This window comes from Amphiura filiformis, chromosome 2, assembly GCF_039555335.1.
Source record: "Amphiura filiformis chromosome 2, Afil_fr2py, whole genome shotgun sequence".
NCBI lineage: Eukaryota > Metazoa > Echinodermata > Ophiuroidea > Amphilepidida > Amphiuridae > Amphiura > Amphiura filiformis.
The window spans coordinates 52251560-52395738 of NC_092629.1; the positions used below are offsets into that span (position 1 = coordinate 52251560).

Below are 144179 nucleotides of genomic sequence, written 5' to 3' on the forward strand. Positions count from 1 at the left end.
CATTCAATGGTTGCCTTTTTTTAAATAGAAGAGAAAAGAGTTTGCAAATTGGGATGCCAAACATTTGGCTTGTGCAGGGGGGCAAAGATTTTTTGATAGGTTGAGGGGGGTTGGGTAAGCAATCTTCGGCATGTGAGAGGCTTTTTAGCACGCCGTTTGGAAATTTTACACCTGGGGGAGCTCATAATTATTGCACAGCCCCTAATAAGTGTTCTTTTGTTCTTTATGCAAGGTGTGGTTTTATGTGGATGTATATTTTCTCGGGGTGTATAAACCAGTAGGGGAGAGCGGGGAGTGTTCGCCCTAGGGGCAGGTTCGCCCACCCCTTGTTTCTCAGCACTACGGCTATCAGGGAATTTGGTGATGGCAAAATTAGGTGACATAGGTCATTATAAACTTCTCATATTAGCTACGCGACATATAGGGACGTGTTCATCGAACTGCAGCCAAAACAAAAAAATTACACCAAAACGTAATTTTTCTTGCATTCATAATGTTGTATTATCATTGATACATAAATACAGATGGTTTTAATGGAAATCTGTATTGGGAACATATGGGATTTGTCAAAGATTTAATGCAGTTATAATCTCCTTATTCGATTTGTGTTTTGCATACCCTGAAGAAAATACAAAAATGTGCACAAGGGGCTCGTTCGCCCTTTTGAGGATGGGGCATGTTAGCCCTATATCTTCCCGGGCGGACTTACCCCCAAACTGAGGGCTTAACCTGCCCCATCAGCGTATTATGCAAAATATTGATAATTAAACCATTAAACAAGGTAAAACTACTGAAAAACATGTTTTTTTAAAGTTATGTGATATCGGTATTACTCATACCACAGTTTATGTCCTAATCCATTTCTCCCCGAAGTTGTAAACATGATACGTTTAAGCTCACTTTGGACCCCTACATTTTACCCTGACCCGAGCCCTGCAACAAATTTAGTGACTCCCCAGAAGAGAATGAATGCCCTGTATACTCTTGCTAAATGTTTGCATTGAATATGTTATTGTTATGCAATGTTTAAACCTTTTTTGTAATTAGGGTGAACTTACCCCACCATATGGGCGAACCTGCCCCAATATGGGGCAAGTTCGCCACTTTGCAAAACTTTTTTGTTTGCTCTATCCTGTTGCTATTGTAAGGCCTATAATGTCTGGGATTGTGGCCGTATATAGCTAAGACATAGGGCTTTCACATGGGCTAATCAGGTCATCCCTAACCTTAAAATTGACATCGCTAGGCTGGTCAGAAAAAAATAGGGCGAACACTCCCCGCTCTCCCCTATTGTGTGCAACATAAAAACATGTAAATTTGCAAAAAGCAATTTATATTATTTTCAATGAGTTTGTTTCATTCCTAGGTTAGGTGGATATTATATCACAGGTTTATTATGTGACTGTATCTGATCTAATCAGACCAAAGGTGGCAATAGTAAAATAAGATACAGGTGTTAAAGAGGGAACAAAGCCTCATAGCTTTACTACTAATATTGGATATGTGTAATCGATGCTGATAGTAACTCAATTGTCAAAATTGCTACCTTTGGCCTGGCCTGGTCACATTACATTATGGTATATGAATCTTGTTGTCGACTATTTAAAGACATGACAGCTAAGGGAACAAACCAAAAGTTCTATAAACGTAACTAGTTTCGTTTCTCAGCCGACCCCCTCCCTCCCTGCCAGAAACGTAATAATGAAATGTTGAAAATGTTGACATAATAATAATAATGACACATTCTTCAGAGCGATGTTTTTGTACAAACGTAATCGAGTATTTTTACCCCCTCCCCCCTAAGCGAAACTAGTTTCGTTTATTCCCTAACTGAATGGTAATATTGTTTCATTGTTTTATTAAATTAAAACGTTTCTCTAACAATATAATGCATTATGTGTATGGTGTCAAATTGTTGTGTTTGCTTCTTTAGAGCCTTTAATTTACAGAGATATGACACACATTTCGTCCCCATTTGTCATTTTCTTGTCCCATTTATAGTCATTTTAAAGACCCTTTACTCTTTGCCGTCCCCATTTTCCCCTGATTTTTTTCTGGGGTTGGCAATCCCCTGGCTACGCCCCTGCATATATATCCACACACACCCCCACACACGCGCGCGCCCCCACATAGTTGTTGCCTAATCATAGTGTACAATGATGCCAAATTGGTATGTTTCCTTCTTTGAATCGAGTCTCTAATGCACACATCCCACAGTTAGTTTAATTAATTTTGTGTGACAACCAGGGAAACACATGCATCACAACTAACAATGATTGGTGATTTGTTTTCGATCATGAATATGTCCCCCATGTGGTGTCCCGGTCAATTTGGAATCATGAAAACTTGGATGGTTTCGATCAAGTTGCCCAAAATTAATCCACTCATCGATTTGCCCTCCCCGAATAGTATAAAACTCATGAAAACAAATTGAAACTTTTGATTCAATTTAACAAATTCTGCATTTTGGGCTTGTGCAAAGATCAACTTTCTCCAAGTTTGGTTGCCTATTTCTGTTGATGATTTTCAGTGTTCATTTTGGATGTGAGTAGAATACATGTGGGAAACATCCACAGCCTGTGCTACCCAGTCTAGTCATGAAGTGTCACACTATGTAGACCTGTAGTCTGAGCCCCAGTCTTATAAAGTGTCACATAATAATTATAGGTTTTCCCAGAGTATTTCGCACTTGTGTCATTGATTTTCGAATAAAAGACATTTCAATTTCGTCCCGAAAAATCTTCGAGTCAGAAACTCAAAAGTGTAGCATTAAATTTTGTGTTTGTGTCTTTGATTTTCGTCATGCAGTTCATATTCGTCTGAAAATACGTAACGATCCCTTTCGCAAAAGCAAATTCGTCATTTGTCATTGATATTCATTATCGTCTCATTTAATTTCGTCTTACAGGCCTATCACAATATATATTAATCGTGTGTTCATTTTGGGGGCTTATATTGTGTCTGCTTTTGTTTAAAACATTTTTTTTATACATTGTATCATTTACTTAATGCTTATGAGCTGATATGTAGGCTTTAATTTCTCTTGAATTTGTAATTTCTTTTTAATTTTTGATGCAATAAACTGTTACAAAGATGAAACATGTTAAAGATTATTTTTGAAATTGATATAAGTCCAAAACATATTTAAGCAACTTTTTTGTTGATATGAGGGATTATTCTGGGTTGCCTTTATTGTATGCAATTCTGTTCTGTCGTTCTTTCTTTATTTGATATCATACAGGGGCGTTCATTTTGGGGGCTTATTTTGGGTCTGTTTTTGTCATGTTTGTATCAAACATTTTCATACTTATGCTTATGAGCTCATATAACATGTATAATGTAGGCTTGTTCTGCAAAAACATAATTTGTTCTGTTATTCTTTAAGGTTACTCTTTTCTTTATAAATTTCTTATGATCTTTATGTGTTTTCTTTCATTTTCTTATACAATTTTATATAAGGTTTTCTAAGAATAAGATCTTCAACATAAACTAAAACGAACACTCTCCTTTTAAATAGTCATAATTATACATCCATTGACCGCCTGACGAATATAAATGACATATGTCTTGAAATGAATGACAAAAGACGAAATTGCTTTTACGATTCAGTAGCCATCGCCACACAAGACGAAATTGAACACAGATTTGACGAATATCAATGATACAAATGTGAAATTCAATGGCCGAATAATGAAATTGGTTTTGAGTTTGTGCGACTTCGATTTTTAGGACGAATTTAAACTGCCCTATTTATGATTATGAAGTGCGAAATACTCTTTTAAAACCTATATAGACTTGTAGTCTTAGCCTCTGTCTTAGCTTGTCTTATAAAGTGCCACATTAGGTACACCAATAGTCTTAGCCCCAGTCTTATAAAAGTGTCACATTACATGGACCAGTTTAACATTAAAATCTTGAAACTGACAAATGTGAACTAGACTATTCAATTCACTTTGCACCCATTAAAATTAATGGTAGATGTCAAACGTAAGGACTGGAATGGCCCTAGATTTCACAGGAATAGGTCTACATCCAAATGTCTTGGGAATACACCCAAATGTCTTAGGAATACACCGAATTGTATTAGAAATACACCCAAATGTATTAGGAATACACACAAATATATTCAGGATACATGTTTTAGAAATACACCCCTTGAATACACAAATTGTTATTAGAAATAGACCCAAACATATTAGGAATACACCCAAAAGTATTATGAATATACCCAAATGTATCAGGAATTGCACAGATACACTCCCAAATGTATTAGTTAGCAACCAGATGGCTCAGAAATACACTCAAATGCAATAGAAGTACTCCCAGATGAATTAGGAATACACCCAGATGTTTCATATATACACCCAAATGTATTAAGAATACACCCAAAAATGTATTAGGAAAACACCAATTACACCATAATGTATTGGGAATACACCCAAATATATTAGGAATACACCCAAATGTATTAGGATACCTCCAATTGCATTAGGAATACACCCAAATGTATTAGGAATACACCAAGAAGATATTCTATTATGTCATCATTTCTACCAGTTCGAATACCCCATTGTTTAAAACTACCTATCATAAGTGCTCCGTCCAACATGTCCATGGTTCAACTTTATTCAGTCACTTTTGTAACACTTGGACTAGTGTCTTAGGAGAACACCCAAATGTATTGCGAATATACCCAAATGTATTAGGAATACATGTACTCTCCAAATGTACTCTCTTAATGTAAAAGAGTGAAAATTCACTCTTTTAGAGTGAATTTTCACTCTTCCAAAGAGTGACTCTAGGGACCAGTCCTTGAAGAGTGAAAATCACTCTTTGTAAAGAGTGAAAATATTTCACTCTCAAAAGAGTGCTTTCTCACTCTTAAAAAGACTGAAACCCACTCTCAAAAAAGTGGAAATGAAATAACTCTCACTCCAAAAAAGTGGTAATTCACTCTTAATTGAGTGAAAACTAATCAATCTTTTTAGAGTAAATTATATTACTCTCTTGTCACTCGAAAAGGAGCCAATTTTACTCGATAAGAATGAAAATCAGTTCACTCTTGACAGGGAGTGAAAATTTCACTCTTTTACATTTAGAGAGTATTAGGAATACGCATTAATGTATTAGGATTACACCCAAATGTATTAGGAATACACCCAAATCTAATATAAATACACCCAACTGTATTATGAATACACCCAAATGTATTAGGAATACACCCAAATGTATTAGGAATACACCCAAATGTATTAGGAATACACCCAAATGTATTAGGAATACACCCAAATGTATTAGGAAGACACCCAAATGTATTAGGAATACACCCAAATGTATTAGGAATACACCCAAATGTATTAGGAATACACCCAAATGTATTAGGAATACACCCAAATGTAGTAGAATGCACCCAAATGTATTAGGAATACACCCAAATGTCTTAGGAATACACCCAAATTTCTTAAGAATACACCCAAAAGTAGCCATCGGCTGGCATTGAAATGTTGAGAGTAACTGTTTAATGTTGATATCCCCCGCAAACACGTTTTAAAAACGTTTTTATCATATTATATTATGGGTTTTGGTTTAGTAAAAGCGTTTTAATAAGATTAAGTGTCTGGATTATAAGGTCATGAAAAGGTTTAAAAACGTTTTTAAACTGTTATTGCAAAATAATGTTTACAAGCATTTTGGCAAAATATTTTGTCAACACTTAAAGCCATATTATAACATTTGCTGAGGATTCGCCCTCACTGAATTTTTAAAATTCCTTTTTGTACACGATTAAATTGTACTTTATTAAACCAATATACCCTGCAAAAATCAAGACTCTGGGTGCTGTAGTTTTGTCAAAATCCGTGATTTTGAATTAAAGGCTGATTCAGCGCTTTATTATTACGATGGAATTATTAGTCGAACGCATACACGATGTTCATAACACACAGTACGTCACGGCGTGCGGGACGGTGATATACACAACAAAGGGTCGTACCACAACATGACCGAAGGAGTGGTACGTATATTGGCGACATGTGCGCTGGTAGTAAATTCCAATTTTCTTTGCTTTGCCGTAGTTGTTCGGCTCAAAATTAAAAGGCGATATATCTGACAGTAAAAGCTAACATTTTATGGCAAAGAAATGCTAATCTATTTTGTTTGAAAATGTTATAATATTGCTTTAAATATTACTTCATCAACTATCTACTGCTGATAGCAAACTACTTCAACTATCTACTGCTGATAGCAAACTACTTCGATTATCTACTATTAACTTACATCATCAACTATATACTGCTGATAGCAAACTACTTCATAAACTATCTACTGCTGATAGCAAACTACTTCATCAACTTTCTACTGCTGATACCAACTATTTCATTAACTATCTACTGCTGATAGCACACTACTTCATCAACTACCTACTGCTGATAGCAAACTACCATCAACTATATACTGCTGATAGCAAACTACTGCATAAACTATCTACTGCTGATAGCAAACTACTGCATAAACTCATCAACTATATACTGCTGATAGCAAACTACTTCATCAACTATATACTGCTGATAGCAAACTACTTCATCAACTATATACTGCTGATAGCAAACTACTTCATCAACTATATACTGCTGATAGCAAACTACTTCATCAACTATATACTGCTGATAGCAAACTACTTCATCAACTATATACTGCTGATAGCAAACTACTTCATCAACTATATACTGCTGATAGCAAACTACTTCATCAACTATATACTGCTGATAGCAAACTACTTCATCAACTATATACTGCTGATAGCAAACTACTTCATCAACTATATACTGCTGATAGCAAACTACTTCATCAACTATATACTGCTGATAGCAAACTACTTCATCAACTATATACTGCTGATAGCAAACTACTTCATCAACTATATACTGCTGATAGCAAACTACTTCATCAACTATATACTGCTGATAGCAAACTACTTCATCAACTATATACTGCTGATAGCAAACTACTTCATCAACTATATACTGCTGATAGCAAACTACTTCATCAACTATATACTGCTGATAGCAAACTACTTCATCAACTATATACTGCTGATAGCAAACTACTTCATCAACTATATACTGCTGATAGCAAACTACTTCATCAACTATATACTGCTGATAGCAAACTACTTCATCAACTATATACTGCTGATAGCAAACTACTTCATCAACTATATACTGCTGATAGCAAACTACTTCATCAACTATATACTGCTGATAGCAAACTACTTCATCAACTATATACTGCTGATAGCAAACTACTTCATCAACTATATACTGCTGATAGCAAACTACTTCATCAACTATATACTGCTGATAGCAAACTACTTCATCAACTATATACTGCTGATAGCAAACTACTTCATCAACTATATACTGCTGATAGCAAACTACTTCATCAACTATATACTGCTGATAGCAAACTACTTCATCAACTATATACTGCTGATAGCAAACTACTTCATCAACTATATACTGCTGATAGCAAACTACTTCATCAACTATATACTGCTGATAGCAAACTACTTCATCAACTATATACTGCTGATAGCAAACTACTTCATCAACTATATACTGCTGATAGCAAACTACTTCATCAACTATATACTGCTGATAGCAAACTACTTCATCAACTATATACTGCTGATAGCAAACTACTTCATCAACTATATACTGCTGATAGCAAACTACTTCATCAACTATATACTGCTGATAGCAAACTACTTCATCAACTATATACTGCTGATAGCAAACTACTTCATCAACTATATACTGCTGATAGCAAACTACTTCATCAACTATATACTGCTGATAGCAAACTACTTCATCAACTATATACTGCTGATAGCAAACTACTTCATCAACTATATACTGCTGATAGCAAACTACTTCATCAACTATATACTGCTGATAGCAAACTACTTCATCAACTATATACTGCTGATAGCAAACTACTTCATCAACTATATACTGCTGATAGCAAACTACTTCATCAACTATATACTGCTGATAGCAAACTACTTCATCAACTATATACTGCTGATAGCAAACTACTTCATCAACTATATACTGCTGATAGCAAACTACTTCATCAACTATATACTGCTGATAGCAAACTACTTCATCAACTATATACTGCTGATAGCAAACTACTTCATCAACTATATACTGCTGATAGCAAACTACTTCATCAACTATATACTGCTGATAGCAAACTACTTCATCAACTATATACTGCTGATAGCAAACTACTTCATCAACTATATACTGCTGATAGCAAACTACTTCATCAACTATATACTGCTGATAGCAAACTACTTCATCAAATATATACTGCTGATAGCAAACTACTTCATCAACTATATACTGCTGATAGCAAACTACTTCATCAACTATATACTGCTGATAGCAAACTACTTCATCAACTATATACTGCTGATAGCAAACTACTTCATCAACTATATACAGCTGATAGCAAACTACTTCATCAACTATATACTGCTGATAGCAAACTACTTCATCAACTATATACTGCTGATAGCAAACTACTTCATCAACTATATACTGCTGATAGCAAACTACTTCATCAACTATATACTGCTGATAGCAAACTACTTCATCAACTATATACTGCTGATAGCAAACTACTTCATCAACTATATACTGCTGATAGCAAACTACTTCATCAACTATATACTGCTGATAGCAAACTACTTCATCAACTATATACTGCTGATAGCAAACTACTTCATCAACTATATACTGCTGATAGCAAACTACTTCATCAACTATATACTGCTGATAGCAAACTACTTCATCAACTATATACTGCTGATAGCAAACTACTTCATCAACTATATACTGCTGATAGCAAACTACTTCATCAACTATATACTGCTGATAGCAAACTACTTCATCAACTATATACTGCTGATAGCAAACTACTTCATCAACTATATACTGCTGATAGCAAACTACTTCATCAACTATATACTGCTGATAGCAAACTACTTCATCAACTATATACTGCTGATAGCAAACTACTTCATCAACTATATACTGCTGATAGCAAACTACTTCATCAACTATATACTGCTGATAGCAAACTACTTCATCAACTATATACTGCTGATAGCAAACTACTTCATCAACTACATACTTCATCGGCTATCTACGGCTAATAACAAACAAATAAAAATAAATTACTATATATCTCAGTTGGGTACAGACATTTTTTGGGAAAATTGGTAAACAATTTCATTAAAACTACTAAAAATTGGGCGACAATTTGATAAATCGGACGAAAATTTGGCAATGGGGATCGGAAATTTTGAAAAGGGGTATAATTATTATTGTCTTCCTGGAGTGACTCATTTTTATTTCAGTTACTATTTTGTTTCGTATTTAAAACGGTCTTATAAGGCATGTATTTTGCATGGAAAACACAGACTATACACAATGATCGATTCTGAAACGTTTTCTTTTTTCTGTGTGAATAAAATAAAATTCTTTATTTTGTGTGAAAGCTTATCAGACAGATATCATTGAAAGGCAACTTGGAATACAGTAAAAAAATTGATGATAAGTATATGTGCCTATTAACGGGTTGCTCTGACAAGAATGGAATGAATTTTAGGGTAGTTTGTCTAATTTTTTAACTTTTTTAATATACAAAACTCTGTGTTGCATATATTTGTAAATTTTTAAAAAAAATATTAAAAAGTTTAACAAACTACCCTAAAAATTCATTACTGTCAGAGCAACCTGTTAATAGGCACATATGCTTATTATCACATTTTTACGGTACAATACTATTATAATTATATACATAACACAAGGGTTTAAAAATGTAACTTTGAATACAGTACTAAAACACATAACAAAGGTTAACATGTAACTTTGAATACAGAACTATTATAATTACATACCAGGGTTATTCAAAAAGTTCTACCTCCACCCTCATATTTCAACTGCTGCATATATAGTAAACCCTTTCATGACTTTAATCTAGAACATTATCTACCTTGCGAGAAAATATTGTTTTAATATCATTTTTCATTATTTTGTTGTAGGCGAAGTAAAAATTATATCAGGATTCGGACGCCCTGATTTGGTAAAACGATCTAACTTGAAATTTGGACATTTTGAGATAAATCCATATCACGGGTAATGTGAGGGCGCTCTTTCCATTGGTGACATCATAAAATCACCACCATGCCACCAAATAATGAGATTTTTATATTTTCTAAGACATTAGATCTGTTTAATAATTTATTTTATTCAAAAAGAAAAACTTCAAGTGTTCAAACTTTAAAGCTCTTTTTCTCGAAAGAGCGATTTTAATTTCAAGTTAGATCATTTTACCAAATCAGGGCCGCGGGTGTCGCGGAAATTAAAATAAAAATCTGTACATCCGAGTAGAAGTGACCATAAATTACTATTTGGTCACTTCAGTTGGCTTCAATTAAAGCTGACATAAAGACAAATATTGACAATTGTGTAAATGACAACAAAAAAGCTGGTTCACTTGAAAAAGAAAAGAGAAGAGAAAACAAGGCCTGTAATCAAATCTAATGTTTTTTCTTAAAAATGCCACAAAAGACATTTTTGCAGAAACTGTGTTTTGGGAAAAAAGCTATTAAAGCATTTTAAACCTGTTATGAAAATGTCACTTTGTAATTGGGAACCAAGAAACTAATACTTGACATGATCAAGGGGAATGAGTCACATGTCGGAAATTTTCAATTTTACATCATTTTCTGACAGTTGATAAACGCTTCATTTTGATGCAAACCACATCAAAATCGGACATTTACCGAGTTATGAGCAATTTATCAATGGCTTAAAACAATAAAACAAAAGAATTTGAACACTGTTTTTGCCAATATCTCAAAAACAATATTAGCGACATCCGGCGCATTCCCCTTGATCATGTCACATTTGAAAATAGCAAATTAGTGATAAAAAGTGGCTGGGTTTCTTTATTTTTTATGTTAAAGCCTATGACTAGCACGCCGAGTATTAACCTTTTAAGAAAGACAAGTGACTCGTATTTCAAGGGATAATTGCAAGAAGGAGCTATCTGCAATAGCTGTCCTATAATAGACATTTGACAAAACTTTATGTACACGTTTAAAAATATTACACCTGGCAGCTATTGAGCTATATCAGTTGAAATTTATATACCCATTATGGAAGACATGACCGTAAGAAGGGCCTAAATTTATGAAAACATGCTATCTATCCCTATCCCCGCCCATGCTTTTATTTATTTGTTTGTTGTTGTTTTTTGTTTGTTTGTTGTTTTTTTTGTTTTTTTTTGTTTGTTTTTTTTTTGTTTTTGTCTTGTATTGTTTGTCTTTTATTATTGGAAGGGGAAGAATCCCGAAAAGGAGAGAAAATGAAGAAAGAAGGCATTCGGTACCCTCAGGATTCGAATGCACCGCAGAAGATCACCGACCAGTTTCGTTGACCCGGCCAGCGATATCGTGGGTATAATGACATCACGTGGAATGCATGCATGGGCAGTGGTTTTTATAGTGAGCTTTAGTGACTTTTAGCGTCTTTCACACAGTGAGTGTGAATTTCAAATAGGGTTACCTAAATGGGTGACGCCAGTTGAAATTCACACTTAGTGTGTGGGAGATTAAGGTAATGTCTTCCATAAGGGGTACGCCCATGGATTTCAACTGGAATAGTCCCCATTGCAGATATCTTGTACCTCTCGATCTGTTCACCTGCCCACCATGTTATATATAATATAAAAGACTATAGTATTAATTAATATACAAGTACTGTGAAATCTACTACTCGTTGTATAACTGCTCATTAAAAGCAATGTATCAAACATTTACCATTATACTCTTAAAAGCTCTTAAACTAAAATAGAGTAATAAACTTTATACCCAAGTTGAGTTGTTGAATGAATAAAATTTACAATCACGTAAGGCACTGCCGAGAATCACTATTACGTGTCAAGCGCCTTAGAAAATGTGTTATTTTTCACCACCATTTAGAGGCAAAATTAAGGTAGTGACTATATCACGGCTGTGTAGTAAACACAATCTGAGTAGGCAATATATCTTAATAGATTGTAATGGAACATATAAACTTCATTCTGTTCATGAAATAATACAACATCTTAATATGTGACCGTACAGCAGCGAGCAGAATCTGGGACAACTATCCAGTTACTACCACACGGAATAAAGCAATGGAATAAAGCAATTCTATCGTGGTAACTTGGTAGTAACTGAATAGTTGTCTGTGATTCGGCTTTCTGCATGGGCCGGGCATAAACCTCGAAGGTCAACATGTTCGTAACTGTTGACCTGATTTAACCTTTACCTTAGCCCTACTCATTATCATCAGTCGAGCAGACAATCACATGCAGGGCCGGATTTACCTTTTTTGGGGCCCTGGGCCAGGCCAAAATTTGGAGACCCCAAACGCACTATGAGGAAGGCATGTGCACTCAAGTGGCAAAGTTTTTAGATTCTACTACGACATTTGCGCGCGAAGCGCGCTTAAAAATTTCAATTTTAGACTATTTTGGCCCAAACAGAAGCTGAATTTTGCTATATACTAGGCCAGTGCGCGCAAAGCGCGAAAAATTTTGCAATTTTTGTACACTATTTTGGCCCAAAACTGGTGTTTTTCAGCTAAAATGGAAGATGCACCGCTACACAAAGCAATTTTGGGGGCCCCCAAAATTTGGGGGCCCTGGGCCTGGGCCCATCTGGCCCTATGGTAAATCCGGCCCTGATCACATGTTTGCGATGTCGTCCGGGTTTCCTCTTCACATGGTGGAACATAAATTATGGTTATTCATTTACATTACAAGCTCGTTGTCCGGCAGGGGATGCTACATATGGCCCATGAAATTGAGTTGATTGGCCCCAACGAGGATTTTCAGAAGAGTAGTTTTGGTCAAGTTGCATATGCCCGTGTGTACATAGTTTCATTTTTGCGTCCCTTCAAATACTCCCAGCACTGGAACCCAACATTCACAACAGGAATTTGAAGTCATAAACACGGATACACACATAAGGGACCGGTCGTTATTTACGACAGGGGGAATGGGCGTTTTGGAAAAAAATATTGAAAAAAAATTGCGTTCCCCTCTCGCGTCCGCTCAAAATTTTCAGATTCCCCTCTTGTTTTCCCGAATTTCTCCATTTAAAATTTAAAAATCCCCTCCTGGTTCAACGAAAAACTTCGGTTCCCCCCTCAAGACCCACACAAAATTTCGGGTTCCCCCCTCAAAATGCCCATTCCCCCCTGTCGTAAATAACGATCGCTCCCTAAACTTAAAAGGATGGCAGTTTGAAGTGGTGCATTTGTCTTGGAAGCACTTACGATGAGATCTAGATCTGCTGCTGCTGTTGCAGTCTTAGATAGCTCTGACTGGGCTCCAGGCCATTTAGGAATCTAAGGCGATTTCATCCGCGAAGTCGATATCATACATGTACAAACATTAAAATTTGTCTATATCGCTGCTACATTTAGAACGAAGCCCTCATCCGCAAATCTAGGTTATTAACATCTCAATGACGACTCCGGGGTCGATTCAACAGAAGTGGATCTCTTGAGTAGGATTTCTACAATAATAATAATAAACAAGAACGTCACCCTGTAGATCTCCTATTGTTGCTTGAAAAAGTGCTGATATATATATCCATCTACCTTGCCAGCACGCCACATGTCAACCCTGTTAGCTGAGGTAATAGAAACAAATTAGTTCGATCTTTTCTATCGACCATCGATGCTTGGTCGATCCTTATTATATATTTATGAAATCAATTAATTGACCATTATTAGTTATGATAACAAGTATATGGTCGAATCCAACGAAAAGTGTACACGGCATGTTCAGGGCCATAACTTAAAAGTATTAATCAATTGGCATTCGTTTTTGTATTGTGTTTATTCGTTTTGATCATACGCTTCGCGCCATATATAATAAGACCCCTTCTGTGAAAACTTAGACACAGAGACCCCAAAACATGCTATTTTTACCCATTTTTTCAAAATATTTCTTAAAGTATTTTTAAAAACATCTAAATCAGTTATGAAAAGAAGTCATTGGATTGAATCTAAATTGATTTTCTGAAAGGTGTGTATTCAAAGATTGCCTGTTCAATTTTTCACATATTTGTACATAAGTATGAATTTTTTGTGATAATTTTTCGAGTGGTATTTTTTTACATTACCTACGAATACAATTTTTCATAGCACTAAAAAAAAATATAAAAAATGGAAATCACTAATAAATGCGCAATTGATACAAGCTTTGATATGTCCAATACTGAAATGCATTGCATTCGGACATCTTTATTATTGTGTTTAGCTGCCAGAAATTCTAAATGGCACAAAGGTAGGTTTGGTAAAAATATGCATTACCTCCGAATACATGTTAAAAGCTGTGTCATTTCCACAAAGTGAGAGAATAGTAAACAATAGTTAAGCAATAGGTGCAGGGTAATAGACTCTTTATTTCTACCAAGTTTCAATAGCCTGCGTTTAAATATTTCTGAGATGTCAACAATAAAAGCAAGTATTCGTAGGTAAATTTCGGTAACCGAATGTTACCTACGAATACAATTTGACATCATGACAGTATTGTGAAACACCGCCAATCATGCCAATGCCCATATTGGTACATAACGAAGGCCTGTGTGTTTGCTATCAAATCATATGTCAATGAAAGTTGCGAATTCACATACATGCCCACCATGCAAAAGTGAATACGGCTTAATTGTTGAAAAATATGTACTGAAATAGACGACGGTCTGCTCATTTGAAAGAAAAATCAGATTCAAAGAAAATTAGAAGGGATAAATACTTGGATTTGTCAACTGTCATGTGTGCTTCATTTTAAATGTTTATCGACCTTCTGGTTTCTGAGTAATTTGTGTCCAAATTGATTTATTCGAAGGTAACTTTTGATGTTTTCGCTAAGGTTACCTACGAATACCATGGAAAAAACGACTGTTCTCATTGTTTCATGATCTAGACAACACAGTGATGGACCCTGGTATAAAGCTAATTGTAGTTGCCCTCAAACGAAAGGCCACAAGACGTAACTGACTCCAAGATGGACTTCACAAGTCTGCAATAACGGTTTTAAGCGATTTGTGTGCTATTAATCAAATTAAAGTCACTTTAGTGCCTTTGTTTCTTACTGCAATCCTCTTTCAACCGCCGTGAACTGACATTATTAATACATGATAGGGTCTAAAGTATCAATAAACGCACATAAAGAAACTAATACATTCAAAGTGCTTTATAAAATGAAGTTTTGATTGTGATATCCACCAAAAGTCTAATTCTTACCTACAAATACTGAAATGTTACTTACGAATACAGCATAATACATGACATGTGTAATGAAGTGTCCCTACCAATGGAAATTAATTGTCAAAAACTTTAAGCGGTACCCCAGGACACTATTATTACCCATATACGGATTCATTCAACAATTATTTATTATGTAAAATTGCTGGTTAACTACTTGTATATCAAAATGAAGTGGTCAAAATCTTGCTAAAAGCATCAAAAAATTTTGATCTAAGGTAATAGCATTTATTCATTTGGACGTACCATCTGAAAGAGATCTAAAACTACCATTTTATTAATTCATTACCATAATAGCAAAATTTAAACCTCTAAACTCAATATAGATATTGTTAAATCGCTCATGTTACCTACGAATACCCGGGTTTCTTCACCTTTTCATTGTATAAAGCGTTAGGTGTATGCGTATAATTCCTAATATTCTTGAAAACATATATCCTACTCGTTCTTATACAATGTGTAAATTGATTCATACTCATTTGATAAATAAAATACAGAAACTGACCTAAACTTCATTTTCAAAAATAAACTAGCATAAATTGACTAAGATCATATTGATCGCATTATAAAAATAAAATCAAATATTTTCTGGCTGAGCTAGCATTTTCCTGACACCCTGTGGTCTACATTACACGAAAAAAGCGTTAATGGGAATATTCCATTTGTTTTAGGTTGATTAGTATTGCGATAGTGAAAGCATCCTAGTGGAATTCGTAGGTAACATTGGGTTTTGATATCACATTTACTATCACACGTCCTGGATTTATTTTTCAAGATTAGTAATGGCACTTTTGGTTCCTATAAGGCCAATATGTCATCAATCAATGGGCAAAAGGAAAAAATTGTGGAGACATTTTTATTTCGAACTTTTATTTTTGGCCCGTGGACACTATTGGTTGGATTCGACCATATGCCTGTATTTTGGTATTGAAAAGTATAAATTTAGCATTAATTCTGATTTTAAAATTAGTTGATATTTCATTAATAACCATCATCTAAGCAGCAACGATGGTCGATCCAAAGATCGAACAAATTTGTTTCAGGTGCCTAATGTTCCGAATGGTCAATCTTTACATAGTTCCCATTATTCTCATCATGTTCATCTTTGAATACGCTATCTTCATGTTGTTCACTGTCACTATGAGTCAATCTCCTCTGTGTGAGAGGCATTGTAACTTGGTTCGTAGGATCGGTTTTCTTCGGTGATGATGGCGTTTCATTGTTGTGATTACTGCCGGCACCATTGTTACTGTCTTTGACCGAAAGAAGTCGACTCAAGCGATTATTGAGGGTAGTTCTGAACGTTGATTGGCTGCGGCTACCTGAACGTCGTCTGTTTCGATAGTCCATGGCGCCTAAAATTGTGTAGATATATGGATTTACAGAACTGTTTACTGGCAAGACGAATATTATAATCCACGCGTATGCAATTATCGGGATAGGGACACCCACCTGTGCTAATATACCCAATATAATAATCGGACACCAACATAACAAATCGGTACAGACGATTAGCGCCATTTTGACGGCCATCTTGATTTCTTCGCCACGATTTGGATCGCGGCATGCAGAATGTCGTGATCTGCGCACTGATATAAATATTGTAATATAGCAGATACATACGATAACTAAACAGATTGAATTGACGACAAGAAATATCACAATGGAAAAAATCCAGGCTGATTTTGTACTTTTGTCAAATTGAGCAAATTGAGCGTCGACTTGTTTTGTGCCATTGATAGTAACCTCGTTATAAAATGGCCACCAGAGATGTCAACATCCCGAAGTACAAATGGTAAACCGATACACACACTAGATTGACCATACAATTCATCATTAGGATAAGCCAACGCGAACACAGAAATCACCATCCACATTGCCCATATGACGAAAATAGTCATATATAATATATTCCCACGGAAACGTTTTTGCCCAAACGGAAAAACAAGTATTATGAAGCGATCAATACTTATAACCGTTAAGATGAACACGGATGTTTCGCTTGATAATAAGGCTAAAAAACCCGCGAATTTACACAGATGAGATTTTACGCGCCAATCTTCAGAATACCAGAAAAAGTCCCGACCGTAGCTTACGTCAACGCTCGCTATTATCAGCATATAAATACCCATGAGAAAATCAGATAAGGCTAGGTTTAATATAAGAATACGTTGAACATTCTGGCTACTTGTTTCATTACGTCTTCGATGACGAATAGAAACCACTACGATATTACTGATGATGGCGAGTATCGCCATGATCCATATACACACACTTAGACCAGGCGGTAGTAGATCGCCACAGGTGGTGAATTCAACTGGCTGGGTCTTTCCAAGTGAACAGCGGTCATTTCCAACTAGACAACACACCCCGTGTCTATCCGTGCTCCTGTTGTTTTTGAACAAAAATATAATAAAATTAGATACGCCCTCGGTACTGGTAACTGCACTCAAAGCCGAGACGAATATGTATATGGTCAATTCCAGCGAAAGGGACAAAATTTCTCTATGTTAACTTTCCACTTTAAAATGTCATTAATAAAGGAAATCACGTTATTGATGGAGCATATCATGTCACGTCCAATGTGCTCTCTTTGTGCATATAGGCCTTTACTAGCAAGTCATACCAGGGGACAAGTTATGATAGCTTAAATGAATTGGCGTTACCCACGAATTCAAAGATAAAGCACCATATATGTCATTGAATGTCCTTCAATCAAAATGAAATTATTACCGTTAAAAAGACGTTTGCATGATCTCTCATCATATGTAAAACGATTGAATTCCACCAAAGTTTGTGGATTCTAGAGGCCATTAAGTCAATTTGGCTAATAATTTTGTTACCCGCGTATCAAAAATAAAATGATCGTTCTGAAAAATGTTAAGTGAATATGCCATAAATGACTATATCATGAAACGAAGTTTCGTTCTATAATTCTGAGGTCCAAGTGATTATTTTATGCAAATACGTTTTACCCATAAAATTCCATAAAATCAAATTTGACGTTACCCACGTATCAACTGTTACCCACGAGTCCAGCAAATATAATTGCCATAACTTAAATTAACATTTAATGACTTTGGACACTGAATTTAGTTTGACAAGCGCTTAAAATTGTAAATCGTAAAAATACGTTCACCGCTTTAAAAAAGAATCTACGACGGTTTAAACTTTTGTTACCCACGAATCCCGAATAGATGCTAACCTTGAAAAATAAGGAGATTGTTTATTTTAAGTTTAAATCAGCACATATTTAAGCCATGGGTATGCTATAATTTTGACAGTACTTACAGTTTATACACCTAAGAAACGCAAACCCCAAACGGTACTATAGTACTTATAGCTTTACCCACGAATTCGGCGTTACCCACGAATCCAAGGATTTACTTGTAAATTATATGTTTCTTATGCATCTTAACATTTTGAAAACATGCGAAATAGGTTCCAAAACAGTCCTGTTTAATAGCGTCCTCTTGAAGGTATACTGAAGCTGCATCATGAAGTTTTGATTGATTATCCTAAATTACCATTTTGGGGGTAAATGCAATTGGTTAGAGAAACGGGAATCATTGAAACACAATGGAGGAATAACCGCATGGTGGTTTCCAACCTTCTGTAATATTTTCTATTTTGCCGCTTACCAATACATACCTTCAAATATGTGTTACCCACGAACATTTTGGTTACCCACGAATCCCTACTTAAATTATAGTTAACAATGTATTGATAGTGTTTTAGTTCATAGGAACTGTCAAACACGAGTTAATAGAATATTGCTGCATGAAAATATGGAATGATTTTACTAAAATAATAATACAAAACTGTTTGCTCTGTCTATTTGAATTTGGCAACTTCATTATTCTCAAAATTTTTATACCCAAAATGCCATAATGATCCATTCTAAATATTCCATGTAGTCTGTATTTTGATTAAAATTCATTTTAGTGCCATTGCAGCCTGAATTATTGACATACGGAAAAGTATTTTTATTTTTATTTAAAAAATTAATAGGAATTGCTATTTTCCAGACGCTGTTACCCACGAATCCATCCGAGATCCTCATCCTGCGACGAGATACAAAATCTAACTTTATATTTATATGAAGCATTTATTCTAATCTTTCGAAATAATACAGTAATGTTAAATGACAGCCACTTTGGAAAGAGTTCGAAGAATTGACACAATCTTAACTGTACACCTGGTTCTTTCTTAAAATTTGTAATAACCAAAATATTTCTTTGTAGATATATGTAATAAAATTCTATTTTACGTTCAAAGTCTTCACCGATTTCTAGTGTATATGAGTCACATAAAATATTGAAAGATATTAAAGAAAGTGAAATTTTATCGCGTACAACAGGTGAAAATGCTTGAATTCGTGGGTAACATGCATATGCGCATTTAACACTTTATTTGGTCTAGCAAGAAAAGTTATTTTTCAATCCGATGGCACTTCCACCTGATGATTCACTAGACATGATCGTCTCATTTGATAAGTCTAGAATTGAAAAGGAAAACATTTTCAAAATGGCCCCAGAGAGAATTTTGGCCCGCTTTGGCTGGAATTGACCATATTCGTCTCAGGCTCAAAGGGACCTGCAGCTGATCTTTATTAGAATACTGGTAGTCTTGTTCGTAAGTTGAAACTTTTTTGGGAATTTTTTGTGCTTCTGAGACCTGCTGATTCAGAATTTGTTTAGGGCCACTGATGTGGCACCATTGAGTAATTTGAAATAAATGTCCCTAAAACTTGACCACATAGTGTTTTACAGGTGTTAAAAAATAAAAGTGTTCCAATTTCACTTTAATGTGTATCAAATTATTCGTCTAGGCCCAAGGATTACTAGTATAGGTTTTTTCTTCTCAATGTTCAGAAGTTATGTGCCGCAACAGGTCAAGGGTAAGTTTCAAAGTTATACAAGGGTTAACCATGTTAACAATTAAAGTTGCTCCGATTTTCGTGAAAGTTGAGGCAAACTGCTCATACAATAAGCAAAAGAATCAACCTAAACAAAGACAGATATGTCATAACTGGAACAAGACCATAGCTGCTCCATTTAGCTCAAATTTGAGACCTCGTTCGTTGAAATCGTTCTCTAAATAAAGACACGACGATCCAAAAAAAACCAAGAAAGATGCAAACTAAAAAGTTGCAAATTGCTCCATTGCATTCGCTATTGATTTGTACACAAAGCGTTCGCGAACAAGGAAACTAGTGCCGTGCTTCCATCGCTTAGCACGTTAAAACTAGCGTCGTGTTTTCATTGATGTGCAACTTTTGATTTCGTTTCTTCCTTAGATTTTAGATCACTGTTTCTTTAATTTTCAATCAATTTCAACAAATAAGGTCTTAAGTAAGTGCTAAAGAGTACAGGTATTGGCTGCTTGTTTTAATTTTGATATATTTGTTTTTGTTTAGGATATTCAGGGGTGCACATAACTGGTATCTTAATTCTCTGGCTTACTGTATATACTTAAATGAATTCAGAAAAAAGAAAATCTAAAATGACAGATTCAGAGATAGAAGATAACAAAGGCCATTTAACCCAATTGACGTTTCATTTTTTGCAAACTTTGTCCTAAAAGAAAGACCAAACATCGGAAGTTGTGCATGTACAACTATCATTGTTTCATTGTCTTCCTATATAAAAGGTATAAAACGTTGTAATAGCGTTCCATTTTTGAAAATGTGATGCAAAACATTCTAATATATAACGTTATTTAAAAGTTGACAAAATAAATTTTAAAATTGGTTACCGAAAAATATTAAAATAACATTTGGACAACATTTTAAAAATGATATTTAAGATCTATATGCCTGTTTGTACTTTAGCCCTTTTTTACCTTTTTCGTCAAACTTTTCCCCTGAAAGTTACCTCCCCTCGACCCTTAGCCCTCCAATCGACCCTTAACCTCCCTCACCCCCTCGAAAATATCCTTACGCCACTGGATAACACTTCCACATGCGTTTGACGACTTGTTCTTGCTCACCTAAACAAAAATAACTTGTTTTACTTCGTATTATATACTTAAATACTTACACTGTAAGAAGTGGATTAATTAAGCCTTTGAACATATTACGATTTAGCTCCAGATCTGTCACTTCCATTAACATCCTTTATACGCATGGATACGCATACGTGAAAGAACAAAAACACAAACAAATTGTTATTGCTCATTTAGCGTATAGACATATATACAATAGGGATTCCTGGTTTTTTATTTGGGATCCTAATTATATGGGAGTGGGAGGAAGGAATAGTCTATAATTATTCTTTATTTAACCCCCATGAAGACTGATTTGTCTTCGTGAGTTAATTAGTGCATTAAAAACATGAGCTGGGTAGAAAAGTTTCTTCATGATTTTGAAGATAAAGTTGAATCTTAACTAGCCTGAGAGACTTAAAATTTAACTAGCCTGAGGGATTAAAATTTAACTAGCCTAAGGGACACAAATTTAACTAGCCTGAGGGACAAATATTTAACTAGCCTGCAGTGCCGCCGAGAGCCATTACGGGCCCAGGGGCAAAAGGAACGCACGGGCCCCTTTGATCAGCGATGACGATGAAGTGTATATGAGTGTGGGGGTGGGGTGGAACAACAGTGGTCTAAATTGCTTTGTGACATGGGGAAGGAGGTTAGTGAAATCCTTGAACACATGTTGAAGCGGAGCAAAAGTAGCTTGTTTATATAATTATGAACATTTAAGGAGACGAAGCGCGCACAAATTTGAGACATCATGCAGTTATTGTTAACTACGTATGCACACAACACAGGGGCACTCACATAGGTAATTGACCCGTACTAGTAGCGCTGTGCTGTGGGCATAGGAGATGAACTAGTTAGCGTCATATATCAAAAAGTATAAAAGCTCTGATTTTAGTACTAAGTCTTGCTCTATGTTTCAATTACGTATTCTTTTCAAAATATCTGAATTTTTAATCCGGTACAAGCTTTAATAACGGGGGAGCATGCATTTGTATGAGAAAGGAAATCTACCATCTTATCCAAACTCCCGTGTTAATCCAATGCCCATTTTGCTTCACCGGGCCGCCCTGACTTGGTCGCGTTTGGAAGAGGAGTGCCACCAAACCGAAATAGGTACAAATTTAGTACTTTCTGTCAATCAAGTATGGTTTATTTTCTACATGTCAATCTTTAAATTATTAGCATAGTCCTTATAATAACGGTGGAGCGCCTTGATGAGTAAATGATAGCAAACCAGTGACAAATCCCCAAAACTCAGTCAGTGGAGCTCCACCCATACATGTGAATAGCGTCATTATCGATTGGATTAGTAGACCGTAGCGGACAATTCGATCGCTCATTGGATTAATATTATCACGTGGTAAGAAATGTGCATTGGACAATCGATCACTATAATGGTTTAGTACTGCATATTTCGGTTTAATCTTCACTAAGCGGGTTTATGGCTGAAAAGGTCACGGTGAATTTGCCGTGGACAAAACTGCACTATGAGTGCCATTTTGCTCCTGGTGAGTTTCTCTGAACAACTTCCACGCAAAAGTGCAGAAAATTTGCTACTCTGAATGCCAATATGAAGCTAAAATGATTAAGTATATGCCCCGTTGAATTGGACAAGTGCTCGCGAAGCTAGGGCGCGAAAATTTGCAATTCGAAAGTAGCGACTTTTGCTCCCGGATTAACTTATTGAAACAAACTGCTCGCGAAGAGCGTAAAAGTTGCCAATTTTAAGCAATGATCAAATAATCAACATTGAAGGGTATCACACGCGTGTGCTAAGTGCGCGAAAATTTGCAATTTGTGTTCCCATGATTACGCTGCACTCCACTGATTTTTTGAAGTCTTCATAATATCAAGGATGATCATTGTGGCAAAAGCAGACAGATTCAAGTGAAATATTTATTAGAAAGTGTGGGTCAAAGGATATCTTGTATTGTTAATACACGTCACTTTTCTTTGTTTTATTACGGACCCTCTACTTTTGTTTGCTTTTTATGGGCTGTAAAAGAGCAAAGAAACCAGCCTTAATGGACCCGTATAAAGGCAAAGAAAGGAGACCGTAGTGGGCCCGTAAAAAACAAAGGAAAGATACCATGGGCCTGTAAAAGGAAGAAAAGAGACCTTTATAGTGAGCATGTAAAAAACCTTCATAAGCAAAGAAAATATACCTTAACATGCATAATATGGACCAGTAAAAAGAACAAAAAGAGACCTCGGAGGGCCCGTAAAAAGCACAGATTAAGAGATAACTTAGGCCTAATAGACAAGAAAAGGCCTTAGTAGTTGGCCTGTCAGTAAAGCAAAGAAAGGATGCCTTTATTACAAGGTATCTTTACATTTTTATGGGCCCCCTGAGGTCCATTTTCTTTACTTTTACAGGCCCATAGTAAAGTATGTTTTCTTCACTTTTTTACGGGCCCCCTAGGACCCCGGGCCCGGAGGTAACGCACCCTCTTATCCTCTCCCCCTCCCTTGTCGGCGGCACTAAAATTTAACTAGCATGGGCGACCAACATTTAACTAGCCAAAATAGGACGCCCTCTATTGATTTTGAGTTTAACTAGCCAAATGCTAACTAGCCAAAGAACAAATCCCATTTTGAAGATAAAGCTGAATTTTTACTACTCTTATAATTCCATCATGTCTTAAATTAACCCATGAGGAGATCAGTCCACTTTAATGCACGTATATGGGTGGGGCGGCAAAAAGGAATGGGCGGCAGAATAAGAAGGATGGCTTATTTTGCTCTTCACTTTTTCAAACCATTGAAAAAAATGGGCCAACCTTTTGGGCTGTGTTGAAAAGACAGCGAAATTCACCATTTCTCCAGCCCCCGGGTAGGAACGGCCTGGGTACGCCACAGACTTTTATTGACTGATCAGTCTTCATGGGTATAAATTGGTACATTAGAAACCAGAGCGGGATTGACAATTTCTTCATAATTTTGAGAAAAAAGCTGAATGTATACATGTACTCCATCGCTGAGTGACAGCGATTGGTCTTTAAAGGAGTATTTCGTGATCCTAGCATCCTCTATTTATGTCATTTTTCATTAGATATCCACGAAAAAAACCTATTCCCAAAATTTCAGTTGCTTCCGATTTTGCGTTCGCGAGTTATGCATGATTATGTGTATTACACTGCTCCATAGACAATACGTTGTAATTTCGTTCTGGTGCACCAGAACGAAATTAAAATTTCACGATATCTTTGCTAAACGAATTAATCTGCAAGAAATATTTTGTACATAAACATTATGTAGCCAGAGGTTTCCAGTGATATAAAAATCTCAACTTTTTTTGAGAAAAGTGGGGGATGAGGCTGTGGATCACGAAATGCCCCTTTAATAGCCAATGAAGTAGAACGCTTTTTGTTGCGTTGGGGAAAGCGTTGGTCTTATTGGTCAAGTACCAGTACCAAACGCTTGTCGCTCAGCGATGGATCGTAAATTCAGCTTTAGACTCAGTCGACTGTGGCCACAATATTTTTGTGGGTATCATTTCCTTATGATAACTATGTTGGGAATGTTTTTGTTTGTTTTTTTCAATGTTTTTTTAAATTCAAAAATTTTACAATTGTACTGTTCATGAACATATTTGGAATCAGCATTAAAATGAGTACAAACAAATATAGTATTGGTTTATTAGTTCTTAAGATAGCTCTTGATATTTTGAGAACATATCTAAAAACTGGACTTTTTTGTTGAAGCCTAAAGCTCGTAAACTCAGCTTTAGACTCGGTCGACTGTGGATTTTTGTGGGCATCATATCCATATAATATTAATAATAACCATGTTGGGAATGTTTTTTCAATTTTTTTTTTAATTCAAAAATTTCAAAATTGCACTGTTCATGACCATATTTGGAATTAGCATTATAATGAGTACAACATTATAGTATTGGTTGATTAGTTCTTAAGATAGCTTTCGAGAACATATCTAAAAACTTGGACTTTTTTGTTGAAGCCTAAAGCTAGAACGCAGAGTATTAACGAATAAAATGTACTTACAGAAGACTCAGTGTGGACAAATTTCTAAATGCACCTGTCTCAATATGCTGAAGAGGACTTCGCGATAACGATCTGGAAAAAGACATTAATTTTCATTATCATTACTTTTATTTACTGTATAATATAATTTCGGTGGTGTGGTGTACCAATATTATGATATACATACTTGGTGAAGATATTGTAATTTTGGTATTCAGTTCGATTTGGCACTATGCATGTCCAGGGGTACAATAGTTTCACATGTGGCGCCTGGACAACATTCCATACATAGCACCTCATAGCCAGGTGAATGTATTGTAATTCTGGTATTCAGACCGATTTGGCACTAGGTATGGTACATACCAGAGATACAATGCTTTCACCTGTGGCGCCTGGGCAACATTCCATACATAGCAGTTCATAGCCAGGTGAATGTATTGTAATTTTGGTATTCAGATCGATTAGGCACTAGGTATGGTACATACCAGAGATACAATGCTTTCACCTGTGGCACCTGGACAACATTCCATACATAGCAGTTCATAGCCAGGTGAATGTATTGTAATTTTGGTATTCAGATCGATTAGGCACTAGGTATGGTACATACCAGAGATACAATGCTTTCACCTGTGGCACCTGGACAACATTCCATACATAGCAGTTCATAGCCAGGTGAATGTATTGTAATTTTGGTATTCAGATCGATTAGGCACTAGGTATGGTACATACCAGAGATACAATGCTTTCACCTGTGGCGCCTGGACAACATTCCATACATAGCACCTCATAGCCAGGTGAATGTATTGTAATTTTGGTATTCAGATCGATTAGGCACTAGGTATGGTACATACCAGAGATACAATGTTTTCACCTGTGGCGCCTGGACAACATTCCATACATAGCACCTCATAGCCAGGTGATTGTATTGTAATTTTGGTATTCAGATCGATTAGGCACTAGGTATGGTACATACCAGAGATACAATGGTTTCACCTGTGGCGCCTGGACAACATTCCATACATAGCACCTCATAGCCAGGTGATTGTATTGTAATTCTGGTATTCGGATTGATTAGGCACTAGGCATGGTACATACCAAGATACAATAGTTTCAGCTCATACCCAGATGATTATATATCCCAGTGTGCAAAATTGATTGAAATGGACGTCAAAACAACGACACAATTGGTTTTAATTTGTTGTTCGATTGTTGTATAATTTTATGAACTTTTTAAAAACTTCATAATGACAATGACGTCTTTTTAACCACCTGAGCACTACCTGCCGATCTATAACATTGCCTCTGATTGGTCAATTACATGATATTTTCACTTTAATTACCAATAAGAATGGAGCTTTGCAAATAATTCACCCCAATTTTTTTTTGCGTGGTGAAATTATTCTAACAATGTTACCGATTGGTCCAATTGATAATGAAAACTTCTTTTTGGCCAATCGGCAGGAAGTTCTCGTGGGGTTAACGTCATAAACGTTGCCGATGTAATAACGTTCTAACATTATAATTACGTTATTACGTTATACCATACCAAAGTATGACGTGAAACTAACGATCTCATTATGCCCACTATAATGTATTGTATTCTGGTATCCAGATTAATTATTGCTAAGATGGCGAACGGCAAGAGTCTTTACAGTTGAAGACCTGAGCGCAAGAAGACCGTTAGTCCACTTGGCCCCTCAACATGTATACACTAAAGTTGCATATAGTTTCGTATAGTTTGATAATGCTTTATACATGTTCGGGGTCAAAACAAAGCTTTCACAACCTTTCATGATGTTTTCACCCTGGAACATGTATTAAACATTATAAAACCCTAAGAAACCATACGTAGCTTTAGTGTATACATGTTGAGGGGCCAAGTGGACTTACAGTCTTCTTGCGCTCAGGTCTTCAGTTCTTTTCCGCACATGAGATACCATACATTTTTATGAGGATGCCCTAATATCTAATTGTTAATACATGATTTATATTCTTACAAAGTTTTCAGCTTTGAGAGGCCATCAAAACTCCCAGATTTCAGCGTTTTAATGTTGTTCCCTTTTAAAAATCTGTAATGAAAAGCGTTTGGAGGATTATAGCACTTAGTGTATATGTGGCCGTACACCACGAATGAGCTGTAAAGTCGGCAAATTGTATTCTGAGTTACAGTGTAAAATGTGCATGAAGGTAGTATTCATAGGTACCTCAATTTGGTGCGACATGTATCTCATTTTGATAGCGCCAGTCAAACACCTTGTAAACCAATCAATAATCCTATTGCTGAAGAGGATAATAATTCTTAAATAGATCTAGTCTTTGTTTGCTTTGGCTAAATCCTATTCAAGTGGTGGGTTACAAAGCATTGTATTTAGGTATGTATAACCAACAATTAACCTGAACCTGATACCTGAACCTCGTTGAATTGGGGATGATTTGAAATGACTACCAATTATGACTGTTTGATATATATTTATTACCAGCAATGTGGAAAATGAGAAACATGTAGAACCGAAAAAATGTACCATTAGGTTGAAGGAGCAGAGTTCAACAAACCATAACCCCGCTTCTGGATATCGTTAGTCAAATAATATACAATTTTAAAGCTTATGATATACATTTTCTAAACACGAAATAAAACAAAATTGACCGGGCCGACTTTATGACCCATTCGTGGTGTACGGTCACATATAACAGTATATTAAATAACTTTATCAGGATTGTCCATAATTCATAATTTGCAAAAGTTCTTGCAAATCCAAAAGTATTTCGGCATAAAGATTTTAAAGATACCTCAGTGACGTTCCGTATACATCGTAGTACTTTCTCATATTGACTTATCAATTCTCCCACTCCTCGTTTGCTTCCTGTTGCAACTTGATGTTTGGTGGCGTTTTGGAGTGGAGTAAATGTGGGGTATGAAGTGGTTGAATGTGTTGGCCCCATTTTCCTGGAAGATAGCTTCCCGTGTTATAGGTTGGGACATATGGAAAGGTTTCTTTACAAAAACGAGTCTCTTTTAAACCCATCTACGCACAGTTTCCACCTCGATACACCTGAGCACACATTTTCGTCCAAGAACTTCCAAGCAGAGAACAGCAAGCAGTGAATTGTCTCCACCACAGTCTTTGATTACACTACACGGTTGAGTGCATGGCATCGTATGAGCTGTGGTGCTTCTAACTGAAAAAAAAAACCCTGTTTTTTGTCGAAACCTCAAGTGTTCCCTTCATCCAATCAGATTTTGTTTAGTATCAAACGAAAGCTAAATCTTCCCCCTAAAAACACTTTTCGTCACTAGGTCAACAGATAACGCAATTCATTGTTATAGCAAGGCGAATGTGGTTAATCTGTTGAAAACTACCTATCCAAGCACATTTTTTGACCAAAATGTAGGTTTTAAAAGTCAAAACCTCAAGTGTTCCTTACAATATTTGCCCAATTTTATGTCATTAAATGAAAAAACACACTTATATTGTCCATACACTAGCGTCACTTGAATAAGCAATAGCCAATTCTCTTTATAATCTTGTGCAAAAAGTTACTATTTTCACCTGTTTTGTCATACGGTTGTAAATTCAATGAACTATGACTTTGCCAAAGAGCGCTTACAAATTGATATGTTACGCAAATATCAGAAACAGAAAGAGAAGACACATACAAGAAGCTAGCTTGCTCCGGAAAAAGGGGGTGACACATTCAACCGAGAAGAGGGTAACCACTTCTTACCCCCACATTTGTGATCAATTACTCCACTCCAAAACGCCATGTAGTACGAAACGTCATTGAGGTGTGTTTAACATCTTTATACCGAAATAGTTTTGGATTTGTATACACGAACTTTTGCAGATGATGAATTTGACAATATATTAAATACAAAAAATATTTTTCAGTGCGATTACTACGTGTCGAGTCCCATTTCTTTAAGCTCATAGTGAAGCAACTGTTTCATTTTTCATTATTTTTATGATTTCATTATATTAACATATATAACTAATCAGCCAATTTACAATGTGAATATTAGTTCCAACTAATGATGCAGTTTGATGTCAAAATTTCATTCACAATTCTTTTATTGTGAGTAAAAAATGACAATTATATTAAATAAACAATTCATTTTATTAAAATGAAATGATATATCACGTATTCTGTTTTTCCCACAAATACATAGCGTGTAATTCTATACTCACAAATATAAAAGTTCTGGTGTGCTATGAAAAGAACCTGCTTCCAAACTTCTTAATTTTGTATTATACATGAACCTGTAAGTTAAAAAGAAAGGTATTATTAATACTTTGCCCAAACTTATAAACTCACCTCGGCATATATTTTACACAAAGTATAGAAGAGTTGACCTATGATGGCACAAGTCATGTTTAAATTCTGGACGCACTCTGTTCAAAACCCAATTTGAAAAACCATTACTCTGCTCGTTTCAAGTTGAGAGTAACGCCATGTTAGATTTCGCAGTGGCGTATTTGAATCCCACGTGCTATAACCTAATCCCGCGGGGCCAATACATTACGCTTTGAGGTACGAGTTGACCGTACGCTCGACCTTATTTTTGACATGTTCCCCTCATTGATTTAGTTCAAATTCCCCTTATATGTATAACTTTCACCAAGTGTAAGCCCAATTGGGCGATGTTTACATTTTAGCCCCTAGATGAAATTTCACCTCGGATAACCTTGATTTTATTTAAGTCATGCTCCTCGCATATAAGTATTCCACCCACAAAGTGCAAGTCCAATCGGGACCCAATGATGACATTTAACTTCGGATGACCTCGATTGTATTTTTGTCACATTCCCTTCAATTCAAGGATTCCACCTACGAAGTTTAATCCCAATCGGACAAAGTTTAAAATTTGACCCAATGATGACTTATAACCTTGGATGACCTTGATTGTATTTTTTCACATTCCCCTCATATCAAGGATTCCACTCAACAAGTTGAAACCTAATCGGACAAAGTTTAAAATTTGACCTTTGACCTTTCTTTAAAAATTCAAAAAAATTCAGCATTTTCATGATCATATTTGGTATCAGTATGAAAAATACATTAAAATGAGTACAAACAAGCCTAGTATTTGTTCAGTGGTTCTTTAGATAGCCCTTGACTTTTGATAATGAAGCCTATTGGCCAGCATGCAGGGCATTTTTAAAGAGTCCACACCACTAAAATATAAAATCTAGCAGACGATACGATGCTCACATTGTCACTGCGCATTCAACGTGCGCAGAAACAGTGACCGCTGGATCCACGTGACGTTTGTATGATTAAATCGTAAAGGCTTATGGGATTAACCAAAATTAACTTAAAAAAAAAAAAAAAAAAAATGTGTTTTTGACCCAATTACCATCACGGTGAATGGTAACTCTCTACTTTGTGTCACTTTAGAAACAAAATGAAGCATTTTAGTTAGATACCCAGATTGGTCGAAAATATGATTAGGTATGCTTGTTGTCCTGTACAAAGATATGTTCAGGGATCTGCAGCTTGCAGTGGCGGCGCTTACGGGAGGAGGGGGGTTGTAAGGGGGGGGCATTTCCCCTTAAATATTTTTCTACAACCACCCACCCCCACCCCAGTTTGCCTCCCCCCTCTTTTGAGGTAAAAACCCCAAATTACGTAAATTTCCACTTTTTTTGTGCAAAATTTGCCAATTTTGCCCCCCTGAAATTCACTTGTCCCCATGCCCGCCCTCCCGAAAAAAATCATGGTGATGGTTCCTTGGCAATGGTTTATATTAATATTGATATATACTGTTACGAGTCGTACTTGACTCAAGGCCAAAATCACCTTTTACCCGAACTCACACGAATGCACAACACAAATACACTGTTTGATTAAGCTAACAAAATCTAAGTCTTTAATTGAAAGCACGTTATTATTGATACAATAATATGACAACAAATGCACATACACAATAATCAAATATATTCACTCTTTAACTATCTAGTACTTAGCCAGCATTCTTCTTCTTGGTGATCATAAAGTTCTTGCAATGTTCTGGACGACTGATGTAATATATCCTTATTCACTTGTCCTGCGAAAATCAGCGAAGTCCATTGTACACTTGCATTTATAAATACTTGCGTATAAATTCCTCATACGAAAATGGTGTTCTCCAAACACGTTTATAACTCCTTGCGCAGTTCTCCTATACTAAACTCCTTGCGCCGTTCTCCAATACTAAACTCCTTGCGCTGTTCTCCAAATTTAACTCCTTGCGCTGCTTTCTCCAAACTTGGTGCTATTTCCACCTTTCACACAATATCTTCAGGAAGCAGGACTGCGATGCAGTTGTCCCCACTTATTTTGACAGTTGCGTTGAATCAAAACACCAGACTTCAGCAAGTCGACAGAAGAATATATATTCCTTTCTTGGAAGAAGTACGTTCTTGGACATATTCTAGATCTTCTCCGACAACACTGTCAAATAGTAGTACTTTGACTACATAAAACATTTCTGGTTTGCAATTTCCTTTCTTTGAAGGAATTAGACTGTAAGCATATTAGCTAGCTAGCCCAGATCAACACTATCAACTGTGAAGAAATATGTTTACCTTTTCTTATATACCAAGCAGTTGGAAATCCCCAAATATTAATAGCCCAATGTGATTGTGGGAATTCCCAAGCCTTAATTATAACATTAACCTTTCTCATTACATCACTTCCTGAGGGGAAATCCCATTACATCACTTCCTGAGGGGAATCCCATCTATGATGTCATCTTCACTTTACAACCTCAGGGGGGTTTCCAAATATTCCAAATTAGATATGATTCAACTTGTTTTGCTCAATTTGAGAGGGGAATTCCCCCAAAATGTCATCACTCATGTAACTTTGTAAACAAAGATAAATCATCAAATTAAATTACTCAGGGCACATCACAATACCTAGACAATGTATGATTTGAATTATTCTTACAATGTCCGTACACTGGTCAGACCGTTGAAACTAGACTGGTTTAGTGAGGTGATTTCTATCTTGTTGAGTCGTCTGAAACAAATTGCAACAAAGAAGATTCAGCCATATTTTCACACATGTAGAAAATTGTGTATACAATCACACAACTAGAATTAGTCTTGATTCAAGCCCGTATCCACCTGGGGCCACACACTGTATGTTACGCGTGTTGGTATTAACAGCCAACGAAGGTGATGGATTATCTAGCGATGTGAGTGCTCAAATATACGGTCTTGATCAACTTGTTAGTAAATCTCCGAGATTCCAGATATGTGACCCCTCAGCACAACTGAGCCCTGAAGTCGCCAATCATCATTTTTGAGATATTCAACTAAAATATTCTGCTTGAAATTAGCTTTAAAATGATGTATATCATGTCTATAGTACTTGACATTTAAGTAGTGAAAAATCAATAAAACAGTCAATAAATCCTTTGTTTCCTATTGTTTATTGTTAAGTTCAATGGAGCATATCTCAATAGTGGCACTGGCGACATCCGGGCTCAGTTGTGGAGGATGGTCACATATAGAAAATAATGAGATGACGCTGAATATTCATGACTTTAGCCATCCAATCATGTACCGAGATCTTGTTTGTCATTTATTGTTTGAAACGTAAACACTCGCGCCATTGGTGCATGTACGTAAATGTGCAGCACAGCTGTTTCGACCACAAGATTGACAGCAAATGGGCGGTCTGATCATCGTACAACCACCACTGAAAACAGCGTATTTCGTCAGTGCATTGGGTCATTTACATACAAACATTAATGAGCTAAACAAGTTGTACAAGACGGTTGATCACGGTTTGTAAAATCATGAAGATAAAACTGACCGTGCCAATAGCTGTGAGTGATCGTTTCGCTTGCCAATGGTGCGAAATATAAATGATCAGTGCAGAAATTTAGTTGATTTTATTGGCCGTATAAAGCGACCGGCCGGCGCTTGAGGAAATTAGCTGGCCATCGTATATTGAGACCATCTTGAATAAGACTAAACTAGAATCTATTACGGATGAGTTATTGAAAAATTAACCCTCTTCCCGCGGGTGTCAACTACAGACGTTAAGTTTCAAACTTTCTTTAACAATTCTAACATTTCAGAATTATATTGTCATGACCCTAATATTTGGAATCTTAGTATGAACAAAAAACATTATAAATTAAGCCTAGTATTTGTTCAATGATTCTTGAGATAGCTCTTGATATTTTGAGAAAATATCTCAAAAATTGGGCTTTTGATGTTGAAGCCTTTGGCCAGTACCAGAGGATGATTTAAGCACTTCCCATCACGCCACTGTGTTGGCTTGTGGTTAGCACAGCTGTGTGAGTGAACATGACACCACTGCTCGCACATTGCATTGACGGGCATGCTTAAATTTGAATTTGGACTGATATATTTACAATAAAAACGCATTCAAAATGCTAGTCGATTTCACATTTTATGTTACCTACAGAAGGTGTGAATTATCCTTTATGCATACATCACTTTGGTTCTGAAATCGACCAAGTAATAATGACACACGCACAATTCTTAAACAACATCTTTTGAACAGAATTCAATAGGATTTGAAAAGTAAAGTGGCAGTTGAAACTCTGGTGATAACACGTTTGCAGTGCATGATGGGGCTTCCTTAAATCATCCTCTGGACCAGTACGCAGAGCATTAAGATGGTTAAGCAAACTTACAGTGTATAAAGCATATCAAGTCCTTCAAATGCGGAGTTCGCCCAACTAGATATAGGGTTATCATACAGCGACCTGAAAAAAATAACATCAAAACCCGCATCAAAATCAATATTATTACTTACTCATATATTACTATTATCATGCCAAAGGCGGCAATTATGAATCATCATTATCATCATCAATCTCATCATCATCATCATCATCATCATCATCATCATCATCATCAACCAAGACATTCTCTAGCTAAATTGTATATATGTTACAAATCGTGAACACCTAATTTTGTTTATATGATACATTTTAAGGCATGCGCAATAGAAAGATTAAAATGTAAATATATTACATTTTAAGAAAAATCCGACTTCTGCGCATTTCACTGAAGTGATGATGATGCTTATTTTGTATATTTAGCACGGCAGTAATTAGCGCCCTCTGTGTTACATTAATGGTGCTGTTGGCCAATTTTATACATTAAGGTTACTGTTGGTCAATGTTACATTAAGGTTAGGGTTAGGGATAGTGGATTAGGGTTAGGATTAGTGGGTTAGGGTTAGGGTTAGGGTTAGGGTTAGTGTTAGGGTTAGGGTGTTAGGGTTAGGGTTAGGTGGTTAGGGTTAGGGTTAGTGGGTCAGGGTTAGGATTAGGGTTAGGGTTAGGGTAAGGGGTTAGGGTTAGGATAACCTTAAGGGTGACGGGCTGTCTCTACTAGGTGACGGGCTGTCGATAGCGAAAATGAGGCCCTGCCCTCTATCGGTGGCTAATTTACAGTTTAAGCTTGTTTGCTATTGTATTGGGAGCAACATTGTTTCTTTATAGGTCTGCGGCGCAACCTTGAACAATATTGTCCTTGAGCTAACATCTTAATTCCTTACGACGATCAGCGGTGAGTTTGCGATCCATGGTGGCTGCCATAATGATACCCGATGTATTTTTTATTACGCTGTAACGGTACCCCGATTTTGAAACCAGCGAAATCCGTGCCACAAGCCTCGTCCCTCGTGAACTTTGGTGACACGATGCGAATACTACCAAAGTTCAGATTCAACATTCGTTCAAAAGAAAACGCGACAATTTTTACCCATAAAACTACAGAAGAACATAAAAAAATGTATTTTAAGTAATATTTATGATCAACAATGTCTTTTGAGAACGAAAAGTAAAAACAACACTAAAAACCAAAATTCGATGTAGGGGTCGTGAATGCCATACAGCAACACACGCTCGCCGTGGGTCTGTGTGAAAGGTTACACTACCGCTTGTGGCAGAAAGGATTCGCAAGCAGCTATCATGGCGGCTCCCTTGAATCGCAGAAACGAAGGATTAAAAGTGCTTTTTCTTTGTTAGGAATATTCCGAAATTCATATAGAGCGTCTGGTATGTTTAATTTAGGGGTATATAACTATATTAGCCATTGATTAGTTTATGGTACAGATTTCCTTTAAGATCGTTCAAGAAATAAAGACACGATGATCCAAAACCCAAGGAAGATGAAAATTCAAAAGTTGCAGTTTGCAACATTGCATGCCCTATATTGATTTGTACACGAAGCGTTGTCGAACAAGATAACTAGCGCCGTGCTTCCATTGATTAGCACATTAAAACTAAGGCCGTGCTTTCCATTGATTTGTGCAACTTTTAATTTCCTTACTTCCTTGGGTGTTAGATCACCGTTTCTTTAATTCTCAACCAATTTCAAAAATGAGGTTTATATCAGAGCTAAAAAGAGGTTCAGGTAACGGCTATTTTTAATTCTGACATTTGTTCGTGTTTAGGATATACAGTGGTGAACATTACTGGTTCCTTGAATCTTCTGTTGCTGATTGGTCCAATTGATAATGAAAACTTCTTTTTGGCCAATCGGCAGGTAGGACTCATTGGGTTAACACTACGTCACTGTTTTATCTCGATAGGCCCTAAATACTCACAGTTGGTCCAACTTTATTAGTTCACTAAATGTTTCATTCTCAAGTCTGGTAATATTATTCTCCTCAAATGTTCTAGAACAAACATAAGTAAATTATAATAATAAAAAAATATATAAAGCAATAATTCGTTGCTATTATTTCCTTAGCACATTGATCTCTTCTACCCGCCCACGCCCAACACAAAGGAAGTTGACCAGAACTGACGTCCCGCACATTTTAATGAAAATCGGAGCAGGATAAGTAAAACCGACTGATGTAAAAGTGGTTGTCCGTTTCAAAACCTCTTATCTGCAGAAGCAACAGCTATTGGGCTATTCCATTTAAAATCCACACTACCCCTGTGGAAAATGTTGGAAATATCTTCCACAGGAGGAGTATGAATTTGATCTGGAATGAGCACATTAGGTAGCTCCATTTAAATTTCTTACACCCTCTGGGAACGATTCAACCTGGATCATCAACAGAGGGAAGATAAGTTTCAAATGGAGCTGCCTGTAGTGTTTATTCCGTCTGAAATGCACTCACCCCATGTGGAAGATAGTGTCTCGAAACTACCAATAATACACATTTCGTTGTGTCAGGTCACATGTAAGAATCGACAAAGCTTCGATGGTCGATCGAACAAATTTGACTCCATTGCCTAAGTTCGGTAACAATTGGTACAGAAGCCTCACCGCTCACTCTCCCCGTTTTAATAAGGATACATAGTACGAGGGATCAGTGACACAAAGACGTAACTCCTTTTAAGATACTATATGTCTTTGTGCCAATGATCCCTCGAGTAATACAAAATCATTTACATGGGCATGGTGAACTTACAGCCAAGTTAAATTGTGCAAGCCAACGAAGTTGTTCTGTTCCAATCGTGTGATGTGGTTTCTGTTGAGTAACCTGTGATCAAATGGAAGACACGTGGATTAGATCCAATACACAAATGCATTTCTATTAGGCTACGGACCCTTCACTCTCTCCACGCGGGTGTCGACTGCAGACGACAAGTTTCAAATTTTCTTTAAAAATTCAAACATTTCAGAATTGTACACGTACATGACCATTTGGAATCAGCATGAAAAATGCATCAAAATGAGTAATAACAAGCCTGGTATTTGTTCAGTGGTTCTTGAGATAGCGCTTGATACTTTGCGAAAAATTATCAAAACTTATGCCTATGGTCACCACGCAGAGTACTAAATGCATGTACATGTATAGTGAAAGACAGAGATAAAAAGACTAGTTCGCGTCTGAAATTCTGACAACTACACAGAAAATGCCGTACTGCAAAGAATTAAGGTACCATTTATTTTCACCCTTTGTATAATTGGAACCAGCAGCTGCATATTCTAGCTCGAATTTAAGACCTCATTTTGTTGAAATTGTTCAAGAAAATAAAGCCATGACGATCCAAAAACCCAGCCAATTCAAAAGTTGCAGTTTGCTCCATTGCATGCCCTATTGATTTGCACACAAAGCGTTAGGGAACAAGAGAATTAGCACCGTGCTTCCATTGATTAGCACGTTAAAACTAGCGTCGTGCTTTCATTGATTAGACCACAAAAGTGCAACTCTTGATTTCGTTTCTTCTTTAGGTTTTAGATCAACGTTTCTTTAATTCTGCACCAATTTCAACAACTAAGGCCTGTAATCAGACATATTTGTCTTAGGGGCCGTACATAATTTTCGCCATTTTTACTTACATACAAAGCGTACGTAAGAGGGAGGGAGGGGGTAAAAATCCTGGGCAAGTGTACGTAAGAAAAATGGCGATTTGTTTGAGCAATAAAACAAAAACGAAAGTGAAAAATTATGGTATTTTCTAATATTTTATTCATAAGTTATAACCAATTGACCTAAAACTGTTCAATTCGTTTTAACAATTTCTATAACATGCCATGCAAAAAATGATTTTCTCTTTAATTTTGAGTCTAATATGCACAGTGGTCTTTAATTTTACATTAAGCTTAATTTATTTCATACCAAAATGTTTAAAAAGTATTTTCTGTCTGCGCTAGGATCAATGGCAACAAAGGCTCTAGTGTGGATTATTACTGTTGCGACAAAAGACATCAAAACAATAATTTAATTGCAAGAACATTCACCAAACATGCCAAAGGGATGTCCCCCTGGTTCCCGTTATATATGACGTGATCGCGGGGGTTGTGGAAAAGAGAGTATAGGATGATCAGCAGATTTTGGAGCGCATTAGCCATTCATTTGGTTTAGATTCGGCCTGTATTCTAAGCTATTTAAATTTATTGATGGCTTTCGTTTTCATGAAAATATGATTTTAAAAGGAAGTTTTTTTTAGCATTTCTAAACTTATCTGGAAAAACATTAATCCAGAACCAACTATCCTTCTGGAATACTTAATATAACCCTAACCCTAAACCTAATCGAACCTTTAACCTAAACTCTAACCTCAACCCCAACCCAACATCTCAATTTTGCTATTAGTAGTAGGCCTACTCGTGGAAATTCTTCGCCATTTTATTTGTACGTAACTCGAGGGAGGGAGGGGGGTAAAAAGTTACGTACGCTTTGTACGTAAGTGAAAATGGCGAAAATTATGGACGGCCCCTTAGGATATACAGGGTGAACATAACTGATTATGTTGCGGCTGGTTATCCAAAAGGACGACATCATGTTTGTCGTCCCAAACAGCAGAGCCGCGTCCAGAACATTACATACATGCTCATCCAGTTTGCAGAAGTTTTCACAATAATTGTATAATTGTATATATTCATTTTTTAAATCATGTACTAGTATTGTTTTTATCGACATCCCTATATAGATGAGTGAACATGTGTTTACATTTGGTACGCCCTCTATTGATACACGTGGAAGAAGTTGATTGCTTTGCATTAATAAAAGCAAATAATATTATCAAACTTTAAGCAAAAACAGTTTTAGAAATTGCTCAGAGGTGTTGTAATTAAGCTACGTAATTTCATATAACATGTATTATAATTCAAACAAAGGTTTTGCAAGTTGGGTTTTGAGCAATGCTGTATTATCATGCCTTATGTGAAACAACAAAGGACGTTCTGAAATGGAAACATTTGACATCTTATAAATTACCTCCGAAACTCCGGGGCAATATTTTATCCGACAACAGTCAAGAACGTATAAAACATTGTCAGACACATTTGCAGTCTACACCTTTACCTCAAATAATTTATATGTTCAGTTAAGGGATCTGGAATGAGCGTTTTGAGCGTTTCGACAGTATTTTTTGTGGGACATGAGAGCACATCAGACATATCGATTTGCATTCTGAATACGAAGAAGGCTTTCTGATATCAAATAATTTTCATTTTTTGAAATCCACGATATAATACAAATTTTATGACAAATTATTAAAATTTGATATTTTTCACATTTTTGATATAATAACAGTCCTCGAAGTAAATTGTATAAATCTAATGATATATTCTTAAAGTGTATGTAGCTGGGAGGAAAAGCCGACGATCAATTGAAAATTTTGACCTTTGAAGATATGGATTTTTTTCCCAAAAATACCTAATTGTTTTGGGTGTTTTGGGAAAAAAATCCATATCTTCAATACGAAAGGTCAAAATTTTCAATTGATCGTCGGCTTTTCATCCCACCTACATACACTTTAAGTATAAATCATCAGATTTATAAAATTTACTTCGAGTACTGTTAAATATCAAAAATATCAATTTTAATTATTTGCCATAAAATGTGTATTACATTGCGAATTTCAAAAATCAAAATTATTTGATATCAGAAGGACATTCTTCGTATTCAGAATGCAATTCGATATATCTGATGTGCTCTAATGTCCCATAATAAATACTGTACAAACGTTCATACCCCACCCCTTAAATAATATAAGCTCATTGGGCTATTCCATTTAAAATCCACACTCCCCCTGTGGAAGATTTAGCTAAAGTGTTCCACCGAGGGAGTATGAGTTTCGAATAGAATAGACAATTGGGTAACTTCCATTTGAAATACTCACTCCAGTTATGAAAGATATAGGTAAAACCATAATACAGGTGTATTATGGGTTTCGAATTGATTAACTCTGACCAATTACATTTGAGAAACATACTCCCCCTGCGGAAGGTATTTACAAAATCTTCCACAGGGGTCGTGTGGATTTCAACTGGAATAGCTCATTATACTCACAAAACATCCAAATTTCCGAATGGAGCAAACTCAGCATCTTGAAGTATTTTTAATAGCGTGTCACTCACTTCTCTGTATTTCGGTTGAAAATATATTAAAAAAGAAAGATAGAGATCAAAATATATCTTAGCGGCGTGAACAATAAATTTGCTTAGTCAAGTATTTGGTTTATCTTTATAACTTGCGGCCTGACGGTACAAGTTTGAATCCCTGAAGTGTTAAATTCTTTTTTCATGGAAAAGTTGAGCTACCTTGTAATTAACTTGGACAAGGAGAGCTGATCCTGACTACGATGGTTATGATTAGGGTTCTGCGTCTGTATAGAGAGCTTGACATGTGACGTCATTGCCCGGCAGTATGCGCGCGAATGATAGCAATTTGCATCGTTCTCTGCCCTGCAGTGTGCATACGCCCCGGCATACGCATTGTAGATTGCCCAGGACACGTGCCTTTTAAATCGCCCACCACATTTCATAGAGTATAAAGCCATTGAACAGTGTAGTGGTTCATTCAAGCATATCGATAGACCAGTCCCTCGCCTTTGTTAATAAACAATGATGTCAAGTGGTCTATAGAGCTGCGTCACTGAATGTTGCTATCTGTTTAGATACCTATTTGAGTACACCCAAAGGTCCGTGTAAATTATAATGAGTAGCCAAAGGATCTAGAATAGGTAATAATAGTGGGTTATATACTAGGCATAAACCCACAAGCCTGCCTCAGCACACTCTACAGGAATTCGCTGATCACTGTGGCTCATGACAAACTGGGACCTTTGGGTGTACTCAAATAGGTATTGGCGTCTTACTTTGGAAAATCAATATAGCAGAGCTGTAGCTGAAGGGAGTATCCCAGCAAGCATTGCAGTATAGCTGTATGCTCCATAGCAAATGTATACAAAATATAAACAACAGCCGCTTAGATATTGAGAGCTATGGCACGGTTGTTTGATGCATATAGAATTGGCTTCATTATTAACTAAATGCAAACTATAGATGGCGCTATTTATCCTAAATCATATTTCGTTATTTGCAAGGGGTAGGTGATTAATACTGCCATTAAAACAGCTGCAATAGGTGAAACAAGCAACAAGGAAATTTTATAAACATATTTCATCAAACAATTAAAGGAATTATCCGTATTAAAAGCTTGAAAGAGTAATTTCCAGTAACTAAATAGCGCCACCAATTTTGTCATTAATAGATACATTTTATATCCAAAAAAGCTATAAAAATGCTATGAAAGTGAATAATTTTGTAAAAGAGGGGAATTTCAAGTTGAGAATGACTCAAAAGCATCTGTATACATTAGCATGATATCACATTTAGCTGTTTAAGCCTAAAATTTGGTTGTACATGATGTTTTGTTTGAAAAACTAATAAATGATCCCATCAAACAACTGTGATGGATAGTTTAACAATAGGCCTACTTTAGGGGTCATATTTTTACAAACAAAAGTCTTAACCTCCCCTGATTTAAGCCAGTTATTGAAAGTTGAAGTGAAGGATTTTGTGTACATTTTCTATAGCACATACAGTTCTATTATGGTACCGCAAAGCATAATGGGATACTCCCTTCAGCTGCTGTGGTCATGGTAGTAGTGCTGGTGTTCAGAGGCCTAATCCAGCCCAGGTAAATATGTATGAGGTGTCATTGCAATTGGAGCAGATAATAATCACTGTGTGAGGGTGGTTTGTTTGGTTTTTGGGGGTTTTTGGTTTTTTTTTATTTTTATTTATTTATTTTGTTGTTGTTTTTTTTCCTCGAGAGATGGGAAAACAAACATTTACTGGCTGTTTATTTTCACTTTTAGCAATTTGATTGAACTTCGGCCGTAAATGATTTATACAATTTTATTTAAATGTCAAATTAAAGCCGACTTACAGATGTCGCAGTAATGGAAATATTTCAGCCATTTCGGTCCAGTTTCTGCTAGATGGGTCCTTCAAATTTGAAATAATTCTGAGTGAATGAACACATAAAATATGATACTGAATAAATTATTAATAAAAGAAATAAAATAAATACCCCGAAAGAAGTATTGTGAGCATTAACATAGGGCGGTGACTAACCTCTAGCCTTTTATTCACACAAAATGTATTATCTACTTTTCCAACAAAATACTCGTTTTCGAAATACTCTTGAAATTTTCCGATTTATGATATGGATTTCCACTGGGATACCTCATTGTGCATATAATACGGATTCTGAACGTGGACTGTAATAATAGTTCAAGATACAAGAAGGCATCCTTGTTCAAATTGAGTTATTGAGGTCAAAGGTCAAACACAAGGATTACATTTTTATCAATTGTTCTCGTGGGTGCCTGGTTAATGAGGTGTACGTCAAAGTGGGTCAAAGGGTGGTAATTCAAAACAATGAACATGGTTTCAAATTTTAAAATTCGGACAAACGCCAAACTATCTGCTCAACCCACTATAAACACACTGCACGGTCGTTCTCGTTTCGTATACTTACAATATTCTGACTGGTACTCTCGGCACTTTCTTGAATCCGTCAATAAGTTGTTTCCATGAGACTTCGTTACAGGATATCATCAGAGGACAGCAGGTACAATTCAACGGACAGTTTTCAGAGATATCTTCTGCTGTTGAAAAATAATAGAAAAAAGATGGCCCTACATCAATTTATTGACGCTTGTCGTGCGCTAATTAGTAGGTATGCTAGGTGAATTCAAATTTGCCATCAAACTGCATCACTTTATATATCAAATTAAAGCCCTTGAGTAAAGAAAGCCAAAACTGAAAACCTTTTTGTCATAGCACTTTCCGGAGCAAAGTTACATCTGGTCAAAGATTGACTTTTAACGGTAAATGGGTTTTAAAAAAACGTCAGGAAAACGACAGCAACAGCGATAGACACCACAAAATTATTATTATTATTATTAATTATTATTATTATTATTATTATTATTATTATTATTATTATTATTATTATTAAATGATACCAACCACATCTAAGAGCGTCGTAATTCTCCATATGCCATGAACAATTCGCACTGGCTACATCCAACTGACGTCCACTTTCTGGTATTTCGAAGTGTTCCACGGCATTTTGAAATTCAGTAAGACATGGTAGTATTCTACAGCAAGGGTCTTTTGCTAATCCGCTCCGACTACTGTCCCCTACTTCACCTATGTTATGTTCGTACAAAGTCTCTATAGAAATCATATATTGAAACTCGATTAGGTTTTAGACATCATTCAAAAAAGGTTAGAAAAGACTGCCATAAAACGTTTCAATATCGAATGGTATACAGCAAGCCAAATAATTAAGGTACCAGTTATGTTCACCTCTTGTATATCGTAAATAAAGACAGATATGTCATAATTGAAACCGGTAGACAATAGCTGCATCTGTTAGCTTGAATTTAAGACCTCATTTTTTGAAATTGTTCAAGAAATAAAGACACGACGATCCAAGAATCCAAGGAAGATGCCATTTGAAAAGTTGCAGTTTGCTCCATTGGATGCCCTATTGATTTGCACACAAAACGTTCGCGCACAAGAGAACTAGCGACGTGCTTCCATTGATTAGCACGTTAAAACTTTCACTAATTAGGACACAAAAGTGCAACTTTTAATTTCGTTTCTTCATTAGGTTTTACATCACCGTTTCTTAAATTCTCAACTAATTTCAACATAAGGTGTTAAATCAGAGCTAAAGAGTACATGTATTGGCTGCTTGTTTTAATTTTGACATATTTGCCTTTATTTAAGATATATACGGGAGTGAACACAACTGTTACCTTAATTCTTTTGCTTACTGTATCAAGGGGTATCAAATGTTTTTATAAACTTAAAAATTAACAATTATGGAAAACTTCTAAATATTCTAACATAATTATCCTAACACTATTGCCATAACGACCTATATAATGCTTGTCACTCATTCACAGGCACAATAGAGGTAATCCGTGTTCTATAAGCTGCATATCCTATCAACGACTGCTTTACCTTGTTCAGGACTTTCAAAAGAAGTCCCTGCATGTGCAACCATCACTGTTTCAAAATAGCCCGCCAAAGTTATGCAAGTAACTCCGAGGTCGTGCATTGAATTGGTTTGAATGAGGAATACTACGGGAACCAGCGCCTTTTGTTAGAAGTCACACACTGAGTGAAGTGGATAACCTCTATACATTCATTGACATTATACAGGATTATTTGATATCCTTTTAAGGCGAGTGGGAAGACAGGAGCCATATTAATCAATTTTCCAATTTTCAATATTAATCGATTTTTGCCACATAACTAAAAAAAACTTTTGAAAACGGCAGTATCTTTCTCAATGGTCTTATATTTCGCATCATAGGTTTTGCGGTTATTGAGTTAAGTCCATTATTAGTAAATCTAAAGTTAATGGTCGCTTTTCCCTTCCGAGAAAAAGAATATGCACATCGGGCGGAAATGACACCCCTTATATCAAGTGTTTGGGTCGCCTTTATAGAGCCTGTTAGAGCCCATATCATTCATCTTGGGTTTCGGCATTATTTGCCTCAATATTTGAATGCAAACACCGCTAGGTGTTGCTCCCCTCTGACCAGCCTCTGTGTGCTTGACATAGGCTTCAACAGCTTTCTTAAGAACCACTGAACAAATACTAGGCTTATTTGTACTCATTTTAACGCATTGGTCATGCTGATTCCAAATATGGTCATGAAAATTGACAATTCTGAAAAAAATAACTCGCCGGCTGCAGCTGTCGATACCCGCGGAGAGAGACTTAATATCAGAAATGGCACTTACTGCAATAGTACTCGTCGTCATGTAGTGGACACTGGATCTTGCTGTCACACACTTTATTCATGGGAATAACCTGTCCGTCAGGTGAGCCTATACATGGGTATCCTAAATTAAAGAGAAAAAACAAAGGCGTGGAATAAGTTATATGGATTTACACAGTCGTTAGAATCATAAATTTTTGAATTAAAATACTGGAACTTACATTTTTGCAACATGCTACGTTGCGTCTGAAACCATCAGATTTCATCATGCAATTGACCCCGCTGGGCTGGTCATGTGACACTCCGCCGTGTACCTCCACCTAGTAAAGACACTGGTCCAGTGATTCTTGATAAGGAGTAGCAGTGGCATAGGAGAGGCATCAAAGAAGCCATCTGGGAGAGAGTAGAGCAGACATCACTTGATAAGAAAGGGGGACTGAGACACAGCTTATCTCACACATGGGACCGGGTCATCAAGACGATCCCTTACCGTCTCATTGTGTCACATGACCAGGTCAGTGGGTCACTTGCCTGATGAAGTCGGATGGTTTCAGACGCAACGTAGCAAGTTGCAAAAAATGCAAGTTCCAATATTTGATTTAATTCAAAACTTTGTGATTTATACAGGGAGGTTGAATGAATTATGGGAAGGGGAAGTGACATTACGTCACGATATGTATTCCAGCACGTTTATTTCAATTCACTTCCTACATGATGTTATTTTACTCCCGTGTTGTGTTACTTGTCGTATATATAAGTACAAAAATACATTTGTAAGCATTTCTTTAAGGGGGTACTACACCCCTGGTCAATTTTGTGCCTATTTTTGCATTTTTCTCCAAAATTATAGCGCATTCGTGACAAGTAAGATATGTATATTATAGGGGCAAGGACTACAACTACTGCACTGGAAATTTTATTTCAACACAGACAGCAGTTGTGGAGTTACAGTCAAAAATGAGGGGAAACCAATATTTGATCAATAAATCAATAACTACTTGCCTTGAGTTGCTGAATTTTCAGTGCAGTAGTTGTAGTCATTGCCCCTATAATATACATATCTTACTTGTCACCAACGCGCTATAATTTTTGAGAAAAATGCAAAAATAGGCACAAAATTGACCAGGGGTGTAGTACCCCCTTAATTTCATAAATTATAAGTTGAGTATTAAATAGATGGCATTTGACAGTGGCTGTTGAGGTACATGGCCAATCAGTCGTGAGCATGCTCAAACGCTGCTGTATGTGAAAGTAAATGTGGTCTCCCCGTCAGTCCGAAACACCGTCAGTCGAACCACCGCTAGTCCGAATTTTTAGGGTTAGGGTAAGGGTTAGATTTAGGATTATGGTTATGGTTATATTAGGGTTAGCGTAAGGTAAGCTTAAAATTCAGACTATAGCGGTCGTTCAGACTGACGGGATTTCGGAATGACGGGATGTCCCCAAGTAAATATATGGCTGACAACCAGTGCGTAACTCTTCGTGGCATTCCCCGGTTTGAAGAGCTCTAGGTTTTTTTTGTTTTTTTACTTAAAGGGCATATCTGTTGCAAAAACAAGTTTAACTCCATTCGAAGAGACTAATTATCACATTACAAGTTGACACTCTTTCCAACTTTTTCTATTCGTATTTCTCCTTAAAAAAAAGAGAAATTGTGTTTGTAAATTCTAACTCGTACACCAATTTACGGTCCTTCCCCCGCTCGAAGCAAAATTGATTTCCATGGCAGGAGACTGGTGACGTCACAGTAAATGACGAGAGTTTCACGAGAAATCGGGAAGGTTCCAACAAAAGGCCATTAAAATTGTTTATTTGCATAACAAATATAATTTCGATATACATCACGCTCAAATTCTAAAATTGCGCGGTAAAAATGGGTCTAACATATTTTTTATTGTTTAGTCCAAATATTTCTCTAAAACGTGATATACATATGAATAGTAATATCACAATTGACTAATATAAAAAAGAAGCGGCTGATTTTATCCTTATGTTTAAAAACCAATAAATTTATAACACTTGATTAGACTTTCTTTCTGAGGACAACAACGGTATACGTTCTGTGCGTTGAGAGCGTTTACTGTCCCTTTTCTCAAAGCAGGCACATCTCATTTCATGATGTCAACTTTTTTCTAGGTCAAATGTGTCTCGTTCGAAGGAACTCACCGCTTAAGTTGGTTTTTGCGGAATATCAATTTTAAACGTCTTATTTTATCAAAAAAGGAGTCATTTTCATTGTCTTCATAATATTAGCTTGCCAAATGTTGATGTTGTCCGAGCAATATATATGACCTTTAACACGAAATATTATGACACTTTCAAATTATCATACCAAACCAGTGATATTGTACGTCGCAAAAGAAAAAAGAAGTATAAAGATTATTTGGAAGAAAAATTAGCGTGTGTTTTGATTTAACAAATGTCTGTAAAAAGTCGGAAAACACCTTTATTAAACTTCATTTTTTGTTTGTAATTTAAATAACACAATAATTATTCTCTTCGAATGAAGTTAAACTTATTTTTGCAATCCATATGCCCTCTGCAATGAGTGCGAAGTGCGTAGCAATGCTAGTTTCATACTTTCTGCCGCTTGCCGCTGAGCAGACGCGTCATCATGTTCTTTTCTGCAAGCGGAGCTATACACCTCTGAGCGGCAGTGGCATGACTATGAAAGCCAATGTTGCCACTCAGCACCGCCAAAAATCATATCTTGTTCTCATACGTCAGAGCGCCACCGCTCTCGAGTTGACTTCAGCTGTGACTTGAATTCAACTCATAGCGATCTGCCGCTTTGGGCAAAGCGGTGGAGTGATCGATCGGCTTGCCGCTGGTCACCGCTAGCGTTTCAGAAGCGACTGCACAGCGAAGCAAAAACGTGGTCAAAGCGGCAAGCGGCAAGCGGCATGAAAGTATGAAACCAGCATTAGTCTAAAAGCTAAGAATATAGATATGTAGAGCTTACGTAATATTAGAAAGGGCGCCCTAGAAAAATGTGGTTGAAGCAACTTTTGATTGACTAGATTCGGTAGCGTAGCTAGGATTTTAGTTGTGTGGCGGTGAGGGAGCATGAGCCAAATTTTTGTCACCATTTGTCATCCCACATTTAGTCACAAATAATTAATAAAACCAAAAAACATTACCTGTTGTTTCATTGACGGCAATGACACCCAATGCAGACGAAAAGGAGTATCCAAGAAGTGACAATAAGATACCACGTAATTGCCGTGCCATTTGAGTATGTCATGTTTCTCTGTACGGTTTCAGGTAGTCTGATGATATATCTTTGTATGGTTTGAGTTAGTCTGGTTATTTCTTTGCATGGTTTTGAGGTAGTCTGATATTAAAATATGCTTTATCCATGAGTAATCCAGCACGTACATGTACATGTGTTCACGTAAAATGTCAGTAAAGTCACCACTACCGAATGTGGAACAATCCTTGCTGCACGATGGCCTAGTTGTCACACGTAGGGATCTGTAAGGGTAAACAACAGAAACATGATAAATGAGCAAAATGACATTTTTTGTCATGTTCCATTCCCCAATGTTTTGTTGTTCTTCTACGTCATCTTCTTTATCCCATTTTTCATGCTGCTGCTGCGTATTAATTTTTCCATCCACTTTTTCTTCGTCCTTTCCTCATTATGAATTCGCCTAAAATATTTCTACACCTTTTAGAGCGTAATATCCAAATGGTGCCCAAATATTTGTGCCAAAAATCGCCCCACGCCAAAATCTCCCAACCCCACACCTTTATGGACCTGCCAAAACATCTTTGCCTCCCCTTTTGACTAGCCAAACCAAAATAAATCTTTGCCCCCCCCCCCCCCATAATTCACCACCCTGATGTAAAAAAAAGGGGGAAAAAAGCGCAGTGATTTATAGTGCGCTACGCACAGGCATAACACCTAGACATTGATCCACAAGCCTCAGCACACTTTACATGTTATGCATATAGGCATAATTATTGCCCCATCCATACGCCAACAAGATAGTAAGTGGGAATTATCGTATTTTACCTTATTATTTCGGCTTTAAAGGACAAAAAAATCTTCCTGGCTGTTATTACTAATATGTTATTTCGAATAACAACTATCTCTGACGAAGATCGTACATTACGGCTTTATAACATTGTCTTTGTGCGTACAGTGGAGCATTTACGGTATTGGATTTGTAATGGGATTTTATACGTCAGCTGACTAAGAGTCATGTCTTCGGGGTCATTCATACTTTGGGTATTTTGAACTCAATCTGGGAAGAATTCTAAGATAACTGGTATCCACATTATGTCACAGGACTCTTGGGGATGACACGATTTAGTATAATTTGTCAGCTGTTTTCCGCCCGGGGGGTTCTTCCTGGTTGCAGATGGACAGGGATGTGCCACAGTTTTGGGATACCTGGCGATTTTGGTACTAGTATATCGATGCATAGACCATTGTAGACAGATCGATGGGTGGGTTTTCAGTGAAGCCCAATTGGGCAAAAGTGCCCTTATATAAGCAGCAAATTTGGGAAAAATTGGAGTGCTTTTTGTGGAAAATTGGTACCCGGAACACCAGTCCGAGTAGTTCAAGATTAGGATATTTTATAACAAGTCTGGTCAGGAAATGTGTTAAAGTATGACTTTTTATAATATTTTTAATAGAAAATATCCAGGAATGCTGATACAATAATTTAAAAGTAAAAAAAAACAATGAATGAAGACCTTTATTAATTAAATTTGAGAGAATTAATTAATTTTTTTAATTAATATGCAAACCTCAGAGCAAGTAATTAAAATCGTTTTGGATGATATCACATGTTAAACAAATATCCAAAACAATATTCATCTAACAATTAAATTTTCAAATTTCAGATTTCAAATAAACACAATCCCGTCATATCAGGCGGGTGGTCTTCAAAAACAAATTGTATGTGCCATGCAGACTTTCTCTAAATGTCTCTATACCTACTTTTTGCTGTTTTATGCTACTTATCGGTATACCAATTTTCAACACTGAAAAACACCCAAAAGTCACCAAAATGTGCCCCAATTGGGCGCTTTTAAGGGCACTTTTGCCAAAATTGGGCACATTGATCTTCACTGAAAACCCACCACATCAATACCAAAATCGCTGAAAAGGTATCCCCAAACCGTGGCACATCCCCGTATACCTTCAACCCCCTGGCACAACCCAACTTGGGTTTAAACAAACAGGGGAATGTGTCGGCATGAGATTCGAACCATAGGGTTGTGTGCCGGTCGGGATTTGTGCTTATTTGTAGTCTTGTTTAACTATCAAACTTTGGTTTGGTAGACTGTTCTTTCTTTCTTATTAATAATATTCACTTTCTTCTTGTAGCGAGAAATCGTTCCTCATTGTGTTGATTTGTTCATGTGCAGGATGCGTAGCCCCTTTACCTACATTAAGCGCGCTTCAGACTCCATATTGTACGTACAATATTGTATGTACAATACTTTTCGTGACGTCAAAAAGTATTGCACGTGCAATAAATAGTATGTACCGGGAAAATATATATTGTGCTACAATCGTTGGTTGCTTAATTGATACGTAGTTGCCAAATTTCTAAGAGTGGTAAATTTAGTGAGTGTTCGTGCACGGAATGATGAACATCTTTTTATGTCTTTTTGTATTCAACTGTACTTAATATTAAAAGGCCTATTAATACTAACGATATTAATAATATTAAAATTGTAATAATAATATAAATGGCGCATTCAGTTCTTATTTATTTATTTATAGATTTATTTATTTAGGCATATTTGTTTATTTATTTATTGATTGATTGGTTGATTGATTGATATTAATATTAAAAGGCCTATTAATACCAACGATATTAATAATATTAAAATTGTAATAATAATATAAATGGCGCATTCAGTTCTTATTTATTTATTTATAGATTTATTTATTTAGGCCCATTTGTTTATTTATTTATTTGTTTATTTATTTATTGATTGATTGGTTGATTGATTGATATTAATATTAAAAGGCCTATTAATATTAATAATATTAAAATTGTAATAATAATATAAATGGCACATTCATTTCTTATTTATTTATTTATAGATTTATTTATTTAGGCCTATTTGTTTATTTTATTTATTTATTTATTTATTTATTTATTTATTTATTTATTTATTTATTTATTGATTACTGATTGATTAATTGATTTAGCGATTCATTTATACTGACATTTAGTCATATATTGATTTAGTCAGTTTCTTAAGTATTATTTGTAGGCCTATGCATTTATTCTGGTTTTGATTTGATTGATAGGCCTACTGACATTTTTATTGTTTTTTAAAGTTTTGGCATATAACATTATACATTATAACACGTTGTGTTATGAATTTGCAACAGCTTTTTACATGTTGATATCGTTGAGGCATGTTATGATGGTGTATGTTATAGACCTACTTATGATCATCCCAATACATCCATAAACGTGTTAATGTGAAACGAGATTACTTGAAATATATATGTCAGAGTTGAAAGAGTTTCAACTACGAACATAATTCTGAAATATGTCTCTCTGATTGGTTGATTGTCAAGAGGATTACGGCATCCTCAAAGCCTCTTGCTGTAATTCTCTAATCTATATCTATTATAGGACCGATCTTTTGAAATCCATACAACCGTGTCAAATGAAATAGTCTCGGATCATAGTTTGTGGACGATACAACATTGATACGTCAGATTTCGGAATTGTGTTTAAAATAGGCACAAATCACATTGAAAACAGGTTGAATGCTGGCAAAAGTAGATAAAATAACCCCGGGGGGCACTCCCTATCTGAAATGGCAGGGATGTGCCTCGGCCATGTTAAAAGTAGGGTGCATTCAGGTCAAATGTACAATTACAAAAATATGGGGTCATTCAGTACACAACCTGAATAAAAATGGGGTCATTCGGTATGAAACTTTGAAAAAAGGATGGTCATTGGGGTAACAAAAAGTAAAATGGGAGTCATTGAGTACAGGATTGCCAAAAGAGTATCATTAAGTACACATAAATAAGTGCCAAACTGCGTAAAAACAACTTGGCCACCTTGGAAATGTGAAAAATCTCATTATTTCTGGAGGAGAACACAAATACCACCTAAATTTGGGAATTAAAAGGGGGTCATTGGGTATAGCAGGAAATAGAAAAAGGGGGTCATTGAGTACATGGATTTTTTTAAAGGGGGTCATTGGTTAATAGGTAGGACCATAACACAAAAATGGGGGTCATTGGGTACAAGCCGGTTTGAAAAAGGGGGTCATTCCCGAGGCACATGATGCGTATCCACTATGGAAGTGCCCCCCCCCGGGAAAATAACTATGGGTCGAATTTACATTAATCTGTGTCCTGGGCCAGGATAACATTTAGGACTCCTTCGCATTCTAAAATAATACTTTGAACACCAAATGTCCTTGCTTTCATTTTCTCATTTAATTTGTTTTAATTGTAATTAATTTCTTTGTCCACTGGCTCTGTGGTAAATCTTTATCGCCCATTACCCGTGTTAATCTATTTATTTATTAAAATGCACCATCTATTAAATTCCTGTAATACAATGTATAGGCCTAGTGTATTTGATAACAAATTTGTTTTTATTTTTTATTGGAATTTGGGTGCATTACACGATTTCATATATATAAAATATGTTTGGGCATGGCGGAATTAGTATATGATTAAAGATAGACATACTCTTACAGTCTGTCCACTTAGAAGTACAAACCAAATCTGTGGCATCGGGGGTCGATGCTTTGCGTCACACGCGAGCGCGACGCGCCGCGTAAAGAGCGTGGTGTACAAATCGCGCAACAGTTGGCGCGCCAAAGAAGCATTGCGCTGAAATAATTATTCTCATACCTCCAGTTTCCGAGGTCTATTTACTTTGTACTTCTATGTGGACAGACTATAGGCCCCCTTTTTTTAATGTTTGTACATTATTAATATTAATATTTATGTACAAAATGCAAACGAATGTATATATATTTGATTGTTTTGTAAACATTAAATTTGATGTTTACTCATAATTATGTCTGGAAAGTCAGGGAAAAACTAAGCAGCATCGGTATTTAGTTTCCTGGGAAAGTGGATCAGATGAGCAGTGAGTAAAAGCATTCGCCCTAAATCTTTATTTGATTTTTATTTTTTTTTGAATTTATTAGGCCTACTGGTAAAGTGCAGAAAAAACCTCAAAACGCACTCTAGGATTTTTCATCAGCAGCAGTAGAAATTTATCTTGCATAGATTTTCTGGTGTCCTCGCTTGGATTTAGCAAACAATGAACCGTCAGGGTTATAGCGCGGGATTTAATCTGATTCAACTAGTCGTGGCACGTATATTTATTGCACGTGTAATACTTTTTGACGTCACGAAAAGTATTGTACATACAATATTGTACGTACAATGCGGAGTCTGAAGCTAGCCTTACTTGTATTATGCTGGGGAAACAATTTAAAGCATCAGTAATGATCTCATGTACTTGTGTACTTGCGTAATATTTGTTTGTGTGTATTGTAAACCTCGACTGGTAGCCTAATGGATAGAGCGTACATGTACGTCCGTCTAGAGATCGGAAGATCTTGGGTTCTAATCCCATGCCGGCACATTTCCTTGTTTTTTGGGTTGGGTTGTGTGCTGGTCGGGATTTACCTACGACACTTGATATATGTGACCGTACACGGCGAATGAGCCGTAAATTCCTCCCTTGGTAAATTTTGTTTTATTTCGTGCTTAGAAAATATACATCATAAGCTTTAAAATGGTATATTATTTGACTTCAAACGGTATCCAGAAGCGGGGTTATGGTTTGTTGAACTTCGTTCCTTCAACAAAATGGTAGCTTTTTTTTCGTTTCTACATTTGTCTCTTTTTCCACAATAAATATCACAATAAATATCAAACAGTCATAACTGGCGGTCATTTCAAATCACCCCAAGTAAACGAGGTTCAAGGAAGTTCTCTCATTGTTAATGGTTGGTTATACATACCTATACAAAATACAATGCCTGGTAACCCATCACTTGAACAGGATTTAGCCAAAGCAAACAAAGACCAGAGCTATTAAAATTCTACAGCCATCTGAGGTAGAAGCTTATTATCCTCTTCAACAACTAGGATTATTGATTGGTGTTTGACTATAAAAATGAGACAGATGTCACACCAGCTAGGGAATTTACGGCTCATTCGTGCTGTACGGTCACATTGAGAAACACGGTATTCAATATAGAAATCGTAAAAGTATCGTCATCATCTATTATCAAATGTGCATCAGATTTGATAACAAAGCGGTTAACAATGTTTATTATTCAAACAGTTGAATTCAAGTAGAAAGCCCTTTGTTTTCCTTGATATCCTATTTCTCTCGATAAATGTCAAACCATTTCAAAGATAATTATTCTCCAACAAATCGGCGCCTGATCACACACTCTGCATTATATATACATGTTTGTTTTTTACATTGAAGTTCAATAAAAGGTATGCCTATATTGCAACGTTAATGACTTGAATATGGTTACAGGAGAACAGTATGTTTGAGTAGTCTAATGACGTTAGTCTACTAGTATTTGATGGTACATACGGTATTTATGAATCGCTGACGTGTCTTTTCTCTTTTAGAAATTTTTTTAACAATATAGTTGTATCCATGCATTATTTTTCATTTTCTTTTGAAGATTATGAAAATAGAAGGTTTTTTGTTTGTTTGTTTGTTGTTGTTGTTGTTTTGGGGTTTTTTTTCAGTGTAATATAATATATTGAAGTAAATCATACTTTTATCACTACAACACAAGATTTTCAGCTATTTTTCTTTTACACCAACAAGCAATCAAAAGGAGCAAAAGTTCACAAACATTACCCTACAGGGTGTCCCAGAAATCAGCAGAATGGAACAAAAGTTCACAAACATTACTCTACAGGATGTCCCAAAAATCAGCAGAATGGAACAAAAGTTCAAAAGCATAACTCTACAGGGTGTCCCAAAAATCAGTAGTTAAAAATCTGACACTCGTCTTGACCAAGTTTCAAGGCAAAGTATGCAAAATAAAAGTGGATTTGCATGGATTTTTAGCAAAATATTGGCAAAATTAAATTGTAATGAGCTTCCCCAGTCATTTTAGCTCATTAACTTGATTGATTATTGATAAAAACAATAAGATACAAAGAAAATATAAATTGATATATTTTGAAAACCGTATGTCCGATTTGCTTCAAACAAAGGCATATTAATAAGTGTGCTTTGCTCTACTCAATTAATCTCCATTGTGTTCAATACAGGGTGTCCCAGAATGATTTTACCGTGTTTGAAAAAAATATTAAAAATATATAGTCAACAGTGTATCTAATTTTAATAAGTGCAATACAATGATACACGTGTTTCCTACTTATTCTGTGACTTACATATAAATAGCTTGATTCGTTTTGGGGTGGGGTTGGATGTTTGTATATTTGTTTGTTTCAATGTTTCAATATTGACGCTGATTAAGCTGCTACCTGCAAAATTGCATTGTGTCTGTTCAAGTGTGTTTAAAGTAAATTCTAGGAATTCCTTTTTTTTATTGATATGTTTTTCTGCGCAATATATTTTGCTTTAAACCTCGAAACCACCCATTGAATCGAAATATTCTCCTCTACGTTACCGTTTTCAATAGGTTTGGCCATTCTTCTTCGCCACCCAAGTGTTAAGATATTTTTGGGACACCCTGTATAGTAATGTGTGACCTACTTTTACTAAACCAGGACAATGGCTTCTTCACGGGCATCATGGCTAAACGAGACAAATGGCAACAAAGGCAACAATTTATCACAATTGCAACCATTACGCCACAACTACGTGCGAGAGCAATAGGTCCCTTACTTGCTAATATGTTAATAAAGTGTTCAAAACAATACCCCCGCCCCCCCCCCCCTGTAAAATTACAAAACATTTCTTTGCATAACTTGACATACATTTAAAAATCTTTTTGCTACCCTCCAAAATTTATTCCTTTTCAAATTTTGTTTTGGTCAAATCCGAAAAGGGGGAGGGGGGCAAAATCAACAAATTGTGCGCAAATGTGCTGCAAAAAGTGAAAATTTTTTCGTAATTTGGGGTCTTTACTGGGGGCATCTGTGGCAAGAGTTAGAACTGGGGAATAAACCCTCCCCCCACCCCTATGTCCCTCGATGTCCCACAACCGGTGGCTTTGTCACTGAGGATATGCACTGTCCATATTTTTGTGTCTTTTCTATAATACATGTACATTAAATATCACGAAAGCAAAACATTAGTGTGACCCCGATGGTGTCACATGAAAGAGAAAAAGTATGACCATATACTACAATCGAAGCCCTATTATTGTTCAGCTATGGTGCGGTAACCGCTGTAGTTTGAGTATCTTTGCTTTCAGTATGACAGTATACCACAGTATACAGTCGAAGTGTGACAGTATACCACATAAATACTGTCGAAGCCCTATTGTTCAGCTATTGTGCGGTAACTGCTCCCGTTTGAGTATCTTCCTTTCAGCCACTTTTTTGACAATTCAAGTCTCTCCACAATCCAAGACGGATAACTTGACACTATGTGCGTATATCAGGTCATGTAGGAAGATTAAGTTTTAAAACAGTAGCAAACATTTCGTCAGATCCTATCCTGACGTCATAATTCACAGAATTGAATATTATTATGGATATCAGGAGTTCATTTGTTGATCAAGATAAATAACATGTTTTGACGTTTGTATACCTGATAGCATGATGACGTCATATGGAGATGGAGGATTTTGGACGTTAATGTCTTTATTGTGACATGGGCTATTCCAGAAAATAAGTGCACACCCTCTGTAGTGGAGTAACTTTTTAATAAAACAAATGCCTGGATTTCCAAGTTTGCTTTTTGAAAACGACTGGAATTTCAGTTGCCAAGGTTACTTGAAAAAAGCTAAACAGCTTGGAAATACAATTAAATGAATGAAGAATCACGGAAAATTAACTTCAAATCGATGATTTCGAAATGTCCTTTTAGCTGTAAACATAGAAATGCAGTGCTGTAATTACGTAAGTAAGTAAGTAAGTAAGTAAGTAAGTAAGAAGCATGCAAGCAAGCAAGCAAGTAAGTAACATACACTTGTATAGGGTGTATCCCCGGGGTACCTTCGGTTCACCAATAATTCAACACCATTAGAAATCGCTACTCATCCAAATCAGGTGAATAAGTCAGTGTGCCAATAACTCAATTCAATCTGAGTGTGTCATAACACTCTTTTGTGAATGAAAAGAATTGTTCAAATATTTGTCCTATTTTACTAACGAGCAATAAAATTCAATAACAGTGCACAAACTTTACCCTATAGTCATTAAATTCTTTATTAAGCAGAAATAATTACGTGTCAGGTACTGAAAAGCGACAATACACAGAAGTTGACAGAAGTCAATAATTTAGACTTGCTACAAGTCCTCAGGCATGTCCTTTAATCAACAGATTTTTTAATTCATCAGAAACCAGTATACACTCCACCATATAGGAATATTTGTATGCCGAGACAGTATGCTTTCAACAATGTAGAGTATGTATCACTGCATGCAATCAAAGTCAGTTGATCATAGCTGGACATCAACCCGAACGTACTAACCAAAAGCCACAAGGGAAAAAGCTACAGCTGCGAAAAACAGCTGGCGCAAGTATTCCACATGATATGATTGCGTCAACATGCGAAAGCATATGGGCACGGGAAGTTTGGCCGGCCAAGGTAAATTCCCCGTGGCAAGGTATGGTCGTCCATGTTTCTAGCACAGTAGCACCCTAGGGTCGGGGGTTCAAACCCGCACCCGAGAAAATGAAAATTCTCTTCATCTTCTTCCTTCATTTCTTCCTTCTTTCCTTCCCCTCAGCGGTGAATTACGGTTATTAATTTGAGATTACCCTATCACTTGTGACACGTATGCGGTATAGTACATGCATAGTACAGAGTGTGTTTATGAGATACACTGAGATGAAGGTACATGTCACTAAAATACCCATGACCATTCATTGGAATGTGCTATGATACACATCGACATCGCCTGGTAAATAATTATATGGGACCGTACAGCTCGAATGAGCCGTAAATTCTCTAAATTGTATTCTGAGATATAGTGTAAAATGTGTATGCAGGTCGTATTCATCGGCGTCTCTAACTGGTGCGACATCTATCTCATTTTCTTAGTCAAACACCAATCAATAATCCTATTATTGAAGAGGATAATAAGCTTATACCTTAGATGGCAATAGAATTTTTAATAGTTCTGCATGGTCTTTGTTTGCTTTGGCTAAATCTTGTTCAAGTGGTGGGCCCGGGGTGGTGGGTTACCAGGCATTGTACGGTATTTTGTATAGGTATGTATAACCAACAATTAACAATGAGAGAACTTTCTTGAACGTCGTTGACTTGGGGATGATTTGATATAATGACCGCCAATTATGACTGTTTGATATTTATTGCCAGCAATGTGGAAAAAGACACAAACGTAGAAATTAAAAAAAGCTACCATTTTTGTTGAAGGAGCAAAGTTCAACAATAACCATAACCCCGCTACTGGATATCGTTTGAAGTCAAATAATAAAGCTTATGATGTATATTTTCTAAACACGAAATAAAACAATTTTGACTGGGGAGGAATTTACGGCTCATTCGCCGTGACAGGTCACATATTATACAGCAGGGATACTAAAATCAATACCCAGACGCCGATTTTAAGGCTTGCACTTGAATATATGTTTTGAAAGAACATGAAAGTCGTTAGTGAGCGTATAGACAAACAACCGTGCGTTTTGAAATCAAAAACTGACAAAAATTCAGATTTTATATGTGCAGAACAGAAAAAATGACAGCTGCCCTCATTCGTAAACAATCGGGGTAACGAAACAAATCACATTACAAGCGCAATGTGGACCACTGGTGATCAGTCTAATGCAGATGGCGAACCAGGCTCACTGACATCTACAGAGGTCGGTCACCATTATATTGTCAATAGCCTCAGTCGGATGTCACTCGGCCCATTATTTGTCTCAAAACTATTAAACAGGTCGGAACAAAATGCGTGGCTATTGAAGAACAAGTGGATTCGACCTACCATCATGGCGATTTCTGCCATGAAGATATCGGGGCGATGACACTCTGTGATAATCTGGGAGGTGTCGTTCTATAGGCCGCTAATTGTCATGATTCTGGAGCTACATAGTGCTTTAGCCACAAATGGCAATACGAGTAGAAAACCAAACTTTAAACAAATGAATGAAACGGTATATATTACTTATTATGGGCTTTAATACTGAACAATAGAGGCCCTGCATGAAATTATCGATTGGCTTAACGGCTGTGTGATGTTTATGGAATTGGCTTCATTATTAACTAAATGCAAACTATAGATGGCGCTATTTCTCCTAAATCATATTTTTTATTTGCAAGGGTTAGGTGATTAATACCGCCATTAAAACAGCTGGAATAGGTGCAACAAGCAACAAGGAAATTTTATAAACATATTTTATAAAACAATAAAAGGAATTATTTGTATTAAAAGCTTGAAAGGGTAATTTCCAGTAACTAAATAGCGCCACCAATTTTGGCATTAATAGATACATTTAATATCCGAAAAAGCTTTAAAAAATACTATAAAAGTGAATAATTTTGGAAATTAAAGTTGAGAGCGACTCAAAAGCATCTGTATACATTAGCACAATATCACTTTTAGCTGTTTAAGTCTAAAATTCGGATATACATGTTTTGTTTGAAAATCTAATAAATGATCCCATCAAACAACCGTGCTTCAAACAAAGGATTTGAGCCGGTGTCCTTCACCGTAGTTATGGCGGAGTGCAGTCCATTCAATCAAATGTTGTCATCAACTTATTTGATCAGTGCAGGGTTTGAGTAGTCCGCCATATTTACGGGATGATACGTCTCATGCAAGGCCTCTCTTCATAGCTCGATCAAAAGGAAAGTATCAAAAATTGAAACTAGATCTGGTTACAGATCTGGACCTAACCTGGGGCCGGAAATGCCAGTCTTAACTTAAAGTTTGACCTTTGACCGGCTATTATGGACATCTCACAGCATTAATGGTGCATCACTGTTGCATGTAGGGGCTTTATCCGTCTTCCATAGGCTGAGATACAGCTACTTTTCCGTATTGTTAAACTTTTTTTTTCAAATTTGACGTTTTGACCGCCTTAATGACCTTTGACCCCAATATAAAAAAAACCTCATACACACCGCAAAAATGCATTGTTACAGTTTAAACTAAAAAAATCTACTATGCTTAGTTATGGATATAAAAATTCTTGAAGTTATTTAGCTTAAAACCGGAAATGACGTCTAAATGACCTTTGACCAAAAAAATAAAAATACCGTGCATACATCGGGTAACACTTATGCATATATGAAGTTTATGCCCCTCTGGTCTGGTTACGTTTTGAGATTTAAAAAAATGAACATATTTGATGATTTTTGGTTTTTGACCGGAAGCGACCCGTTAATGACCTTTGACCCCAAAACTGTAGACACCCCAAAGACCCTGGATAGTAGCAATGCATGTGTGCTAATGACAACACTCTGCTATGTAATTTGTAAAAAACAGTGATTTTTTGAATATTTTTAGCTTTCAGACCGGAAATGACCCCCTTAATGACCTTTGACCCAATTTCTGTGAATAATTTATAGGCACTGGATATAGCCGATGCATATGTGTAAGTGACATCATCGTACTATGTAATTTGTGGCAGAAGAAGCATTTTGAAGATATTTGGTTTTATACCGGAAATGACACCTTAATGACCTTTGACCCCAAATTTGTGAATATCCTATAGACACTGGATATAGCCGATGCATATGTGCAAGTGACGTCATTGTAGGATGTAACATGTAGGAGAAGAAGCATTTTGAAATTTGTTGCCAGAAGAAAGAAGAAAGAAGAAAGAACTAGATCTGGTTACAGATCTGGACCTAGCCGGGGCCGGAAATGCCAGTCTTAACTTAAAGTTGACCTTTGACTGGCTACTATGGACATCTCACACCATTAATGGTGCATCACTGTAGCATGTAGGGGCTTTATCCGTCTTTCATAGGCTGAGATACAGCTACTTTTCCGTAATTTTAAACAATTTTTTGCAAATTTGATGTTTTGACCTCCTTAATGACCTTTGACCCCAATATAAAAAAAACCTCATATACACCGGGAAAATGCATTGTTACAGTTTAAATTTAAAAAATCTACTATGCTTAGTTATGGAGATAAAAATTCTTGAAGTTATTTAGCTTAAAACCGGAAATGACGTCTAAATGACCTTTGACCAAAAAAATAAAAATACCGTGCATACATCGGGTAACACTAATGCATATATGAAATTTATGTCACTCTGGTCTGGTTACGTTTTGAGATATAAAAAATGAACATATTTGATGATTTTTGGTTTTGACCGGAAGCGACCCCTTAATGACCTTTGACCCCGAAACTGTAGACACCCCAAAGACCCTGGTTGGTAGCAATGCATGTGTGCTAATGACAACACTCTGCTATGTAATTTGTAAAGACAGTGATTTTTTGAATATTTTTAGCTTTCTGACCGGAAATGACCCCCTTAATGACCTTTGACCCAAATTCTGTGAATAATTTATAGGCACTGGACATAGCCGATGCATATGTGCAAGTGACGTCATTGTAGGATGTAACATGTAGGAGAAGAAGCATTTTGAAGATATTTGGTTTTATACCGGAAATGACCCTTAATGACCTTTGACCCCAAATTTGTGAATATCCTATAGACACTGGATATAGCCGATGCATATGTGCAAGTGACGTCATTGTAGGATGTAACATGTAGGAGAAGAAGCATTTTGAAATTTGTTGCCAGAAGAAAGAAGAAGAAGAAGAAGAACTAGATCTGGTTACAGATCTGGACCTAGTCGGGGCCGGAAATGCCAGTCTTAAAGTTTATGGACATCTCACACCATTAGTGGTGCATCACTGTAGCATGTAGGGGCTTTATCCGTCTTTCATATGCTGAGATACAGCTACTTTTCCGTAATTTTAAACATTTTTTTGCAAATTTGACGTTTTGACCTCCTTAATGACCTTTGACCCCAATATAAAAAAAACCTCATATACACCGCGAAAATGCATTGTTACAGTTTAAATTAAAAAAATCTACTATGCTTAGTTATGGAGATAAAAATTCTTGAAGTTATTTAGCTTAAAACCGGAAATGACGTTTAAATGACCTTTGACCAAAAAATAAAAATACGGTGCATACATCGGGTAACACTAATGCATATATGAAGTTTATGTCACTCTGGTCTGGTTACGTTTTGAGATTTTAAAAAATGAACATATTTGATGATTTTTGGTTTTTGACCGGAAGCGACCCCTTAATGACCTTTGACCCCAAAACTATAGACACCCCAAAAGACCCTGGTTGGTAGCAATGCATGTGTGCTAATGACAACACTTTGCTATGTAATTTGTAAAACAGTGATTTTTTAAATATTTTTAGCTTTCAGACCGGAAATGACCCCCTTAATGACCTTTGACCCAAATTCTGTGAATAATTTATAGGCACTGGATATAGCCGATGCATATGTGTAAGTGACATCATCGTACTATGTAATTTGTGGCAGAAGAAGCATTTTGAAGATATTTGGTTTAATACCGGAAATGACCCCTTAATGACCTTTGACCCCAAATTTGTGAACATCTTATAGACACTGGATATAGCCGATGCATATGTGCAAGTGACGTCATTGTAGGATGTAACATGTAGGAGAAGAAGCATTTTGAAATTTGTTGCCAGAAGAAAGAAGACCAAGAAAGATCCGATAGCATCACAAGACCTAGCCGGTGTCCCGGCTAGGTAAAGATCCGATAGCATCACAAGACCTAGCCGGTGTCCCGGCTAGGTAACTAGATCTGGTTACAGATCTGGACCTAGCCGGGGCCGGAAATGTCAGTCTTAACTTAAAGCTTGACATTTGACCGGCTATTATGGACATCTCACACCATTAATGGTGCATCACTGTAGCATGTAGGGGCTTTATCCGTCTTCCATAGGCTGAGATACAGCTACTTTTCCGTAATTTTAAACATTTTTTGCAAATTTGACGTTTTGACCTCCTTAATGACCTTTGACCCCAATATAAAAAAAACCTCATATACACCGAGAAAATGCATTGTTACAGTTTAAATTTAAAAATCTACTATGCTTAGTTATGGAGATAAAAATTCTTGAAGTTATTTAGCTTAAAACCGGAAATGACGTCTAAATGACCTTTGACCAAAAAAATAAAAATACCGTGCATACATCGGGTATCACTAATACATATATGAAATTAATGTCACTCTGGTCTGGTTATGTTTTGAGATATAAAAAATGAACATATTTGATGATTTTTGGTTTTTGACCGGAAGCGACCCCTTAATGACCTTTGACCCCAAAACTGTAGACACCCCAAAGACCCTGGTTGGTAGCAATGCATGTGTGCTAATGACAACACTCTGCTGTGTAATTTGTAAAGACAGTGATTTTTTGAATATTTTTAGCTTTCAGACCGGAAATGGCCCCCTTAATGACCTTTGACCCAAATTCTGTGAATAATTTATAGGCACTGGATATAGCCGATGCATATGTGCAAGTGACGTCATTATATGATGTAACATGTAGGAGAAGAAGCATTTTGAAGATATTTGGTTTTATACCGGAAATGACCCTTAATGACCTTTGACCCCAAATTTGTGAATATCCTATAGACACTGGATATAGCCGATGCATATGTGCAAGTGACGTCATTGTAGGATGTAACATGTAAGAGAAGAAGCATTTTGAAATTTGTTGCCAGAAGAAAGAAGCAGAAGAAGAAAGAAGAAAGATCCGATAGCATCACAAGACCTAGCCGGTGTCCCGGCTAGGTAACTAGATCTGGTTACAGATCTGGACCTAGGCGGGGTCGGAGATGCCAGTCTGCACTCACAGTTTGACCTTTGACCGGCTATTATGGACATCTCACACCATTAATGGTGCATCACTGTAGCATGTAGGGGCTTTATCCGTTTTCCATATGCTGAGATACAGCTACTTTTCCGTAATTTTAAACATTTTTTGCAAATTTGACGTTTTGACCTCCTTAATGACCTTTGACCCCAATATAAAAAAAAAAACCTCATTTACACCGAGAAAATGCATTGTTACAGTTTAAATTTAAAAAATCTACTATGTTTAGTTATGGAGATAAAAATTCTTGAAGTTATTTAGCTTAAAACCGGAAATGACATCTAAATGACCTTTGACCAAAAAAAATAAAAATACTGTGCATACATCGGGTAACTCTAATGCATATATGAAGTTTATGTCACTCTGGTCTGGTTACGTTTGAGATTTAAAAAATGAACATATTTGATGATTTTTGGGTTTTGACCGGAAGCGACCCCTTAATGACCTTTGACCCCAAAACTGTAGACACCCCAAAGACCCTGGTTAGTAGCAATGCATGTGTGCTAATGACAGCACTTTGCTATGTAATTTGTAAAAACAGTGATTTTTGGAATATTTTAGCTCTCAGACCGGAAATGACCCCTTAATGACCTTTGACCCAAATTCTGTGAATAAATTATAGACACCGACCAAAGTCAAGTCACATGACCTAAGCATGTCACCATCACATGTTATTTGTGGAAGAAGAAGCATTTTAGAGTAAAAATCACATTTTTGCCACTGTGAGCAGGTCAAAGGTCAAATGGAGTTCAATGTCATGTCATATATGGGGACATGGTCAGTGGTGTTTGTGACCAAGTATGGTCAAAAACTGTCAAAGTATAACAGAGCTAGGGCGAAACGTGGCAAGTCACGCACGTGTTGCCAGAAAGAAGAAAGATCCGATAGCATCACAAGACCTAGCCGGTGTCCCGGCTAGGTAAGAAAGATCCGATAGCATCACAAGACCTAGCCGGTGTCCCGGCTAGGTAAGAACGTGGAGAAGAGCCGAAGCCTTGTATCAAGGTTAAAGTCAACTATTTATCACAATTCACAATATTGTAGTCATTCAGCCATAGCTACGCGTGACAGCAATAGGTCACACTCTTGTAAACGTGTCAATCTTGCATTGCCATTACTAAGGGACCGTTCACAAACACTTGTAATGGGGGGGCCTGATGCAAAAAGGGGGCCTGAAAATTTTTGACCCCCCTAAGGAGGGGCCCTGAAAAAAAATGACCACAAATTTGAGTTTATATGCTTTTCTATGGGGTTGACCCATAATTTTCATGTTAAAAAGGGGGGGCCTGAAATTTTCAAGGTCTGTAATGGGGGCCCCCGACAAATTTTCGCGATAAAATATTTTTGCATCAGCCCCTCCCCTTACAAGTGTTTGTGAACGGTCCCTACAGAGGTAACAGAGCAGGTTTGATTCCCTTGTAAAGATAAAATATACATATCGTCACCCTCATAACCAAAGTGCCTAAGTCATTATTACATGTTTCTCATTTGAAATTTTGTAATAAACCCATAATCAATAAAAAAAATTCCCGCCGCATTCTTCATTAACTTGTGGAAACATCAAAAGAGATGAATTCCACAAGTTAATGAAGAATGCGGCTGGAAATTTTATCAATTATGGGTTTATTACTCACAAAATCAAAATTGCAAATGAGAAACATGTAATGATTTTGGCACTTTGGTTACGAGGGTGACGATATATATTTGTCCAATCTAATTACAAATTCTGCCGTTATAGCTGGACATATATTTTTCATTGGTAAGCGTAAAATTAGAAAGAACCAAAAAATATTTTTAAACAATTGTATGCTTAAATGGAGAACCTGTAGTGGAAAGTCTGTATTTTGTGTATTAATAATTCAAGTATCTGTTACAAAATGCATTGTGAACAAACTAGGTCAATAAGAATCAAAAAATAGCATTTAGCATTCTCATTGCAGGCATCGCGTTCATTTAATGAAATTTTACCCTGTTTTCAAGCATCCCCTTTTAACCGAAGTTTTTAATAATTCTGAAAAATATTAAATTTTCCACAAAGCCAGTAATATATACACCATGATGTAATCTCATAGAAAGCACATTTTCTAACAAACAATTATTTTACACCATCTCCCGACACAGCCCAATTTATTTAGCCTGTGCGGTTTATGTAGACCCATTTCAGACCTGTCGTGGAATTTTGCGAAAAAACATCACAAAATACTCCTTGAACCTGTTACCGGTATCTACCAAAAAACGTTGACAACGTAAAGAAATCAGCAAGTTTAAAAAAACCCACCTCGGCTCACTTTTTGAAACTTGGTCCCATTTGTGAAAGGTACTGATTTAAACTTTATCATATTTATATAAATTTAAAACATTTCCAAAGTGTTATGTATCTTTAATGTGCAGATGCGATATTAATTTGTAAGCTTTCTGGAACGACCTGAAAGGTTATTATCTTGTTCTTGCACGGTAAGCCAATATCCTATTGTGTTTTGTTTTATAATAATCATAATTAATGATTGAATTAAACAAATAACACGTAGGCTTGTAATCTTGTTGGAAACGCTGTGTTCTGTTGAAATAAAATAAAAACACTGAGTTGCTGTTGGTGTTTAAAATGGGACCAAGTTTCAAAAAGTGAGCCGAGGTGGGTTTTTTAAACTTGCTGATTTCTTTACGTTGTCAACGTTTTTTGGTAGATTTCTTTTCTTTTTATGAATGTAGCCAAGCAGCTCCAAGCTTGGAAAGTCATCAGGTTAGGATGTGCTCCATAAAACAAATAAAACGAAAAATAGATGTTTGAAGTTGCAATTCTGGTAAATGCGCATTATATTTAAGCCTATACTACGGAAGCGTCTAAATGCCCCATGCCCCGAGTAGGCAATATAATCGTGTTTTAATGTGTGTGGTTCTTTGTAGCCCTGCGGGGCAACCTAGTTCGATATTCCTATTAAGCGGCGGTTGTCGGCGATCTTTCGTGGTTTGTGGTTTTCATCAAGCCCTGCCCTCTATCGGGAGCTAATTTATAGTTTAAGCTTGTTGGATATCCATATTTCGTGGTTTCTGGCTCTTTGTAGCCATGTAGGGCAATCTAGTTGCATATCCAAATTTCGCTGTTTGTGGTTCTTTATAGCCCTGCGGGGCAATATAGTTGGATATCAATATTGAGCTGCAGTTGTTGTTGATCTTTCGCGGTTTGTGGTCTTAATTTGTTGGATATCCATATTTCGCGGTTTGTGGTTCTTTATAATCTGGCTTGTTGGATATCCATATTTCGTGGCTTGTTGTTCTTTGAAGCCCTGTGGGGCAATCTAGTTGCATATCGAAATTCCGCGGTTTGTGGTTCTTTATAGCCCTGCGGGCAATCTAGTTGGATATCAATATTGAGCGGCAGTTTGATCTTTCGCGGTTTGTGGTCTTAATTTGTTGGATATCCATATTTCGCGGTTTGTGGTTCTTTATAATCGATAGGCCTGTGGGAAATCTGGTTGGATATCCAAATTGCGCGGTTTGTGGTTCTTTGTAGCCCTGCGGGGCAATCTAGTTGGATATTCCTATTAATCGGCGGTTGTCGGCGATCTTTCGCGGTTTGTGATTTTAATCAGACGATGGTGGACTACATTATTCAATGTGGCAGCAGCCAAAAGCGTAAACAAAACAGACAATATGACGGCAACACTGCCTGCACGATGGACGCAATTATTTTTTCCCGGAGCCAAGATCCGTTTTTAGCTCTATTGGCCGGGTGGCCCCATTACAGAAAAAAAATGCACAAAATATATTTCCCAGTGCAATATATACATTTTCATATGAAAATAAATAATTTTAAATTCAAATAAAAAAGAAGAAGAAAATTTTTAATCATCGCCGGGGATGGGAATCGATCTCGGGACCCTCTGCGTGGGAGTCGAACTCCGTAACCACTACTCCACGTAAACTCATTGATACACATAGGGAAAATTTTCAGTATATATCGTAACATATCGTGCGTTATTCATACAAAATTTTTTTAAAACAGTACTTACAATGAGGTTCACTGGCGAACCTCAACGGATTTAGACTGATAAAATAGTGCTTAATAACATACGTACAGTTTTGGAATAATTTGAGACATTTTTGTGTTTACGTGTAAAACCAATGACAACGTCAAAATTGAGCCAATCTTGGCCGGCCCCCCCCCTGATTTTAATTTCCCTTATCAAGCCCTGCCCTCTATCGGGAGCTAATTTATAGTTTAAGCTTGTTGGATATCCATATTTCGTGGTGTATGATTCTTTATAGCCCTGCGGCAATCTAGTATATATCCAAATTTCGCGGTTTGTGGTTCTTTATAGCCCTGTGGGGAAATCTAGTTGGATAACAATATTCAGCGGCAGTTGTTGGCGATCTTTCGCTGTTTGTGATTTTAATTTGTGACAATTTATAATATTTATTCCAAATATAATTTCAGTCTGAGCTGTGAACAGAGCCACTGATAAATGTGTTTTAAATGACGAAGATATCATGATAGTCAGGCATGGTGAAAGCATCTGGATGGTGAAAGTAGGCCCTAGGCCTAGGCCTAAATGTGAATAAAAAATCAAACATGTTTGTTTGATGAAAAAAATATAATATCACAATAGCAATGGATGTTCGAAATGGTGTTATTCTTGATTTATGACAATAAATTGGTTAATAAAACATTTAAAAAAAAGGTGGTGGGAAGTTTTGAACTTGGGCAAAACTTCATAAGTGGATTAGAAGTCCATGGCCTTAACCACTTCGCCACGGGGACGTCCCGATATAACGCCGTGTGAAAGTGGAGTATTTATTAATATGAATGTATGCTGTGGTCCGGAAAGAATAAAATAATTGTGAAAAACTTGATTTTTTGGCGAATGGGATCCAGAATTTGTATGTAGGGTATCCAGGAAAATGCTAGGGTATATTTTGAAAGTGAATCTCAAAAAATAGTGCGACAGTGACAGCCATGTATGGCTGTAGCAGTGACGAAAGATTCTGGATATCAGTATGATTAGCTATGATTTTACACTAATTTTGGCTATGAAATACCGCGTGAAATAATACAAGAATGTTTGTTTATTATCAAACAGTCGGATTGACTGTAAGATTGGTGTAACTTTTTGAATTAATGAGTTATTAAAATATTACACTTTGGACAGTAAATAAGATTTAGCATGGTTTTAGATATATTTTGTACCCAGCGAAAAATATCACAGAACAATAGCGTTTTGTTTCGTGTAAATATAGTCCGCGGTGCATCTGTTTATTCTTCTTTATCAGTCGTTTTTTTTAAAACTTGCTGGTCATGCTACCGCTTGACTCTAATTGTAGATACTGCTTTGTAATTTCAGGATGACAAGCAACTCAAAGTGTAGCTGCACGCGACAAAGAGGTTACGGGGCTGTGAACATGTCAATTTTGTTAATTATCTCAAGATTAATTAGTTTGGACATCGCTAAATAAATTATTACAGTCAGTCGTTATTTGTATTGAATTCTTCAAATACAAATACTTACTTTGTAATATTACCTAGCCGGGACACCGGCTAGGTCTTGTGATGCTATCGGATCTTTCTTCTTCTTTCTTCTTCTGGCAACAAATTTCAAAATGCTTCTTCTCTTACATGTTACATCCTACAATGACGTCACTTGCACATATGCATCGGCTATATCCAGTGTCTATAAGATGTTCACAAATTTAGGGTCAAATGTCATTAAGGGGTCATTTCCGGTATAAAACCAAATATCTTCAAAATGCTTCTTCTGCCACAAATTACATAGTACGATGATGTCACTTACACATATGCATCGGCTATTACAGGTACACAAAAGTTATTCTCCGATTTTGGGTCAAAGGTCATTAAGGGGTCATTTCCGGTCTGAAAGCTAAAAAAAAAAAAAAAATCACTGTTTTTACAAATTACATAGCAGAGTGTTGTCATTAGCACACATGCACTGCTACCAACCAGGGTCTTTGGGGTGGCTGCAGTTTTGGGGTCAAAGGTCATTAAGGGGTCGCTTCCGGTCAAAAACCAAAAATCATCAAATATGTTCATTTTTTTATCTCAAACGTAACCAGACCAGAGTTGCATAAACTTCATATATGCATTAGTGTTACCCGATGTGAGCATGGTATTTTTATTTTTTTGGTCAAAGGTCATTTAGACGTCATTTCCGGTTTAAAGCTAAATAACTTCAAGAATTTTTATCTCCAAAACTAAGCATAGCAGATTTTTTTTTATTTAAACTGTAACAATGCATTTTCGTGGTGTATATAAGGTTTTTTTTGTATTGGGGTCAAAGGTCATTAAGGAGGTCAAAACGTCAAATTTGCAAAAAAATGTTTAAAATTACGGAAAGTAGCTATATCTCAGCCTATGGAAGACGGATAAAGCCCCTACATGCTACAGTGATGCACCATTAATGGTATGAGATGTCCATAAACTTTAAGACTGGCATTTCCGGCTCCGGCTAGGTCCAGATCTGTAACCAGATCTAGTTATTATTGTACTCTACTTGACCTGAGAGAAAAGCAAATTTGAAGTAGATCACAGTATAATGAAACTCATTTAATGACTTGAAGCTTATCTTTCAACAAAAATATATGCAGGTAAATACCAAATTTGACATGTTTTAGACGCAGAAATGAGATCTCTTTATCATCAAATTGCATTGTTATTTATTTTGATAATTAATCAACATACACAGCACAAACAAACCTTACCTTGAGATGATGCGGCAGTGGTTGGGGCAGTGTTATTGCCTCTCGGTGCAGTAGGTCCGGCTTCAATGCCCGGTGTACAATAATGTAAGCTGGGTAAAAGTAAACACTGGGTGCAGAAGGTCCGGCTTCAATACCCAGTGTACAGTAATGTTAGCTGTGTAAAACTCTATGTGCACAAGGTCCGGCTTCAATACTCAGTGTACAGTAATGCTAGCTGGGTCAAACTCTAGGTGCACAAGGTCCGGCTTCAATACTCAGTGTACAGTAATGTTAGCTGGGTCAAACTCTAGGTGCACAAGGTCCGGCTTCAATACTCAGTGTACAGTAATGTTAGCTGGGTCAAACTCTAGGTGCACAAGGTCCGGCTTCAATACTCAGTGTACAGTAATGTTAGCTGGGTCAAACTCTAGGTGCAGAAGGTCCGGCTTCAATACTCAGTGTACAGTAATGTTAGCTGGGTCAAACTCTAGGTGCACAAGGTCCGGCTTCAATACTCAGTGTACAGTAATGTTAGCTGGGTCAAACTCTAGGTGCACAAGGTCCGGCTTCAATACTCAGTGTACAGTAATGTTAGCTGGGTCAAACTCTAGGTGCACAAGGTCCGGCTTCAATACCGGTGTACAGTAATGTTAGCTGGGTCAAACTCTAGGTGCACAAGGTCCGGCTTCAATACCCGGTGTACAGTAATGTTAGCTGGGTCAAATTCTAGGTGCACAAGGTCCGGCTTCAATACCCGGTGTACAGTAATGTTAGCTGGGTCAAATTCTAGGTGCACAAGGTCCGGCTTCAATACCCGGTGTACAGTAATGTTAGCTGGGTCAAATTCTAGGTGCACAAGGTCCGGCTTCAATACCGGTGTACAGTAATGTTAGCTGGGTCAAACTTTAGGTGCACAAGGTCCGGCTTCAATACCCGGTGTACAGTAATGTTAGCTGGGTCAAATTCTAGGTGCACAAGGTCCGGCTTCAATACCCGGTGTACAGTAATGTTAGCTGGGTCAAATTCTAGGTGCACAAGGTCCGGCTTCAATACCCGGTGTACAGTAATGTTAGCTGGGTCAAATTCTAGGTGCACAAGGTCCGGCTTCAATACCGGTGTACAGTAATGTTAGCTGGGTCAAACTCTAGGTGCACAAGGTCCGGCTTCAATACCCGGTGTACAGTAATGTTAGCTGGGTCAAACTCTAGGTGCACAAGGTCCGGCTTCAATACCGGTGTACAGTAATGTTAGCTGGGTCAAACTCTAGGTGCACAAGGTCCGGCTTCAATACCCGGTGTACAGTAATGTTAGCTGGGTCAAACTCTAGGTGCACAAGGTCCGGCTTCAATACCCGGTGTACAGTAATGTTAGCTGGGTCAAACTCTAGGTGCACAAGGTCCGGCTTCAATACCGGTGTACAGTAATGTTAGCTGGGTCAAACTCTAGGTGCACAAGGTCCGGCTTCAATACCCGGTGTACAGTAATGTTAGCTGGGTCAAACTCTAGGTGCACAAGGTCCGGCTTCAATACCCGGTGTACAGTAATGTTAGCTGGGTCAAACTCTAGGTGCACAAGGTCCGGCTTCAATACCGGTGTACAGTAATGTTAGCTGGGTCAAACTCTAGGTGCACAAGGTCCGGCTTCAATACCCGGTGTACAGTAATGTTAGCTGGGTCAAACTCTAGGTGCACAAGGTCCGGCTTCAATACCCGGTGTACAGTAATGTTAGCTGGGTCAAATTCTAGGTGCACAAGGTCCGGCTTCAATACCCGGTGTACAGTAATGTTAGCTGGGTCAAACTCTAGGTGCACAAGGTCCGGCTTCAATACCCGGTGTACAGTAATGTTAGCTGGGTCAAATTCTAGGTGCACAAGGTCCGGCTTCAATACCCGGTGTACAGTAATGTTAGCTGGGTTAAATTCTAGGTGCACAAGGTCCGGCTTCAATACCCGGTGTACAGTAATGTTAGCTGGGTCAAACTCTAGGTGCACAAGGTCCGGCTTCAATACCCGGTGTACAGTAATGTTAGCTGGGTCAAATTCTAGGTGCACAAGGTCCGGCTTCAATACCCGGTGTACAGTAATGTTAGCTGGGTTAAATTCTAGGTGCACAAGGTCCGGCTTCAATACCCGGTGTACAGTAATGTTAGCTGGGTCAAATTCTAGGTGCACAAGGTCCGGCTTCAATACCCGGTGTACAGTAATGTTAGCTGGGTCAAATTCTAGGTGCACAAGGTCCGGCTTCAATACCCGGTGTACAGTAATGTTAGCTGGGTCAAATTCTAGGTGCACAAGGTCCGGCTTCAATACCCGGTGTACAGTAATGTTAGCTGGGTCAAATTCTAGGTGCACAAGGTCCGGCTTCAATACCCGGTGTACAGTAATGTTAGCTGGGTCAAATTCTAGGTGCACAAGGTCCGGCTTCAATACCCGGTGTACAGTAATGTTAGCTGGGTCAAATTCTAGGTGCACAAGGTCCGGCTTCAATACCCGGTGTACAGTAATGTTAGCTGGGTCAAATTCTAGGTGCACAAGGTCCGGCTTCAATACCCGGTGTACAGTAATGTTAGCTGGGTCAAATTCTAGGTGCACAAGGTCCGGCTTCAATACCCGGTGTACAGTAATGTTAGCTGGGTCAAATTCTAGGTGCACAAGGTCCGGCTTCAATACCCGGTGTACAGTAATGTTAGCTGGGTAAAAAGAAGAAGCAAAGTCTGAATTTATTTGGTAACTTCCATAGCTTAAATTCACATTGCGCTATTCCAGTTGAAATCCATACACTCACTATATGAAAGACATGACCATAATCTCCCAGGGGGTGTAGATTGCAAATGGACTCACCCATTCTCCCTGTGAGGAAGATTAAGGTCATATCATCCGTAGCTGTTTGATATAATCTAAAACTGTATCAATTTAAAGAAAAGTTGAACAATGATGGCGCTATTATCTTAAATTTTGTTTGCATCTTTACAAGTGGTTGACACTTGTATAATGGTATTAGAACATGATAAAAAGACTAGCAAATGACAAGGAAATTTTCTAAAAACTTTTTATCATGAAGTGTAAGGGATAAGTCATATTATTTGGCTAATTTAAATTAAAAATATATGTAAATAGCGCCCTCAATTTGCACTCAAATGTACAGTTTATAGAACAAAAATTACCACAAATAAGCAGAAAAAGATGAATAATTTGATATAGAAACGAAAATCTATTTTATAAATAGCTTTAAAATATATGTGTATTAGTGTGATAGCTGGTGGTATTGTCCAGGTCTAGATTGAACGTTATATAATATTTTTGTTAGAAAAAAATTAATAATTGAGCACATTCAACAATGTATGGATTTCAACTGCATCCCACTCTCCGTGGTACATTTAGAGCTGACCAGGTAATGAACTAAAAAAAAGTTCTGTCCTTTCGGAAGTGACATTATAGCCGTCGGTCTCATGTGCATATTTCACACCTATGATAGCTCGTAGTAAGTTTTGAGTAGAGTAGGGTGTTAACAACATGTACGATCAGTACTAAAGGCAGATTTTGATGAAAAGGTGCTATAATGAGGTGCCAAATGTGAGCATGAAGTATCAAAACTAACACTTGGTTTATAACAGCGCGTTACAAATTGACATGTTTCACTGAGAATTATAAAGGACGCACCATTTGACTTAGAGGTGGGCTAGAAGTTGAGGTCGGGCAAGTTTTTTACACCAGCTATTGCTATTGCTATACTTTTTAGTTTACATTTGGGTGTATTCCTATTACATGTATTTCTAATCAATTTGGGTGTATTGCTTATACTTTTGGGTGTATTCCAAATCATACATTTTGGTGTATTCCTAATACATTTTGGTGTATTCCTAATTATACATTTGCGTGTATTCCTAATACATTTGGGTGTATTCCTATTACATGTATTTCTAATCAATTTGGGTGTATTCCAAATCATACATTTTGGTGTATTCCTAATAAGTTTAGGTGTATTCTTAATAAATTCGGGTGTATTCCTAATATATTTGGGTGTATTCATAATACATTTAGGTGTATTCCTAATACATTTTGGTGTATTACTAATTATACATTTGCGTGTATTCCTAATATATTTGGGTGTATTGCTATTACATGTATTTCTAATCAATTTGGGTGTATTGCTAATACTTTTGGGTGTATTCATAATACATTTAGGTGTATTCCTAATACATTTTGGTGTATTCCTAATTATACATTTGCGTGTATTCCTAATACATCTGGGTGTATTCATAATACATTTAGGTGTATTCCTAATACATTTTAGTGTATTCCTAATTATACATTTGCGTGTATTCCTAATATATTTGGGTGTATTGCTAATACTTTTGGGTGTATTCCTAATCATACATTTTGGTGTATTCCTAATAAGTTTAGGTGTATTCTTAATAAATTCGGGTGTATTCCTAATATATTTGGTTGTATTCCTAATACATTTGGGTGTATTCCTAATACATTTGGGTGTATTCCTAATACATTTGGGTGTATTCCTAATTATACAATTGCGTGTATTCCTAATACATTTGGGTGTATTCCTATTACATGTATTTCTAATCAATTTGGGTGTATTGCTAATACTTTTGGGTGTACCATAATACATTTAGGTGTATTCCTAATACATTTAGGTGTATTCCTAATTATACATTTGCGTGTATTCCTAATATATTTGGGTGTATTGCTAATACTTCTGGGTGTATTCCTAATCATACATTTTGGTGTATTCCTAATAAGTTTAGGTGTATTCTTAATAAATTCGGGTGTATTCCTAATATATTTGGGTGTATTCCTAATACATTTGGGTGTATTCCTAATACATTTGGGTGTATTCCTAATTATACATTTGCGTGTATTCCTAATATATTTGGGTGTATTCCTATTACATGTATTTCTAATCAATTTGGGTGTATTGCTAATACTTTTGGATGTATTCCTACATAATACATTTTGGTGTATTCCTAATAAGTTTAGGTGTATTCTTAATAAATTCGAGTGTATTCCTAATACATTGAGTGTATTCCTAATACATTTGGGTGTATGCCTCAAAAATTCGAGTGTATTCCTAATGCATTTAGGTGTATTCTATTATAGGACAAGAAACGAGCCTATTAATATTACGTGATCCGATATCACAAGGTCTTGTCTCCCAGACGGACATACGAAGATTTCAGATTTCCGGAAATTCACTAAGATTTCCCTACCGGGAAATATACAATATCTCCCAGGGAAGATGGTATAATGGTCAAACAACCACCAACATGTGTATTTTTATCCACACTATAATGTCATGCCAATAATGCAATTTCAGCCAGAGGAGGATGTAAGACCTTTTGCAGCAAAGCTCTTCATATAGTTCTTTGAATAAGTAGAGTTAATAATGGATTGTGTAGATTTTTAACTTAAGGCTAAAGAACTCTTTTAGCTCATACACCTAGGTTTCATTATCATTGAGGTATAGGACTTTTTATTTTTTTGGAGGAGAGCAGATAGGGCAACTACTTGATTATATTTCTACATGTTCATACTACATACTCTGAAAATTTTAGAAAATTCGCACGAGTCCGTTTTTTTAAATCACATTTTTGTTCCTAAAATGGGGGTTATAGCGCCCTCAACGGGCACTCTCTCCATAGGGCTACATGTAAAGACCAGTTATAGACAAATGGCCCTAAAATAAAACGGACTCGTGCAAATTTCCTCAAATTTTGCATATGATGTAGATTTAACATCTGGAATGTAATGCAAGTGATGCCGTTGCTGCTCTCCTAAATTCATTTTTAAAATGTCCGCCCCAGACCAAGGTGCATAGTGCATTGTGTGACAAAGTGACAACACATAAGGTGTAACATCCAAAGCCCCAAGCAACTATACCTCGCTTAATAACACTCTACCACCTAATACGTGTCATCTGCTCCAATGAAAACACACCAATCTGACACGTGATTGATTGATTGATCAACTACTTTATCTCTCTTTCTTCGGCCTATGAATTCACCATTTTAATTTGTGTGCATGTGTGTAATAAGGGCGCACACCACTAAATAATCGCCCCATTGAAATACGTGTAGAAACACCAGTTTTCTTTGCTCGTTTTGAGGCCTTTTCGGCACTTTCTGAGAAATTTAATGATAACCAGTCGATTGCTAATCGATGAAAGTTTAACATATGTTTCAATGTATGGATAGTCTTCCGTCTCGTTTTCCCGGTTGGAGCCATTAAACAGCGCCCTCACTGTTTTTGACATGCTCTCAAGATTGAAAACCTGTTTCTGCCCATTTTTTTAATACGTGGACCTATTTTCTCGATAATTGTAAAAATGCGACTTTTTTGGTGATTCAAATTCATGCGCAGGCTTTACACTTTCATTTAAGCTACAATTCGCTACTCTTTCTGATTATTAGTCTAAAGAGCAGCCCATAATACCTCAAAAACTTTCTGAATTTTACCGGAACTCAGTAGGGTTGCACAAATGGCGCATTGATTTAGCGGTGTGCTCCCATAACATGTAGCTCTTAATTATCGAAAAGATGCAATTAATTTGGTTCAACCTATAGAAATCTTCAGGCATAGCACGCAATGCAGCTTAATGCGACCTTAAATGATGATACATTACTGACAAGTGAAAATGATAAAAGGGTTCCTTGAATAACCAATTAAAATAAGCGTTTCAGTCATTAACCTCATTCATTAAAAGCAACTATTTTCAACTGTTGCGATTTGGTCGTTGACGGCATCCTGGGAATGTTAGTGAGCTTTGGCAACAAATTGCATTGATCATTTCATAGCGAGCGTGTAGAAGCATTCAAATATCACAGATATACTTTTGTAGGTCCTGTGGTTCTTGAGTTGTAAAGAGTTGCTGAAACAACATCACCTTTGTAAAACGTACCGGTACATAATGACTCTTTAACAACAATAAATAAAGCAAGTTATCAAAGGGTATGATTTGTGGGCTGAACTTCTACAAAACATGAAGGGATTATTTTAATAATATTGATTTAGACAATGCAAATCGATCGACCAACAATACTTAGTCATAAAACCATCGTTGCTATCAACGTTTTTAAGGTATTGTTTTAAGGTATTAGAAAATTACCAAAAACAAAAGCAATATGCAAAAGCCATCAACTGGCGGGTTAATTACTCATCCGTAATTACATTGATTATTAAAGCCATAATATGTGATTTGCTTCACAGCGACGCCCTCAATTTTACTCGGATTTGTACTTTTTGCATAATTATAATACCCAGTGGTATACTAAAATACCACGTAAAAGACTAAGCCTGAAGTGCTCTAATAACAGTAAAATTTAACTTTTGTATTAAAACCGGGTCGACCGGTTTTATTCAGAGTTCAACGATCGAGTACTTGCTAACATGTACTGTGGATGTCAATCTGCCTGTACACACGTCGAGCGCGATGCTCTGTGCAGTTACATGTAATACGATCGGCGAGCGTAGTACAAGCGTTGTAGGCGTTGTAATGAATCGCAATTTTCTTCGTTATACCTCATTTGTTTGGCTCGAAATTAAAGGGGATAATATGATCAGTGAAAACAAACATTTAAATAAGAATCTATTCTTTATGCAAATCACACATTATTGCTTTAACCAGCGATTCGTAGATTCTCTCGCGCGCGTCACTGCAATGATACGCGAATTAAAAAGACTAGTTTGCGTCTCACGTCAGGGCAATGTATCGGCACTGCGCAGTACGGTATTTTTGGTCTGGTTGACAGGACGTCATACACAAACTAGTCTTTTTAATTCAGTTTCGAATATTATAGTTATACCGTTTATAAATAGACATTATAGACATACATATGAAAATAAGCATTCATAAGCTTTATACGAGAAAATAAAAATTACATACATCCGGCTACTTTATTGCTAGAAAGAAAGGAGTCATTATTTGGATTACTTAGGAAAAAATTCGGAAAACTAGCAGTAACAGATAACTATTTTTAACCAGTTGGCTGTTATTTCTGTTGTTTGTTTATTGGTACCCAGAATGTGCCTAAAATGTAACAAACGTTTCCTCAAAACACAGGATGTAGGTGTTATTACAAAAACAAAATGTTTTGAAACCGGTTTAAACAAATACATTACAAGTATTAATATTTGAAAAGGTTTTTAAATATTACAATTTCTGACCCCCTAACAACATCAAAACTATGTCATTTGTTTTGGAAATAGATTCTCAAATGCACACGTAATGTGGATAACCAGTTCGGAGTATTGCCCCAACAAACACAAAACGTTTTCGATATCATTCACAAAGGTTAGAACGGGTTGCCACAAAACGTTTAAATGTTGGGTTGTATAAAAGGTATATAAAGGTATAAAACGTTTTCATACTGCATGTATTCAAAGATAATATTATTTCAGTGTTGACAAAATATTTGGCAAAAAAATATTTGCAAAAATTATTTTACAATAACACTTTGAAAACATTTAAAAATATTATTACAAATATGCTTTAATACAAAATGTTTTGAAACGTTTTAATGACCTCTATAATCCGATTTTTTATGTTATTAAAACATTTCTACCTAAACCAAAACCAAAACTATAAACCTGTTTAAAACGTTTTTGTTTTTGCTTGGTGTTTACTTAAGGGGGTACTACACCCTGTGGTAAATTTGTGACTATTTTTGCATTTTCTCAAAAAATAATAACACACTGGTAACAAAAGTTATGTATATTATTGGGGCAAGGAATCCAAATACTTCACTGAAGTTTCAGTGACTCAAGACAAGCGGTTCAGTATATATGATAGGAAATTAGGTACATCCTAGCGGTACCTTATTTCTTATCATAAATAACGAACCGCTTGTCTTGTGTCACTGAAATTCCAGTGTAGTAATTGGATTCCTTGCCCCTATAATATATATAACTTTTGTTACCACTGTATTATTAATTTTTGAGAAAAATGCAAAAATAGACACAAATACCCCCTTAAATGAATTCTGTGAACAAAATCAATGTAATGTGATTAGTAATCACAATCTACATTTACCTCTTTTTTCCCTCCAAAATACGTAACTAACATTAGCTAACATCATTAATAACACTATTAACAGTGGGTAATCCAAAACGATAAACATTAAATGAATCATCGATATAATTACTAAATTGCATTAGGCTTATAACATGGTCATCAACTCAATAGAACATAAATGATGATCAGTTCTTTTCCCTCTCCCTTGTTGGAAGTACATGTATAATGATATAGTTTTATGATGACGTATATCCATATCGTTACTCAAATTGACTTTCCCAGCAAACACATAACGTTTTCAACATCATTCTCAAAAGGTTTGAAAAGGTTGCCAGAAAACGTTTAAATGTCGAGTTATATAAAGGGTATAAAACGTTTTCATAACATTAAAAAACGTTTTTGATAACTTACTGCAAATATTCTAAAATGTTATTTAAGTGTTGACAAAATATTTGGCAACAAATGTTTGCAAATAATATCTTAAAATAACATTTAAAAAATATTTTTTCTAATGTGTTTTCATACAAAACGTTTTAAAACGTTTTCATGACCTTTATATAACCCGACATTTAATGTTATTAAAACGTCTTTACGAAATCCAAAAATCTAAAATATAACCTGTTAAAAACGTTTTTAAAACGTTTTGTGTTTGCTGGGTTGATTTAATTTACATGCGCTGGGGTTTAAGGGAAGGGGTATGAACGTTTGGACAGTATTTATTGTGGGACAATAGAGCACATCAGACATATCAATTGCATTCTGAATACGAAGAATGTCCTTCTGATATCAAATAATTTTGATTTTTGAAATTCGCAATGTAATACACATTTTATGGCAAATCATTAAAATTGATATTTTTCATATTTAACAGTACTTGAAGTAAACTTTATAAATTTGATAATTTATACTTTTAAAAAGTGTATGTAGGTGGGATGAAAAGCCGACGATCAATTGAAAATTTTGACCTTTCGTATCGAAGATATGGATTTTTTCCCAAAACACCAAAAAATGGGCCTTTTGGGGGGAAAATCCATATCTTCAATATAAAAGGTCAAAATTTTCAATTGATCGTCGGCTTTTCCTCCCAGCTACATACACTTTAAGAATATATCATTAGATTTATAAAATTTATTTCGAGGACTGTTATATATCAAAAATTTGAAAAATATCAAATTTTAATAATTTGTCATAAAATTTGCATTATATCGTGAATTTCAAAAAATGAAAATTATTTGATACCAGAAAGACATGCCTCGTATTCAGAATGCAATTCGATACGTCTGCGGTGCTCTCATGTCCCACAAAAAATACTGTTGAAACGTCATAAACGCTCATTCTAGATCCCGTAAGTTAAAGGGAATTTCAGTAGATCCAACTAGGCCATACACTGATCCTTTGCTGTACATGCAGCAAAGTGCCTTATTAGTTGGCCCATGCGCAAACTTTTATCCAATCATATCGCTGCCGATTTGGGGGAAATTTCTCGAGATACGGGCATAAGGGATTTGATGGGTATGCGCTTATTGCGCTAAAGATCACGTTTCCAAAATTTCAATCTGTACGTCAACAATTGGTTCTAAATTTGGAACCTAAATGCGCAAAACATTGTAATATCGCATGTGCGGCATGTTTTTAGAGTTGTTGAAGCCTATACACTCCTTCACATTAATCTGTTTCAGTGCGGGTTCACTATAGGATCCACAACTTGCTCATCTATCAGGAGCACAGTATTTTATCCCCAATACATTTGCAAATTCATTGAATGACCTTTGAAAATTAGAGTACAAAAACTCATACTCTGCAATTTGAGGTCAAATTTTGCACTATGATTGTTTATTGAGGTTTTTAAACTATGCCATTGGGATGAGGCTATTGTGCTCCATAGTGTTGCCTCACAAGCAACTAATCAATGTAACGAACGAAGAGTGTATATTTTGGCAGTAGGCCTATATACTTTCGATTCCTTGCAAGATTCCATATTGGATCTCTTTTTTCTGAGAAAAAAATGTGTCAAATTATGACTAGGCTGTAGTTTACTGTTTAACATGTTTAAAGAACCGGGTCAATTCGACTAGACAATCAAATCTCTCGTCGATCCTACCAACGGCAATAAATAGTGTATTCGTCGAAAAATAACAATATTCCTTTGGTGAATTTGAATACAGATCCTAGTTAGATACTAGGCCTACTATTATTATAAACTCCCTACAGCAATTTGTTCAGCAAACAATGCTTAATAATTGCGTTATTATTCCACGTGTCGTTATTATTCGCCCTGATTTGGCATGACAACATGCAATAACCCGACTCTGAACCCGACCTTATTCTTGCATGTATAAAGAGTATGCCTACTCACACACCACAGCAGCACACGCCATTGGCCAAGTGTTTCTAAAATACGTAAAAAAACTTGATTTTGAATGCACATTATTGCACTGTTCTCCGGTAAAAGCCAAGTGTTTACATTTCTATAGCACCAGTCTTTCAGAAACATGCAACCCCATACCACCACCACCACCACCACCCTACCCCTACCCCCCCTTCGGTACGCCTCTGTACTGTGTCGAGCTGAAAAGGGTGAACGGGAAGCACATTTTTTTTAGGTAGATAGGAAGAAGCAAGTGATATCTGGCATAATTTTCGGGACACCTTAACTTAATAATCATTTCACGATACATAATAAAAATGACATAATATTTTTCTAAATAAGCTAGTTGATTCTGCTATTTATACTTACGTATCAAGAGCAGATACTAATATTTAACCCCACATGACCTTTGACCTCAAGCGACCTCCGCTTAAAAAAATCCCCTCCTCTAGCTATGGATTATTATCCACTAACTTTGACCCCAAAATGCTATTTCAAATTTGACCCCCCCCCCGGGCTTTTTCCTCATTATCCTTCGTATTATTATAAGCCCCTCACCCAATGATTATTGTTACCAAGTTTGAGTTTAGTAGCAATGATACTTTTCGTATGACATCTAGATTTTGCACTGGAATGGCATCTATTTTACGAAATTCCCTTCAAAATACACACACACACCTACATGTACAGAAATAGTGTAAAGTGACTACAGGGGACAGAGAATGTTTGTCTGTTGATTAGACTGATTTATCAGCTATTTGAAATTTTTTGCAAAGACCAAATAAAAGACTTACGTTCGTCTGCTAAAAGTTTCGCAAGAAACCTCCTGGCTTTCTCAAAGCGTTGATGCTGTTATTGATCCATCTGCTTGGAGCGGGAATCCACTAACACGAATAACATCCCGTAGGGATTTCAATATATAACATCAACGATTTGAGAAAGCCAGAAGGTTTCTGACGAAACTATCAGCGGAAAAAAGTCAGTTCTTGACAAAGAACTTCAAATAGTGTAAGTTTCCTTTGGTACGTCATTCGGATATTTTACTATTTCCCGATGCCTATATGAAGAGTTTGTTTCCAAAAGGCGCTAAATCCAACGGCTGCTTTATGTAAAATTCAATTGCAGATATTCCTAAGAGTAGCAGTAACCTTGCTAATCGAATAACACTGGACCACTAGAATAGTTCTAACAATTCTTTGGATATCTTTAAAAAAATAATTGCAAATCTCTTTAACCTCCCACGTGCGAAGACAAAAACAATAAATATAAAAGAAAATAATATTTTTTGTTCCAAAAGGCTCTAAATCCAATGGCAGCTATTTTAAAAAGTTGCATTGGAGAATTTTTAGGGGACAAAATGATTTTGAAAATAGTTAGAAAATAAGATAGAGTTACAAACATATCCATTCCAATTGTTAAAAATGTCATTTAAACTTTAAAAATGTTAAAATATACCATAAAAATGTGACACAAGGCAGCTATTGGATTTAGCGCCTTTTGGTAACAAACTCTTCATATTTATATATGGCCGTGTGTTTTGAACTCGCCACCCTTAGCGTTACATCACAAATATTATGAATTTTTACACCAATCAAGTTTCAAATTAGAATATCTACACAACTATCAACCCTAAACTAGCAAAAGTATACATTTTTGAAAAGCTGAAGGCATAAGCAATTCAAATATACACATTTCAACTCATTGTACAGGGTGACCTTGAAGTTATACAGGGTGGAATAAAAAATTCCAAATAAAAATGGGTCACTTAATGCATTGCTTATTACTAACTTGCAGTTATAAACTGAAGGTAAACAACATTGATTTGGTTAGAGGTTAGGGGGATCCTACTGACTGGGGAAGAAAAAAAATCACAGCTGTTTGGTAATCTCAGAATACAGGGTGTCCCAAAATATGTTCAAATTTTTTTACAATTCAACATATGTTGAACTGAAACATTTTACCCCTAACCCATACAGAAAAAGTAAGTCCATATTTAGATTCCTCATCAAATTTCCTGTCAGAAAATGTATACTTTGACTGTGATAGGATAAGTAATTAAATATTTACAGCAACTTTTAGATTTTGAAGACATCCGCATTGCTTACTACAGTGTTTAATATGAAAACGGGTAGTTTTGTACGTAAAAGTTTGTATTTTATAGACTAAACCAATCATAAAGAGTTCAAAATGATTAAAAACAATTAGCATAATTAATAACCTTTCACCCGGGCCTTTCACAAGAGCTCTTAACCATGCCTGTAGCCCATATGGATGCAAAGATATGATCAGTTGATTCAACGTGCACACACAAAATCTATATTTCTCATAGACTTTGTACATACCGCCACCACCACAACCGCCACCGCCACAACAACCACCTCGGCCATTCTGAACTCAAAAAATTATAACTCCACTATCTTATTCTTAGCTGATAAACAATTCTCCTTTGGAGGTCTGTTAGGTCACTCATTTAGCTACAACATGACACCAAACACACTACAATACCTTTTGTTTAAGCAGAGATATAACAATTTGAACGAGTCTCGATTTGGAAAAGCGTAACAAAACCACCATTTTTGGGTGGCGAGCTCAAAACGCGTGGCCATATATGAAGAGTTTCGTTCCAAAAGGCGCCAAACGCAAAGGTTGCTTTATGTACAATTCATTTGAGGATATTCCTAAGTAGCAGTAACCTTGCCAATAAATAACATTGGACCACTAGAATCTTTAAAAAAAATAATTGCAAATCCCATTAACCTCCCACGTGCTTAGAAGGAAATAATACATATAAAAGAATTTTTTTTTAAAGAACTCGGGGAGCTGATCCTGGTTGCGAAGGTTATTTGTGGAATGTCTAGGGTGTGCGCTTTTGAAGTAGCAAAGTCCCTATAAATTGTTGCTCAGGGACAGGCGTTGTGCCTGTGCGTAGCGCAATATAAATCACCGCACATTTTTTTAAAGAAATAATTGTTCCAAAAGGAGCTAAATCCAATGGCAGCCATTTTAAAACTTTGCATTAGGGAATTTTTAATGGGACAAAATAATGGAAATAGTTAGAAAATAATCTAGAGTTACAAACATATCCATCCCAATCGTTAAAATGTCATTTAAACTTAAAATGTTAAAATATACCAGCACAATGTGACACAAGGCAGCTATTGGATTAGCGCCTTTTGGAAACAAACTCTTCATATACAAATATTGCAATAACTATCAGACAGGTTTTCTATCTATTTGGTCAATTCCAGCGAAAGCGGGACAAAATTCTCTCTATGTTAACTTTCCACTTTAAAATGTCATTAATAAAGGAAATCACGTTATTGATGGAGCATATCATGTCACGTCCATTGTGCTCTCTTTGTGCATATAGGCCTTTACTAGCAAGTCATACCAGGGGACAAGTTATGATGGCTTAAATGAATTGGCGTTACCCACGAATCCAAAGATAAAGCACCATATATGTCATTGAATGTCCTTCAATCAAAATGAAATTATTACCGTTAGAAAGACGTTTGCATGATCTCTCATCATATGTAAAACGATTGAATTCCACCAAAGTTTGTGGACTCTAGAGGCCATTAAGTCAATTTGGCTAATAATTTTGTTACCCGCGTATCAAAAATAAAATGATCGTTCTGAAAATGTTAAGTGAATATGCCATAAATGACTATATCATGAAACGAAGTTTCGTTCTATAATTCTGAGGTCCAAGTGATTATTTTATGCAAATACGTTTTACCCATAAAATTCCATAAAATCAAATTTGACGTTACCCACGTATCAACTGTTACCCACGAGTCCAGCAAATATAATTGCCATAACTTAAATTAACATTTAATGACTTTGGACACTGAATTTAGTTTGACAAGCGCTTAAAATTGTAAATCGTAAAAATACGTTCACCGCTTTAAAAAAGAATCTACGACGGTTTAAACTTTTGTTACCCACAAATCCCGAATAGATGCTAACCTTGAAAAACAAGGAGATTGTTTATTTTAAGTTTAAATCAGCACATATTCAAGCAATGGGTATGATATAATTTTTACAGTACTTACAGTTTATGCACCTAAGAAACGCAAACCCCAAACGGTACTATAGTACTTATAGCTTTACCCACGAATTCGGCGTTACCCACGAATCCAAGGATTTACTCGTAAATTATATGTTTCTTATGCATCTTAACATTTTGAAAACATGCGAAATAGGTTCCAAAACAGTCCTGTTTAATAGCGTCCTCTTGAAGGTATACTGAAGCTGTATCATGAAGTTTTGATTGATTATCCTAAATTACCATTTTCTGGGGAAATGCAATTGGTTAGAGAAACGGGAATCATTGAAACACAATGGAGGAATAACCGCATGATGGTTTCCAACCTTCTGTAATATTTTCTATTTTGCCGCTTACCAATACATACCTTCAAATATGTGTTACCCACGAACATTTTGGTTACCCACGAATCCCTACTTAAATTATAGTTAACAATGTATTGATAGTGTTTTAGTACATAGGAACTGTCAAACACGATTTAATAGAATATTGCTGCATGAAAATATGGAATGATTTTACTAAAATAATAATATAAAACTGTTTGCTCTGTCTATTTGAATTTGGCAACTTCATTATTCTCAAAATTTTTATGCCCAAAATGCCATAATGATCCATTCTACATATTCCATGTAGTTTGTATTTTGATTAAAATTCATTTTTGTGCCATTGCAGCCTGAAATATTGACATACGGAAAAGTATTTTTTATTTTTATTTAAAAAAATTAATAGGAATTGCTATTTTCCAGACGCTGTTACCCACGAATCCATCCGAGATCCTCATCCTGCGACGAGATACAAAATCTAACTTTATATTTATATGAAGCATTTATTCTAATTTTTCGAAATAATACAGTAATGTTAAATGACAGCCACTTTGGAAAGAGTTCGAAGAATTGACACAATCTTAACTGTACACCTGGTTCTTTCTTAAAATTTGTAATAACCAAGATATTAAAGAAAGTGAAATTTTATGGCGTACAACAGGTGAAAAAGGCTTGAATTCGTGGGTAACATGCATATGCGCATTTAACACTTTATTTGGTCTAGCAAGAAAAGTCATTTTTCAATCCGATGGCACTTCCACCTGATGATTCACTAGATATGATCGTCTCATTTGATAAGTCTAGAATTGAAAAGGAAAACATTTTCAAAATGGCCCCAGAGAGAATTTTGTCCCGCTTTGGCTGGAATTGACCATTTAAGCAATAATGAGGTACTGAAAAAAACCCACTTTAATACCAACTCGACCGTTTAACCATTGGCTCAAAATAATACTAGATGTATTTACATGTTTACGTACACTTTAATTTCGAACAGAATTCCTACTTTTTTTTTTGATACAACAATTAACTATTCGTTTTGATTTTACTGTTAATTTTAAATAGGTTTCAATATGACAAGATCTCCAACTCACTATTTGCCCAATTAAGGTAAGGTAAAGGTAAAGGAGACGATCCTGTAAACAGTGATCGAAGTGCCCATCTCTCTTTCATTGGCGATTGGGCCAGACTCCTCCATGTAATGTTGCTATCTACCAAAAAAACGTTGACAACGTAAAGAAAGCAGCAAGTTTAAAAAGCCCCACCTCGGCTCACTTTTTGAAACTTGGTCCCATTTGTAAAACGTACTGATTTCCTGGGACTGATTTAAACTTTATCATAATATTATCAACTTCAAACATTTCCAGATGTGTTATGTATCTTTAATGTGCCGATGCGATATTACTTTGTAAGATCAGAAAGGTTATAATCTTGCTCTTGCATGGTAAGCCAACATCCTATATATGTTTTATAATATTAATTTCATGATTAATGATTGAATTAAATGAATAACAAGTAGGCATATAATGCCAGGCATGCTATTATTAAAACGTTATAATTTGTTGGAAACGCTGCATTTTGTTTAAAAAAATAAGATATAAACGCCGATTTTGCTGTTGATGTTCCAAATGGGACCAAGTTTCAAAAAGTGAGCCGAGGTGGGGCTTTTTAAACTTGCTGCTTTCTTTACGTTGTCAACGTTTTTTTGGTAGATTTCCTTTCTTTTTATGAATGAAGCCGAGTAGCTCCAAGCTTGAAAAGTCATCCGGTTACGAAGTACTCCATAAGGCAAATAAAGCGAAAAATAGAAGTTTGAATAACATTATCCTTGATTTATGACAATAAAAAATACGAGTATATGAAGCTAGACCTATAACTAAAATGTACGTGGTTCTTTGTAGCCCTGGGGCAATCTAGTTGGATATCCAAATTTCGCCGTTTGCGGTTCTTTGTAGCCCTGAAGGCAATCTAGTCGGATATCTCTATTGAGCGGCGGTTGTTGGCGGTCTTTCGCGGTCCGTGGTATTCCTTTATTCTTCAAGCTCTGCCCTCTATCGGGGTTAATTTATTGTTTAAGCTTGTTGGACATCCATATTTCGCGGTGTGTGGTTCTCTGTGGCGCTGTGGGGCAATATAGTTGGATTTCCAAATTTCGCCGTTTGTGGTTCTTTGTAGCCCTGCAGGCAATCTAGTTGGATATCTCTATTGAGCGGCGGTTGTTGGAGGTCTTTCGCGGTTCGTGGTTACAATTTTCCTTATCCTTCAAGCCTTGCCCTCTATCGAGGGCTAATTTATAGTTAAAACTTGTTGGACATCCATATTTCGCGGTGTGTGGTTCTTTGTAGCCCTGCGGGGCAATCTAGTTGGATATCCAAATTTCGCGGTTTGTGGTTCTTTGTAGCCCTGCGTTCCAATCTAGTTGGATATTTCTATTGAGCGGCAGTTGTTGTCGTTTTTTATCTCTATCGAGGGCTAATGTATAGTTAAAACTTGTTGGACATCCATATTTCGCGGTGTGTGGTTCTTTATAGCCCTGCGGGGCAATCTAGCTGGATATCCAAATTTCGTGGTTTGTGGTTCTTTGTAGCCCTGCGGGCCAAACTAGTTGGATATCCCTATTGAGCGGCGGTTGTCGGCGGTCTTTTGAGATTTGTGGTTTTAATTTCGGGCCGCCCCTCCTCTACATCCCGAGGATGCTTTTCAATAATTTAAATTATACGGTGTCAAAAATTACAATTACTTGGTATGATAATTTATCTTACCACGTGTTGACTTATATTGTTTGTTAAGGCAACTTTCCCGGTTCGTGGTTATAATTTTCCTTATCCTTCAAGCCTTGCCCTCTATCGAGGGCTAATTTATAGTTGAAACTTGTTGGACATCCATATTTCGCGGTGTGTGGTTCTTTATAGCCCTGCGGATATCCAAATTTCGCGGTTTGTGGTTCTTTGTAGCCCTGCGGGGCAATATAGTTGGATATCCCTATTGAGTGGCGGTTGTCGGTTGATTTGACGTGACAAAATATCCTGCTATGTAGACATTTATTTGTTGCTAAATTGACTTGGCATAATAATTTATTTCGCGAAGACGACATCCATTTTTGGTATGTCGACTTTTGCCATTATGTTGACTTGTTTGTTCAGTTGTCTTGGCGAGATATTTTATATCGTCATGTTGACATAATATGCTGATAATAAGTCGACATGGCAAGATAATTATCTTGTCAAGTTGTGTCACATAGACGCTTCCGTACTATATATGATAAATGTTATTTGGATTTTTTTTCCTGCTGGCCTTCCATACTAGCAGAACAATTTTCCACACCTACAGAGTGTTTGTAATCAACCTACCGGGACGGTATGACAATTGTCATGTTCTACGATGGCTGAAGATGACAGAGAGTCAGGTCTCTAAATCGATTCAACAACCATTCATACATATCACAATCATGTTTTATTGTCCTATTATCATGCGAATTTGCCCGTGGTAGGACAAAATATATTTAAATGAGAATAACAATGAGTAACGTCGTATTGCATACCCTATAATACCTGATCTAGTTTCTTGTGTTATTCAGATTTCTTTTGATCCTTGATGGTGTTGTATCACACTATGCTGTTTTTAAATAGGCCCTTAACAAAATAAACAATTTCCCTGAGAATCAAACAACTTGCTTTGATTTTAAAAAATATCACAATAGCACTGGATGTTTAAAATTATGTTATCCTTGATTTATAATGACAATAAATTGTTTAATAAAACATTGAAAAAAAAACCAGTTGGTCACCGGGTTTCGAACTCGGGATAGCGTATCTGGAGTCCAGCGCCCTAACCATTAGGCCACGGGCCTCTGCTGTAAATTACTGTGTCGAAATACAGCATTTATTATATAAATGGATGCGTCGTCCGATAAGAACAAAAGAATTGTGAAAAACTTGATTTTTTTGGCGAATGGGGCTTAGAATTTGTATGTAGGGTATCTCAGAAACTGCTAGGGTATATTTGGAAGTGAATCTGTAAAAGTAGTGTGAAGGTGATAACCAGATAGACCTGTAGCAGTGTCCAAAAATTCTGGATCAGTATGATTTGCCACTAATTTTCGCTATGAAATACCGTGTGAAATGGAAGCAAAAATATTTGTTTATTACGAACAATGATTGACTGTAGGATTGGTGGCCCTTTTGGAATTAATGAGTTGTCAAGATATTACACCTGGGACTGTAAATAAAATTTAGCAGGGTTTTAGATACATTTTGTACCCAGCGAAAAATAACATCGAACAATAGAAGTCAAGTGTTTTAATGTTAGGTGTAAATATAGTCTCGCGGGAGCATCTGTTATTAGTCTTCTTTATCAGTCTTTTTTTTTAAAACTTGCTGGTCACGGCTACCGCGTGACTCTAATAGGGGGATCGCTACACCTCCTCTACAGCGAGTCTGTTACCTTCCCAGCATTTAAGAATGCCGGTACCCATTTAGACACCTGGGTGGAGAGGAGTAATCGAGATAAAGTGACTTACTCAAGAGCACAATACGATGGCGTCACCGGGGCTCGAACCCGCAACCATCCGATTATGAGTCAGTGCCCGTTCCGCTAGGCCACCGTGCTCCCGTGCCAAATTGCACCTTTCATTTTGACAATATTCTGATAAGTCCCCCACTGACAAGGCAAACTATTCAAATTTGGTCATTTTTGACGAGACAAACTACTCAAATTACTCAAATTTAAAAAGTTGGATCATTTTTGACAAGAATCTATTCATATTTTAAATGACAAAGCAAAATTACCAAATTTGATGAGTTTCTTGTCATTTTGATGAGAAAATCCGAAGAGATTTTGAAGAGAAATCTGTTACGTCCCCATCAGAATAGTATCCCTTGACAAATTTGACAAGTTTCAAAATGAGTAGAACGAATGTGACACGTTCCAATTACGTTTATATGTAATAACATCTCAAAAAAAAGTAACTGATCCCCTTAAATATTGGCCAAAGTAATTACCCCACCCCCTTAAATAATGGCCATTAATATTCAATGGTCTATACAGTGCAACTTTCAAATCTGGACCTCACTACATTACATTGACCGGTGTTTTATTGTTGTCTGGGCTATCGTATCAAATGGGGTGTCAAAATGCGCAGAAATAAATTCTGCTTCCAACGCATTTTACAGATTTGTAATACAATAGTCCGTTTGTGAATAATGGCTATTATTTAAGGGGGTTAGTTACTTTTTTTGAGATGTTTAGTTTATCATATTGAGTAAGCATTAGGCAACGAACCACAAAACTAAAAGCTGTTGTAGAGGTTGAACCCAACGTAAGTGTGAAATATTGAAAATTCAAATCCTAAAAGATTAACATTGAAGGATATTATAGCATTTTTTTACAAACGTTATCATTGGTAATCAGACTATTTGACCCCCTCCACCTAACGAAAGGACTTTCGTTCGTGTGTAGAATGTCATCGAACTCTTGATGCAAAATGCAAAAAAAAAGGAGGTGAAAATTATGATATGTATGGCTTTATTAAAGTTTATCCAACCGTAACCATTTAATACTATATGCTATTATGATGTGACATGTGTTTACATTTGATACGCCCTCTGTTGGTCTGAGATGAAAACTGACAGGCAAAAAACACTATGGTTTACATGGAAGAAGTTGATTTTATTCATTAAGTTTGATTTCAAAGCAAATAATACTAAAAATGTTATCAAACTTGTTTACAAATGCATCAAGCTATACACATAATATCACACAAAATTTCAAGGTTTTGAAAGTCGAGTTTTGAAGAGATTTATGTGGCCTGTCATAGACACTCCTGGAAACAACAGAGGGCGGTCTGAATGTAAACATGTGACATCATAGGTCACCTCATCTATAGCTGTGTATATGCCCTGGTATATGGCTATAAATATTATTATGTTCAATGTATAGATAATGATATATCGAAAAAAACAGCGTCAACCAAGCTCAAATATACACTGCAAAAAATATTGAGTAAAAAGGTCACAACTCAACAGTTGAGTAAAATATTTGAGCAAAAAATTACTCAACATTGAGCTCACATAGGTCACAACTCAATAAATGAGTCAAAAATTACTCAACATGAGCTCAATGTTGAGTAATTTTTAACTCATTTGTTGAGATGTGACCTACATGAGCTCAATGTTGAGTAAATTTTTACTCAACTGTTGAGCTGTGATCTTTTACTCAGTGTTGAGTAAAACATTTTTACAGTGTACGACGTATCACGCCTCAACCCAAGTTGTAGAAGAAAATCACGTACTAGCATATGATTGGGGTGATAGGTTATTATTCTGCTTGATTGAGAGGGATAAGGGGACATCAATTCACACATGCCATCTTCAGAGATCTAGATACCCCCTTCCCTTCTATTTGAGAGGACGAAGTTTGCCTATTCCTAGACTTTTATACGGTAGGTACATGTATCAAAATTATTGGTACCAAATCAGTTTTAATGGTGTACATTGAAAATCGTGTTTTTTCCAAATACAACATACCAGTAGAGTCTTCTTGAAATGATCATATCGAGGGTTGACAAACAAAAGGCCTTAACTTACTTTTGGCCATTTTGAGATTTTGGTACCAAAATAATCTGTAATACCCACAGATTCTTAAATCATAAGCCTTAACTCAATTCAACTTCCTATTGCATCTATAGCACAATAATACTTGGTCACATCTCAATGCAAAATATTATGTTTACTCATTTTATTCAAAAAGGCACTTTTTGAGTTAAGGCCTTCTGTTTGTCAACCCTCGATATGTTGTTATGACTGGCTATGACATTAATGATCATAATTATGTTAACCCTAAGAACTACCTGCCGATTGGCTCAAATGAATATTGTGTCCAATTTTGAACCAATCAAGGAGAATATTAATAAGGTCCTTTGCAAATGCAACTTTGACCATTTAAAGCCTAGATATAATTGGTAATTAAAATGAACATTTCAAGTATAACCCAATCAAAAGTGCTGTTAAATAACTAGTAGTGTCCAGGGGGTTAAATTTTGATGCGGCAGTCTTGATTATCACTGGAAACTGATGAGTGCATGTGCCAATATTCTGTAGCTCAGTAGCCTATTTATATTTTGGAACTATAATATTGATATATAAAGTACGTTTTGCTGAGTGAAATATTTTATACAATGACATGGAAGCATTCATGTATATAGTATGGTTTGTTTACGAAGGCAGTCGTAACATAAGTACTGCGATCCTGACTAGATTTGTGTGTTATTAAAGTTAAAAGCCGGTGTTAAAAGGCCGGGTCAAAAGTCATCCAGAGATTGCTTGCTCTTTGGGGTTGTGCTTTGGTCACGGTGCACCTTCATTGAATTCGAGGACATTTTGTGTATTTTGAATACATTTTCGTATTTGACTCGGAAAGTCTCATTTATGCCTTAAATTGCATTAACTTCTTATATTCAAGAACAGGATTACAAAAGTATAGGTCTACATAACATTTTGAAAAAATGAAAATCATGAAACAGCTTAATTGCCATAAAACTTTTTCTGGAGAAAACTATTTTGGAGAAAATAACAAATCAAAATTAATTTGACTCATTTCAGTGGTCACTTTTTAAACACCAATAATCATGATAATGTTGTTTATAAAATACTCTTGATGAAATGTTGGCTTGTTTCTTTTTAAGTTTTTCCTTAATCTTGAGACTTCGTTCCATATGGGCTTTTCTTGATTACTGGGCTATTAAATGTTGTTGAACTATTATATAGGCTATACCTACCAAAGGCATCTTTTTGTCGTTTTTACATGTTTGATTATTACACTATGGACCACAATGGCTTCATCCCAATGGCATAGTCCAATAACCTCAATTAAACAATCATAGAGCAAAATTTGACCTCAAGTTGCGGAGTATGAGTTTTTGTACCCAAAGTTTCAAAGGTCATTCAATGAATGTACAAATGTATTGGGGTTAAAGAACTGTGCCCTGGTAGATGAACATGTTGTGGATCCTAGTGTTACAACGATTCAAAACACAAGACAAATGTGTCAGTCTCCAGACCCGTACGCAGTGCAGCGTTGGGGCTACCCCCTCCCATGTCTTGGTAAAAGGTTTTTTAAAGCCCTAAAAAATCCCAATTTGCGAGCGTATCAAAAATACATTTTTAATGCTTATTTGGTCAACTGAGGTCCAGTTTCCACCCCCCGGTCCTGGAAAAAGACACTTTTTCAAATTCCGCATCCTGTGTGTCTCCGTATGGAGTGACCCCCCAACAAACAAACATACAGACAAACAAACATAACCAAATTATACTGCAGTTATATTTTGATTCAATCGCACCTACCTGTTGATTGTAGATATTCGCACTCTTGAAGTTATTCCGTTACAGTTTAGAAAGCTAGCTCTGGGCAACAAGCCGGGAACAAAACGAATCCAAAGCTCTTTTAGCCGCGCCAGCAGCCGCTGTACATGCTACACGGATCTGAATACTACCAAAATGCGTTCCTTGTTCCAAATACCAAGTTCATGCAACGGACAGCAAAACTGACAGCACCGTGCTGGCTAGTAGTTTTATGTTCGTGTGTTTGAGATAAACATACGAAAAGCACAGACTCAACGATAAACTAATACTCCATGCGAGGATGATATTCCTTTTTATTTTATGTGGATCATAACCAATGCATTCAGATTCAGTGATATGACTGTGATACTGAAAGTATAAAATGACACATAAATAATTCTGCGGGCGGCGCACTCTAACTGCATCATTTGTGTATGCTATAGTTAAAGTGCACACGCGTACAGAAATACGGTAGCTGAAAACTTATTAAAAAAATCCCCTAAAAAGGGAATGGCTACCATCATATATATTTTAGTTGTTACACCATAAAACTGGTTGCAAATATACTTTTGACTGTTTGATATCATTTTATCAAGATATGGCATTAAAATCATTCTGTTCTGCTTCCCATTTCGCACTTGCACGGAAACAATATCACTCTCTGCGACACTTAAGGTGTTTTCACAGAGAAGGTCGCTTAATTATACTGGCCCAGCAAGTTCAAATATAATTAGTGTGTGACTGATCTACCAAATGCTATACTTTGGTATCCTAGATGAGGCCGTGTGGTCTTGTGGTTCTTGAGTTATGACGTAAAGAGTGTTGAAACAAGACCTCTTCATAAAACGACACATAATGACATATCACATGAACCACAAAACAATAAGCAAGTTTTTGCAAGTGCATGTTTTGCACTCCGTAGGGTAAAATGGGGTAAGTGGGACAGTGGGGTGAGTGGAACACTTATACTACATCTTCATTGCAGCACTAAATCCACCAATACGATACCGAATGGCGACTTACCTCATTGTTATAATTTCACTGCTCAATATTGGAGTTTATTTGGTATTTGAACTAGCGGGTGATGCTTGAGACCAACACTACCTTGATGTGGCGGCCAACTTTGAGGAATTATACTTATATATATACTTATATATATACTTATATACCAAATATTTGAAAATCTTTGTTGAGAATTATGGACAAATTGAGAGATAATATATTTCATTTACCATATAAAGAATGCTTTTTACAAGCATGATAGCAGAAAATCATGATGAAATTATACAAATCAGCCAATTAAGGCCTATTTAGTATGGTGTCCCACTTACCCCATCCACTTAGGGTAGGTGAAACAGTGGGTCTTGAAATTAATTTTGATACAAAAAATAACAAAATTACTAAGTTAAATTGCATATAATGCCGCCAACAAACTCAAAAATTAAATTAATACTCATAAAACACGCCTCTTATTGATTTTGTGGCTGAAAGTCGCAAATCGTGGTTTTTTGGGTTTTGTCACTAAAAACCAAGAAAAAAATCTGCCTCATGCATGTATTCAGATGAAATTAATAAACATAATGATAGTATAGCTTTTTTTTAATTATGTTAATAACGCCCAAATGCTCCAATATAAATATGCATTGCTGTAAAATATGACGGTTCTTTTAATGTAACAATATCATAAATATATGTGTCAAATCATATCCCAAAGTGTTGGGGTAAGTGGGACAGTTGGGTCATTGCATAATTGCCCCCGACATTCTGTACTGAATTGGAGTATCGCCCCAAAACTAACACCAGACATTGTCCTAGGATTATACTTGAATTATAAAAACATATTAGTTTATATCCAATAATATCCTTAAGTGTCCCACTTACCCCATCTTACCCTACACACTCGAATCTTCAAGGTGTAACCTTTCATTAACTCTTAATTCCCTAATACAGACAATGAAATTTTGTTAACAATTATGGCGTCAACCAATGCAATAAAATTGTCATGGGTGCATGTAAGCCGGGCACTAAAGAATATTAAGAATGGACGTGTTATACCTTTTCAAGTTCATTGCTTTGAGGACTTGTTATTCAGATTATGATTAATTGTAGTCGTTAATGTCATTTATCATTCCAATGACAAATAGTTATTGTTATTCAGGTGTTAAATCTAGGTATTAGGAATACACACAAATGTATTAGGAATACCCCCAATGATGTATTAGCAATACACTCAAATGTATTAGCAATACAGGAATACACCCAAATGTATTAGGAATACACCCAATGATGTATTAGCAATACTCTCAAATGTATTAGCAATACACACAAATGTATTAACAATACACCCAAATTATTTACGATACACCCAAATGTATTAGGAATACACCCAAATGTGTTAAATCCGGGTATATTTGGTTATACATTGGGCTATTCCAGTTTAAATCCATACACCCCCTGTGGAAGATATGACGTTAATCTTCCGTGTGAATTTCAAATGGGGTTACCTGAATAGGTGATTCCATTTGAAATCTACACCCCCTGTGTGGGAGGTTAAGCTCATGTCTTCCAACGGGGATGTATGCATTTAAGTGTAATAGCCAAATAGAAAAGTAATGCGAAGTGATTCATAATATGCTTAAATAATCTTTTCAGCGTCTTGGTTGAGTAGCGACTTTGTTATACGTGTGTCTGCTGACAAAATAAATTAGTAGCATTACTTTCAAATGCATTAATGATGCATATTGAATTTCTAAACTAAAATCAAGGGCAGCGACACTACCTCATTTGCATATCCAAATGACCCGTCTCCTCCGCAGCCAATTTGGTTCCGCTCCATCGAAATCAAGCTGGTCACGGAGGGGAATACCCTCCATTGTGTTTGTTCATTTGTGTATGGAGAGCCCTTTTGGAGTCCGGAATGACTTAGGCTACGCTCTCAGCTAGAGTCCGACGCTGCATTGCACTAGAAATACCTTTTCTGTGAAATCGCTATAGAGCCAACCGGGAACACGTATTCGTTTTGAAAAAATAGCATTAAAATTAGTATCACCCTTTTGGCCCCCGTGCAGTGGAAAACCTTAATTTTTTCGTTAAAAGGAAATGAAAATTTAAAAAAACGCGGATCCACCTGTGCACCAATAAAATTGGCACAGCAATTTGTCTCAAATATGAATGAATTTTAAGAAACATACGGCGGGGTATGATGAACATTGACCTGACGCCATGATACTAGGATCTATTAGTCGTTTTATATACAATGTATATACCGTATTGTCATAATACCAATATTTGTCATTATATATAATGAGTAATATTTAGCAACGTAAATGTGCAGTTCATATGCACAAACGAATACTGATCTTTATGATATTCAGGTTTTGTACATCACATATAACATGTCACATAGGAGGTCATACGTGTTGACCTTCATCTATTGTATTTGTTCATCTGTGTATGGAGAGGATTAGCGCCATTAAACGCCATTAAAACTCCAGTATTAGGGCGTAGTTCAGTGAACTCACCGGATTGCTATTCCAAGTACTTTGATAATACAGATAATATGTATTAATGGGTCGAGGCGATTGCATTGAAAAACCTAATAAATTATTCATAACAGTTACGTAATCAATCGATAGTGCGGACACTTTTCATTTGCAAACCACCAAAATTCGTGATCTTTTAGTGTTGGAAAAGAAACCACGTGAATAGAGTGCCCTCTCAAGAATATCTACTCTCTGCTAAAATCTCCATACCAAGTTAACTTGTTGTATAATATTTAAAGAAATTTATTCATTGCTATCAAAATTTTATTTGTTTGTTATAAAGCGCGGTGATTTAGAGCGCAACGCCTAGACTTTGATCCACAAGCCTCAGCACACTTTATGTCGCTGACCACTTCTGGCCCACATCATTCCTTAAACGATTTAACATCAACTCAGGACCTTTGCAGCTTCAAGAGCGCACACCCTAGACATTCCAGAATTGACCTTCGCAACCAGGATCAGCTCTCGGAGTTTCGTACGAGTTACAACGAGTCAATTAGCAGTCAGTTCCTTGCCCGGGGGAAATTCAAGCTAACCCAATTTTCCACGAGAGCATACTAAACCACGGCCAGGGTTCGAACCCGCAACCTCTCGCACCATAATCGAACGCCTTATCGATTGAGCTAACGTGACTGCTACAACGATTTTCTAATGTACATACGACTTCTTACACAAACATGTAGAGTTACATGGAAAACCATAAATCAGTAACAATCTTCTAAAACGTTGTATGTGATACATGCGACTTTCCTGAATACTGAAATTTAATACGTCTTCAACATTAATTACTATGATGGGAATTTACTTTTGGCAAATTAGAATAAAACATCTCTCCTTTGTGCCACAGCAATTTGGTTATCAAAGCCTGTACGAGAAAGCTGCTCCTTGCTGTAAAATGACCAAAATGTACATACGACTATACTTTTGCAGCTGACGTACGGTAGAAGACGAAAAAAATTTGCAAACTCTCTAGCGCGATTTACTTCGAAGGACAGAGCGAAGGACAGAGCGCACCAATTGATTACAAGGGGGGATTTGAAGAAAAGACTTTTTTGCCCCACTGATGAGTCGAGTAAAAAGAATTCTCCCATCCAAATCTGAATAAAGGTATACCTTATTAATGAAAATGAAATAAAGGGGGGAAAAGAACTTTTGCCACCTTCTGTGGCCGGCAAAAGAAGCAAAAACAAACGCCCGCCCAAACTCACATGTCCCTGAAAATGCTGCGTCCCTAATTCTGCCAATATAGATAATCACATCTATAATTTTATTCATTGTGAATAACCTTGTCCCAGCACATCCATTAGCTTCCATTTTCAAAGGGATTTTTATTTAGGTAAGTGCGAAAAAGTTCCAAATTTCCCATATGCAATAGCTGCCAGCTAGGCATCACATTTTTAAATTGTGTACAATATTAAATGAAGATATTAGGCAATGAATGCAGGGCAGCTATTATTGCAGAGATCATGAGAGATGGCTTCCTACTTCCTTGCACGTGAATTACTAGTACCGTGAGTTTGGAAAGAAAGAGACATAGAGACCAGACAACAAGGCTCGACTAGAAATAGCAATCAATTGAAAAGGTAGAAAGATGAAGTACAAATGCGTTTCAACCTACGAAAGATATGGGATATTTGAAGTGAAATGCTTCAATTTATTTTTTGGAACTTTTCAGAGAATTTCGATCGTTCAGTACACTACATTGATAAGAATGCTTAAAAGCACTCTTAAGCACTCTTAAGGCCCATTTTAAGGTCCATTTTAAGCACTCTTAAGGCCCATTTTAAGGTCCATTCAGGCCCCAAAATACCAAATGACAATTTGAATCACTTATCCTTCACTTTTAAGCAATTTATATAATTTTTTTTTACACTTGATCTGGGATCTTTAAGCATGCCTCAATGAATTGAAATAATATGCGTATTAACCATGTGTTAACCCTTACGCTAAAAGTGGTTTTTGGCTTTCGGTTTTCCACTTACTCTCCTGTAAGTTTCAATGATCCCATATCACTTTTCATTAGGGACTGTGCAATAAATATGAGCCCATAGGGAGAAACTTCCAAATGGGGTGCCAAAATTGCTTGCGCCTCACTCTCCTGTCAAAATCACACATTAAAGCCATATTATAATATTTGCCGAGGAGAACGCCCTCAAATTTTTTTAAAATTCTGGTTTTTACACGAATGTAATGTACTATAGTCAATAAAGAAACTCTGCAAAAAGCAAGACTTTAGGTGCTGTAGTTTTGTCAAAATCCGAGATTTTAAATAAAACGATGGAACCGGCGTTTTATCATGTTTATTTACATTTAGTCGAACACGTATGCACAGTACGTACACGGTGTGCGGGATACACATACACATTACACACACCCCGAGGATCGTACCGTATTACAACCGCGGGAGTAACATGCATGGGCGCTAGTAGTAAATTCCAATTTTCTATGCTTTACGTCACTTGTTCGGCTCAAAATTAAAAGCGGGCATATCTGACAGTAAAAGTTAACATTTTATTGAAAATAAATACTAATCTATTTTTACAGAAATGTTATAATAGGGCTTTAATGGCTTTAAATCAATAACTACATACATAAAGAAATAAAGACTTAAACAAACATGCTACTACAACAGCTAAAAGATCGTTTTCCATTGTTTAATTAAATATATTATTGAAACAAAACACTTTAATGTTTTGCAGAAGTTCGGTCTACAAATCATATACATTGAAAATTTGCTTGATTTATTGTTGCTAATGAGTTATGTACGTTTTACAAAAGTGATGTGGTTTCAGCCCTCTTTACAACTTAACTCAAGAACCACAGGACCTACAAAGTACAAAACTATCTGTGATATTTGAATCATTCTACACGCTCGCTATGAAATGATCAATGCAATTTTTGCCAAAGCGCACTACCATTCGCAGGATGCTGTGAACGACCAAATCGCAACATTTGAAAATTAAATGGATTCTAAACCCGGGCTCTAAATTCGTATTTCCTGTGCTTTAAAATATATACGTGTTTATGCGGTATCCTTCATGTAATACCACACACTATGGACCACAATAGCCACATCCCAGTGGCATAGTCCAATAACCTCAATTACATAATCGTAATGCACAAAATGACATCAAGTTGCAGAGTATGAGTTTTTGTACCCAAATTTTCAAATTGTGTGATGTATATGGAATTGGCTTCATTATTAACTAAATGTAAACTATAGATGGCGCTATTTATCCTAAATCATATTTCTTTATTTGCAAGGTTTAGGTGATTGATACCGCCATTAAAACAGCTGGAATAGGTCAAACAAGCAACAAGAAAATGTTATAAACATATTTTATCAAACAATAAAAGGAATTATTTGTATTAAAAGCTTGAAAGAGTAATTTCCAGTAACTAAATAGCGCCACCAATTTTGTCATTAATAGATACATTTTATATCCGATGATCCCATCAAACAACCGTGGGTAATACTACACCAAGTTAGCCTCTCATTTAGGACTTCATTGAGGTTAACTTTACTACTCCCTATTCCAGAAAAATGCAGAACTATTGTTTTATTAAAAAATATGTCATCCTGTTTTGGCAAATGAAACATAGCTTAAGGTTATTCAGTATTTTAAACTGTTGTGATTTGGTAGTTCACAGTATCTTACGAATGGTTGTGAGCTTTGGCAAAAACTGCATTGCTTAATTCATAGCGAGCGTGTAGGAGAGTTAAAATATCACAGATATACTTTTATAGGTGCTGCGGTTCTTGAGTTACGTTGTGAAGAGGGCTGAAACAACAACACTTTTGTAAAACGTACATAACTCATTAACAACAATAAATTAAGCAAGTTTGCAAAGTATACGATTTGTAGACTGAACTTTTGCAAAACATCAAGGTGTTAATTTTCAATAATATATTGATCTATATAATAAAAATCAATTTTTAGATTGCTTCGACCAACAATACCTCGTCAACCCTTAATCATAATCCTTTATTTAGTTATAACCGCCAACATTAATGTAAAATTTTAATTCTTGGTCAATTTTTGGAAATAAGGGTCAAAAACTCGTTTTATAGGGTGTTTTTCGTATGCTGTGACAATCAAGTCCAAAGACCTGTATCAAGACTAATTTCAAGTTATGTATTCTGATATATCTTTTTCATAACCAATTATTTAAAAAAACATAAAATGGAATAATTCTGGTATACCCTGCGCACATGTATAACCCTAACCCTAAAATATATGGTGCGCAGGGTAACCCAGAACTGTTCCCATAAAATATTAAAATTATGAGCTAACTGTTTAATTTAGTGGCTACAATTGGTCTTTTTTCCTTCAAATTGGAAAAATATCAAAATTTGACATTTATTGTCAGTTAGAACTAACTAAAGGATGAGGATTCAGCAAAACAGGAAAATATAATTTTAGTAAGTGCTGTATTTTTCTGGAATAGGGAGTAGCGTAAAAAAAAGTCGCACTAGAACATCATTATAACAGCCTTTAATTAAGGAAGGTCGTCCGATATATATATATTTGGAAGTAGGCTGATTCTCTGCGTGCTACATGTAGCCATAGGCTTCAACATAAAAAGTGTATCAAGAGCTATCTTAAAAACCACTAGGCTTGTTTGTACTCGTTTTAATGCATTTTTCATGCTAATTCCAAATATGGTTATAAAAGTTTACAATTCTAAAATTTTTGAAAAAAAAATGAAACTTATCGTCTGCAGTGGACACTCGCGTGGAAAGTGTTAACAATGCTCTTGTTTGCTTTGTAAGTATCTTGTATTAATATCGTAACATGATACGGTATTATGATAAGCTGTAAGTGTACACGAATTGATATGTAATGGAAACGTATTATTATCTCTCTTACACGAATTGATATGTAATGCAAGCTTATCTCTCTATTTTCAAGTGATAATCAAGACTTGCAAAACTGAAGTTGCTACCAACGGCCCTGGCTGACACGTGCGTCCTGATTACCGCGTAAAAAGAATGAGATAGCGAATTGCCATGACGTGAATCAATCAGCCAATCTGAGCCGTCTTGTGTTTACGCGGTACACGCGTTAAGGAGGTACTAAAAAGTAATCAAGTACCGTTGTTCTATACAAGTAAATAATACCATCACAGTACACAGTATCTTTAACTAAAGCACGTATTCAGATAGGCCTACTGTCATTTTGCATTATACATAATTGCAAAGAGATTCTTTTCATCACTCTTCATAATTTATTAGTATCAACCTAAACATCTCAAAAAAAGTAATTACCCCTCTTTAAATTATAGCCATTATTAAATTGTATTACAAATATGTAAAATGCGTTGGCAGCAGAATATATTCCTGCGCATTTTGACACCTTGATTGATTGATTGATTTTATTTGGTACTATAAGAATAACATACAAATTACACTACATAATACAGTATTATTATAACAAAATAAAATATATTGCACATCAAAATTGTATAACGAAATTACAAATCAACACAAGTACCAAGGATAGCCCAAAAAGCCTTGGGAAAAGCTTATTTCCATTGGGGTCCTTTACAAGCAAGAGAAATATAGGAACAAACTGCCATACAAAAACAAGAGCAGAGACAACAAAGGACGCAATAAACAGAAATGTGAGACCAGTTCAAACTCAAAAAATCAAATGGACCCTTGATCAGCTAAAAACTGTTTGACAGATTGTTTGTACAATTTAAAATCATTGATGTTCTTGATTTCATTTGGCAGTGAGTTCCAATGATGAATTGCACTATTAAAGAAAGTGAGGCTATTTTGGCCCTTGGAGTGAGGAACCTTAAAGTTGAATGGACTACCCTGGTACTGTAATTATGAAGAGATGATACTCTAGTAAAATGCAGTTTCATATATTCAGGACAACAGTTATGGAAAATTTTAAAAACATGACTAAGTTTTAATTGAACTACTCTGTCTTGACTTGATAGCATACCCACCAAATCCAATTCTTTCTGCCCAATATGAGTACGTGGCCCCACATCCAAAATAAAACGAACGATCTTGTTTTGCATAATTTGTAATTTGTTTTTGTAGTTTTTAGATAACCCTGTATACCATGAAGAACATGCATAATCGAAATGACAAAGAATTAAAGCTGAACACAGTGTCTTGCGTGTTTTCATGCATAAAAAGTCTGCATGTCTGTACAAGAATTTGAGTCTCCCGTTTGCTTTTTTGATAATATTAGAAGCAATTGATTCACCAGAAAGAGTGTTATCGAGGGTGACCCCTAAATATTTCACAGAGAGAGAGGTATTAATTAGCTCTCCATTGTAAGCAACAGTAAAACTATCAACAGAATTTAGCTTCCTTTTGGTACCAAATAAGATGGCCTCAGTTTTACCAAGATGAAGGGAGAGCTTAAGACTGTAGTGGAAGAAGTGCTCACGTGCCAAAATACTAGTTCTGAGAAAATGGGGTCTAAAGTTATGAAATTTATCTGCTGATCACAAACTTTATTATTTTGTACTAAAACTTGCAGGAGTAATTTTATATTCACTATTATTCTTTTACAGCTATAAATTAATACTTTGTTACTTATTGATTTTCTATAATCAATAATCGATATCTTGCACTTGAGTCTTTTTTCCACTACAATCAGTGGTCAGCTGTAAACAAATGGATCTTTCTCAAAATTGAATGGCAATATAAGTTAGAAGTATATATTTTTGGAATGCCCATATAGAGAGGAACAATTTGATGTATCATTTGTGTAAACCGGATGTTGCTTAAAATTTGACCTCGTTTGACCTTTGGATGACCTTGAGCTTATAACTCCTTAACTAAATGTTGTAGATATGACAAACCATATATTTTTGTAATCCTTGTGACCCAACGAGCAATTTGACACTAATTTGATAGTGATCAGACCAATTTGAAAATTTGACCCCAGTTGACCCCTCACGTGACCCCTATTTCTGAGGGGTCATATCGGCCAAAATGTTGAGAAAAAAATTGCTAAACCCCAAAGACTTCAAAACAGTCAATAACTCATTTTCGCCAAAATGGCACTTGAGTACATTATCCACTACGGTCTTCTTATTATCTATCATCCATTGCCTGCAAGAGTCTAATTCGAGACTCAGTTTATCAGCGATCTTTTGGGGATCTTTATCAGAAACAAGCAAGACACTGTCATCAGCGTATAAAAGTGATTTGCAGTCGACACTGGTGGGCATGTCATTCACATAGCAGAGAAAGAGGAGTGGACCAAGGATACTGCCTTGCGGAACTCCGCAGGAAATATCAAGTGGGGCAGAATCAACCTGGTTGACATTGACGATTTGCCTCCTACCAGTTAAATAAGATTTAAACCACTCAACCGAGGACACTCCCAAGGCCTCTAATTTTTTCAAAAGAATGACATGGTCAACAGTGTCGAAAGCCTTTTGCAGATCAATCAAAACCATACCAGTAAAATTTCCAGAAGCGGTCTGACTATGAATATAGTCAGTAAGGTGAGTCAAACATGTGTCCGTTGAGAAAAGCCCCCTAAATCCAGACTGGAAGCTGTAAAGGATGTTATTTTTTGTTAAGTAGTTCTCAAGCTGGACATAGACGGCCCTCTCAAGGATCTTGGAAGTGACACTAAGAATGCTCACAGGACGATAGTTACCAACTTCTGTTCTTACATTTTTCTTAAAAAGTGGTTTAACACGAGCCATTTTAAATTCGGTTGGAACTGAACTTGAACTGATAGATAAATTGATAATGTGCGTTAAATGATCTTTGATGACCAAGGCTCCATCCCTAAGAAATCTTGCTGGGATACCATCGAGCCCAGTACTTTTAGATGTGTTTAATGAACAGAGTTCTTTAAAAACAAAATCAGAAGTGATGGATGAGAGTCTAAAACTGTTTGGTTTCACATCCTTTTCTTTATAAAATTTTTTAAAAACTTCAGACTCAGTCGAAAAAAGACTGAGTCTTTGATACGATAGCACAGAAAACAATAAAACACCGGTCAATTCAATGTAGTGAGGTCCAGTTTGGAAAGTTGCACTTACATACAATACAAAAACACTCAGATATTGTTGATTTCCTTCCATTATACTGAATACAAATCAATAGAATCCAAATCTTGGGTTACAGTGCCTCATTTCAAATATATAGTTTTAGTTTGGGTTTTGGTTTTGGTCACGTGGTTTCCTATTGTCCTGCCTAACCACTTGAATCATAAGATATCGAACTCATTGTTTCTTCCTTTTATTTAAAACCGAACATTTGTGTCAGTCAGTTTCGGTTTTGGTTTCAGTTTCTTATAAGTGGTGTGGATCGTAAAATTATTTGATTTGAAGTTACCTACTCTAAGTATACAAAAGAAATGTTTAAATTTCGCAGTGCAATATTCACGAGGAGAGAAATCGAGCATGGTAATCTACATTGAAAGACGTGGTTTACAAAACCGAATAAGTCTAGGCTAATTCACCTGTGAAAAATATAGACCATCGAAATATTTGCATTCGACATTACAAAAGGGGTCACTATTGTAATTGTATAGGTGCTATAAACAAAATCGATTCATGTCCTTAATCCCATGTACCAGAATCGACGGAAGGCCATTATATGACCTCTAATAACCTAATGACTTTTACTGAAGCAATTTTACTGCAAAAGTAGAAGATAGAGGGAAAAGAGATTGTGTGTGTGTGTGTGGGGGGGTGTGTGTGTGTGTGTGGTGGGGGGTGGTTGGAGGGCAAGGGTGATATGGGCCGGGAGAGAGAGAAACAGATGAGAGAGAGAGCATTGGAAGTGAAAGAGAAGGGGGAGGAGAGCTCATTCTTTCAGATGCAAAAGACTAGAAATTCATATCTGGTGTACACCTAAAGTTATTAGGGGTCAAAATTTGCCGATTTTAAGCACCATTTGTGGCTGAACCACTTTGGGGGGGGGGCTAAAATTCTGTAGGGGGTCTGAAAATTTCTCTTCTTTCGTACTGCTCATAGACATTGGCACATGGGTAATCTATTCTGAATATAATTAGTGTTAAAAAATAGAAAAAATGGCATTTTGTACCCGTAACCTGTACGTTAGTCAAAAAATGGCATTTTTGAAAGTGTCAACTTAGTATCAAAACACAAAAAATACAAAACAAATCTTATGTTCCTGGTAACGTTAGACTGCATTCTTTCAGATGCAAAAGACTAGAAATTCATATCTGGTGTACACCTGAAGTTATTAGGGGTCAAAATTTGCTGATTTTAAGCGCCATTTGTGGCTGAATCACTTTAGGGGGCCTAAAATTATGTAGGGGTCTAGAAATTTATCTTCTTTTGTATTGCTCATAGATATTGGCACATGGTTAATCCATTCTGAATATAATTAGTGATCAAAAATAGAAAAAAGGGCATATTAAAATTGGCATTTTATACCCCTAACCTGTATGTTAGTCAAAAATTGGCATTTTTGAAAGCGTCAACTTAGTATCAAAACACAAAAAATACAAAACAAATCTTATGTTCCTAGTGACGTTAGACTGCATTCTTTCAGATGCAAAAGACTAGAAACTCTATTATCTGGTGTACACCTAAAGTTATTAGGGGTCAAAATTTGCTGATTTTAAGCGCCATTTGTGGCTGAACCACTCTAGGGCCCTACAATTCTGTAGGGGTCTAAAAATTTCTTTTTTGAATTTCTCATAGACATTGGTACATGGTTAATCCATTCTGAACATAATTAGGACCTATAAGTGCACTGTGACATTATCATGGGTTCTTCAAAATCAAATATAATTTGATTGAACAGCACAAAGTGCTGATTTTGACCCTGAAATCCCAACGAAATTCAAAAATCAATATTTTTTGGCATTAGGCATTTCAGACACAGCCAGTGAGTGACCACATTCAACAAGAGGGTCACAACTGATTCAATTAAGAAGAAAATGCCCATCAAAGAGAGCACTTTGTCATTTAGCCCACTTAAATTCCCAATTTTGGTCAAGATCGCCAAACTTTGACGGCCTGCCATTCGCAAACAAAATGGAAATTGAAATTTTTTCTTGCGACCTCACCTAGGGATCCATAAAAGGTACCACTGAGCCAAAGGAGAGCAAAATCCAAGAGGGTGGGTGTACACTCAGTCTGCTTTGGCATGGACTGACCCTTAAATGTACGCTGTGACGTCGATTTCTAGTCAATAGAGGCCTTGCATGTGACGTATCATCCCGTAAATATGGCGGACTACTCAAATGCATTCAACAAAAGCATGATTGCAATCTACCGTGACAGTTCGTCTCACACACATAACCCTGCACTACGATCAAATAGGTTGATGACAACATTTGATTGAATGGACTGCACTCCGCCATAACTACGGCGAAGGACACCGGTTCAAATCCTTTGTTTGGAGCCAATCGATAATTTCATGCAGGGCCTCTATCGCTACAAATGAGGTGTCTAAATGTGCAGAAATATATTCTGCTCCCAACGCATTTTACAGATTTGGTAAACAATAGCCCGTTTTTGAATAATGGTCATTATTTAAAGGGGGTAATTATTTTTTAAATGTTTATATAAACCACCATAATATCACTGTAATTTGCATCATCCTGCTAAGTTAATCACTTTGCAATGGATACTCTATGTATCAATAATTAATGGCGCCCAAGAGACAAACGTGACCCACTTCAGCAGCAACGTAATCCGAGTTGTAAAAGTTGTGGTATTTTTCTCAACTCTTCAGCACGTTTATACCAGTCTCTACCATTCTCGTCGTAAAGAAAAGTTGCAGTATTTTTACATTTGGGCGTATTCATGACACATTTGGGTGTATCCTGAATACGCTTGGGTATATTTCAAATACATTTGGGTGTATTCCTAATACATTTGGGTGTATTCCTAATACATTTGGGTGTATTCCTAATACATTTGGGTGTATTCCTGATACATGTGGGTGTATTCATAGTACATTTGAGTGTATTCCTAATACATCTGGGTGTATTCCTAGCATATTTGAGCGTATTCCCAATTCATGTGAGTGTATTCCTAATACAATTAGGGGTATTCCTAATACATTTAGGGTATATTCCTAACACATTTAGGGTATATTCCTAATACATTTAGGGTGTATACCTAATATATCTGGGTATACTCCTAGCGTATTTGAGAGTATTCCCAATACATTTGATTTGAGAGTCCAAGCACCGTAGGGCCACTCATATTGATGACCATCCCCCCCCCCCTAAAATCTTCCGGAGCGCCAATATAGAATTCACAAATATTTCAAATATTTCTAAATCACGATTTCTTCAAAATGTTCCAGACGGTGACATATTTTCAAACAAATTTTCAAGAAATGTTTTTATTTTCACAAATTAACGTTGGAGGAATGTTCCTGAAACAAATTCATCAGGTTTTGTAATTAACGAATCAAGAGAGTTTTTCTTTTGTCAAAACCAAAACTTACTAGTTTTTCTTGCTGACAGTTTGTTCATTACTCCTCGCCCCCTTTTCCTGATCTGGATTGATTCTTTAATCCATCTTGCTTTTCTATCATTCTCTCTCTCTAAGATTTTAGACTCCCCCCAATTGATAATATGATTAGCCCTGGCTACGTAATCACTTATGGCTAAGTTCTTTACATGGCTCTCAGACTCTCTTCTCTTTGACCTTGTGTATTTTTGTTGACTCGCTTTCTCCACCTCCCTCCTGTGTTCATCCAGACGCATGTAGAATAATGAACAGAGATCTAAGTCACGTGTACGATTCACTTTTGAAGACTGCTAGCAAGACTAACATCGCTACAGGAAGTGACATAACTTCTCGCCAGTCATCAGCTGTTGGATCATCACAACATTAAGCTTTGATAAAGTCAGTGGCCCACTGACGAAAGTGTCAGATTGGTTTAAACAAAAATGCATTGGTTTTACGTTAGTGGATAAGGCTATCTATGAGCCAGCAATATATATTTACTCTTTCTTCATGTTCTTCCCATTAAAATAAAATGTGTTTTTCTGTGTAATGAAGAATACAGATCGGGCTACCTGTCAGCCGGAAAAAACGTATATCTGGTGCGTCCCTCATATTAGTTCGGTCCCAGACGTACAACAATGCCTAGAAAAGTTGCTTTTTGCCTTGTAAAAGTACGTAATTTTTCGGCACTTCCTGGTATCAGCATGGAAGCAGGTCGATTCGGCCAAACCAATTCGTCCTTGGCCATATGCCAATTCATGCATTTGGCCCCAAGCTAAGTCAGCCACAAACCAATTCGATATTGACCAAAAGGGATAAACGATTTAATATGTTAATGAATATATGTGACCGTCCATCACGAAACAGCTGTAAAGCTTTAAAATGAAAAATCATTTGACTCCAAACGATATCCAGAAGTAAAAAAAAGAGGGGTAAGTGCACAAGTGACTATATCTCATTAACCGATGATCCTACAGATATGCGACCACTGACTTTTTTTTCCCTTATGACCAGAGGAAAAATTCGACATATGGCACGAATCGAGGATATTTGGTTAAAAAGATAGAGGGTTAAGTGCACAAAATTATATTAAAAAAAGTGACTATATCTCATTAACCAATGATCCTACAGATATGCGACCACTGACTTTTCTGTTCCTATGACCAGAGGAAAATTTTGACATATGGCACGACTCTCTAGGATATTTGGTTAAAAATAAAAAAAAGTGACTATATCTTATTAACCAATGATCCTACAGATATGCGACCACTGACTTTTTTTTGTTCCTTATGACCAAGGGAAAAGTTTGACATATCTCACGACTCTGTAGGAAATGATGTACATCATCATCATCATACATCATCATTTTATTTTCATTCAAATCAACATACAAAATATACAAGACACAACATTTGAATGAGGAGATGCTCAAAAGGCCCAAAGGCCTGAAGCGAGCACCCCCTTACACTGCTTTAAGTTACAACATACAATTACACAAAGTTAACAAATAAAAGAAAAAAGAAAGAGGAGAAGAACATGCAAAGAAAGAACCAATATGAATATTTATAACATTTCATATAGACATTCCACAGGGTCATTAAATAATCCCTAAATATTAGATGTAATTCTTTATTTGTAACTTAAACTGGTTTACTGATTTTGCCATCTTTATATATTTATCAGTAATATTCCATTTCCTAGGACCGGAAGCCCGTGTTGTGAGGGCCACAAACTGCGGCTACGTACAGATACGCGAACTTGTTTTGTTCTTTATTACCAGAGGAAAAGTTCGACATATCACACGACTCTTTAGGATATTTGGTTTAAAAGATAGAGGGTTATTGCACAAAGTACAACGAATTGGTTTGTGACCGAATGCAAGACATCAATTCATCTAAATATACAGATTTGGTGTAAAAACAACGGTTATGGAGAAAATCACGAAATAGTTCAATTTGGCCAACTGTTTTTGCAGTGTACATCAATATACAGGGTTCGAATTGGCATGTGGGCGATTTGGTTTGGGGCTGAATTGACGAATAGTATCGATATCGATTTTGATATTTTTACAGAGCACGTGATATTTCGATATGATGATTCGAATTGTCACGTGATCGTCAAACCTGTACTAAAGGTGTCAGTTCTGCACGTAACATATTGAACAGTGAAATGTAACGCCTATTTTCAATTGCAATCTTGGGCACCACATCCAATTTGGTCCTATAGAACTATCGGTGCCCGGTTAGATACCGGTGATTCTTAACAGCACTACCTGGATATGTAATAAATTGTATCAAGCATAATAATAAACAGTTGCATAGGGTTGTTGTTTTTCATTAAATAAAATACGAATGCACTGTACAAATGTTCAGGGTACGATAAAATATAAAAAGATCCCTCGGTACCTCTTTGGGCACCGATAGCGCTATAGGACCAAACAAGATGCTGTGCCTTGGTGACAAGCAAAATTTGACTGGTTCGGATAACCGGTGGCCTATATTCCTCAGTGCATTGAACGTAATCACAGTTGTGTTATAGTACATACATTTTAAGTCGCTGGTAACAAGTATTTCAATGTAGCTTTGAATTGATGTGATGGGGTTCAATTTTATTCAATATATATGCTAACCGGCAGATCGTTCTCCGGTTTCACGATTGAAATTACTATATGGCCCGAGAAGGCATTGAGACACGCAGCATGCATGCAAAATGTTCCAAAGGTTAACGATCGAGAATAAAAAGAACAGATTAACTTTATGATGTTTTTCGTTGAATAGATTCATTAGGTTTGTTGATATAATTAATATTTCCATTTTTGCTTGACAAAACCAAGTGAATTTGCACTCACTACAATATTTCGTCCTTCACATCGGAGGACTTCATTAGGTATGACTGGTTTCTGGTACTTCTTAGTCTCTTTTCCAGTCTTTAAAAGAGGATTATAGACATGTCCCCTCCTCTCTGTTCATGGAAGCCGGCACATATAGCATGTACAGACCAGTATCTAAATTCGGAGCACCTTCTCCATCAAAAAATGGGATTTATCAGAACTCTCTCCAACCGCATAAACTCCGATGTTACGGAAACGGAAGACAAAATTCAAGAAGAAGAGAGAAGAGAAGAGCCCTCAAAACTTGTGGCTACAGAGACTGGGCTATGGATAAGGTGAATGGCCAAATGCAAAATAAAACTCGAAATGCTGAAAAACTGACAAAAGCAAAGTTTATACAAGACGAAAAATTTAAGACTATTTCATAAGAATCGGAGTATTGCTCAGGTTTTGACACACGTGGAGGTCAAATGCTGACCTTTGACCTTTCTGCTTAACTCCAGAAGGGAATGTCACAGATAGGTAAAAGTATACTTTTTCTGGATCGCCATGACAAGAGGAATAATTTGGATGATTTTTCAACAGCATTTGAGAAGTTTGAATTTTGACATCTCTATGAACTTTAACCCAACATATCTAAAAATGCCCAAATGCTGACAGATGGGTCCAGTAAACTTATTTTTGAAGTTGTTGGTCTTGAGAAGCATGTATCAAAAATAAAACTATGGACACCAAACAACGTCATACCCACTCGCAGCCGGACTAAACACCTTTCCCTTAGTCTTTAGTGATGTTAGTTAAGTAAGCACAACTAACAGTCAAATTTATTGTATTTTTGGGTTATAGAGCTCTAGAACTAAATACTAAAATGTGTTGGGTTGACACTGCCCTACTTATGAACACTGTTCTCATGAATTGAAGTAACCAACCAACCCATCTATCATAATTTATCATAGACTACTTTGCATTCCCTTTTTGATAACAATTCATACCATTCCAATCATAAAACACAACACATCCTCAGTGACTGCCCTGCCCAGAAAAAAAAAAAAGGCTTTTTTTTTCAAGGATAGCTCGTGGTGGATTTTCCATGGTCATAAGGATGATAAATAAAGTAGACTTCATTTATCATCAATGTGTCACACGACATGTAAACGTGTTAACGTCGCGTGGAGTCAATTATCCAAAATGCTGGTATCTAGTTTTTACTGTTTTATATTAAGGGCTGGGGTATGAACGTTTGGACAGTATTTATTTTGGGACATTAGAGCACATCAGACATATCGAATTGCATTCTGAATACGAAGAATGTCATTCTGATATCAAATAATTTTGATTTTTGAAATTCGCTATTTAATACACATTTTATGGCAAATCATTAAAAATTGATATTTTTGATATTTAACAGTACTTGAAGTAAACTTTATAAATCTGATGATTCATACTTAAAGTGTATGTAGGTGAGATGAAAAGCCGACGATCAATGGACAAATTTTGACCTTTCGTATTGAAGATATGGATTTTTTTCCCAAAACACCCAAAAAAATTAGGTCTTTTTTGGGAAAAAAAATCCATATCTTCAATATGAAAGGTCAAAATTTTCAATTGACCGTCGGCTTTTCCTCCTTGCTACATACACTTTAAGAATATATCATTAGATTTATATAATATACTTCGAGGACTGTTATATATCAAAATTTGAAAAATATCAAATTTTTATAATTTGTCATAAAATTTGTATTATATTGTGATTTAAAAAATGAAAATTATTTGATATCAGAAAGACATGCTTCGTATTCAGAATGCAATTCGATAGGTCTGAGGTGCTCTCATGTCCCACAAAAATACTGTCGAAACGCAATAAACGCTCATTTTGGATCCTTAATAGTATCATGAAATGATACATTGGGTCTTGCTATATGAAAATCGTGTACTTTATAATAGCACTCAATCTTATGACAAGCGTTGTTCAATTCATGAATACTTTGCGCGATACCCATATCCTTCCCTGTCCAAAAAAACTCCAAGTTTGATATTTTCTTAAAATATCAAGAGCCATTACTCGTTGATGGTCGATAAACGTCCCAATAAATCGGACTTAGTCACCGGTCAGTTCTACAGCATAGATATCCATGGCTAACGATGGTTAACTATGGAAACATGTTAAAGGACATCAAGAAAATTTTCTAAGTTATTTATTTTGAGCTCTTTCGAGACGAGTAATGGATATATTCTGTAGATTTAGGTTTTGTCTGTGACTGCTAATGTGAGGCCGTCGTAGGTCGTACGGGGCTCAAACTCGGTGGGTGGGTGTAGTTCTGTCCTGGCAAGAAAAAGTTTATGTTCGTTAAGTCATCCGACCCCGGGGCCCCCTCCAAGGGGTCATTTGAGGTCAAATGACTAAAAACTGCCATATGGGCATGAAACTAGGTCCTACGGGACTCAAACTCGGTGGGTGGGTGTAGTTCTGTCCTGGCAAGAAGATGTTTATGTTCGTTAAGTCATCCGACCCCGGGGCCCCCTCCCAGGGGTCATTTGAGGTAAAATGACTAAAAACTGTCATATGGGCATGAAACTAGGTCGTACGGGGCGGCTCAAACTCATGTGGGTGGGTGTAGTTCTGTCCTGTCAAGAAAATGTTTATGTTCGTTTTAAAATCATCTGACACCGGGGTCCGCTCCCAGGGGTCATCTGAGGTCAAATTACTAAAAAGTGTCGTATGGGCATGAAACTTGGTAGGTACAGTCAACATTTAAAACAACATTTTTGAAGGTCATTTTGGGGTCATCCAAGGTCACCACGGGTCATCTGAGGTCAAATTAGTAAAAACTCATATATGGGCATGAAACTTGGTGGGTACAGTCAACATTTAGAGTTATAAGTTTAGATCATTTTGGGGTCATCCAAGGTCACCTAGGGGTCATCTGAGGTCAAATTACTAAAAACTGTCGTATGGGCATGAAACTTGGTGGGTACAGTCAACATTTAGAGCCAAATTTTTGGAAGGTCATTTTGGGGTCGCCAGGGTCATCTGAGGTCAAATTAGTAAAACTGTCATATGGACATGTCACCATCAGCCTGGTAATCGCGCCCAGCCGAGAACCGCCAAATATGGTAACCGCCTAGTCTATTTTAAAACTGATGCATCAATGACTATGTTCATCATGTCATTATTGTATCATTCTCTCATACATTAGGAAATGAATTTGGAGAATAGAGGCCTTGCATGTGACATATCATCCCGTAAATATGGCGGACTACTCAAATGCATTCAACAAAAGCATGATTGCAATCAAATAGGTTGATGACAACATTTGATAGAATGGACTGCACTCCGCCATAACTACGGTGAAGGACACCGGCTCAAATCCTTTGTTTGGAGCCAATCGATAATTTCATGCAGGGCCTCTATACTTTCTGTTAATAAAATACTATGCTGACCTCACACTCCAGTAATTTTAGATCATTGAGCTCAGTAATACATCAAAGAATGTCTTCCAATTCATGAAAACAAATAGATAATCTGCATATCGGATTAAAAGCTTGAGGCATTTCAATTGCAAGGCCCATTACTTATACACCAACAACAACATAGGCCTACAAGTGTATATAATGTAGCATGTGCACACATTATCATGTTGTGGATGGTGAATCAAGCTGCAGTGTCTACCCATTCCCAAATAAATGCAGTGACCAACCGGTGTTCACTCATGATTGACGTACTGATCATTATGTGTGATTTAAACTCATAGGTTTTGGCAATTTGGGAGGGGGTGGGTTCAAAATGACCCCATAGGATTATACGGGGGTACAAATTTCAAATTGCTCAAATACCCCTTTCAAATATATCAAAATATTTAAATAAATAAATAAATGAATGAATGAATGAATGAATGAATGAATGAATGAATGAATGAATGAAACTGAATGAATGAATGACTGAATGAATGAATGAATGAACGAATGAATGAATGAATGAATGAATAAATAAAATAAATAAATGAAAAAAAATGAACAAATTGTAGCGTAGCATTAAAATCATAATAACCATTGCTGGCAGGCGGATTCGAACCAACGATATTGCCATTACCAGTCTGATGCTCTAACACTGAGCTATGCCATCATCTAGTAATGAGGGTCGAGTTTTTAGCGTATACAGTGTTTGTCTGTGAAAATGCCGCCTTGTGAAATAAATAAATATAAAGTCTCAATTTTTAATTTAAATTTATTTGATAATTTTCTAACCTATATTTTCTTTAGAGCAGGGACAAATATTTCCCCTTTTATCCAATTTGGCCGCTAAATAAGAATCTACTTCTTTTATTACTGATTTAATTCCGCGATTTGTTCCACTCGCAATATCAAAGATTAATGTCAAGAATCTCACGACAGATATTTAGTTGGCTTAGTGGTTTTGCACAGTGCTTTTTAACCGGGAGGTACCGAGATCGATTCCCACCTCTGCCTGCAATTTTTTTTCAAGACTGGGAAATAATAACCTGACATTCGCCGCTGACATTCGTACTGAAGAAGCGGAGTTGTAACTTGTTAAACTTTGCTCCTTCCGTAAAAGGGTACATTATTTTGGCACTACATTATTTCCTTTTTTCCACATTGCTGGTAGGCCCCTGTTAAATATCAAATGGTCATAATTGGCGGTCACTTCAAATCATCGCCAACTGAACGAGGTTCAGGAATGTACTCTCATTGTTAATTGTTGGTTAATCCACCACTTGAACAGGATTTAACCAAAGCAAACAAAGACTTAAGCTTTTTTACGAATGCTATACATAAGTATAAGCTTATTATCCTCTTCAACAATAGGATTAAAGATTGGTGCTTGACTGGAATTACGTGCTAGCAAGGAGGTTAGATATAGAAAGGAGAAGAAATAGATTACGTAACGCATTGAAACCTTGTGCCGATTTGAAATCTGACAAGCTATTCATCGAAAGGTACCTTTTGTTTTGGGACAAAGGGCTTCCGCCATTAAATCGGTAAGCTGACCCGACAGTGTATTAACGCTTTACCTAGCAGGCTACTGTCAATAAGTGATCAAATGCAAGTCGCGTGAAAGCGCTTAATGGAACGAAAAGTACCTATTGTTATACATAAACCCAAGGGTGTGATTGAGTAGCCGTAAGCACAAAAGGCACACATTAGCCGCTAATGCATAGTTCGTTGTCACCCACTGACATTAGGTGCTTCATTTAAATAAATTGAATGCGCCTGCTGAATGATTACACAGGAAGGCTGCCATGTCTATAGTACAATAATGGTATTAAATAGCTACGTCCCGGAAGCTACGTATGCATGTAACATATAATAAGTATACCGGTATAGGCCTATATAAAAGTTGTTTTACAAATTGAGATTTTATTTTATTTTATTTTAAGAAGGAGAATGTCATAATCAGTGGCGTACTGAAGGCGGGCAGCTCTTCTGTGAGAGGTCTTGGGAGGGGATGAGGTTGGAGGAGGGGATATGAAGAATGAGGGGGGATTGGAGGAAGAGAGAAAGAGGAAGAAATAAAGAGAAAGAAAGAAATAGACGTAAATAAATAGAAAGGTAAGGAAAATGATAGGAATGAGAGGGGACAAAACGTAAGAGGGGGTGGAAAAGGGAATTGAAGAGGGAGTGATACTTTAGCAAGTACAGAGAAAGGAAAAGAAATGAATGACAAATAAATATAGGCCTTATAATAATTATTATAGAAACTAAACACACCCCCCACACACATAGGCCTAACACTAACAGCACTATAGGCAGCCATTCGATGATGCCAATGCCTTTATGCGTTACGTATTTAAAACGCCCAGTCAGATGTATTTTACACCTGCCAAGCACAAGTCACCCAATTTCGAAAATTGGACGTTGAATGTACACTCTCATGAATATTGATTGGCAACATTTTCCAATATGTCAGCGCTCAAATCGGACACAATAGAACAATAGACCATTCAGTGCGTTGCGTGCTAGTGTCATTGGTTATTGTTAAAAGGCAATAAGGTGTGTAATTACAATATTTCCTCTGAATAGGAAAGACTCTCTACATCGAACCATGGATGATGGTGATTTGAATTAAGCCCGATCCTGACTCCACTTCGCAGCGGTATGCGATGCTGCGATGCTTTTCAAACATCTCAGCATCCCGCGATGAAATTAAAATGTACAGGTGGAGTCAGTATCGGGCTTTAGGAATAAAAACCCAATTCGAAATGATGCGCTTGAGAATTCAACAATATAAATAATGGTAGCTCTATTATAATAAACATTAATGATAAAATTCCAAAATATAATACGTTTTCTGTCTTTGCTTGTCACGTGGTAGCGATTATATTTTTAAATAAGTTTCAAATGAATAACAACAAGACAAGTGGCCGAGTGGTCTAAGGCGCTAGGCTCATAGAGTACTAAGCTTTGCGCCGTGAGTTCGAACCCCGCCTCTGCCAAACTTTAAAAGAAGTAAATTAAAATTTGACTTTTTTTAATTTCATATTTGGGAAATGTGACTGGGTGAATTTATGTATGGTGTGGAGTGGTGTGATAGGGCATGTACTTTAACTGGCCGGCGCGGTCCGGTGACTAAGTCTTTATTGGGCGTTTTATCGGCAGTCAACGAGTAATGTATCGCAAGAACCACTGAACCAATAGGCTACCAGACTTGCTGGTACTCATTTTAATGCATTTTTCATTCCGATTCCAAATATGGACATGACAATGTACAAATGTTTTGAATTATTTAAGAAAACTTGAAATTATAGCACTGACAATGACAAACGTCGATCAATCAAGTAATCGTTTTTGGTTATGTGAAACGGACTCTAGTTTCCCATTATGTCCAATTCAAAATAAGCCAACAAAGAATCAACACGAGTTTTAACCTGACAGTTAGCCCACATCTAAACGACCTGCTGACGCAAACCGATTATTTAAAATTATACTGACTTCATACTACATAGCAAGACGCTGTTGAACAATCTGAACAAGAATGTACGGAAACTGAATAACAATATAGGATCCACAACATGCTCATCTATCAGGGCACGGTTCTATAACCCCAATACGTTTGCACATTCATTGAATGACCTTTGAAAATTTGAGTACAAAAACTCATACTCTGCAACATGTGGTCAAATTTTGCGCTCTGATTGTTTAATTGGGGTTATTGATATTGAGATGAGGCTATTGTGGTCCATATTGTAACGTGTGACATGCTTTTGTTGTCGTTCATACTAAACACAACACAAAAAGAGAGTCCGCACTTATATAATTTGATTGATAAGGTCGTGTGCAGAATCTTGTTAGCTCTAATTTGATACCAAATTTTTCTACCAAGCACTCTAAATTGAGTAAGATTAGCTAGGGTTGATTTACATACATGATCAAGCTTTTTTCGTATAGACGAATCCAAGTAGCCAAGTCATGGTCAGGATTTGGTCGGACATCTTTGGGTAGCCGTTTGCACCAACCTGGTGTTTTGAGCGCCCCATTGTGCAAATAAAAGCACTCATCACCTGTGTATGTCTGCAATCATAGATTGAATACAATACCGCTTTTTTCAAAGATACTTATCGTACAGGTGTGAGTGATCAGAATGATATGGTTCAATGCATAGATACCGCGTGTAGTTAATCCGATTATTATGTCACTTCAACAGCGAATAGACCATGTAAGCTCATGTAAAAGCTGTGTGTTTTCCCGAAGGGAACTGTAGGGCCTATTGTGTTATTTGTAAACTAATCATTCTTTTGTCTACCTGTGTTTTCGCGGAAGGTATAAAACGGGTGATGGAATGCAGTTTAAAATTTCCGCCAAGGGCGAATCATTTCACATTTTGGGTGCATTGTAGCCGACGGCTACCCAACTAAAGGCTGCTAGTCAGGTGTAGGAGTGCGTGGATTTGGATTCGTCTATACTCCAATAAAGTCCTATATCAAAGAAGATTGATTGTGTATAATGGTCACAGACTTACTGATTCGCAACCAGTCAAAATTTCAGCATCACCTAATAATGAGGGCCGATTGTTCCATATGAATTGCGACAGGCGAAACTGCTATTCCGGATGCAGATCCAAGGGGCCCACACCAAACACATTCAAGTTTTCACCCTCCCCCCTCCCTCCACCCTATTCAGATCCGACCTTTCGCGGTAAACGCGAAGACACGCGAAGCTCTATCCTGTATACACAAAGGAACGAAACGCCGCCGTGATTAGCTGTGATTGTTAGATTCGGCACGGTTGAACAATCGGCCGTCATGAATATGCGAGAATTCACAGCATACAAAACACGGAGACTTTGACTGGTTGCGAATGGTTGTAGTAGGCTGTGATAATGACACACCGTGTACCACTTGCAGTGCTTTCACATGCGTTCGCGTCGCGTGGGATTTCGGGCGGGTTGAGGCATTTACATTTGGTTAAATTTTCCAACATAATTTTGTTTTAAAAACAGCAACAGTCACGGGTTTTTGTTTTGTTTTTTCTCGTGTATGAAATAGGTTACATTAAACGCATCAACATCTCAGTACGTGTGCATTGTTTTGTACAATTTCACTCCCAACAAGTGATACGGGTTTAATAACCCTACAAGTCATGTAAAATATTTGCCATTTGGGTTATTCAAACGCCAAATACATTTAAAATAATTTCTTCCGAGATATACATTTAACAAGGTCTCTTATCTTAGAATTACCACTTTTGTCCAAATCTATATCAAAATATTTATATATTGTGGAGCACGTGCATAGGGCGCTCGACTCATAATCCATAGACTGCGAGTTCGAACCCCGCTTGTGCCAACGTGTTGAGTCCTTGGGCATTGCTCATTGTCTACGGTGGATGTTTGTATAGTTGTTTGTTTCAGTGCTGATTAAGCGGCTGCCTTCAAACTGCATTGTGTCTGTTCAGGTGTTTAATGTAAAATTCTAGCAATTTGACCTGCGGGTCACCATTAGAGTTAGAAATAAAATCCTTCCTTTAAAAACCTTCATTTAAACCTCCCTTCCTTTAAAATCTCCACGAAAAATAGTGTGCCCTTCATGTGACATACATGTACGTTGTATTATATTTTTGCGCTAAACCTGAAACAGAAGCGCCTAATTTAAACGGGGTTATCCTTATGCAGTTATCTGGTTCACTCTTCATTTGACAGTTCACTAAACGTGTATTGTAGGCGAAGTGAATAAATAGTTCAAGATGATTATAATATAAATCCATGATGGTGTTGGAATTTTGACTCTCTCCACATAGGTGTCAACTGTGGACGTAAACTTTAATTTTTTTATATTGAAAAATATCAGAATTGTACATTTTCATGACCATATTTGGAATCAGCATGAAAAATACAGTAAAATAAAAAAGTACAAACAAGCCTATAGTATTGGGTCAGTGGTTCTTTTGATAGCTTTTGATATTTAGAAAATGCTGGTGTCGGAATTTAATAAAGATTTGCACGAGGCGTATCATCACTTACAGTTAATTACAGGGGGTCATGATTCAATTACAAGGAAAGTGTATTACGTGACGCATATAGACAAAGGGTGTAATGAGTTTAACATGCTTGTAAATACTTATTTCAGATTTCGGAATTTAATTATTAGTTGCAAGAAGCGTATCATTCATATCTCAAAAATGTATCTTAATTGCTGAACATCTGAAAAACAGATCTACATTCGTCGTGTTAATTGGGTTTAATGTTTCAATGTTTATAATATTATAGGTTAATAAATGCGTATTACTTGTTGAGAGTGAAATTGTACAAAACAATGCACACGTACTGATATGTTGATACGAGCCCCGTAGGGGGTGCATTAGACACATCAACATGTTAGTATAAGTGCATTATTGTGTACATTTTCGCGAGCAACAAGTGATACGCATTTATTAACCTATTTCATACACGAGAAAAAAATAAATGATTTTTGCTATTTTTATAACAAAATTGTCACTTAAATGTTTGAAAAATACAAGTAAAATGTAAATGCCGCCACCCGCAAGAAAAAATGAACGCGTCCGACAACACTGCGAGTACTACGCGGAGTGTGCGCCCGTACAATTATACAAGATTTATGCATGGTTCTATGCCAGCAGCTTTGATGATAAAATATTATCTGAAACTCGCACCTGTGTGAATGAAAGCCTTTCTTTTATCTATTGACCTCAAAGACAAGATTAGAATTATTATAATAGCATCCCTGACCTGATGCAACAGATTATTAATGAGTCGCTAAGGGACTGGCCTACTGTTATGCTTGAGAGAATACGTATTACCACTATACACAGTTCAATGGGCTTAATGTGATCTGGCGGCCGTTTTAAAAGCACGGTCCCTAAACACAACACAATGCGTGGGCATATTTCCGGGCAAGGAACAATAGAGACAAATTGCCTGGCAATGACGTCACGTGTCAACGGAGTACATAGTCTGATCAGAACATCATAGTCTGGTGATCATTTATAGTACGATCAGTACGAAAAGTTCAAAGCGATTTTTAATGTATTTTCTAAAATTAAAAGAACCACTTGTAAGTTACACAGCTGAAGTTGTGAAAGGGTTGAAAGACTACAACATTATGGCATAAACAAGAATATGTTTGTTTGGTCTTTATTTCTATACACCTATCCGACTTCGCCATTACTGCGGTGTCCCCGATGTAAAACTGCGGTGTCCCGAGGTCGGGGGTTCCATCCATTATTTATTGTGTGCTATACAGAATTGTTCCCAGGAGTTGTACACAACAGTGATATTCAATACACAATCATGAGTATTGAATTACGATTTAAATCTCCCGCTCTGGTACATCTGTGTTGCCGTCAATAGAGGGCCAAATACAGTAAACGCTTCTCGGATTGGTGTATAGGCTCAACCCATTAACTTAATGGCTTGTACTGATGTTGATGTAAGAGTTCAATTACTGTCTTGTATCATCTATATCGCATGTTTGGACAGAATTGGTCCATTAAATTTAGTTGATGTAAGAGAAGGTATCGTACCCTTCCCAGAATCCTTTGCAACATGACCCCACATGACACATCCCTTCAATACATAAATGTCACCCCTGTTACTTTGAACAGGTTCCCTTGTTTTCATATTAAGAATAGACTGGATAAACATGGGTAGATATTCAAGAAATAATCATATTTTGAAAATGTGGATGTGATGTGAGCGGTTCATTGAGGAACTTGTTGTCATATCGTCTGTTGTATCGACGCATGTCGCACTAGATATAATTGAAGGCAGAGATAAAAAGGCTAGTTTGCGTGAAAATTGCGTCTGAAGGCACTGTCAATCAAATTCCTACAATCCTTGATTGGTTAATAGCGCGTAAAAGGAAGGTCGAGAAAAGGAATACCAGAAAATGGCGAAAAATTACGTACTTTTAAAAGGCAAAAAGCAACTTTTCTAGGCATTGTTGACACGGTGCCTTCGGGAAAAAGAGTTTCCTACTATAAAGACCTAACTTTTGAGATAGTTTTTATGGTTAAAGGTGCAAAATAAACAATAAGGCGCCCAGTTTTACCGCCGCGTTCAGCAACTTATCATCTCAACACTTCTGAGTTGATCCAATTAGTGCGTACTGCCCAATACTTCTGATACTTATCATTTGGGTTCGTGAGAATATCTTATCAGTGCGTCATGCTGATGTGTATATCACATTGACTTCTTGGAACACAAAAAGGTTAAAACTGCACTTTTGGAGATTTTTGTGAACACCATACATGTTTCCAAGTTTCCACCACTACATAAGCAAAAAAAACCTGTCCCCATCTGACTGTGTACAAACGCATGATTTTTTTTTTTTAAACTTTGCCGCATTTGGCGGCGAAAACAACAACAGCAACAATTTTTTTATCCGACTCCAACTTCCTAACCCCCTCCCCCTTTGAAGTTCAATGGTGCGTCCCTTCCATACACAAAATGCACTGGATGCAAACCTGTAGTTTTTTTTCTGTGACATCCCAATAAACACAAAACGTTTTCGATATTGTATTCGCAAAAGGTTAAAAGGGATTGCCAGAAACCGTTTAAATATCGCTTTAAATTTAGGGTGCTTAAAGGGTATACAACGTTTTAATAACATTCAAACACATCTTTTAAAACTTACTGCAAAATATGTTAACATAATGTTATTTAAATGTTGACAAACAATTTTTGCAAAAACATTTCACAATAACATTTTAAGAATGCTGCTGATGTTTTAATACAAAACGCTTCAAAACGTTTTCGTGACCTTTACAAAACCCGACATGTTATTAAAACGTTTTCACCAAAATCAACACCCAAAATATAACCCGTTTAAAATGTTTTGAAATGATTTGTGTTTGCTTGCTGATATCACTAGGATCCACAACATGTTCATCTAACCCCGTTCTTTAACCCCGATACATCTGCACATTCATTGAATGACCTTTGGAGATTTGAGTACACAAACTCATACTCCCCAATTTGAGGTCAAATTTTGCTTTTATGATTGTTTAATTGAGGTTATTGAACTATGGTATTGGGATGAGGAAGTTGACATGTTTGTGCCCCAAGCAGTCGAGTCGTAAGTGACGTCACAGATATTGAATATCTGTGGGACGTATACTATTGGTATTTCTCTTATCAGTAGCCTATGAACATAGCTATCCACAAATCGCTATATCATATTCATATGAACAGAACATAATTTCATATCGTATGACAAAACAGGCGAAAATAGTAACTTTTTGCACAAGATTGGCAATTTAAAGAGTTTGGCCATTGCTCATTGAAATGAAGCTAGTATATGGACAATGTTTGTGTTTTCTTTCATTGAATGACATAAAATTTGAAAAATATTGTAAGGAACACTTGAGGTTTTTACTTTTACAAACCTTCATTTTGGCAAAAATTGTGCTTGGATAGGTTATTTATATACCACATTTGTCTTGCTATGAACACTGAATTGCGTTACCTGTTGATGAAAAAAAAAGTGCCTATTTTCCACCAGATCTCACACAGCTGTTATGATGATATACACTCAACCGTGTAGTATAATAACAGACTGCGTAGAGGCTAGACTCGCTGTGTGCTTGGAAATATCTGTGTACTCGGGTGTATCGAGGAGGAAACTGTGCGTAGATGCAGTTATAAGAGAATCGTTTTGTAGCCAATTCTTTCCATATTAGGTGCTAAATTAAAGTGTAAACAATTCCCGAGGGCTCTCAGTAGAAATGTAGCTAAGGATATGTAGGGCAGATTCAGGTAAGCATTTTCAGTCTAATTCGGTCGCATAATTTCGATCAGAAAACGGGTTTAGAAAAAAAAACCAGAATGTTGGCAACGCCTTCATTGCGCGATATGTACGAACATTGTCCAATATCCCTAATATACGTAGGGAATTGATATGGTTTATTTACCGACTTACACCAAACTACCAATTACTGAAGACGAAGCTCATGAGCTAAATAGGCTGTGGAAACCGCCATCTAATCAATCATAATAGCCATTCAATGTATAATCAACCTACTTTTCTAACACACAGTGACCCATTTTTAAAGATACACTTAAGGGATGGGGTATCATGAACGTTTGGACAGTATTTTTTGTGGGACATGAGAGCACATCAGACATATCGAATTGCATTCTGAATACGAAAAATGTCTTTCTGATATCAAATAATTTTCATTTTTTTAAATTCACGATATAATACAAATTTTATGACAAATTATTAAAATTTTTCACATTTTTGATATATAGCAGTCCTCAAAGTAAATTGTTTAAATCTAATTATATATTCTTAAGTGAATATAGCTGGGAGGAAAAGCCGACGATCAATTGAAAATTTTGACCTTTCATATTCAGTGAAGATATGAATTTTTTCCCAAAAAGACCTAATTTTTTGGGGTGTTTGGGGAAAAATCCATATCTTCAATACGAAAGGTCAAAATTTTCAACTGATCGTCGGCTTGTCATCCCACCTACATACACTTTAAGTATAAATCATCAGATTTATAAAGTTTACTTCGAGTACTGTTAAATATCAAAAATATCAATTTTTAATCATTTGCCATAAAATGTGTATTATATTGCGAATTTCAAAAAATCGAAATTATTTGATATCAGGACATTCTTCGCATTTAGAATGCAATTCGATATGTCTGATGTGCTCTAATGCCCCACAATAAATACTGTCCAAACGTTCATACCCCATCCCTTAAAGCGAGCCTCAAACAACGTAATAATTTGTTATAGAGCGTTGCTTCATCTATAGTTTTAATCAATTTTGACCACAAGTATTGTGTATTAATATCTAAGTTTATTGGAGAAGATATTAAAAATTACCAAGAAAATACAATTCGAAATTCGAAAAACCAGACCCTATTTGATGAGCTAGTATTTGATTGACAGCTCTATTGTGTAGAACGGATTAAGTAACGGTGGGTCGTTAGCTGGTCTATATCTTCTGTACCAAGCTAAAGTGTGATTGATTGTTAATAATTCCCGAGAGCTCTCAGTGGAAAAGTAGGTAAGGGTATGTCAGGGAATGAATTATTGGTAGGGCGAGTTGAATTACGTCACGATACTAGGTCTAGACAATAGGCGCCATTAGTGACAATTTTCTTCCTCATAATGTTATTCACATGTCGTAATACATTAGTTAATTTGCATTAAAAGTTTTAACAACTTATTCAACCATACTCTGACTCACAAATGCTTTCAACATGACACCTGTTATCAACCTTTTTGCGAAGGTCAATTTCTGGAAAGCCACACTGAAGAAGGTTATCAGCTCCTGGTTGTATCAACTGAGGGTCAGGGAACCGACTGCCAACTAGTTTCCTTATCATGCGAAGGTCAATTTCTGGAAAGCCGAACTGAAGAAGGTTATCAGCTCCTGGTTGTATCAACTGAGGGTCAGGGAACCGACTGCCAACTAGTTTCCTTATCATGCGAAGGTCAATTTCTGGAAAGCCGGACTGAAGAAGGTTATCAGCTCCTGGTTGTATCAACTGAGGGTCAGGGAACCGACTGCCAACTAGTTTCCTTATCATGCGAAGGTCAATTTCTGGAAAGCCGGACTGAAGAAGGTTATCAGCCCCTGGTTGTATCAACTGAGGGTCAGGGAACCGACTGCCAACTAGTTTCCTCATCATTCGAAGGTCAATTTCTGGAAAGCCGGACTGAAGAAGGTTATCAGCTCCTGGTTGTATCAACTGAGGGTCAGGGAACCGACTGCCAACTAGTTTCCTTATCATGCGAAGGTCAATTTCTGGAAAGCCGGACTGAAGAAGGTTATCAGCCCCTGGTTGTATCAACTGAGGGTCAGGGAACCGACTGCCAACTAGTTTCCTCATCATTCGAAGTTCAATTTCTGAAAAGCCGGACTGAAGAAGGTTATCAGCCCCTGGTTGTATCAACTGAGGGTCAGGGAACCGACTGCCAACTAGTTTCCTTATCATGCGAAGGTCAATTTCTGGAAAGCCGGACTGAAGAAGGTTATCAGCTCCTGGTTGTATCAACTGAGGGTCAAAATCAAGGGTCTTTCTTGGCTTTTTGGTTGAAAAGCGCCTGAAAAAACAAGAAATACGAGGAATGAGCAATTTTTGGGTCTTTTAGAGCTGAGATTATCAAAATCAAGGGTCTTTCGGAGCTGTATTTTGGTCAAATATAGGGGGTCTTTCGGAGCTGCGAAACCCAAAAAAGGGGGTCTTTCCGGGGGAGCATATCCGTATGGTCATTTGTGTTGAGTGCCCCCCCCCCCGGGCAGGGAACCGACTGCCAACTAGTTTCCTTATCATGCGAAGGTCAATTTCTGGAAAGCCGGACTGAAGAAGGTTATCAGCTCCTGGTTGTATCAACTGAGGGTCAGGGAACCGACTGCCAACTAGTTTCCTTATCATGCGAAGGTCAATTTCTGGAAAGCCGGACTGAAGAAGGTTATCAGCCCCTGGTTGTATCAACTGAGGGTCAGGGAACCGACTGCCAACTAGTTTCCTTATCATGCAAAGGTCAATTTCTGGAAAGCCGGACTGATGAAGATTATCAGCTCCTGGTTGTATCAACTGAGGGTCAGGGAACCGACTGCCAACTAGTTTCCTTATCATTCGAAGGTCAATTTCTGGAAAGCCGGACTGATGAAGGTTATCAGCCCCTGGTTGTATCAACTGAGGGTCAGGGAACCGACTGCCAACTAGTTTCCTCATCATTCGAAGGTCAATTTCTGGAAAGCCGGACTGATGAAGGTTATCAGCCCCTGGTTGTATCAACTGAAGGTCAGGGAACCGACTGCCAACTAGTTTCCTTATCATTCGAAGGTCAATTTCTGGAAAGCCGGATTGATGAAGGTCCCTGGTTGTGTCAACTGAGAAAGAACCTAGGCTATCAAGAAGGTTATCAGCCCCTGGTTGTGTCAACTGAGAAAGAACCTAGGCTATCAAGAAGGTTATCAGCCCCTGGTTGTGTCAACTGAGAAAGAACCTAGGCTATCAAGAAGGTTATCAGCCCCTGGTTGTGTCAACTGAGAAAGAACCTAGGCTATCAAGAAGGTTATCAGCCCCTGGTTGTGTCAACTGAGAAAGAACCTAGGCTATCAAGAAGGTTATCAGCCCCTGGTTGTGTCAACTGAGAAAGAACCTAGGCTATCAAGAAGGTTATCAGCCCCTGGTTGTGTCAACTGAGAAAGAACCTAGGCTATCAAGAAGGTTATCAGCCCCTGGTTGTGTCAACTGAGAAAGAACCTAGGCTACCAAGAAGGTTATCAGCCCCTGGTTGTGTCAACTGAGAAAGAACTATAGCTGTCAACACGGTCAAGAAGAATTGCCAGATAATTTAAAGGGCTATTGATCAGGGCAGGTTCAATGATATTGTGACGGTTTTGTCCTTTTGGTCACATTTCCTGATATTAGGTCAAATCAGGTCATCATATAAGGTTGGGAACTCCAATCCCTGATCACGATTTAATTCTGATCATTTTTGCTTAATTCGGGTGGCCTCTCTCACTAAACGAAGGTATAATGCTGATGTAAAGCCATAATGTGTGATTTGCTCCACAGCATCGCCCTCAATTTTTCTCGAATTTCTACTTAGTTCTAAAATGGGCTATTCCAGAAAATAGATGCACACCCCCTATAGAGGAGTTCGGATATCCGTACTTTTTGTCCAGTCGTGACTGTTGGAAATCCAGACTTTTAAAGTGCCCAAAGGCAAAAAAATCCGACAGAAAAATAGTTTAAAATCAGAAATCCTCCATTTGAGAGCTCATTTTCAACATTTCCGTGATTTTTCCTTCATTTGATTGGATTTCCAAGCTTTTTCCAGTAACATTGGCAACTGGAAATCCAGTCGTTTTCAGAAAGCAGACTTGGAAATCCGGACATTTCTTTGATTGAAAATTTACTCCTCTACAGCCTGTCTCAAAAAAAATTGTGCAAGTGAAAAGCGCCCTCTTTGGCAATTAGAAAATACCGTTGTGACATGATGCTTAAATCAACGTCAAGGGCACAGTCTCACCTCTCAAATACCGTTTGTTCTGTTCAATTTGCTTTTTTAAATCTCGAGATATGTTTAGTTAACAACGAAAGGGTAAAATCACAATTGTGCCACTTTTACTCGGGAATAGGGCTATACGTGTAAAGCAATGATAGTTGATGTTGATGCGTCTAATGCACTCCCATCTTCGGGCCTCGTGCATTAGACGCATCAACACCTAATTTCATTAAATTGTCAAATTTCATGAGATTGTCTAAGTTCATGAGTGTGCAATATTTGTTTGTCTTTTAACATGTCTTGAGTGACAAAGAAAACAGTATTTACCATTATAAAATCATTAACATGCACATTTGTATTTAATTTTACAGCAGAATGTGACATATATAATATCTTTTAATTTGTCGTAAGTGGAAAAAGAGAATCATTATACCTGTATCATGATAAAACAGTAAAAACAATTTTGTATTGTTGTGTAATTGATGCATTCTTTTGATTTCACGAAGGAACTCTTGATAAACTTGATGCTATCATTCATTTACATGTACAGCCCCCTTCCCTAGTAAAAGTGGCACAATTGTGATTTTACCCTTTCGTTGTTAAGTAAGCATATCTCGAGATTAAATCAAGCAAATTGAACAGAACAAACGGCATTGGAGACCTGAGACTACCCCTTGACGTTGATGTAAGCAATATGTCACAACGGTATTTTCTAATTGCCAAAGAGGGCGCTTTTCACTTGCACAACTTTTTTTGAGACAGGCTGTATAGGGGTGTGCACCTATTTTCTGAATAGCCCAATACCACGTGAAAGATTTAGTCTGGAGTGCTCATATTACAGTAAAATTTAAGGTTTTATATTAAATCAGGAGATCTCCGGTTTTATTCTGAGTACACCGATCGAGTGATGGCTAAACACATCGCGTACGTGTGTATCATTGGATCATTTAATCAGTGACGTATTTATAAACTGTGTGTATGTAGCTATTCAGCCTACGTCTTGACATATATGAATTATGTGCATTTGCTAGTCGTCTTACGCCTTGTTTGAACGACCCAGCTACGTGCAGCTACGCCAATAATCATGATAATAATACAATCAGCGAGCTAATACATGCATTGTAGGCACTGGAATGATATAGCAATTTTCTCCGCTTTACCTCACTTTCCTTGCTTGAAGTTTAAATGATAATGATCGTGTGCAGATTAAGCTTTAACGTTACAAATCTTTTCTAGTGCCTGTTTCAACCCCAGATTTCAATGAAGAGTAAGCTTGCTGTTATGTACTATATTATACTTGAGCACATTCTTATGATTGCCTATGAGTCTAGTCATACATGTACTTGGACATTAGCAAAGCGGTCGAGTGGTTTGTAACCATTCAATTACACTCATCGTAGGTCAATCATTAAAACAAACACTTAAAGTTACTTTATCCGCTTTTATCAGTTCTTTGCTATTTACAGAATCATCGACAAGTGCAATTAGCCATTAGTTCATCAACTCAAATATGTACCATGTAATGACGTGTGACACGACATCTTCATCAGAAGAAATCCTTTGATGTTGTGACACACTTGCCCTTTTGGTCACATTTGCTGACATTATGCCATTTGTGTGTATTGCTTAATACATTTGGGTGTATTGCTAATACATTTGGGTGTATTGCTAATACATTTGTGTGTATTGCTTAATACATTTGGGTGTATTGCTAATACATTTGGGTGTATTGCTAATACATTTGGGTGTATTGCTAATACATTTGGGTGTATTGCTAATACATTTGGGTGTATTGCTAATACATTTGGGTGTATTGCTAATACATTTGGGTGTATTGCTTATACATTTGGGTGTATTTCTAATACATTTGGATGTATTGCTAATACATTTGGGTGTATTGCTAATACATCTGGGTGTATTGCTAATACATTTGGGTGTATTGCTAATACATTTGGGTGTATTGCCAATACATTTGGGTGTATTGCTAATACATTTGGGTGTATTGCTAATACATTTGGGTGTATTGCTAATACATATGGGTGTATTGCTAATACATTTGGGTGTATTCCTAATACATTTGGGTGTATTCTTAATACATTTTAGTGTATTCATAATACATTTGGGTGAATTGCTACTACATTTGGGTGTATTGCTAATACATTTGGGTGTATTCCTAATACATTTGGGTGTATTGCTAATACATTTGGGTGTATTGCTAATACATTTGGGTGTATTGCTAATACATTTGGGTGCTAATACATTTGGGTGTATTGCTAATACATTTGGGTGTATTCCTAATACATTTGGATGTATTGCTAATACATTTGGGTGTATTCCTAATACATTTGGGTGTATTCCTAAAACATCTGGGTGTACTAATACATTTGGGTGTATAGCTAATACATTTGGGTGTATTCCTAATACATTCGGGTGTATACCTAATACATTCGGGTGTATAGGCCCATATCATGTGGTGTGGTTAACATACGTACACCATGTACTATATAGGCTTACATTAGTATCACTGAATCAACAAATTAAAAATTAATGTAGGTCTATACAAAATTAGTATTAAAGTTTACAATCTTGTTAACAATATGGATAAAGGTATGATACATGTAAACCTCTGTCCAGGGCATTTAGTCATTATAATTTTTGAGTTTGTCCAAAATATTGAGGGCACTATTTATCCCTATTTTACTAGTAGTACTTGGTCCTATTATGTTACATACTATAGTTTGATCAGTTGTGGGCAACTATTAGAAGTGGTGCTAGGTGCAACATGGGCTCCATTATAGACTATCTATTACACAGTGATAAATATCCAAGAAACCACTGTACAATGTAGGTAATCAGCACATTTGTTGGTGATTTGATCAATGCAATGAGCATGATGGGGTTGTATAACATTGGATACTAAAAATATTTTAAAAAAGTAATGATAGACCTATAATATCTGTGACTTAAAGCCCCAAGCCTTGGACCAAGGCTATCATAAGGCGACGAAAAAAGAAAATCATCATCTACGGGCCCGACCGACCCAGATTTTGAACAAATTGGGATTTTTTTTTTCCTTTACAAATTAATGCCGACCCAAATTTCGGAAATTTCAGGAACATTTTTTTGGTTTTGTATTTCCTCAAATTATTTACAGATTTTGGTTATTTTTTTGGGTCATTTAAATTTTTTTTTTAAAACAGGCCGACCAACCCTACTTGAAAGGTCCGTCTGCCCGTAGAACAGGGTTTCTTTTTTTCGTCGCCTAACAACAAATAGGATCTAACGTTGCATTTGGAAGAATCGGGCTTTTTGATGCCTAAGTAGGTCGGTGCAAAAAAATTGATGTTTGATAATCTACGTCAAGTGATCTATCACATTAAACATGCTACTATGTTCACAGCAAATCAGATCAGCCATCAAGTAGTACACTGTATCTGCTTGGTTAATTACTGGTAGATATTGAATATTAGAGCCGCTACAGACTCCGAGTATTCGACGTAGAAAAATTTATGTAGCATCTACGTTATTTAATCTAGTGTCATTTTCATTTCCGGTAATAAAATTGATAACAGTTACGTAGAATATCTAGTAGAAATATATTATCGATTTTACGTCATCAAACATGGAATATTCTACGTCGAATAAAAAGTCTGTAGGGCCACTTAAGGTGGTACTACACCACTGTGGTAAATGTGTGACTATTTTTGCATTTTTCTCAAAAAATAATAACACTTGCCCCTATAATATACATAACTTTGGTTACCACTGTGTTACCACAGAAAATTTATCGAGGGGTGTAGTACCCCCTTAAGGACTGCTCAATATTTAAGCCAGGGGAGTGGGCGCTTGGTAAAAAGATTGGCGTAACATAGAAAATAGGGTCGATCGGTCGGCATTTTTTTTTCGTTTTTTTTAATTTTAGGTTTTGTTTTTTTTTAATATTTTGTTTGCAAAAAAATATAAAAAAAGTCTAGGGTCGGGCTTATTTTTAGGGTCGGTCGGGTTACGCCAATCAAACAATTTTGTTTAGGTCTTATATGGCACCAAAAGTATCTTAAGAAAAAAAGAAAAAGAAAATGCAAGGTTTCTTTAAATTACAAACCTTGCTCTATCATGTCTATACGTTATTAAATTAAAAAGATGACTCTATAATAGCCTACTTGAACATGATAAGGTTATTCCGTAACAAAATCAATTTAAAAAAAAACCGATTTGATATTAGTGCATGATCTTTCACTCGCCTCTTGGAACGTGCATACAATTACAGCGTCACAATTGCAACATGAAACGGTTATTGCATAATAAGATCAATTTAAAAAACAACCAATTTGATATTAGTGCATGATCTTTCGTTCGCTTCTTGAAACGTGCTCACAATTACAGCGTAACAATCACAACATGAAACGTTTATTGCAAATCAAGATTAATTAAAAAACAACTAATTTGATTCACGGTTGTTTGATAGCGCGTAAAACTACGTCATTTTAAAGAAAAGGTGAACACTGATGGCGCTATTTATCTTAAATCGTATTTTCATCGTCACAAAGGGTAGACACTGTTAAAATGTCATGAAAGCATCAGAAAAGGAATAACAAATAGCATCGAAATTTTCAAAAAACTTTTTATCATGAAATGTTAGGAATTATTTGACTAAATTTAATTCAAAATATATAATAGCGCCCTCAGTTTGAACACAGATTATACAGTTCGTAGAATAAAAATACCACAAAAAAGCAGAGAGGGATGAATAAGTTGTAAAAGAAACGAAAAACCATAAAGGCGTGGCAAGACAAAAGAAGATTACTCCCCATTTTAATATTAGATTGAACAGGGATGTGTTGCTCAATGTTTCAATATAAGTCTAGCCTTCTTCCCTACAACGTCACAATACAACAGGAAAAGATTACCCGGGAAAGGTTATTGCATAACAAGATCAATTTAAAAAACAACCAATTTGATAATTAGTGCATGACCTTTCATTCGCCTCTTGGAGCGTGCTCACAATTACATATACAGCGTCCAAAAGTGTGCAAGACAAAAGAAGATACTACCCGTTTCAGATTGAACAATTTACTCTGTCTCAATACGTCTATAGCCTTCTTCTTTGACTCTGTCCACGCTGGTATCGAGTGCAGACGACAAATTTCAATTTTGTTTTAAAAATGTCATAATTGTACAATTTCATTGTGTCCATAATTGAAATCGCTATGAAAAATACACTAAAATGAGTACAAACAAGCCTAGTATAGGTTAAGTGGTTTTATTTTAAGAAAATATCTCAAAACTTAAACATTTTACGTTGAAGCCTATGGCTTGGGCACATAGCTTTAAATTGCAAACCTTGGTCTATCATGTCCATGCGACATGAAAAGGTTGTTGCATAAGAACATCGTATTTAAGAAGACTATTATTTAATTATCAAGTACATGAGCTATCACTCGCCTCTTGGAACGTGCTAACAATTACAGGGTCCATAAAAAGCGTGACAAGACAAACAGAAGATTACTGCCTGTATTAGATTGAACATCTTATTCTAAGTCTCATTAATTAAATACAAATATAAACACAACGCAAAAAGAAACTCCTCACTTTAAATTTAATACATAACCCGAAATCAATCTAAACCTGCTCATGTTATGCCAAGTAAAATCAAAAGCATGTTTCACGTCCGGATTTTTGAAAAAAAGGAGGAGGAGGGGGCTTTTTATTTTGTATTTTTTATCGCAAAATCGGTGTAAATACCCATAATTAGAGCAAAACCTTCCAAAAGTGCATCTCTACTTCCTAGACATATTTTTTGAAAAGTTATAACTGAATTTTAAAAAAATAAAAAAAACAATTGAAGAAACATAAAAAAGGAGGCGGGAGGGGACGTGAAACACGTTTATTTTTTTATTTGGCATTATGACAATTTGATTGACACATTCGTGTGCAGCATCTTGTCAGCTCACATTTGTAATACCGCATTTACTACCAAAAGCTCTAAATTGACAAAGATTGATAGCAGTATTATGAAATTTGGTGCATTTTGAAAAGTTGCAAAATTAAAGCGATCACGCAGTTGGATATCGAGTGCAGAACCATCGGAACACGCTTTTCAATCCAAGCAGCAAAGTTCATTTCCCATTGAAAAAGCATTATCCGACGGATCTACAGCCCGGGATCTGCAGTCGACCATTCTGCTATGCGTATCCCAAGTACCCGGTTAATTCAATTGTCAATTTAAAATGCATGTTTTAATGCAATGCTTTACTAATGTATATGCGGGGATGATGCGATCGAATTTACCTAGCGGTCATATCGGGCTATGACATGGTCACGCATTTACATCGACAGCTCTGGGTGCAAATTTTTTAATTTGTAACTTTTACATATGCACCAAATTTAATATACAGGCATGGTAGCTTTAGAGATCCTGGTAACAAATTGAAAATTTCTGATTTTGATAAATTTTTGCTGTTTTTTTTTTTACCATTGGACAAAGTCTGAATTTCCAATAAGGGCTAAAAAACTTGCTTGATTGGCGTAACCCGACCGACACTAAAAGTAGGCCCGACCATAGAGGGTTTTTTTGTTGTTGTTGCAACAACAACAAAAAATACAAATACAAATACAAAATGAAAATGAAAAATAAATAAATAAAATTGAAAAAAAAGAAGAAAAAGTTTCAAGGCCTTTATCAAACGCAAATTACAGCTTAAAAAGAAATCCCTACCTACCCTATTTTTTATGATACGCCAATCAAGCATTTTAGGTCTAATTATGACTGTTCAAAGAGTCCAGAAATCCGAACTGCTCTATAATGGGGTATGCATATATTTCCTGGAATAGCCCATTATCACAGTTTTTCTTTTTACATTAATATGATGAGTATGATATTACCTGCTACCACGAAATGAGCGTAAAGTCGCAAGTTGGTAGTTTCGAGACGCCCTGGCTACTGCGCTGGTGTTCTTTGTTTAACACGCACCTGTTCAAGCCAGTAGTATGTCTGTATGTCCTTTGTGGATGGGGGCACAATGGGCGAGCACGAAAAACATACTACCGGCTTGTACAGGTGCGCGGCAAACGAAGAACATCAACTAAGTCAGTTAGAATGTCTCGAAACTACCAAGTTGCGACTTTACGCTGATTTCGTGGTAGCAGGTCACATAATGTGCATACATGATACACATTGTTTCTTTGAAACAATACGATGAGAGTCCATTTTGCGTAGTAATGGTCGTAATAAGCATGACAAAATGATACCATTATGACTGTAAATTTTATGTTCAATCTGCGCAAATTGGGTGATATAAATATGATATGTCATTTATCATTATCCTTGTTATTCCGGGTCCCGGGTTCCGGGTCCATTAATCATATAACTTGCTCCCATGAAATGAGTATAGTATATACGTGGCGCTTTTGGGATTTTATTTACTTACATTAGTCGAACCAATGTTTTTTGGCATCTTTAAACCTGAAATGATAAATTTGATTGGTTTCATTTTTGTTATACCCCCGTGATTCCCACGAGCGAGGAGTGGTCCAAAACTTAGAAATAGTCCCATTATGTTGTAATACAGCAAGCCAAAAAATTAAGTTACCAGTTGCGTTCACCCCTGTATATCCTAAATAAAGACAAATATGTCAAAATTAAAACAAGCAGTCAATACCTGTACTCTTTAGCTCTGATTTAAGACCTTATTTGTTGACATTGGTTGAGAATTAAAGAAACGGTGATCTAAAACCTAATGAAGAAACGAAATCAGAAGTTGCACTTTTGTGTTCTAAATCAATGAAAGCACGACGCTAGTTTTAACGTGCTAATCAATGGAAGCACAGCGCTAGTTCTCTTGTTCGCCAACGCATATGTGCAAATCAATAGGGCATGCAAGCAGTAAACTGCAACTTTTAAATTAGCATCTTCATATGGTTTTTGGATCGTCATGTCTTTATTTCTTGCACAATTTCAACAAATGAGGTCTTAATTTCGAGCTAAAAGGTGCAGCTATTGGCTGCTGGTACCAATTATGACATATCTGTCTTTGTTTAGGATATACAAGAGGTAAACATAACTGGTACCTTAATTATTTGGCTTACTGTATATCTCAAATTGTATCTCTCATCACAGGGAATAAAAAAGTCAATTGTCGTATTTTTCTGCGGTGCTTAGTGCAGGATATATAAGGTCGAATAGGTCAAATGTCAAAAATCTCATACACAGAAGTCAGGTCAAAATTAAAATATGGTCCGATTTCATCGAAACTGGTCTCAAATTACTCCCCTTAATATAAGAAAGTGGGTAGAAACATGTGTAGCAAATCGTTGCAGGGATTCATTACAGAAATACAAATTTTTGTGCAGATATGATGAGAAATCAAAGATAGCGGTAGAGGTTAAGAAATATTGCTTGAAAGAAAAAATATGAAAAATATTTAGCTAACACTTTCTGTCTGGACAGATTCAGACAACTCTCTACAGTTTTTTAATGACTTATTTGGATTCCTCAGTGGTTGTGGTAAATTAAATGTTCATTTCAAGCTCGAAAGTCGTAAATATGCTCAAAAAGGCTGCGCGACGGAAAATGGGGCAAGTTCACGATGCGTGTTCTTCTGCTTATTAATCACACATTAAAGCGTTGCGTGCTAGCCATCAGAGCCATAGGCGTCAACATAAAAATCTCATGTTTTGAGATATTTTCTCAAAATATCAACAGATATCAAGAGCTATCTCAAGAGCCACTGAACCAATACTATGCTTGTTTGTACTCATTTTAATGCATTTTTCATTCTTATTTCAAATATGGTCATGATAATGTACAATTCTGAAATTTTTAAAGAAAATGTGGAACATCTTCATTCGATACCCGTGTAGCATTGAAAATCTTGGGTCTAAAGTCAATCTTTAATGGAGATCTTCTTTCTTAAAATGGCTCAATTTATTTCAACCTGTCAGAATCTACCCTACGATAATAAACTAATTCGCACCTGACGTCATCTCAGATACAGTTTGTTTACGATTCGTCTGATTAAAATTTCTAAAAGCAGTAAAAAAGCATGCCATATGGTTATTTTTTCATCAAACATACAAACCGTCTCAAAAGTTAGGTCCTAATAGTAGTAATAGGATATTAAACTAATTCGCACCTGACGCTTCGAAGGCACAGAGTCAACAATACCTTGTAAAAGTCATTATTTCTGCGATTCCTGTTCTCCGAAGAAGATACCAGATGAATGTCTTCCATTTTGCGCGCTAAACCAATCACGAGCAGTGGGGAGTTTGATTGACAGGGTCGTCAGACGCGAACTACTTTCTTTATGAAATCACACCACTAACTCGGGTCCAACCCTATCTGATAATAACAACCAGTGTTTTTATTCGCTGACCATACCAGGTGCATTTTAATGGAAAAAAGGTTTGAAATGAAGGCTGATGTGCCCATTTTTGGTGATAGTTGTGCTCTGTGGATGTTTTTCTTATCATCCAAGCATAAAATAATAAAAAATATTACACTTTTGGGAAGGTTTTTTAGTTCCATGCACAAAATGACGTCACAGCATAGAGGCGCTGAGATGTAGGCTTTGGTATGGTTTACATCGTGTTCAATGCACCACTGCGAAAAATCGAGCCGCTCATGACTACCAAAAAAATGCTGGTTCTAGGGTAGAATATATCATAAACTTTTGGAAAAATGGTGTTTTGAATGAACGATGACGTTATAGCCATGAGAAAATGACGATTTCTTGGGTACCTTTTAACACATACAAGAATAGGAACTTGATTTAGTGGTGTGATTCCTTAACTCAGACTTTCATTTATAAAGTAACGTAGCAGGCGACGCCGGAGCCATCGTGTCTGTTGACATTGGTAGCAGTTACAAATTGAGAAAGGTGTTTTGGTGCACATTTGTTGCCAAATCATATATAAGGGTCTATTCCATGTTTATTTGAGTTTAGATAATCTTCTTTTTTGTGTCATTTTTTTTTTAAATTGTGAGGCTTTTTAAAGATATATCTATACTAATAAAATAATGAGCTCTGTCTGTCTATCCGGCAATGCGTTTCGCCGCGCTTCAACGCATCAATCCGATATTTCGGATATAGGTAGGTATCGGGCATTCCACGTTTATGGGGTGGTTTGAAAGGTCATCGGAGGTCAAGGTCAAAGGTCAAAATTTCAACTTTGTCCGATCAGGCCCAAACTTGGTAGGTGGAATCCTTGATACGAGGTGAGTATATGCCCGAAATAAAATTGAGGTCAATTAAGGTCAAAGGTCATTACGGAGGGGTCAAATTTCAAACTTTGTCCGATCGGGCTCAAACTTGGTGGGTGGAATCCTTGATACGAGGGGAATATATGCCCGAAATAAAATCGAGGTCAACCGAGGTTAAAGGTCATTACGGAGGGGGTCAAATTTCAAACTTTGTCCGATCGGGCTCAAACTTGGTGGGTGGAATCCTTGATGCGAGGGGAATATATGCCCGAAATGAAATTGAGGTCAACCGAGGTCAAAGGTCATTATGGAGGGGTTAAATTTCAAACTTTGTCCGATCGGGCTCAAACTTGGTGGGTGGAGTCTTTCTTTCTTTGAGTTTAATGGCGCCTTCAGCAACTATGGCTATTTGCGCCAGGGTGGGTGGAGTCCTTGCTACGAGGGGAATATATGCGCAAAATACCATTGAGGTCAACCGAGGTCAAAGGTCATTACAGAGGGGTCAAATTTCAAACTTTGTCCGATCGGGCACAGACTTGGTGGGTGGAATCCTTGATACAAGGGCTTAAACATGGTATAACGAATTCTCAATATGACAGGAACAGGGAGATTTCACCACTCCCTGTGAGGACTGCAATGTCTTCATAGCTGAAAATGATTTCTAAATTTCAAACGGATGTATCAAATAAAACTGAGGTCATCAAAGGTCAAAAGGGTCTGGGGTCATTGGGGGTCAAACAGCATCACTATCTGATGCTGGTGGTGCTCTCACGTACAGCTACAGTGCCCTCACAGCTGCAGGTACTCTAGTATAGTAAATAAATGTGGATTCAGGTATGGGCGACTAAAACATCGACTAATAATATCCGAATTGTAGCCTTCGTCGTACACTTATTTCATCTTTTATGTACATTTACATGTGAATAGCTAACATTTTACACAGTAAAGTATAGGGTAATGTATTAGCGGTGTGAACACGACGTCAATTTTGTTTATGGCCATGCGTTTTGAGATGGGCCAGTAAATAGGTGGAGAATGTTACATGCGCGCGACATTTTAGGGTTCATCTTTTTAATTTTCTCAGTTAATATGCAGCCTATGTAGTTAAATTTGGTGTCAAATTCAAGCTTGTGATGAGACCAATACAGTAAACATTATAAAAGTTGTAAAAAATTATTAACATTTGAATAATTTGCATCTAATTAGCATAATGTGCGGGGTGGAGGAGGATCAGGAGGAGGAGGATCAGGAGTAACAAATTTAATGAAAGTGACCCCCAGGGGTCAAAATGATGCTAGAGGTCCATTTCTTTTTTCACATTTTTACAATACACTTTAAACTGCATACTATAACACCATACAATCATATTCCAGGTAATTTAATTTGCTTTGAGAAGCAATTTTGCATATTTTATTTTCCGTTCGTGTTACACATTGAAGTCAATGGGAAAATATGCCTTGAAAGAGGCTGGCGCAAAATTATTTTAATTTTATTGAACCCTATGATGTTATATGTGTATTTAAAGCTCTGACTGAGAGGAATTCAAATATGGAACTTTTAAATATGTGAGGTGAAGCTAACTTTTTTGTTAAATTTTTGGTATTTTCAGTTTTATAACTCCTTAGTGTTACACCCTGTACCATTTTAAAGTGCATTTGTGGATTCCTTGGTTCATTTGCACCAAGAAAATGTATACTTTTATATATGTTTGGTATAATATTTGAAAGATATGGACATCTAAATGAAAAAACATGCAATTTTCATCTCGCGAAAACATGTAACGCATTACCGGCCCAACTCAAAACGCATGGCCTTATACTGTCAACATGGTCAATTCCTTACATTACGAGGGTGGATTTCATTACAGTACAATGCATGTCTCATCCTATAATGACGGCAAGAAGTTGTGAAACTTCAAAGTTTTAGCATCAAATATAAATTTGACTTAGAGAATAAACGTTAGGAATTTTTGTTTATACTATCCTCTACCGTGTGATAGACGACAGGCAGGTCCATTATTTTGAATAGTGGATGCCGCCGCAGGTAGAGGGTAGTATTAAACAAAAATTCCTATCGTTTATTCTCATTCTTAGTCAGTAAAATATTATTTTAATAACTGTAAATCTTTTTTTTTAAAGCAAAAACAAAGTTACCGTCATAAAAACTCCCCTTATTATACATGTATAATGAACGAAACTTGTTTACAACTTCACGTATTCTGTTTCGCGTACTGCTAGCGCTAGTCTACGCATACAACGCGATACATACGCGTACCTCTACAAGCGTGTTCGCGTTATCAACGCTCATGATCACGTGGGGTCGTCTACGGCCTGATAGACGACACCCGAAATCATGCGATTGTCCAATCAGATTATGTGTCTACGAACTAGACCACTCCCACTGACTAAGAATTTTTATTATGTGTAAACAGCATTTTTCCATTAATTGTCTTCATAAACTCCAGTCAAGATTAACTACATTGCTAGTAAAATAAGACATTCCTAGACTTTTAATCAGATTTGACTCAATCCATGTCAAATGTGACACTATTCAGGTAAAATATGACTAGTAATCATTTAAAAAAATTTCTCAATCCATGTCAAATGTGACATTATTCAGGTCAAATTTGACTAGTAAGCATATCATATTGGACTCAATCCATGTCAAATATGACACTATTCAGGTAAATTTTGACCAGTAATAATATAACACTTGACTCAATCCATGTCAAATGTGACACTAACAGGTCAAATTTGACTAGTAGTATATCATCAACTATGAGACTATATTCAGGTCAAATTTGACCTGTAATTATGGCAGATTTGACTCAATCTGTGTCAAATGTGACACTGTTCAGATCAAATTTGAAATCTAGTGAGATTTTATTTTACTGTAGGAAACTAGTCAAATTATATTAGACTTAAGAGTGTACATTGTGACGTCATGGTGCCTTTCTATCACACATGCAAACTGTTGGTGCTTGTTCGGTTCCGTGGACAGATGATAATATGAAGTATAACAGTAAACAATATTTTGCATAGAAATCCAGGGATCTACCCCGTCCCCTTTTGCCTCCGCCCCTTATTAAACGTGTTACCCCCCCCCCCCCCTCCCCTTGGTGACGCACACAACACATTTTGTTCACATACATAAGAATGTTGTTTCAGCATTTAATACACGTATTTGATCTGTGTGTCTATCATACAGACAACTACATGTTCTAAATATACATATAGGGGTATCAAAAAGTTTTAGAAATCACCCAGAAGTGAAAGAGCTATATTAATGAAATTTTGTCAGTGTAATTACTGGTCCTTATGCATGTTATGTACACACGGTTGTTTGAAAAACAAATTCAAGTCAAAAATTGAAGGCAAGTTCAAATTGAACTAAGTAGCAAATAAAGACAGCAAACTCAGAGCAAAATAAGCTGTGTCTTCTCTCAGTGAGAGCGAATTTTAAACTACAGCATGTAGTTCTTGTTGTTTGCTTTATATTTTGTTGTCTGTCCCTGAAGAAGAGCAGTTTATCTGCTCGAAACGTCGGTGTGGATTTTTGTTTTGTTTTTTTTGTCTGTTTGGTGTTGTTTGACTGCTATGTACACAGTGATTTTCATCACTTCCAGTGTACTGTTTTCCTGACATTTTGGTGGGCTCTGGAATTTTGTATTACCATTGAACCTTGTTATTTTTGCAGGTTCAGCACTTGTGGGCCTTGGAACTGGTAATTTTTGGCTATCGAACTTTGCCTACTTCTTATGCCTACATTTGCTGTTTTTGTCCCCCTGCGTACTGTCTAGTCTGCATTTCATTTGTTTCCCAAAATCAAGTTGGTGTACCTTGCTTTTTTCTTTCCTTTATATTTTGTAGCAATTTTTAACATAGATTTTCGTTTCTATATCAAATTATTCATCTTTTTCTGCTTTTTTTGTGTGGCTATTTACATATATTTTAAATTTAAATTAGCCAAATAATATGAGTTATACCTTACATTTCATTATAAAAAGTTTTTTGAAAATTCCCTTGTCATTTGTTAGTATGTTTGCTGATGTTCTAATACCATTATACAAGAGTCTATCCCTTGTAAATATGCAAACA

General features: G+C 36.5%; 1 protein-coding gene across 1 annotated transcript; it reads right to left on the minus strand.

Moving 5' to 3' along the window:
* Positions 1–16906: 16906 nt before the first annotated feature.
* Positions 16907–94944, minus strand: LOC140146360 (uncharacterized). Its single transcript, XM_072168179.1, has 16 exons — positions 94631–94944; positions 47987–48320; positions 44869–44970; positions 43075–43281; positions 42581–42710; positions 41987–42064; positions 40103–40174; positions 36770–36841; positions 35951–36022; positions 34026–34097; positions 32300–32371; positions 29557–29628; positions 27367–27438; positions 25391–25462; positions 21440–21514; positions 16907–17786 (listed from the first exon to the last, which is right to left on the minus strand). The coding sequence occupies exons 2-16, from the start codon at positions 48075–48077 to the stop codon at positions 17057–17059; spliced, it is 1989 nt and encodes a 662-aa protein (XP_072024280.1). The 5' UTR covers positions 48078–48320; positions 94631–94944; the 3' UTR covers positions 16907–17056.
* Between the last annotated feature and the right edge of the window lie 49235 nt (positions 94945–144179).

What these genes read in the sequence shown, in the direction of transcription:
- LOC140146360 (XM_072168179.1), bottom strand. Translation starts at nt 48,077, where the DNA reads ATGGCACGGCAATTACGTGGTATCTTATTGTCACTTCTTGGATACTCC. An exon ending in TTACGACGCTCTTAGATGTG is followed by an intron (nt 42,711 to 43,074) that starts GTTGGTATCATT and finishes ATTTTTCAACAG; the next exon opens with CAGAAGATATCTCTGAAAAC. An exon ending in TTGCACAATTTAACTTGGCT is followed by an intron (nt 36,023 to 36,769) that starts GTAAGTTCACCA and finishes TGTTTGTTCTAG; the next exon opens with AACATTTGAGGAGAATAATA.